The 121,896-nt window shown below is 40.1% G+C and overlaps 2 protein-coding genes across 2 annotated transcripts in view; one reads left to right on the top strand and one right to left on the bottom strand.

The window, feature by feature from the left end:
* The first annotated feature begins 310 nt into the window (after nucleotides 1–310).
* On the top strand, nucleotides 311–57,906 carry Etv5 (ETS variant transcription factor 5). The gene is made up of 13 exons (XM_076867513.2): nucleotides 311–420; nucleotides 3,502–3,620; nucleotides 3,749–3,836; nucleotides 3,969–4,016; nucleotides 4,110–4,160; nucleotides 28,164–28,293; nucleotides 29,187–29,474; nucleotides 39,672–39,931; nucleotides 42,443–42,502; nucleotides 47,709–47,777; nucleotides 47,953–48,122; nucleotides 52,998–53,099; nucleotides 55,391–57,906. Exons 2-13 carry the CDS (start codon nucleotides 3,576–3,578, stop codon nucleotides 55,610–55,612), a joined length of 1,533 nt encoding a protein of 510 aa, XP_076723628.1. The 5' UTR covers nucleotides 311–420; nucleotides 3,502–3,575; the 3' UTR covers nucleotides 55,613–57,906.
* Nucleotides 57,907–111,348: 53,442 nt separating this feature from the next.
* LOC143408552 (nmrA-like family domain-containing protein 1) overlaps nucleotides 111,349–121,896 on the bottom strand; it is a 19,555-nt gene continuing 9,007 nt past the window's right edge. The window contains exons 2-5 of the mRNA XM_076868394.2: nucleotides 120,199–120,437; nucleotides 117,603–117,852; nucleotides 116,375–116,565; nucleotides 111,349–112,184 (exon numbers count right to left, since the gene is read on the bottom strand). Of these exons, the coding sequence (XP_076724509.2) occupies nucleotides 112,005–112,184; nucleotides 116,375–116,565; nucleotides 117,603–117,852; nucleotides 120,199–120,437 (860 nt within the window). The 3' untranslated portion in view covers nucleotides 111,349–112,004. The remainder of the gene's footprint in view (nucleotides 112,185–116,374; nucleotides 116,566–117,602; nucleotides 117,853–120,198; nucleotides 120,438–121,896) is intronic.

The raw sequence follows: 121,896 nt of genomic DNA, 5'->3' as shown, positions 1-121,896 counted from the left end.
CAATGGCCCCCGGTGCATAAATTATGTAAAACAGACCCCTGAGGGGGTGGAGAAAGACCTATCGTGGGCCAATAGGAGGTGGAGTTGGTGGGGCGGCTCCGCAGGATTTGCCCGAAGACAGGGTAAACAAGAAGTGATGGACAGCCGCGGGAACGGCCTCAGGCCAATGGGAACGAGTCTGGGTTAGGGCCGCGGGCCAATGGCAGCGGGCGGAGCAGGGGGCTGCTGGGGGCCGGGCCAGCGCTCCAGCCTGGTTGGCAGCTGCCGCGCAGAGTCCAGCCGCTGGTGTACTGAGCGGTTCAGCGTCTCCGGAGCGGCTCGACCCAGTCATTTGCCTAGGCGCCCAGGCCCGGTGCGCGCGTGCGTGAGCGCGCCTGCGCCGCCGGGACCGCTGCAAGGGGCAGAGAGCAGCATCCTCAGGTGAGTGGGCGTTGAGGGGGCAAAGGGGCATCACAAGGTGTGTCCTGCAACGGGTCCGAAAGGCCCAGACGGCGAGAGTTCACTGGCTGATTCAGAATCCTAAAGTCAGGGTGCACATCTGGGGTGAACCCCGGGGGCTGACTGGCCCCTCCCCCAAGCGGCCCGGTCCGGTTCGGTTCCTGGGAGGCATCGGGCGGGGGCGGCTAACGGTTCCGGAGCGCGAGCCGAGCGGGTTTCCGCACATCGCGGGGGAGGCGCTCCCGAGCGCTAGGTGCGGGTGCGGGGCTCAGGATCGAGGTGGGGGAACACTGAGTTGCGGGGCTTTACTGTCTCTGGAGATCTGGGAGCCCTGAGGGGACTTGGAGGCTCGCGAGAAGAGACGCTTGGCGGAGCTTTGCAGTTAGGAGGAGGGGGCGGGAAGCAGCTTGAGGCTGAATGTTTGAGAGGTGCCCCCCCACCCCCCGCAACACCAAAAAACCAAGAAGGGTTAAATGACATAGGCATGTGCAGCCTGCGGGTTTGGGGGTCGGCCAGGAACTTATGCAGCTCTTGCAAGTTTCAGATTTTGGAAAGTAGACACCCAGTCCCCCACTCCAATTCTTAGCAGGGTAAGGGCACCGGGTTCCGCGGCGACTCTTGAGAAAATCCAGGAGCGCCAGAACTGCGGCCTGGGGATGGTAGAAAGAAACACAGAGCGGAGCGGGGAAGGAGAGATGCTGGAGCCTCACGGTGGATTTGGGGTCCGGCTGCATTTTCAGAGGGAGCGGGGAACCGAACTCCTGGTGGAGGATGGGGTGCGGAGGAGAGATGTTTGGGGTTGGAGGGGGTAAATTGGGGGCGGTGGGTAGCACACGGTGCCGCACCTCGTTTTTATGAATGTGGGTGACTTTATGAATGAAGCGGGTTTCTTTCGTTGGCTCGCTGCTCCCTGCGGCTTTTTTTTTTTTTTTCCTCCCTTTCCCTTTTTGTGAATGAAGCATCGAGCTTTCTTCCTAAAACGCTGGGGTGAGGGGCCTGCGTCGGAGGCTGGGCGTGCGTTGGGAGTGGGGGCGGGGGCGCAGTTGAAGGAGTTTTCATGAATGGGGAAGGCTGGGAATTGGGTGGAAGTGTGTCTTGTTTTGTGAATGGGGCCCAGCGCTAGGGATCCAGTTACAGTCTCTACCTGATGTGGCGGCCGCGGCTCGCTTTCCCATTCATAAAACCAGGCCCGCTGCGCGCCACCGGGGAGGGGCCTCCATCGAGCCGCTGCGCTGTGTTGAAGTTTTCCTGGGGGCACCCGGGAGGGGGGGTGCACAAAGGAAGTGGTTTAAACTCCTGGATGAACTCGAGCCTTCCCTTCAGGCTTTAAAAAATACTTTGAACACAATGTTTCTAGTCCTTGAACTCTGAGGGCTGCTTTAGATCCTCCGAGCTGCTTTGGATTCGTTTATGGCAGTTTCTTTTATTAAAATTTTAAAAGAAAATTTTATTCTCATCATGAAAATGTCTCTTCACCCCCCTCCCAGCTTTTCTCTTCGTTGTCTCCCTTCTCCAATAGACATTTACAGAATTCCTAAGGCCACGACTTAATCAGACAGATTTTCGAAGGCGACAGAGAACTCTTTTTCATGCCCTTCAACTCAATGCTAAGATTTCTCAGATTTTCTATACGGGTTGGTGACATTTGAGAGAGGCTTTATTCCGAACGTTTTTGCCCTGTTAGGAAAGCAAGCAGGCAGGATGGCGGCAGTCTTTTTCTAGAAGTTATGAACTGTACTGTTATGCTCCTTTCTTTCCTTTGACTTTGAAAATATCTGATTACTCTGGCCAAGTGCTGAGAAGGCTGGCTGTGAAGAGTTTTCTTGTATCCTGCTCACTTGTGAAAATTTGATAGGTTCCACATTGTGAAAACAAATTGGATGGAATTGCCCATTGGAAAAAAAAAAAAAAGTTCCCCACTTAAAATTTATATGCAAGTTAAAGAAATTATTCATGAAGCATTGCTTAGGTCTGGGGTGAGTGAAATTAATGTTTTCCACCTTTATGTTTACCTAACTGCATTTTTATTTGGAGAAAAAAATAAAGTTGGAAATGGTACCTTCCTAATAAATATTGTTACTTTATTTTTCACAAATTAGGAAACATTCTCTCATCTTGCATTTGACCCCAGTCTTTTCCCCCAGCCCCAACACATACCAGGAATGAAAAGAGTTTAATGCTGGGGGTGGGTGGGTGGATAATGTCTTGGAAATCTGACCTTACTGTAAGAAAATAAAATTTAAATTATAATTCTTTTTTAAAGGTCTTTGGTAAAGATATGTTTAAAATATATACAGTGAAATTGTTTATCAATTTCTTTTCATGGATATTTTATTCTTTTAGAAGTTGGAGATACCACAGATATCTCTATAAGTTGCCATGGAGATATTTGTGACATTACAGACATACACCTGTTTGGACAGAAGGTTTAGGTTTTAAATATAAAGAGTTGTGTCTGAAGATAAGTATACTTCTGATCAGTTTTTTCCTTGGAATTATACATAGTGTTTTTTACCACTGACCTATAAAATACTTTTAGAAACACCATGTGTGTCAGATTCTTAATTGCCAATAATTTGGAGTACTTAAACCCAGTTTCTCTACTTCTTGTTACTGTATTTTTAAAACCCTACTACAAATGCTCTGGAGTATCTTCTATATCAGAGAATCAAGAGATCACCTTTTAATGATGAAAATAAGGTTTTTGGTTTGGGGGGAGTTTTGTTTGTTTGTTTTTTTCTGGGGGGGGTTTGGTTTAGTTGGTTTTTTTTTTTTTTTTTTTTTTTTGGTAGAGGAAAAGGAGTACCAAGTCTATAATCTTAATGATAAAAGAAAGACAGACAGACAATAATGACTGGGTAAATGGATTTGGCACTGAGTACATTGTGAACCTTTGATACCATTAATCAAGTTCAAAGTTGGTTTGAAAGCTTACACTTTGAGTGGGCTTTTAAGTACTTCAGAGAAGGGTAGTGATTTTGTACAACCCTAAAGAAAGAGCAGTATAAAATTGCTTCATTGCCCCCCACCCCCCAGTTAAAATCTCCCAAATTCATATTACAGGAGGATCTCTTTTCCCCCAGAAATTACTCAATGCTGAAACCTTTCAAAGTGATATTAGAGACGTTGGAAGCACCATGGATGGGTTTTATGATCAGCAAGTCCCTTTTATGGTCCCAGGGGTAAGTTTATGTGGCTTTTGGTTTGTTTTGTCCTCCCTCTTCAGTGAGTCGTCTTCTCATTTGTTAGTGGGTCAGTTCCCTTTGGGCCTCTTTACTATACTTCAATCTTGTTTGTTGGCCTCTTTCAGAAATCTCGATCAGAGGAATGTCGAGGGCGGCCTGTGATTGACAGAAAGAGGAAGTTTTTGGACACAGATCTGGCTCATGATTCTGAAGGTAGTGAAGCTTTCCCCTCCTCTGTTTGTCTTCCTCATATCACTCCCAGTGATAGCAGCATGTAGATTCTTCCCCTCTTCTCCTTTGCAGAAGTAATAGCCTCATTCTGGGGTCTTCTGTTTTTAATTCCAGAATTGTTTCAGGATCTCAGTCAACTTCAAGAGGCTTGGTTAGCTGAAGGCAAGTTTCTTGGCTGTCCTATTTTCCATATAAAACATTTTACTGTGCCTTTTAATAAAACTTAAAGATCTAAAATAAAAATCTCTTTTTCAGCACAAGTTCCTGATGATGAACAATTTGTCCCAGATTTTCAGTCTGATAACTGTAAGTACCTTTCTGGTGAAGACACATTTGTTCTGAAAATGATTGGTTTGGGATCATCAATGTCTAGAATATTCTTTTCAGCCATACCAAGCCAATTTGGACAGTGGTATGCATGTAGTTTCTTTTAATAATTCAAGACTAAACCTGAAACCTTTTGTTCATTTCTTATTGAAATTATTTCTGAAATGCTTCTACTCTATTGCAGGCAAGATTTACTGAACATAATTTCATCCTAAATTTTTTTTTTGTTTGTGGGGAGGGGCAGGGAGAGCATACTGGGGGTTGAACTTGGGAGCTTGCATATGTTAGGCAGACACTCTACTATTACATTACCAGTGCCCCCACAGCTTCCCCCGCCCCAGTACTGGGGATTGAACCTAGGGGCACTGTTACCACTAAGCTACATCCTCAACCCTTTTATTTTTTATTTTTTGAGACAGGGTCTCACCGAGTTGCCCTAACTGGCCTCAAATTTGCAATCCTCCTGAGTAACTGGGATTACAGGCATATGCTACTGTGCCTGGCCTAAATTTCTTTTTACTTTTAAGAATATTGCAAAGCTCTGATCTCAAAATTGTGCATTAACTGACATATAAGATGCTGGGCCAAACAATTATTAATCATCCGAGTTCTTATAGCTTTTTTTTTTTTTTAATACATTAAGCCTTTGATACAAATGATGAATCTGGATTTTTTTTTTTTTTCTTTTAAAGAGGCAGCAGATAGTTAATGGGAAATTCCAGTTAATTGTGGTTTCACTCAACATGTTAATTTTGTTTCTGCTAAGCTATCAGAGGGTGTCACAGAGTGACCTGATTTTATTTTTCTTGCAGTTGCTGTGACTTTACTGTTCATATAAGAGTAAAACCTTTTTATTAAAATGGTCATTAAGTGCTCATTACTTGAGATAATAAGATGCAGCTTGTGGTTCCAAAGATGGCTTTAGGTGCTGACAGGAGCACAGTTGGTTTTGACCTGAAGTGGGGGGGCTGTCCTCAACAGGTTTGGGAGCTTTTATGGTCCAGGCAGAGCTATCAAGGACAAAGCTGGCTGATGAAATTTGAGCAGCACAGGGCTGCTCTAGAGAGCATTAGTCACTGGCGAATGAGCAGGTTTAAGAGAGGCCTGGAGAAAATGCTGTCTCTCTTGAGAGTTGCATCATAGAAAAATTCATGTCTCTTAGTCATAGTTTATAATAGCAAGCACCTGAGCCAGGCAAGGATTCAAATTCTCATTTTGCACCAAGATTTTTCCCACCTTTTTAAATCTGTGTGTGTGTGCATGTGTGTGTGTGTGTGTGTGTAAAAATGCCACTGGGAGAGAGGGTATCTTTGAGTCTAAGTAAAAGCTGGGTATTTTAAATCTATTAAATGAAAGAACAGAGGTACCAGCTAAACATTCTTTAATGATAGGCCTTATGTCCAAGGCACAATGCCATGAAACTTTAAAAGGAATAGACTAACACACAGATGCATGGTTACCTTAGCTTTGTCGTAGCTTGCTGTGGATGTTTTCTATATGAAAGGAAACGCTTATTAATTATTGCCCTTTGATTGCTTTCAAGTGATTGGGAAGCTTGCCGCTGAAAGGCTAAATAAAGATAATTCAAATATTTTGTGTGTGTGTGTGTGTGAGAGAGAGAGAGAGAGAGAGAGAGAGCAAAATGAAAGACAGAATTTGTAATCTAACTTTGTTCTGTGTTGACAATTTGGCCCAGCCTTTCCATTTCTTGCTCAGAGCAACATAAACTAGAGTCTGTTTGGGAGGTGGCTTTCTTTGCAGAGGTTCTTTGAAACATTTTTATGACACTTTTGTTTGTTTCTCTGTAACCCAAAAGAGTTAAAAGGGAGATGATTGCCTGTGCTGAAGCAAAGGTCGGTTCATAAGAGAAAGATGTCAGCAAATAAGATTTGTATTTGAAAAGATATTTATCTGGAAGAACAAGCTAAAGCAAAGAAATCAATAAATGTGTTTTGGTTCCTTAGAAATAATTCCTGCTTAGTGAATAGAATGTGCTAAGTTCAGTAATTAAAATACCATACCTTAAATGGAGGAGCTTTGGGAGATGTCCCTGATTACCAAGTGTGAGGTTTTTTTACTTTGTGTTTTGCTTTAAATGCTTAAAGTTGAGTTTTTCTATATTTTAAGGATAAAATTGCAGCCTAGAAAAGCCTCTTTATAGCTCTTTCCCCCTCTAAGTCTTATTTCTTGACATGGGCTTAGGGAAGGATAGATTTAAATAGGTTTACTTGTTGAGAGGTTGGGCAAGAGCGCCATTATGGGGCAGTGTGGCCTTGAGCTGTTCATTCAGGCTGATCTGTATGACTGTGGTTCAGACTGACATAGAGCCCCAGAAGAGCTGCCAGAGTCCACAGCTGGGCAGGGCAGAGCAGAGAACCCTTACTTCTTTGGGAAGACTTTCCACAGCCTTGTGTTGGAGGCCTCCATTCTAGTTATCTCTGGAAGAGGCCATGATTATTCCAAGGGAGGGAATTTAATGAAGTCTTAGGAGTTAGTTTGAATCACCCAATCAATGAATTGTAAACCACACTTATAATTGCCAGGAAGAGCAAACCTTTTTTCCCACAGTATCAGAAACATTTGTAATAAATGTTCTTACCAGTAACCACTGATAATGTCAACTTATCCTGTTAAAATGATTTGATTTAATTTTCCGGTATGCATGAGAGTGTGTGTAAGTATTAAGAAAAAACTGCTAAGTAATGTGAGTAATTTTTTTTTTTTTTATTTTGGGATATCAGTTTTGAGGATTATGACTTTTTGGGGGGGCATAAACACTATAAGTTTAACTTCTAAAGACATTATGTTTTCTAAGTTTTTCAGATTTGGGTTCCCTGCCCATAGATATCCATCCCTGAGTTATATGAATAAATGAAACTATTGTAAATCTTATGGAAATGTCCAACTTACTTCTAGCTATGCAGACATTAATGAAGTATCTTTTACTACAAATTCCTAAAAGTCAAATTCAAGGAAGGAGAAAGTGTGACCTATGGACTATAAGCGTTCTGCCAGTACCTTCCATTGTCCCTTGGTCCTGAGAAGTAACCCTAAAAATCCTAGACTGTTTGAGCTGGAAGTCCCTTGTAGACTCACCCCTTCATTTTACAGAAGAGATAATATAATGTCCAAATAGCTGAAGAGACTGACCATTGGTTTGGTGGCAAATAGGTTTAGGTGAAATGAGAAGGAAAAAAAAAAATCTACAATAACATCTTTTAAGAAACTCTCACAGAGCTGCAGAATCAGGCTACGGGCAGGCTCAATGGATTCAAAACTCTCTCTCATCATTTCAGATACCTGGAGGTGACTCTCAGGAGAAAGCCTTAGGGAGATTGCCAGCCATTTAGTCCAACACCTCAATTCTCTTCTGTGATCCCAAGAAAGCTATTACATCTAGTGCTTCAAGTTTTTCCATTTAGGATTTGGAAGAGAGCAAGAAATTATAAAACAGAAAAATTATTAAAACTGATATTTCCTTAAAGACTTATTAATGTGTATATAGATATTTTATCTGTTTATAAGTCACTGCACGAATGTGTGTGTATCTATATAAATGAACGTATAGCTAAATACGTACATTATCATATAGACTACAAAACCAGGGAATCTGGGTCAGTATATCCATATATACACATCTTTACTACACATTTTTACAGAATTAACAAATAAAAGTCATAGATTGGTTCTCAAAAGCCCTTCAATGTGGGGGTGGAGTACATGTTACATTCTTTTTTTTTTCTGAACTGACTACTTGGGTACTTACGGGAGTAATACTAGATTTTGGCATATATAAATAGCAGTTTTAAAAAATGCAGACTTCAGGGCTGGGGCTGTGGCTCAGTGGCAGAGCACTTGCCTTGCATGTATGAGACACTAGGTTCAATCCTCAGTGCCACATAAAAATAAAAAAAACTACAAAAAAAATTTTAAAATGCAGAACTTCATTTCTTATTTTTTAAAATGTCACTCATTTGTTTCAGTGATGGTATTGTGAATACCACCATCAGGATCTTGAGTAACAAAAATATTTAATACTGAGGAAAGAGCATGATAAAATCTTATTTTAAAATCATAGCCTCAATACTAAATACAATTTAGAGATTTGTTCTAAAATTCAAATGACCCCATTTTCCCCTTGAAGTGTTCTTTTTAGACCTGTGTTTCAAAAAGAATGGAACTACTGAAGGAAGTACAAGTAATTTCCTAAGGACTGACTAATTAACTGATAAGATCAACTTTTCATAAATACATTGCAGTAGATGGCTGGGGAAATAGGATTAATTGTTATGACAGCCCTTGAGCCTAAAACACATTGATCTTAATCCTGTGTCACTGTGAGATTATTCTGCTGAAAAAAAATTTTTTTTTCTTTTAACATGGGAAGCAGATATAGTAGAAATAATCAGTTCCTTTCTTTTGGGCAAGGCACATCTTTTTGACCCTGATGGGATGTAGAAAGCTTCATGTTTACTTGCTCTGTGGTCTAGGGCCATTTCCATTTGAAAGGATCCTCCTAAAGTCTTTAGCATTTTTTGGAAGATAAGAAAGAGAACTGTGGGCACTTCACAAAGGAGAGGCATAAGGAAGTCAAGGCTATTGGTTTATACTTTTTAGGAGCTAGTGGTTCTCTAGGTAGGGAGAAGGAAGAAAAGAATGCTGAAGAAAGCATGAGGAAAAGATTGTCCAACTTTACAGAGTGACTTTCAAAGTCTTTGTTAGGCAGCCCCACTACCTTGTCTCTGGAGAGGTTGCTAAATGATCTGAAATCCTTCCTGTTTTGATAGCCTCTAACTCTCAAGGACTCAAGACCTAAAGTACCTATTGACCTAAGTTTAACAAAGTCTGCTTTTTTCTAACTTTGATTCAGTTAGGCTTATTTAAAACAAAACCAGGTAGCCTTTCCAGTCCTTTATATTTCATGAGGAGACTTGAGGAGATAATCTCTGTCTTCCAGGCAGATCACCTGTGTAGGTTCCAGAAGCAACAAGATCCTGACATCTATCAAGAAGCCCCCAATACTCGGCCAGGGTTGTAGCTCTCTGGTAGAGCATTTGACTAGCATGTGTGAGGCACTGGGTTCGATCCTCAGCACTACATTTAAAAAAAAATAAATTAATTAAAGGTATTGTATCCATCTACAACTTAAATTTTTTTTTTAAAGCCACTGTTCATTCCTTTCTCCTTTAATAGCCTTAAATTTTACAAGATTAAGACATAGGTAGCTGATAAAGCCAAAAATTTGTATTGTCTGCCATTTCTACTATCTAAGAGTAGTATTGTGACTTCAGTTACTGGGAGTGGGATAAGTTTGGGTGCCTGATTCTTTGCCTAGAGACTGTTTCCTCCAATGTTTCGTGGGTTTTAATGGTGGTAAAGCATATCCAGTCTCAGAGACTGACGGCCCCCTCTCAGGCATACGGCTGCCCTTGAGGCAGCTTGGGCCCCATCTGTGCCCTGGCACACAGTGCTTCTCTACTTGGATTCCAAGGAGCTCAGAGTCTTGTCATGTTGCAGCTCCCAGCTCTTGGATGAGTGCCAGGCATGCTGATGCCATTACCGGATTAGGTTGCTTTTTTAAAAATTCATTTTGTGAACTCATCAAACTCATTTAACAGAGGCTTTGGTCGTCAGTTTCTATCATTGTCCTATTCCTCTAGGCTCTGCTAAAAGGAGTGGTGAGATACTAGGCCCCTAGTTGTGCGTGTGTGCACCTTTGGGCCTGCTGGGGAGATGAAATGGACTAGCAACTCAGATGTTAAAGGGAGAAGAGCCCCACGTGAAAGGAACCTGCCTAGCAAATAAAGGAGATTTCCCTGATTAGAAGGAACAAGTATATAAGGAAAATTGCAGCAGAGGATGAAAGATTCCAAGAAGGAGGCTTAAATCTAGGTTTTAAAAAGCCAGGAATTTGAGTTTGGGCTCCTGAACCACCAAGGCATGGAGTGGGGATTGTAGTCAGAAAGACCTCAGAGGACATTTGAAAAACAGCCAAATGTGTTAAGGAAAAAAAAAAAAAAAGAAAGAAAGAAAAAGAAAGACACAATCTGTGAACTCAGTTATCTCCTGGATTTGATTTTCATAAAGAAATATGCCTTTCCTTGAAATAAAATGTGGTTGTCAAACCGGCTCCATCAGCTCTCCCTAGGGGCAGTTATTAAAGGTTTGGAAAAAAATCTCTAAGAAACCAAACCAGTTTTTGGCTTTGTACTTTTGGAAATCTTGGAGTAAATTTCACCGTCCAATCCCAGACTTGCACATTCTTCTCTTTTAATGTCTCCTGGGCATTCAAAGGGTGTTCCAAACCCTTCCAAACCATGCCAAAGCCAAGAAAAGGCACTGTGAAACTGTCCTAATAGGGAACTCACAGCCCCCTTCTCTGCAGCCAGAGAATCTGTGTCTCCAGAATCCCTCTCCCCTGGGAGGAAGCCAGGTGGCTCCCAGTGTAGCTACTGGCAATGAATGGGAAAGAAAGTCTAGAGAGGCAGGCTTCCAGAGAGAGCTGTCTCCTAATGCAAACCAGCTCGCCCAGGGGCAGGAGAAATATCAGTGAAGTCTGTTTTTCTCAGCTGGAAGCTACACTCTGATTCTGAACTGGACTGCTTCTGAACTGGGCTGTGTATGATAGTTTTTCTTTTGCCTTTCCCCTTTTGCCAGAGGGCATTTCCCGACCTCACTTATAGCAGATTTGCACACCCTTGCAGATTTCAGCAACAAGTCTTGGCTGTTTAGATCCTAGGGAGGGTGCAAAGCAGGCAGGCGCCCCTGCAGTGTCTGAATTTCTTACATAAACAGAGCACACTGGGCGAGCAAGCGTCCCTGCCGCGACAGCTGGGCGCTGGGCACTGTTAGGTCTGCCCTAGCTAGCTGAGCTGCAGACTCCCCCTTTTGCCTGAATGGAGCATTCCAAATTGGTTGTGAATGGAGGGCGGGGCTCACTTGCAGACTTTTTCAATGAATAACCAGACCCCATTGTGCAGCCTGTGGAAAAACAACCAACTCAAACAACACTGGGACTGTTAGAAATATGCTTGTGATTGGCAGCTTGGAGAGCCTCCAAAATTAGTTTCCTTTGGCTTCCCTGCTGCTCCCTGTTCTCCAAGCCTGGGCTTAATGGAGTTTGAGTTTTCTTTTAAGTGCTGTCTTTAACCCTCAAGCTGCCAGGCTGATGGGGCTGCATTTACAGGGAAGGGCCTCCTCTGCTCAGGAGGCCACGAGTCCTCTCCCTATTGGCCCCATCTTGTCTCCCTTTTTAGACTAGCTATCTAAAGGGCAGGATAATAGAGGTAGCTTCCCCTGGAGAGAGGTGTTGAGACTTGATCTGAGGATATTATCCTTTTATCTCCTTCCCTGGAGTTGTGGCTTTAACTCCCCACAGAAGATTCCTGCCTGCCCTTGGGCTCTGACCTCTATTGCTCTTCACTCCAGGCCTGAAGAACTTACCACACACGGATATTTCTTGACTAGGTTTATTTTTTTTATTTTTATTAATTTATTGTGTGTGTGGTACTGGGGATCAAACTCAGGGGTTTGATCCTCTGAGCCACATCTCCAGTCCTTTTTATTTTGTTTTGACATGGGGTCTTGCTGAGTTGTTGAGGTTGGCCTCAAGCTTATGATCCCTCTGCTCCAGCCTCCCCAGTTGCTGGGATTACAGGCAGGTGCCACTGTGCCCAACTTCTTGCTTAAGATTTTAACACTGGATTGACAAAGCTGTAATTATTCTTTGGCCGCGTTTCCTGTTTAATTTCCCACTGTGGATGGATAAATGTCATTTTATAAAAACGCAAACTCTGGTTATTCAGCTGAAGGGGAATCTCACTATGGCTGCAACCCTTACCCTGGGCACTAATCAAATACTTTGCCTCCCAGAATGAGCATCGTAGGAAGTACCAGAAAGAACCCAGCCTCTGATCAAGCCCCAAACCAGAATGACCTCTCCTCACATGGAACCAGGCCAGGTTCTAGGGCTACACACACCTTAGCAGTGTCCACCATTAAACATCCTTCAGGGTGGGCATGGTTGTGCCTGTAATCCCAGCAATTCAAGGAGGCTGAGGCAGAAGGATCACAAGTTCAAAGCCAGACTCAGCAACTTAGTGAGGCCCTAAGCAACTTAGCGAGACCCTGCCTGTAAATAAAATATAAAAAAAGCATTGGCGATGTGGCTCAGTGGTTAAGCACCTCTGGGTTCAGTCCTTAGTATGAAAAAAAAAAAAAAAAAAAAATCCTTCAGCTAGCTAGTACCCACAAAGGGCTGTGTGGGCTAGCCCAGGGCTATGTGATAAGGATCAAAAGAACAGTCAGTTAAAAAGCAAAACAAAACTTAATAGTAATGATTCCATGCATTTTCCTCAGGATTTTATGGATCCCTTTTTAGTGCTTACTCTACATCCTCACAATGATAATACTGCCATTTGCACTTCTGTTTTGTCATAAGGTTTTTTCCCTGAAAGATTCCCTTTGCTGTAAATTGATCTTGTAAGCATGCTTTCCCTTCCTTATTGGAAAAAAAAAAAAAAAACAGGCCTGGGCAGATTGTCCTTTGTGAGAGAGTTTGAAATGTGTCAGGAGGTGACCCTAGATATTGGTTGTACAGGATGGTGCTGATAGGGGGTTTCTCCACTGGAGCTGAGGGGAACTTGGCTTACATAAACACTTTTTAGCTGAGTGCTTGGAAATGCTTTGTAATGGCCTGGAAGAGCACTTGACAAGGATGTTTTTATACTTTCCCATAAATAAAAAGTAGAATGGAAGAGGGGGATGTCTCTTGCCCATGGTCACCCTTAGTGAAGACCACATCCAGAGCCCACCCCAAGTTTCCTAATCTGCATTTTAATAGAGAAAAACTGAATGAGGGTGACTACACTGTATTGAGGAATATCTTGAGCCAGAAAGTTTCTGTGTCTTCTCAATTCTCTCTTCTTTTCTTCCTTTCCTGACCAGCCATAGAATTTTATTTCTTGAGAAAAGCACGTAGGGCCTAACATATTCTGTATCTTGATGAATATTAAATTTAGTCCCTGCTTCCAATCTCCATTTGTTGAAATAGGGAAAAAATGTTTCTAAGGCTCCAGGTGTCTCCAAAAGCAGAGAGGCCCTATGATATGTTTGTATCTAACTCAGCTACAGCAACCTGCTCTGCACAGTCAATACCTAGGAAATGTATTTTGTACGTGACTACATTCTCTCTTCTCTCTTCCCAATACATCTTCCAATAGGCTTAATACCAGCCTCTTCACTAGTAGGAAAGTAACTCTTTGAGTCTCAAAACCTGAATTCTAAGAGTCCTTGGGATGACTTTAGGAAAAAAATATGCTATTTCTTATTTTTTTAGTATTTATTTTTTTAGATGTAGATGGACTCAACACAATGCCTTTATTTATTTTTTTTTTATGTGGTGCTGAGGATGGAACCCAGGTCCCGCCCGCTAGACGAGCGCTCTACCGCTGAGCCACAATCCCAGCCCCTATTTCTTATTTTCTGTTTCTTTTTTTTTTTTTTGGATGCTTACATTAGTCAGGTGCTCCTTGGCTTCATTTAAACTTTGTGCAGCTGGTACTTAATGCTTCCAGTAAGACTGCATGTGCTGGAGAACAAGGCACAGTCCAGGCACCCTGCTCACTTTCTTAGTTTCTGCTAGTAGGAGGAGGGCTGCGGACAGAAGGGAATGGTTTTGGAAGGAGAAGCTGATTCCTCTAGGGTTTGGATTTTCTCCTGTCAGATTTTAAGGATGAATTTTAAATTTGAAGTTGAAGATAAGATTTTCCACAGGGTTTAAATGCTATTTCAAGTACTGTTACATTTCATTTTAGTGCCAGTTTAGAAGAGAATTGTATAAATTGGAAGTAAGTGTAGAAAGGATGATAAAGCTTAAGGTTTGGTTTCGCTTCCTTCTTTTTTCCTTTCAGGAAAAATGCCCTGTTACCCTTATGTAGGTGGTGTGTTCCACCCGAGCAGCCCTTCCTGGTCCACCATAGCAGGGCTGGAGTGAGAAGACTAGGGCTCTCCTCAGACCTCTTTCTCAGTCTTGAAAATGAAAACAGTTGCCTATGGTTGGTAAATGTTACTATTAAAACTCTTTGAACAGCCATCCAAGGAAAAGTAGTAAGCTGGTCTGAGGATGCTCAGATCCTCCTTTTGTTGTAATCAGGTCAGTCAGTCACATTTTTTTTCCTGTCAATGTCATATGCACAAAAGTAACCAACACCCCAGATGGAAGCAAGCTCTGTGGCTGAGTCTAAAGCCCCAGCCCACTACAGTGGAAGGGGGTAGTGCATCAGAAGCGGGGATAGGAGGAGGGTTCCTTATTTTTATCTTGCTTTTTTTTTTTTTTTCAGTTAGATCTGTCCATGTGGACAAGCCATTTACTAAAACTGTTAAATACTTTGGTTTCTCCAAGGCCCACAAGTTCTGGGATGTGATTCTTAATTAGAAATAATCATTCTGCACACACACACACACACACACACACACAAAAAAAAAAAAATTCTCTTGTGGAAGAGCTCCATCCATATCTATTGACACATGAGCCCTATTTTAATCAAAGTTGGCCCTGTTCTTTTCTAAGCTCCTTCTCTTTAATTTCTTATATTCAAGCCCTCTTGGATTCCCATTCTTAGAATTCTAAAGCAACAATTCTAAATTGTTAGGATTGTTAGGACATGTGTCCTCGGAAGGAAAGAGGCTGCATAGATCCAAGTTGTTTCAAGTACAATGCTGTTGGAAAGAGTATGAACTTCAAGTAAACCCGAAACTAGTTCATCTAGGTAAAAAAAAAAAAAAAAAAAAAAAGTCTCTCCTACTGTTGGCATTCAGTTTTCTTCCTTACTTGATAACAGTTTTTCTGTTTGGAAATGACTATTTAAAAGATGCAGTTTGTACTAAGAAGGAGAGAGCACTTCAGTGCTAGACAATCATTCTTACTCACAGTTTACCATCTGTGAGTCAGGACATTCCTGATTTAGTACATATGTACAAAGTGGGCTCTTCTTACTTCCATGACCACTTCTTTGGGAGGAGGGAAGAAAGAACATTAATACAAAGAATGTCTTTCCTTCTGTTTAGCCTGACTTAGAATAGAAGCCTTTGAAAATCACCTGTGTCTTTCTTGTTAGTATTGATAGAGGTGAAGAAAGGACAAAGCCAGTGTCTCAAAATCCTCCTAGCAACCCTCCTTCCTAGCTGATGCCCAAGAACATGCCAGCTTTTCTACTCTGACAAACTTGACACTGGAACGTATGTCACCCTCATGGCTCTTTTGTTCTGAAGACAGGCAGTAGATCAGTCTGTGCATCTCTGTGCAGAACCCATTACCCCAAGCTCTTCCCTGGACCCTCTGAACCTTTAGTGGGTGGAAATGGCTTCTAGCCTTGTGCATTGGGAGGGGTAGACAGCTTTGAGGAGCACTTTTGCTCTTCCTAGTCAAGCTTCCCTTCCCCATTTGTCCCACTGTCTATCCTTTAGGGCCTGAGTGTCATCCTTAACCTGGGTAACGTTTCTTATCTCTGGAAGGGGAGTAAAAAGGTAGTAACTGGGGAGGCTGAGGCAGGAGGATTGCAAGTTTGAGGCCAGCCTCAGTCACTTAGCGAGGCCCTAAGCAACTGAGTAAGATCCTGGCTTAAAATACAAATTAAAAGGGCTGGAGATGTAGTGTAGTGGTAAAGTATTCTGGGTTCAATGCCTCCTGCCCCCCAAGAAAAAGGTGGGCGGTGGGGAGAGAAGGAGAAAGGGGAATTACTGGGGACTGAAGTAGAGCAAATTATATTCTGTGCTTATCTGGTTATGTCAAAATGAACCCCAATGTCATGTACAACTATAATGAAAACTAATTTTAATAAAAGATGGGGGAAGTCTTGAACTCTCCCTGGAGTTTGGAGTGCCTCCCACATTTTCTCTGGTCAGTCTGAGTGGTACTATCCACCTGTTTGGTTGTAGTTGTAAATAATTCAGTGACATCTTAAGCGGACTTTCATGGGGAAAATTGGGGGTGTCATCTTCAGAGTTGATGATGTGATTGTGAGGTATCATGTGCTCCAGAGCTAGCTGCTGCTGTTGCTTGAAGAGGCCATGAGAAATGGTGGAGGGGGAAGGAAGGAATTTCTTGCTGGATCCTTGAGCTGGGCCTAGCAGAAGCAACTCTCCCAACTGCCTTCCCGTCCCCCATGTTAAATGACATCACTAGATAATGTCGACACCATAGTTCAAATAATATGATTCCAACAGTTAGGAATGCCTCCAACAGTTAGAAATCCAGAAATCCCCTTCCTGCAGAGTACATGTCCCTGTCAAGTCAATCTCTCTTCCCACAAAGAAGTTGATCTGCCTTTGTGATTGCAAAGCCACCATTTTCATCTCTTCCTGCTGTGATTCCAGCCAGAAAGGCTTTGTGCGAGGGTCTAATGGAAGCTAGGACCTGGGGCCCCTGAGGCTTGAATTGCTGATGTGCTTTGGCATCTTCAGAGCTGGGCTTTTCCATAGTTGTATCTATCTTGCATCTCATATAGTTCACATTCCAAGGAGCAATAAGGGCATAAAATACTGTCATGCTTTGGGGCTGGGGTTGTACCTTACTGGTTGAGGGCTTGCCTCGCATGCGTGAAGCATCGGGTTGATCCTCCACACCACACAAAAGTAAATAAATAAAATAAAGATGTTGAGTCCATCTATACAAAAAAAAAAAAAAAACTATAACACTGGCTTTATGCAAACCAAATTAGAAATGGCTCACTCCTAAAACAAACATACACCCTGCAGCACTTTGTCATCAAAGAACAACTCTATACACTCCAGCATTTTCCCAGAGGAAGTGATGTTCTACAAACCCAATACTTCATACATGTCACAATTTAGACCCACGGTGCTGTTATCGGTTGAACTCCACAGTGGAGATTAAGGGTGATCTGGGATAAACTGGGGAGGGGAGAGAGGCTTACAGGGCATGGCTTCATGGACTTAACCTCTTCAGGTTAAATTGTCTAATTTTAAACCTAGGTGGGGGAAATTTTATCACTAACTCTTAATTCCTCTAAACTGGGAGAAATTCACTCTCTCTCAGGGGGCTTCTTGAAAAATTAGTCCAGTTATTTTCTAAGCTCCTTTTCCTTCCCTTAATTTCTAAGTCCTACATTCAGGGACCCTGGGTTTCCATTTTCAGAATTCCAAAGTAATCTTCCAATGTTCCTAACAACTGTGTGTTTCTGTCACCCCGTTTATATATCAAGAGTGGGTTCTCTGAAGACACAGTCTCTACACTGTCTTTCAAGCAAAGTGCTTAGCATTTTTTTAATAGTTCACTAGAGAAATTCCTGGGCTTGTTCCCCCCAAATACAGTTCTGGTTCTTGAATTTCCCAACACTTGGTATAACCTCAACTGCTCTTAGATATAAGAGATGTCCCCTTACTTCACTTCTGTTCCCACTGTAGTAAGACCTGGCTCTTATTGCACTGGTTATCATTTCACTCTGGAATTCCCCAGCTTTTTTTAATGTAGGGTCATTAAAACTTCAAAAACTTGAATCTTGATCTTAGGTTGGTGCTATTCCTATACCAGTGTAACCCTAACTCGTTTTGTTGGATCTGTTCTTCCCCTTGCCTGTATCATGATATTAAGTTTAAAGTCTTTTTCCTGGAGCTGATTGTGTTACCCAAATTTCTGGGAGTAAATTCTAACAATAGAGTGGGGTTTATTTTGTCCACACACCAATTATCGAAGCCTTTTTTGCTGAGTGTAGTTTTTTTTCACACTGCATAGGAGAAATCTGATTCCTGTAGCCAAATGTTCCAGGAACTAGCTCCATTGGTTCCTAATTTGGCTTGTGGGTTATTTATTGTACAGAAGGTGATATCGCCATATAGAAAGGACTTTAACCTCATGGTTAATCCTATACTCTGGAACCCCGAAATATACCCGAAATATACCATGAGGGTCAGTTCTTTTGGTCCTTGCCGAGAAACAGGACAAATTGGAAAAAATACCTGGAATAATCAACATCATAACCTCCTCCCACCATAACCTCCTCCCTCCGCCATGGTTAATTATCAATCTAAAATCCTGAGTACTACAACTGTGCCAATCCTAAAGCAATCTTTCTCTATACCTACTAATTCTCTATCTCAGAGTAGAAACCTTATTTTCTTCATGTAGGACTTAGCCTAAGACAAATGCTTCTGTTCTTGAAGTTTGAGATTGCAGAATGAACTTGCCCTGAAATCTCACGGGGTGTATCTGCGTAGGTGTTGACTGTACCAAGTGTCTCTCAGACATTGACTCCATCCCATACTCCTGCTGCCATCCTTGGTTCCTAAGGCATAAATGCACAAGGGATTCTCCAAGGCCAGCATGCTTTCTTCAATACAATTTAGATCTTTAGCTCCATATCCCTTTCTGATTCCTCAGCTTGATAAGCTAGTTTGGGCCAGTCGGAGCCTCAGAACCTCTTGTGCCTTTCCCGCCAAGGGCCCAGCAGCAGAAGTCTTGGCCACCCAATTCAAGTTCTGTTTCCTTACCCTAGTCTTGGTCCTGTTCAGCCATTAGGGACAGAAATTGCCAAGCCAGCTGCTTGGGGGATGAGAATGAGGGAGAACCTCAAGAAAGAGACCTTGAATTCTTTTTAATTCTGCTAACCTTCACAGTTGGTGATAACTGTATTTTGCTCTCTTGAGGACTCTGGAGATAAAATCTAATGCATTGTCTAGCTTTTCTGATAATGTTCTAACCTTGTGAATATATATTCACAAAGAATGAATTTTTTTCCCCAAGAATGCTTTATGGTGTTGAGTTGGACATATGTTTTAGTTCCTGTTATATATCAGTAATATATATATGGAATTAATGATGGTTGTTACTTTGGCTGGTCATTTTGTACTTAAGCAGTCTTTTTACTTAAGCAATCAAATGTTGGCAGCAGGAAATAGTCACAGTGGGAGCAGTGGCAGTTTTTGCCATCTCTAGGGTGTTTTCCTTGCCCTTTTAAGTGGGCCAAGGCCAACAAAATATTTGAGAACCACAGGCTTAGACTTTAGAGTATGACCAACATTTATCCTTGTGTAATTTTAGATTCCCAGGGTTGTATTATCCTTCCAATTTGGTAACAAGCCAAGGGTGGCTTTCTTCATGTGTGAATGCATGGGTTTGAAGTTCTTAACACTTCTGCTTTTGACATGTTAGTCAACCATAAAATACAGGATTTTTTCCCTCTCTCAATGCTTTTTCTCCATTTCTTAGAGGAAATGGAATATAATATGTCTTATTGGATTTATTTTTAAGACAGATTCCTACATTTACTTCATTGATTTCTGTATATATCCTTTTTTTCCTTCTGAAATATTTGAAAGCAAGTTGCAGACATTATGGCATTTCACCCCCATGTACTTTATGCACATCTGCAAAGATTAAGGACATTCTTCCCTTTATCCTAAGAAAATTACATGTCATTTGGTGTAATACTCAGAATTCTCCAGTTGTTCCCAACAGTCTTTTATGGCTGCTGTTGATATTATCGTTTCTTGTTTGTTTGTTTGTTTTACCTAAAATTGAATGAAGAATCCACACATTGCATTTATTTTATTCCTCATATATCTTCTTTAATCTACAATAGTCTACTAATTTTGCCCACATAACACTGACTTTTCAAGAGTACTGGCCAGTTATTTTATAGTTGTCAAGTTTTTTAGGATACATTTTAAAAGGATATATAGAAATGCAAATAGCACTCAGAAATGCTGATCTCAGGCCTGGAAATACAATATATTGTTGATTCTCTCACTTTTCCCATCCATGTATGTACTGACCTTAAAAGAACAGAGTGAGTCCCTTTAAACCCATCCCAAATAGTTTGTGCATATTTGGGGTGAGGGGCTTTCGGGGTGGGGGGCTCATTATTATTATTTTTTTTAACACAGCTTGTTTAGTAGTTGATCCTACAATTTATTAATGATTTTTCACTACATTAAATTTGAGAATTTATGCTTACGAAGGTTCAGTGTGTTAGATGTTGAAATAGCATTTTCCCCTGTACCTCCTCCAGTTCTGCTTTTAGAACGTGTACCCCCTGACTAAAATTGGTATTTCCATTTTTTATTTTCAAAACCTGTTGCCAGGCAGGATCAATGCTAACCATTCAGATGAGTTTGAGCATGCCTCTTATTGGCTTGAGAAATCTTAGACATCCCTTTTTCCACATACTCTGTTTTAAACTGCCAGAAACAATCCACTCACTTAGTGTTCTCCTTGTGATCCTTATTGTTCCCAGAACAGGGTATTATATACTTCCATTGTCATTCACTAGTGCTGCTATAGCAATCACAAAGAATATGGTGATAATAATAAATTTTATGCCTAAAATGAGTTTCTACTTGGTCCTAAAATAGAAAAACATTTCTGACTACTTCTAATAATATGGCAGAACTTAAAAAATAAGCCTCATCCTATTCACCAATTTTTTTTTCCTTGCTATTAGCTGTATGAGCTTTGTCTCACAATTCATCAAAAAAGGCCAGAGCTAAGAAAAGGCAAGACAAGGTTAGAAAGTAGACTTTTGATTTTATTTTGATTTTTCAAATCACAGACCCCAGAGAATACTCCCTCTGGTCACTAAAAGCCCTCTGGTCTTTGGGATGCTAGACAAGTTAAGGGTAAACCATCAAGGAAGAGGCCACACTACTCTTTCCTGTTGGGTCCTTTGGTTTCTGTTTTGCCAATGTCATTTTTATATTCACATGTCTCTCTGCTTGATAGTCTTTCCTTTGCCTTCTTTCCTCATGTTCTCTACACCTGACATCATCAAAAAATAGTATGGTTAGATGCCCACCCCCAATTCTTGACTAAACAGCACATGGTTTTTCCCTTAGAGGGAAATGGGTGCCATAGTAGCAGTTTGAGAAGCAGTGACCCCCAAGCTGGTAATCAAGATAGTAGTATGTTTAGGAATCAACCTACCTCACTTTATTTAGGATTATGGTCTGGAATCCTAATAATATCTGGCCATGACTGTTTGAATACATTCCACATCACATTTGTTCTGAAGTGCTATCGGAGGCTCTGGAGCAGACACTGGCCACCTGAGACACAACCTCATGGGCATGCCACTCAGAAGCAGGTGTTGGTGTTCTGGTCAACTTCTGTCATGAGACACAACCTTCCATGTAAAGTAAGAGGATCATGGCTGTGAATGTGACCAAATAAGGGCCTCTCCCAAGGTCAGGCTCACACAGCTGATTTGGAAAAGATGAGTCTGTCCCACGTGAAGGTAATGAAACTGAAGAAGGGAGGAGGAAAACCCTAAAACAAAATCTAAAGGACAACTGGTAGAAGGCAGGCAAAGCCTCTGTGTAGAGCAGCAGAAGTCAGGGTGGGTTTAGGCCTTCTTCCCCTCAGACTGCAGTTTAACTGATCAGCAATTTCATTTACTCTCCTCCGTAGCTACATAAATGTTTCGTGTATTCACAACAAAGTCTGTGGCAAATTGAAACTTAGATGATTTTGAAACACCAAAGGAAATTCTTATTAGTCAAGGTAGGTTTTGCCTTTAAGAAAAAAATCCTTTTGAATGAAACTTTCATTCATCATAACATTTAACATAAGTGCTTCCCCTTGTTCATGTCCCCTTGCTGTACTGGTGAAGTTTGCTATTAATCCTATGTAGGGTAGCTGCCCTAGACAGCGTCCACAGGCCTGTACTTGTGGACAGGAAAAAAATTTTCCCAGTGGAGAGAATTATTATTTCTTTTGAATGGACCAGCTTGTCTTTTTTTCTATCTTAAAATAATTGGGTTATTTTCTTTGGAAGATAATTTTTCTTTTGTGATGGTAGAAAAGCTTTCTAAAATTTGAGGAATCTTAGCATTAACTCAATGATGTCATTGGGACAGGACAGAGCTGCTTTTTTTAAAAAAGTAGAAACAATCGAAGTAACAGAAATCATAAGGGTACAGCTGCATAATGAACTTTCATGAACATTATAATCATTTAGATCAGGAAACAGCTTATCAGAATACAAGAAGTCTCCTTATGCCCTATCCACTTGAAAGTAACCTCTGTCCTGCTTTAATGGATTAATTTCATCTCCTTTTGTACTTTATATAAATGGATGCATACAGTGTATAACTTTTTGTGTCTGGATGCTTTTGCTCAACATATATGTGACATTCATTCATGTTCATGCAGTTGAAATTTATTCATTCTCAGAATTCTATGTAGTGCTAAGATTTTGTTTGTGGTTACATGGAACTTATAGAAACTTTGGAACAATTGATCTCTTTATAATATCAAGCTTTCCAATCCATGACAATACATTTTTACATTTTTTGAGAGTCTCTTAATTTTTCTTAGCGTTTTGTAATTTTTAGTATAGGCATCTTACATGTTTTTTATTAGATGTATTCCTAGATATTTGATGTTCTTGTTGTTATTAGGAATTATTTTTTAAATTTCATATTGTTTTGGATACTGGATATAGAAATAGTTCTTTTTCTATATTGACCTTATATACAATGACCTTGCAAAATTAGACTTGTTCTTAAACTTTGTGGATACTTTAATATTTTCTATGTAACCGACCAAACTATCTTTGAATAATGACAATTATATTTCTTCCTTTCTAATCCTTTTGCCTTGTGTTTATTTTTCTTGCCTTATTGCATTGGCTAGGATCAAGCCTTTTTTTTTTGTTTTGTTTTTTAAAAATTATCTCTGTATCAGAAAAATTTTCGAAGGAGCTCCCTAGTGTAATATGAAGAGCAACTAGGAAATTATGTTCGTTCACTCATAAACACCAAAGTTTTTTATTTTTATTTTTTTTGGCTGTATTGGGGATTTAACGAAGGGGTATTCTACCGGTCCTGTTATTGAGGCATTGATTGATTGATTGATTGCAGTACAGGGATTGAACACAGGGAGCTTTACCACTGAGCTGTCTCTCAGCCCTTTTTATTTTATTTTGAGATAAGATCTTGCCAAGTTGCCAAGGATGACCTCAAACTCAGTCTTCCAGCCTTAGCCTCCCAAATTACTGGAATTACCAGTCATGCACCACTATGCCCAGCCGTATCGAAATTTAAAATGTTATGGTATAAAGCAGTCCACCATATTTGTAATGCATACCCATAAATAAATAATTAAATCTTATCTACTAACTGCCCTTGGCATTTCTATTCCTGAAAAGCAGAAACTTATATATATTCATATGTATAGATAGATAGATATACATAGATAAAGATAGATATATAGATATAACATAATATTCATTTATATATTATGAAATTTGGCAAGGATCCTTAACAAAGTCCTTGTCAAATAGGTATTCAAAGTGTTCCTGCCTCAGAGGTAGCATTAAGAGAGGTTATCCAGAAGCATTTTTAGGGAAGGACAGAGTTTCTGGTGTGAGAGACAGCACCCACTCAACAGTATGGAGTCTGCTTAGTTAGTGACTAGCTGTAGAAGATAGCAGCTGTCTTCCAGAGTGCCTGCATTTGTCTAAATGAGCTGAAGACTTTGATCAACTTGAGTATAAAAGGAGAATGTGACCTTTTAAGTGGAAATTAGAACAAGAGGCAAGGATTGCAAAGAAAAATGAAGGCTTTTGGAGTCAGAAAAGTTAGTTGCCAATAGGGATGAAGGAGGATCCTAGTCATTTTGGTGTCCTGCAGATAGGGGAAGGTGTTCACTCTTGAGTGTAATTAAGTGTCTGAGGTGTAACTCTACTGGACAGTGCAGAGGAGACATAAGGATACAGCCTTGGCAGTGGCAAAAAGTAATTCTTACATTGTCTTCTCCTGGTTTGTCTTCCTTCTCCATCTCGTTTCCTATTTCTTTAATTCCTTTTTGATTTAGTCTTTTTCCTATCAGATTCCATCTGGGAGGTAATGGAATGGAATGGCTAAGAACTGCTTGGGTGGAAATTCCAGGCATTTACTATGGCATATTTCTTTGAGCCTTATTTCCCTGTCTGTAAAAGAAAATAATGAAGTAGTTTTGTTTGCCTTTTGTTTTTGTTTGTTTGTTTTTTGGTACCAGGGATTGAACTCAGGGGCACTTAACCACTGAGCCACATCTCCAGCCTTTTTTATTATTATTATTTTTTATTTTGAGACAGGGCCTTGCTAAGTTGCTTAGGGCCTTGCAAAATTGCTTAGGCTGGCTTTGAACTTGCAATCCTCCTGTCTTAGCTTTCCAAGTGTCTGGGATTACAGGCATGCACCACCAAACCCAGCGAAAGTAGTTTTCATATTTGGCTAGGAAAATTGAATGAAATAAGGTACATGAAAGCAATTTGGCAAAGAGTAAATGTTAAGAGATCTGCCCATATGCCTCTTTGTTGGTCTCTCTTGTTCTTTTCCAGAGATATGGTTTTTCCTTGCCCATTTTTCCTGTGTTCTAGAGCGCTTTCTCTTAACCAGGTACAATGAAGTGTTTTTATTTTAGTTGGGAAAAAAGGTTTTAACATTTTTAATGTACAAAGTGGGTGAGTGGAATATCTTCCATTTTAGTCAATATGGCAGAAGACTGCTAAAAGGATAGTAGGAAGCCTTTGCTTCCTCTCCCCCCTCATGGGTAGCTCCAAAATCTTGATCAATTCCTTCAACTCTTTTGGTCTCAGGGGACACTTAACCACTGATCTCCATCCCTAGCCTTTTTAATTTTTTTTCTCTCTAATTTAGGGCCTCTCTAAATTGCTGAGGTTGGCCTTGAAATTTTGATCCTCCTGCCTCAGCCTTCTGAGTCACTGGGATTACAGGCATGGACCACCATTCCCAGTTCTTCAGAGTTCTTATCTGTATGTGTAAGGGCTTGATTTATGTATATTAAGGTCTCAGTCTCTCTTAACTGCATCTATGAAAGGATCCTAAGAATCAAATTATGCATGCATTGAGGAAGGGTCTATGTCTGGTTTGCTTTCCATCACATCCTCAGCACCTCCAGAATGGTTGGCCCATAGAAAATACTCAAAGAATACAGTGAGAGGGCGAGAAAAGGGAAGGAAGAAGAATTCTTTACGATAAGGAAGGTGGCCCATATTCATCAAGAATTCTTGTTAGGGCACCATTGACCCACACTATGGGCCCATCTTCTGTAACTCTGAGCTTAAAATCAAAGTTTCTAATTGAAGAAGATATTTATCAGCTCAAATAGTAAACACTTTTAACATTTCTAACTTCCCCTCAAGAGTTTATGATCTGTTTTCATTTCCAAAGTCCTAGGTCTCTGTCATTGTTTAAGGCAGCTATGCAAAGGTACTCTATTTTTGAAAGCACAGGGTATAATTATGCAACATCATAGCACCATCTGCAAGGTGCTGTGCCATTTTCTTTATTTCTCAGGCAGCATCGCATACCTCATTTTACAAATGAGGAAACAGACTGAAAGCAAAGAACATTCCTTGGGCTTCTGAGTTCCTGCTTTAAATACACCACTGTCTCTAACTCATGCCATAGTCTGGGCTTCTACCTCTAGTCCAGCATAACTTTGCGGGAACTGAGCTTTCTTCCTCACCACTCATAGGATCCCTAACATTCAAAGGATCCTCCTGTCAGGATAGATCTGTGAGACCTTCCATTCTTCTTCCTTCCATGTTTCATTGTCCTTCAAATGGTTGATTCCTGGGGGAAGAAACTATACATGACTAACATTGTATGTAAACTTATAGGGTGGATGTGGTCCCTGCCTTCAAGGTTAAGAACCAATTGGAAATAGAATCTGCTTGTTTGCTCTCCAACATTTCTAGAACTCCCCTTTGTTTAGAGAACAGAAGATTTTACATGTAAAATAGTTTTTAGGTGAAAAAGTACTATAAAAACTTAGAACCAAAATGGTGTAATACACGCTAAAAGTTCTGTTTATATTTGAAGAAATGAAGACATCAAAATTAGCTAAACTTAAGTCAAAAAGTGATTACAAATGAATACTTTTAGACAAAGTAAGAAAAGTACTTTTCAGGGGCATGTAACTTGTTTAGTCTGGAACATCATTACTTGTCTCCATTATTTTGCCCAAAATACCTATGGCAGAGGACTAGTGAGAGTAGAGGCAGTAACGAGGACCGTGCTGAGAGCTGCCTCAGGGGGACCATGTTCTGTGTCAATCGTCTGACTCTCCCTCCACATTTAATAACAACATCCAAACAACAACAATCTTGGCTACTTTGTGTCTGAATATCTGAAGACATTTGATAACAATTGAGTGTTGGCTGCCATGATGTCACCATCGAAAAATCACGAGAGACTCTAATATTAGACTTCTAAATATAATCTGCCTGTTCTCAACTTATTTCATGTATTCCGGAAAAGCAATTGGCATTATGTAAGAAAGGAATTATAAAAACCAGTCTTTTCTAGTCAGTCACTGGCAGGACTCAGCTAAACCTTGTTGTCTGGGGTCAGGTGCATTGGTGCACACCCGTAATCCCAGCTACTCAGGAGGCTGAGGTAGTAGGATCACAAATTCAAGGCCAGCCTAGGCAGTTTATAGACCCTCTCAAGATAAAAAATAAAAGGGGCTGGGGGTGTGGGTCAGAGGTAGAACATTTGCATGCCATGCACAGAGCCTTGTGTTCAATCTTCAGTATCTATCTCTCTCTCTCTCTCTCTCTCTCTCTCTCTCTCTCACACACACACACACACACACACACACACACACACAAAATAGTAGTTTATTTAGCTTATGGTTTAGAAGTTTAGTGTCTGTTGCTGGTTCATAACATGGCAGAAAAGCAGAAGGGAAAGTGAGCATGTGCAAGAGAGACAAGTCTGAAAAGCTGGATTGTCTTTATAATAACAATGTATAATAATAATTCCCTCAAGAACATCCTTAATTCTCTTCTTGGGGGCAGAACACTCATGACTCAAAACACTGCCTTAAAGTCAAATATGAGTTTCAGAATGGACAAAGCACAGTCAAACCATGAGTAGCATCATGTATGGAAGGACTGGTTGTGAAAAGCTGCCCTTGCTGGTTGGGCACTAGTTGGGCCTAGGCCAGAAGTGACCACAGAGGTAGCCAGGACTTCAGTATGCTTTTAGCCTTTCCTAGTAAGTTGGTTGGTCTATTCAATTCCTTTGCTTTTTAAAATTTTTGTAGTGCTCCTGAAGTTGAGTGTTTTTTATTCAGAGCTAATATTTAGAGTTACTTGGAAAAGAACTTTTAAAAAATCATATATATAATTTGCTACTCTCTCTGTATAAGAAATGTATTTGCACCAGCAGTTTGAAGCCTTTGATAAGCTAATGTATAGTGCCTATCAACACTTTTTTGACTGTTTTGTTGTTTTTGGAAAAAAAATTCTTTGTGGCCTTAACTCTTGGTGGACCACCACCACCTGCTTTTTTCCTGAAGATCTATCACCTATAGGATTTTTTAAAAATATTTTTAGTTGTAGATGGACACAATACCTTTATTTTATTTAGTTTTTTTTTTATGTGGTTCTGGGGAATGAACCCAGTGCCTCACACATGCTAGGCAAGCACTCTACCCATGAGCCACAACTCCAGCCCACCTGTTGGATCTTTAAGGGTTTTGGAACCTCTGAGAAACAAGATCCATTGCCAACGAAATTTGGGGGAAAGATTTGGCTAATTAAGAGTGTCATTTCTGATTTTAAAGAACCGGGGAGGGGGCTGGGACTGTAGTTCAGTGGTAGAGCGCTTGCCTAGCATGGGTGAGGCACTAGGTTCGATTCTCAGCACCATTACCTTAAGTACATGTATGTCTGTACATATGGTATAACTGTACATCAGGTACAATCAGAAATGAAAAGTTGTGCTTCATTTGTGTATAATGGATCAAAATGCATTCTGCTGTCATGTATAATGAATTAGCACAAATAAAAGAAAAAAGAACTCTTCACTGGGTTTTGATGGGAGTTTATATGTGTGGTTTGCTTTCCTTGACACTCGACTTGACAAGAACAGTCAGCTAGTTTACAAGGTTTGCAGAAGGAAGCATTAAGCTCCTTGTTAACAAGCTGACCTCTGTCTTCTGATTTTCAGTGGTGCTTCATGCCCCACCTCCAACCAAGATCAAACGGGAGCTGCATAGCCCCTCCTCTGAGCTGTCGTCCTGTAGCCATGAGCAGGCTCTTGGTGCTAACTATGGAGAAAAGTGCCTCTACAACTATTGGTAAGTGGAGCAGGGAAAGGCTTCCCAGAAACAGCCATCAAGTTCAGTGACCCAAATATTATCCAGCAGATCCTTGTGGGAGTCTTTTGTGGCATTGATATAGGTATAGCCTAATCCATTGGGAACCACTGAGCTACACATAAAAGGCAAAACATTTAAAGTGCTGTGGCTCTAAGGGAACCAAGTTCATGGGATATCAAGCCCTGCTAGAGCCCAGAATACTGGGTGTTTGATCTGTGGCTTTGAGGAAGGTAATATATACTTCTTCATGTCTATCATATGTTAATGTGAACTTTAAGCACCAAGGAAGTAATCTTTAAATCAGAGTAAACAAAAGAGTCCCGATGCCTGTGCCCTTTACTTAAGAATATGCAGGCCCCCAGAATGAAGCTTTAATTTTAAATCATTCTTTGCTAGAGAAGGTAAACATAGATCTCTGCCTGAAAGGGGGAAGAGAAGACTTGTTAATTCAAGTGATATTACATCAGAAATTTACCTTCTGCAAAGATTCTAATTCCAGGAACCCTGGAATATTTAGGAGAGGGGGACCAGAGAGTACCTGAGGTGGAAATTTTCCCCTCACCCATCTACCCCTACACGTGCATACATACACAGAGAATACTTTTAGAAAGAGGGAAAAAGGAAACCGGAAGCAGAGGCTAAAATTATCTTTGTGAAAAATCACTAGAAGTGTTAAACAAATCCCTGTGACGCAGTGTGTTTGTCACTTTTCAGAGGTACAAATATTCCCTCAGGGCTGCTAGCAATTTAACTATGTTAATGCTGTCATTTCCTGGCAACAATGGGCTGCTCACTACTGTTCTGCTGGACCTGGTAACCATGCTAATGGCTTCATTGCAGTTTAATGGTTCCTTTTCTTTTTCTGTTCACAGTGCCTATGATAGGAAGCCTCCCTCTGGGTTCAAGCCATTAACCCCTCCTACCACTCCTCTGTCACCCACCCATCAGAATTCACTGTTTCCCCCATCTCAGGCAACTCTGCCCACCTCAGCGCATGCCCCTGGAGCTGGCCCAGTACAAGGTGTGGGCCCTGCCCCCACCCCTCACTCGCTTCCAGAACCTGGACCACAGCAGCAAACATTTGCGGTCCCCCGACCACCACATCAGCCCCTGCAGATGCCAAAGATGATGCCTGAAAACCAGTATCCATCAGAACAGAGGTGGGTGCTGCTCCGGACCTTCTGAACTGCCTCCAGCATCCCTCTCCTTTTCTCAGTGGGAGAAGGGAAGCAGTTAGTCGTATTTGCCAGGTACCTATAATGTTCTCATTCCACTGAGGCATCTTGTGAGGTAAGACCAATAATGATATGAATATGACTTGTTTATATACCACACTGCTCCCGAGGTACTCCAAATGGTTTGTAGACATTACGACATCCTTATGAGGTAGGTAAGGAAGAGATAATTAGTGCTGCCCGCCCCCCTCCAAGCTAAGGGAAGGTTGACTTGCCCAGGATGTGTAATCTGTTGACCCTCTTCAAGGGCAGGTTTCCTGGCTCCTCATTGATTTTTGTCTGTGAGAGATGATCTTTGGTTTATGCTGCCTATAATTACTTTATTACTATTTTACATACATATTAGGGAAGATTGCTGAATTACAGGAGTCATTATTATTCATCTGATTTTAACACGTTTCAACATTAGATTAACCAAAGACCTTGATTGCTTTTGAGAAATCTCATGGTTAGTTTTTCCTATAGTTTTTCATTTCTAATAAGAAAAGCGAGGCATCAGGGGTAATTTGGAGTCCTTCATTTATCAAAAACTAAAAGTATTAAGGGAATTTATTCTGTACACTCCAAACTTGAGTTCCAGCCTCCTAACTCTATTATCTGTGGTATTCTAGAATTTTGAAGGTTTATAGTCTGCCTTTACGTAGAATGCTCTGGGGACCTGTCTTTTTTTATTCCAAGTCTCGAATGCTGAGATAAAGGCAGTTGTCAGTGATATTACCAAGGGCTGCCACATGATGAGCATTCCATTTCATTTCTATCTTGCCATATATTGGCGGGTGAGGGAGCAGAAGGGAGAATGTAGAGTGTACTTTCCCAGGTCTGGTCCAGCTCAGATTCCTATCCATATTTACTTGGAGTTCATTTTCCTTATTTCTAGCGAAGTAAAGTGCCTCTGGCTGGTTCTGATCCATTCCTCCTTTGCTCTGACAGCCCCCATAAAGAACTACATAATTTGGCTGGTTGGTGTTTATTCCCTTGGTTAGGCCAAGGGCCAGGAACACCTATGCTGTACAGGACCCCAGGGGTGAATGTTGTTAGGGTGCTGGCTCAGGAGGAGCCTTAGCTTATTTGAAAGAGCTGCCACCAGGCTTTTGACAACTATTACCTTATATTAACAACCTTGTCCTTTTTCAAGATAATTGGGAAATTTGGACTTTTATGTAAAAAGTACAGTTTTTTGGGTTTTTTTTTTAAGTTGGCAACTGATTTAAATTAAAAATAACAACATTCTGCAGTCTAAACAAAACCTATCTGTGGGCAAAATCACTCTGCATGTCTGCCAGTTTGTGAACTCTGGCCTAGACACCATTTTTATTTCAACAGTTTTTTAGTGTTATGTTTTATGAACTTTTTAATAGCTCTGTGACCAGGACAGAATTAAAAAACAAAACATTTTACAGAAGAGAAATCAGGCATTGGAGCAACTAAAGGACTTCTAAAGAACGCACAGCCAAATACAGTGTCCTACATTCAGAAACCAAATGTAAACTCCTGTAACTATACTGTTTGTTTTGGTTATGATCTTTTTTTTTTTTTTTGAGTTCTTGACATCCACTAATGGCTATTAAAAACTGGATAAGTGACCTTGATTCCAACTTAAACTCTATCCATCTCATAATACCACCAGAACTTCTCTCTCAAATTACAAAACCCTCAGGACCTGCATAGTTACTCCAAAATCATGTGATAACATATCTTTTTTGTTTTGCTCTGGTTGTACTTTATCTGGTCAGGTGAATCAAGTAATCTTTTTGAGGAAATCAGCACGGTTTAGACCCCTTTCTTTAGACTGCATTTCACCTTATGTGCTTACTGTCCCCAGTATATATTGATAGTGATGGCAGTTTGCTAGAATCATACTTGAAACAACCAAAATGTAATCTAGTCAAAAGTGCATTCTTAATGTTTCGTGTAATTTTCGTATATAATTCTTCACAGCTCAGTTTATTTTTAGAAGATAAACACTGTGTTTGAAAGCCGTGATTTATCTTGATTTCCTCCCCACAAGAAGGGGGAATACCATGTAATTTGGCATGTTCAGACATGTTCCATTTACACTGAACGACCAGCTGCTTCTCCAGGGACGTGCTCTGCCTTCAGCCAGCCTGGTCCTGCCAGGATTTTCAGCAGGCTGCTCACGGTGTTTACATGTGCCGGGTGGATCCTGCGTTACGCCCATAGTGCTGGCCACATGTATTTCTGTCTTTTATTGTACCATATCTCATTACATCTCAAGTAGAGGAAGGTCCCACGATTCAGCGGAAGGGGCTCCACTGAAGAAATATGTCATCTAAGAATTTTGAGATACCCTGATACCCTCATGCACTTGACAGCCAGAAAAGATAAAAACATTCTTGTAGTGGCAAAATCCGTTTCTGGATAGTCCCTGAGAGCATCAGCATCCTGGAGATGATCACGCTGCCATTGATAGACTCTAGTGGCTGAGTGATCAAGAGAAGGCTAGTTACATTTGGCATCTTCTAGGAAAAGAAATGGCCTGACCTGTTCTCTCCTTTGGTGGTGACAGTCCATACCTGAAGGCTTACTGGGATGAGCTAAGTTTTCTGGAATTTTGATTTAATAGAAACTACTCAGTCCTTAAAGATAGTAGATAAATCAAGATCTTTAATAGACTCAAATTTTTCTCGTTTCCATTTCTACTCTTAAGGTCCATACCTAATAAATTGTCATTCATTTTTACCTCTCACATTTTATAGTTTTTAGAGAAGAAAAGACTTGACTATGAGTCACATGTGTTGTGGGCTGACCTGAAACAAAGCAAATGTGTCTGACGCATCTCTCTCCACGCACCCTGTTAATAGCATGTTATGTATGGCAGCACAGATTCACTTTGGGATCCAAACTAAGTTTCTTGGATGATTAATGGAACCTAAATAATGAACTTCTAAGAATACAGATATGTATATAATTTAAAAAAAAAAATTTTAAATTCGGAATCTTAAGAGGGCTGGTTTTCAACATTTTACCATGTTTACTGAAAGATTATTACCTTTTATCAAGATGTTTAGTAAATGTTCCTTCTACCTCTAGTTTACTAAAAGTTTTTAACATGAATTGATGTTGAAATTTATCAGACATTGTTTATGGCCCTATTGAAGTGATCATATGATTTTTCTCCTTTAATCATTTGGTACATTACACTGATTTAAACAAAACCAACTTTTTTGTTTGTTTCTTTGTTAGGTACTGGAGATTAAACCCAAGGGCACTTTGCCACTAAGCTACATCCCCCAGTTCTTTTTCTGTTCTTTTTTTTTTTTTTTTTTTTTTTTTTTTTTTAAGACAGGGTCTTTCTAAGTTGCTGAGGCTGACCTCCAACTTGCAGTCCTCTTGCCTTTGCCTCTGGAGTAACTGGGATTACGAGCAAGTGTCACCTCTCCCAGTCCAATCTTGGATATTTGTGACACATTCAACACTTGTTTATTATGTGTTTGTGTTTTTTTTGTTTTTTTTTTTGTTTTTTTTTTTTTTTTTGTAAGTTGCTGAATTGGGTGGATTTATTTTTTGTTTGTTTGGCACTGCTGGGGATTGAACCCTGGGCTTCATGCATGCTAGGCAGGTGCTCTACCACTGATCTACATCCCTAGCCCTGAGCTTGATTTCCTAGTATTTATTTAGGACTTCTGAATCTACATTCGTGATTGAGAACAAAGTATCATTTTTTTCTCCTGCTTTCGTTGTTTGGTCTTAGCATGGAGGTCTCATCAAATGAATAAAGGGTGGTCATCCATTTTCTGTATTCTGGAATATTACACATGAAATTGGTATTCTTTGTTCCTTGAATTTTTAAAAGAATTTACCAGTAAAACCATTTGAACTTGACATTTTTCTTTGTGGGAAGATTTTTAATTACTGGTTCAGTGTCTTTGCCTGTTACAGTTTTGTTCTGGATTTCTATTCAGTTGAATAGGTTTAATAAAATGTTTTTCCCTAGGAATTTTGTGTGAGTTTTAAAATTAATTGGTAGGAAGTTGTTAATTATGTCTTTTTAAAAAATCTCTATAGCATCTGTAGTTGTCTCTTTTTCATTTTTGATATTGTTTGTTCAGACCTTTTTTGCTTTTTTTAACCTTAACATATACTTTGTCTAATTAATTTGGTTGGATGACTAGTGCATTAATTTTTTTTTCCCTTTTTATTTAGAATATGAGTTTATAACCAAGTAAGATGTCTTTTGAGGCTGGGAATAATATAGACTGATGATTTCCATGTCTCTTAAGGTTCATGTCTTATCTAGAAATAGTTGCTAGTCGTTTCCCCTTTCACTCCCCAAAGTGTCCCAGTGTGGACAATCAATGATTTGATCTCCCTACCCAAGTCCTGCTTTAGTTACATTATATAAGTTCTGATTTGTAGCATTTTAAAAATGCAGTTACAAGCATTTCCTATCATTTCTTTTGACCTTGGAGTTATTTCAAATATGTTTCTTAACTTCTAAGCATGAAATGTGATTTTTATTTAAATGTCATCATCAGAGTATTTAAAAAGTTGATACAGTTAGGGAAACAAGGTAGGCCTATGACTCTGGAGTAGAATAGACTGACAGACCTAGGGTTGAATCCCAGCTCTTCTACTGTAGGATGTCAGGCAGGCACTTCACTTTTGTAAGCTGTGGTTTCTTCGTCTGAAAATGGAAGTATACTACACTTCCTGCATAGAATCATTGTATGGATTAAATAAAATCACATTGGGATAGAGAAGATGTTCAGTAAATACTCTGAGACAATTTTACTTAAAACACCGCTTTTTATATTCCATATACTAAAAGAAATCTTCCAAAACATATGGAGATACCACAAACTTAGAAAGTTAATGTTAAGTTTTTTAAATGTAGCACTCCTTTTATCCCAAATCTTTTCATCATAAGGCTTATCATTCTGTAAATGCACAACTGATACTTGATTCATCTAATATCCTAGTAGCATGTCATATTTGCTTCATCTTCCTTCTCCCAGATTTCATCTTGAGAAATCAGACCAACATCTAGACCTAGAAAGGACACATTTTCCCCTCCCATCTCTCAGGGTTTTATCACAGTTTGGATCGACTGGTTTGAATCTAAGCAGTGTTGACAGGTCTCCAGGAGTTGACAGTCCTGGGAGTTGTTTCAGAGGTTTTTGGGTGTGCTTTTAGGAACCATGTTTGGCTCAGGAGTATATGGCAGGAAAATAAACACAGATGTGAAGTTGGGCAGCACATTGCCACTTACAATAAAAATCAGGATCCTCTTTCTGAAAAAGGAGAATGGATATTGTAGACAACTAATAAACTCTCTTAGTTAGATTTGTGTCTGTGATGGTCTTCTCCCAACTTCTTAGGGTCTTTAGACTTGCATAGCTTCTGATTTTAGCTGGGGAATTATAGAAAAGGTCGGGTATTTGAAGATTTTGTGTATTGAGGACCTAGCAGTGTGCTGGGCCCTATTACATACATTCTATTGTAATGATCTTTACAATAGCCCTTTGAGTCAGATATCCTTGTTGTCTGTCTTTTATTGATGAGGAAACTGAGGTTGGGAGCAGTCACATAACTCACCCAAGGTCACACAGCTAGTAAGTGGTAAAGATTGGGTTTCAGCCTGGAGTGTTTAGACTCCACAGCCAGAGCCTCTCTGTTTTTCATCACCTTCTCTTAGCCTTAACAGAAATATTAAGTGGTGGTATTGGTTTCTAGGCAGATTGCACACACCATCTCTAAGCTGGCCTCCGAGCCCCTACTTCCTCACCTGGCACCCATAGCCACTGTGTAGGCTTCATCAAATCTGTACTTTTCTCCTCTTTTTTCCCCATAAGCATTGTGTTTACTCTATATGTTGGCAGGAGAGACTGAAAAGGAAATGCAGAAAAAGCATCTAACGGTTTTCATAACGTAAACCAAATGTTGGTAGCGTGGGTGAGCTCTTGGGAGGAAAGGCGCTATATAAATCTGACAAATAAATAAATAACTGGTTCTTTAAATAAACTGGCACTGTAAAAAGCCTTACTCAGTAGTCCATCTTCCTTTGCTCACCAAATGTGAGTTCATTATGCTTGAGCTCTGTTGGGGTCATGGGCCGCAGTGGGAGGGAAAGGAGGCCGGGTAGAAACCGGCTGCTCCTGGATTCAGAACGATCGCCTGCCTCAGTAAAGAAGCAGTGGCTTTGTCCAGGCTATTTTATGTAGACAACACATTCTTAGATACTTCAAAAGCATTGCTGTGAGGGGAACAGGGTTCAAATGAAGGTCAGTGAGTAAAGTTCACAGAATGTATTTTGAGGACAAAAACTGTATTACTTTACTAATCTCTACAAATAAGAACAATCACAGCAATGAATTCTGCGAGAATCTTTTCTTCCAAATATTTTGGGTTGATGACCTACCCCCAAGTTCCCCTTTGCTACTCCTGCTTTTTCAAAGCAAACCAGTGCTGAACAACCCCAGTTACAGAAGCTGCCCTGCAGACCCCAGGCCTCGGAGCTTCATGTGTCCTTAGAGTGTGGGGTTGAGGGGTGGCCGGTGCCCATGTGGAAGGACCTTTTCCTGCAGAGGCTATCCCAGGCCACTCTAGAATTTCATGCTGGAAGGTGAGAAGATGAACACTAAGCGGAAGTGGGGCCATCAGACCTGCCAGCTGCAGAGGCTCTGGTTACAGAACTGAGAGGTACAGGCCATTTTGGAACCATCAGAGGAACTGATTTGTGGAGGTCACCTTTGAAGTTGCTAAGACGATGGCAGAGAGGAAAAGGAGAGAAAAGGGAAGGTGGGTGCCCTCATTACTCCTCCTCCTAAGTAGCCTAAGTTTGGGCACTTAATAAAAATAAAGCCTTAAGAATAGCTTTTTGAGTTTCCTTTCTGAAAGACTTCCCTTCAGGTTTGCAGCATGCTGCTGTGCCTGAATTCTAAATATCAAGACTAAACGTGAGTTGCAAATTTCTTGTCTTCAGAGACCCTTGCAAGGTTTCCTTAAATAATAGCAACTTTGAAAATCTAGTTCCTGATGAAGTTCTGCTATAGGGCATGCCTATCCCTTGTGAAAGGCTCTCAGCCCGCTGAACCTTATTCAGTTACTAAAACACATTGAAAACATTGGCCAAACAGATATGGGTACTTTTGGTGTCTGGGTTAAAAGGATAAGTACATATAAAATTGCTGAGGGATCATGTTATAAGATTATCTTACGGCTCTATGCCAAGCATGGTGGCACACACCTGTAATTCCAGCTCCTAAGGAGGCTGAGGCAGGAGGACTGCTAGTTTGAATCCAGCTTGCCAATCTAGCAAGACCCTGTCTCAAAATTTAAAAAAGGATTGGGGATGTAGCTCAGTGGTAAAGTACCCACAGGTTCAATCCCCAATACTGGGGGGAAAAAACATGCAATGCTGGTTGCAGTGGAACGATAGCCACCTAAGAACATGCTGTGACATGCTGCACCCCCTGATCTGAAGAGTGTTTTATCTGCACCCAGATCTATGCAGTTTATGATTTCAAATCTTGATGTTCTAGAAATCTGTTGGCCACCTGTTGCCACAGACTGATTTAAATCTAAGTCAAGTTATTGATTAAAGCTATTCAAAGGATTCAGCTAAAAGTAGAGTAACACCAGTGTTACAGAATTATATTGTTGGTTTTATTAAAAACTCATCAAGGAACTGAGGGTGAAGCTCAGAGTGTGTTTAGCATATATGAGGCCCTATATTCAATCCCCAACACTGAAAATAAAAACCCTCTTTGAAATTAGTTGTTATAAATCATTCATTACTTCTCAAACCCTGATTCCTATTTTCTACCTGAGAAAACCACAAATGCTTCTCTACGTACCCAGAAGTTAGTGCCTCATGCAAATGTCATGGATTGAGGGTCTCGTCGAGCCACACTCTAAAAGCCTGTTCCTGTCTGTCAAAGATCAGGGCCATGGCAGAAGCCAGGCTTTATAGATATGATTGTGTTTCACCGTTCCAGAAGCTTTGGGAGGATAGTATATCCCCACGTCACAGATAGGGAAACAAAACCAAGACTCTTTGCTCTGTCCCACATTTAGGACCTGGCATCACTTGAGGGTCTCAGGCTTTCCCTTCTGTTGTACTGCCCATTCAGCAGGGAGGGCAGTTGGCACACAGCTGGGTTTATCTGACAGCTAAAAGGCATCAAGGATACTCATTGATTAATAATCATAACAAAAGGTTTTTTATTGTTTGTTTGGGTTTTTTTTAGAGAGAGAGAATTTTAATATTTATTTTTTAGTTTTCAGCAGATACAACATCTTTATTTGTGTATGGTGCTGAGGATCGAACCCAGGTCTCACGCATGCCAGGCGAGCTCGCTACCGCTTGAGCCACATCCCCAGCCCTTTATTGTTCTTACTACAAAAACAATGCTTGTTTATTTTTAAACCATAGATGGGCAAAAAAGAAAAATCACCAAAAATCATAATTCTCCCAAAGCAAGCAGCATTAACATGTAGGTGTAAATCTTCCCACCATTTTATATGACTGCCATAATTTTTTTTATTTTAGTAAAACTTTGATGTTCTATGAATTGTTTGGCAATATTTTGAAAATCTTTCTTGGTTCCTATGTGTTTGCATAGTACATTGTATGTAATGGTTGCTTTCACTTAAGTGGTTTTATCACAATGTACTTGGCCAGTTCCCTTGTTAGACATTTGTGTTAGTGGCCATCTTTGTAGCTTTCTCCATTCTGATTCAAGTGACATTTATGTGCCAGGCATAGACTTATTAGCTACTTGCTTATCCTCCAAGGAAAAAATATTTCTCTTTTTACTTTGTACATTTTTTTATTACTAGTGAACTTAAATTTTTTATTTGTTTATGACCATTAATGTCTCTTAATGATTTTCCTGTTTATGCCCTTTACCCATTCTTCTCTTCTGAAATGTTAATCTTTTATTGTTTTTTAAAAGCTATGACATTAACATTGTCAGTTACAGATTTTTCCCTGGTTTTACTTTTGGTTTTGGTTTTGATATTTTCTGACTATTATAGATTTCCCCACTACCACCACCAATTTAATGGTTTTTTTTTTTGTTTGTTTTTTTTTTGGTTTTGTTTCTGCTATTTTTTTGGCTTGTAAAAATTTATACAGTGAGATATATCCGTGTTTATCTACATGGTTTCTGCTGTTAGTATGATACTTAGAAGTTTCCCTCACTCCAAAATTATTTAAGTTTTCATATCTATTTACTTTGGTATTATGGTTTCACATTTTACATTGAAATCTTTTATCCACTTGAAATTTATTTTGGCATGTTGTATTAAATGAAATCTAACTTTTTTCTCACTAATTTGAAATGCCAACTTTAACAAGTAGTAAGTTTTGGAATATACTTGACAGATTTTGACTTTCTATTTAATTCCTTTGATCTGCCATCAATTTTTCACCCTACCATCAGTGTTAATTATTATAGTTTTATAATTTGTGTCAACATGTAGTGGGTCATTATTTCTTTCTAAAATTTTTTCATCTTTTAAATAAAGGTTAGAATCACTTTGTCAAGTTGATTGGGAAAGTATTTTTATAGAATAATTTGCAGTGATTCAACAGCTTCAAAGTCCTAACTACTTTTTTCCTTTTTACTTAGATCTTCTTTCTTTGCCACAGAAAACAATTTCAAGATTTTATTCTTATGTGGTCTGCACATTTGCTGATTATTCCATGACTTTGATTGCTGATATGACTGGGATTTTTTTTTCTTTTTTAAAAATACATTTTTAACTAGAGCTAATTTGTATTCTTCGGTCTTCAAAAAATTCATTCTATTCTATATATAAGAGAGAGTAAATGAACTAGTGAAAAAATATGTGTATTTTAGTGGTAGTTGCAAATACTTGGTCTTATATAGTTAGATATGTAACCTGGCTCATAATCTGTACAGATAGACTACACATTAAATAAATGTAGGAGATTATCACATCATTGCTCTGATTATTGTTGTTTTACCTCCCCACCAACTCAGGATTGGAAATATGTAATGTAATTTTGGGAAAAGGGTAAAATGTCCAAAAATATGAATAAGTAGTTTCATTAATCTGAACCTCTAGTCCCCACTACTCTAAGTAAATATCATAATGTCTCTATTAAGCAATTTAACTTCTTTCTTTTTATAGATTTCAGAGACAACTGTCTGAACCCTGCCACCCCTTCCCTCCGCAGTCGGGAGTTCCTGGAGATAATCGTCCCAGTTACCACCGACAAATGTCAGAACCTATTGTCCCTGCAGCTCCCCCACCCCCTCAGGGATTCAAACAAGAATATCATGACCCACTCTATGAACATGGGGTCCCTGGAATGCCAGGTCCCCCAGCACATGGGTTCCAGTCACCAATGGGAATCAAGCAGGAGCCCCGGGATTACTGCGTTGATTCAGGTGAGCATAAAATCATGCCATTTGTTTCTTCATTCTCATATTTATCTGTCTGTTCGTTATTGAGTGTCTTTTGTCTGTAGAATCTTGGGGAATAATAATTTTATAAGAATTGCCTTCATGCTGGGATCAGTGGTGCATGCCCGTAATCCCAGCAGTTTGGGAGACTGAGGCAATAGAGTTGCAAGTTCAAAGTCAGCTTCAGCAATTTAGCAAAGGCCTTCAGCAACTTAGTGAGACTCTGTCTCAAAATACAAAATAAAAAGGACTGGGGATGTTCCTCAGTGGTTAAGCGTCAATCCCCTGTACCAACAAAACAGGAATGCCTTCAAGGGCTGGCAGTATATAGTTCAGTTGCAGAGCTTGAAGCCCTGTATTTGATCTCCAGCACTGAAAAAAATACAAATAAAAATAAATTGCCCTCTAAGAACTTACGAGTTAGTAAAGCAAACATGGTTATATGTAATTGGATACAGAACAGAGCAGCTGTGCTGATGGTAGGAAGTGCAGTAGGCATTCAGAGATAGTGCAAAGTGCACCTCCAAGTCAAGCCTTAAGATTTCTGGGGTATGGTCTCAGATGGTACCCATTTAAGGCCTCTTAGCTATAGGCTCACTGGACATAAGGAACACATTCTGTATTTTAGTCCTATTCTTGGCTTTGTTTTTTAATTCAAAAGACCTATTAAAATCCCAACGTAACTCTAAGAAAGAGTCCACATTTAGGACCTGGTTCTTTCTATTCTTAAAATAGTGCTAAGAAAGCACCTAGTATTATATAGCAATTTGGAGTACTGGTATACCATGCAAAAGATTGTTTTGTTGGTTGCTTCTTGGAATTCACTGCTCTGTTGTAGCACTGGTAACTAGGAAAGCTGTGTCCTTCAGCAGAAAGGTATAACATGAGGACAACTATTGTTTGGTTAAAGGATTCCTCTTGCCTAGGAACTTTAGCATTTCAAAAAAATTAAACTGTACACAGGGAAATTCTCCTTCCCCCACCACTCATTTATTCCCTATGTGTCTTAGAGTTAGGCTTATTGGATGAAACCACTGAGGGAAAGGAGAATTGGAATTTTGTAGCTTGCAACATTTAGAAACTGTGTTTCCTCCGCTTCATTTCCCCTTTAGCTTTACTAAAACTTTTTCACTCTTTTTTTTTTTCCTTGCAGATAAAAGAATCCCAGGTTAGTTTGTGTGTTTTTAACCTTTCCTTTGGGTGCTTTGCTTTTCTTTTTTTGTACTGGGCATTAAACCCAGAGGTGTTCCACCAATGAGCTACATTCCAGCCTTTTAATTTTTTTTTTTTTTTTTTTTTTTTTTTAGACAGTTTTACTAAGTTGCCCAGGCCAGCTTTGAACATGCAATTCTCCTGCCTCTGCTTCCCCAGTAGCTGTGATTCAGGCATGTGCTACTGTACTTAGCTATTTGTATGCTTTTCTTAAGACCTTGGGAAAGGTCATGCTATCCATATGGAATATGAATAGCTTTCACATATGGAATAGGATATAGAATTTGCCTTGGTCTTCACTGAGATTACATATAGATTGCTCTATTTAAGCAGAAATTGGTTAAGGAAAAGATTGGGGATGAGGGCAGAGGGAGATACCTGTTGATTTATGACAGAAAAATTAGGTAGTGATAACTTGCAAAGATGTCCACTAGCATTCCTCTTAAAGGCTTTGATGTACTTTTCTTAGGAGTAGACATAACCAGAGACCTTTTTCCCTTTGGGATTGATATTTTAATCAACCATGATAGGCTTTTCACTCTACCCCACTCACTTGAAGCAAGACACTCAACAACGTTACCATATCTCTAATTCTTGGATCTGAATAGTGGTGTCCCTGGGTGGGCTTGTCCCACCTAGGCACAGCTCAGTTCACTTTTCCTCTCATGGACTCCTTGATATACCATGAGGCCTGAAGAAGACATCACCTGAGTATGAGTGGATTTCAGTATAACAGACTCAACGTGACAAAAATTAATACTTATCAAATTGCAGTCCCCGCTCCTGCCAGTTCTTGTCCTAGCTTCTTAAATTCATATCCCCTAATCCCGTGGGCCCCAAAATACCCTCATCCCTTGGAGCTGAATGGGACATGACCATCAACAGTAAAAGGGAGCAAGATGAAAATGATCTAAAGCAATCTTCTTCCTCTACTCTCCATAAAGCCTAGGAGACCAAGTTCAACCTTTTGAAAGTTAATTTTTCTCCCATTAATTTTCTGGCCATATTTGGTATTAACTTGTTTCTCAAATGTGTGGATTAGTAGGGCAAGGCATCATTTTTTTTCCCCTTCTGTGATTATTGAGGAGAAGAGTCTTACTTTCAGATGGTGGATTAAGTTTCCCATGGTATTTATTGGGATGATACCACTTTCCCAGAACAAGACCAGAAGGACTTGACCCTGGAGCAGAAAGTTTAGGGACTTTACTACCAAGCTGATCCTGTGTGCTGCTCTTCCTACAGAACCTTTTGACAGGAGTCTGTGTGTCTCTGTTTCCCTTTCAGAAGTGCCTAACTGCCAGTCATCCTACATGAGAGGGGGATATTTCTCCAGTAGCCATGAAGGTAAGGAATTTTCTTTTTTAAAATATACTAAATTTAAAAGTGCTATTTCCAGGCTGTGGTTTGAGATCATAGGTTAAACTTTTCTTAGCTAATGAGTATGCATGCTGATTGATCATAATCTTCAGTTTATCTTGCACATAGGGTCTGAGGCATGCTTCTAAGCACTTGTGAGGGCTGCCATCATTTTTAAAAGCAGTGACCCTAACTTTTAAGAGTTCACAGGAGAATATGGGGAAAAAAAGGGAAGTTGGTTGACTTCCACATTTCCAGACCGATCAGCCTAAACTAGAACTTTATAATTAGGTCAGTGGGGATAATCCAAGGACATGTTAGAAAACAATTTTAAAATGTGTTTCTAGGTTTCACTTAGTTTGGGTGGCTAGCTTTCCCTTGTAATTATTACATAATAAATGGTTGCTGCTTTTAACATGGAAGAAAAATTTGAGGTGTTCTTGGCAAATAAGATGTGTAGATGTTCTATAGCATATGGCCCAAGGAAGTGGTCAGATGGAGCTAGGAGCTCAGTTTCCTGGAGGAGCTTGCTTTTGATCTTGTTTTAATTAAAATATAAACTTCTATAGCTTCTTGTCACAAGTAATAAAAGTTATACAAAATTTAGCAAATACAGACGGGCAAAAAATTTAATAAAAATTAAATTTCATTGTCCAGAGATCATCATAAACTTGCTATGTAAAATCTTCCATTTTTTTTGCAGACATAAATATTATACAGATCATACACAGGATTCATCATTTTATACTGTTCTTTCTTTTAACAATAGTCATTAACTCAATGAATGCTTAATATATTTCAAATCCTGTTCTAACTTCTTTAAATGTGTCGATTTTAGTCATTTAATATTTTCATTACTCCTAGAAGACATATATTCCTATTAGCCCCATATTATATGAGGAAACTGAGGCTCAGAAGTCTAGGAGTTTGAAAGGTTTGCTCAAGGTCATATGACTGGGTAGGTAAAGCCAGAATTCTAAGCCAAGGCTTCATCGCCCTCCTCAGTATACAGCCAGTGTAATTGCTATAGCTTCCAACATCCTCCTTGATTGCATCTGTAGTGGCAGCACAGTATTTATTATGGGTATGCATTTAGCTGATCACCTCTTGCTGAAAATGTAGATATTTCCAGATTATTCACAGAATAACCAGAAATAAACGTTCACCTAATTAAATCTTTTCGCGTTCCCTTGATTAATTCTTAAAGCTAAATCCCTGAAATTTCTGGGTTAAAGGAATGACATTTTCAAGGCATCTGCTGCCAGTGTTTGTGAGGGCCTGTGTTTTGTTGTTGTTTGTTTTTAGGGCATCAACACAGATTTTTTTTTTTAAATCTAGAATTTCTTTAAAAGAGTAATTAGATGGGAACGCAGAGGAGGAAGGGGGCCTTTTGTGGGGGGAGGATAATTGAGCTGTCAGAGCTGCAAGGATCATTTGCTGAATAGCTCCTGCATGAGTGGATGACAATAGCAAATCAGCAGGCTCATTTGATGGAAAGGAGCACCGTTGAGGACTAAAGTCTGTGGGTCATGAAAGGCCTTGAGAGGTAGGCTCTGGGCTTAAAAGTTACCCTTCTGGGCAAAAACACTTCTTTAGGTGGTAGGTTTAGGATTTCCCTGAAATAAAGAAGGCTTTTTTTTTTTTTTTTTCCTTAGAACAGCTTCCCCAGAAGTGTATCTTCTTGTCTATTAAATAGCATTTCTTAAATATCTAGAGCAGTGTGATTCCCCAAACCTGTGGCTTCTGCTTCACCTGGAACTTGTTGGAAACACACATTCTCAAGACTCATTTTAGATCTATTAAATCAGAAACCCCAGAGTGAGGCTCAACAGTCTGTATTTTCACAAGGCCTTCAGGAAATGCACCTCCAAGTGTAAGAACTAAAGTAGTGATTCTCAACTTGGCTGCATATTAGAATCACCTGGGGAGTTTTAAAAAAATTATGTTCTGCCTTCATCAAAGCAATTAAATCATAAATTCTGGGGTGGACCGAGCATGGTGGCACATGCCTGTAATCCTAGAGGCTCAGGAGGCTGATGCAGGAAGATAAAAGGTTTGAGGCCCGAAGCAACTTAGCAAGACCTTGCCTCAAAGTAAAAAGAAATTTTTAAAAAGGGCTGGAGATATGGCTCAGTGGTTGAGTACCCTTGTTTAAAAAAAAAAAAAAAAAATGCTGGCGTGGGTTCAGGTGCATGTAAGATTGAGAACCATTGATCTCTGGCATTTTAGGCGGAAGATCTGATACTCATGAAGCATTGGCTGATTTTTACAGGTGATTAGTTTACAAGGGTGGTTCATATGAGTTTCCCACTAGTTTGGTTAGGTGGGACATCCGGGTGTGTTTCCTCTGGTTACCCTGTGGGGGTCCAGCCCTTCAAGGGAAGGACTACAGGACCACTGGCTGCAATAGGCACAGCTGTGCAGGGCTCTCTTCCAGGTTCCTGAATGTCTCTACAGAAGCAATTGATGTTTGCAGCAGGCAAACTAGGAGGGAGTGAGGGAATAAGGGAGGAAAACATTTTACATAATTACAACATTTAGCAAAGAGCATGCTCTTAAAGGAAATATTTTTAGTAAGACACTGGGTTGCTTACTATACACAGTCTATCTGGTAAGTTTGTGTGCGTTTTCTCCCATTCTTTCCCATTCCTTTTCCTGACCCAGTGCATAGAAGAAGTTTTTTTCAAAGATACCAGTATTTTTAATTGTTCTAAATAACCCTGGCATGGTTTTTCTATCCTTATACATGCTTGACCACAGATGCCTGTGAAACAGTTAGCAAAACAAGTGTTTCTGATTGGCATCTGTGATTGCTAAGATAGCCTTCCTGCCTTAAGCCTTCACCTGGAATCCTTGCAGAATGTTTTGAATCTTTCATTTCCACTTTACCCCTCAAACAAGTTCTTCCTTCCTGCCACCTTTATTTGAGTGATTAGCTGGTTGTGGCCACAACTGAAATAACTGATGGTGCAAATTCAACTGACATAAATTTCACTTAAACCAAGAGCATCTTCCAGATGTTTTAGAAGACCACATGTGGCAATAACTAGAAACCACAAAATGATTACTCCTTACAGGCAGTCCTTCATCTGATTAGTTTTAAAAACCAAACTGAGAATTTAATCTAGCTCCCCCTCCCCGCCCTCCACACACACACACACACACACACACACACACACACACAGTAAATGTATTATTCTTACCTCAAGAGGAAGAAAGGTTCTAAAAATAACGTAATAGTTTTGACAGGTGTGTAAACTTTGAAGTAGTTCACTTATAGTGTCTTTATAATGAAACCATTAAAATATCATGTATTTATCAAAATACATATGGAAGGTCAGAAAATAAACATATAGGTTCCTAGCAACCAAGGTAAGAAAATGATACAGATAAGATTGTGATGTAAAGTATACCAACTTATCATAAAAGTCAAACAGGTTTCTAATACCAAATTGGAAAATAAATTGATCAGGACTCGCTAAATCTCTGACTTAAAGGTTAGCATTGTTTTCTTAAGTCTTTTCCTAAATGAAGACTGTGGAATCTCCTATTTATTCAAATATTTATTGAACACTTCTGTCTGCAAGTGCTGGGAGGACACTAAAATACTCAGTATGTGGTCCTTCTTAAGGAGTTTCAACTCCATTATAGAGAATGTTACGAGAAGGCTCTCTCACTGTCCAGTTAATTTCTTAATAGTAATTATCCCAATGTGCAGTTATTTTTTTAAGCTATCATTTATTATAGGAGCTATTCTTGGTGCTCTGTTGTAAAGAAATAAATCAGTGGAATAACTCATTAAATTCTCATAACAACCTACAGGGTAGGAATTATTCTCTTCCCCAGACTTTCTTGATGAGGAAACTGCAGCACAGAGGGATTAATGTATTCAAAGTCACAGCTAATTGGGGTCCATCAGTTTGGCTCCAGGACCTGCATGTTTTAACTTCCACACTATACTATGTCTTATTTCTTTTTATCCTTTTTTTCTGTTTCCCCCAGTTGAGACATAAGTTCCATGAGAACAAGAACCAAGTCTATATTGTTCTAACTCCTTACCCACTTCTAGCATAATGCCTGGCCTAAATATTTAGTGGATTCAACAACAAATAAATGTCAGTTAAATACACTTCCTTTGATGTAGTTAAGCAACAGAGAAATCATGCCTAGAGCTAAGGAAACAAAAATCAGTAGTAAAAAACTCAAAACAATCTTTAGTTTCCTCCAAGTTGGGCCAGGCTTTTTCAGTCCTAACCTCTTAAAATGGTGTTCTAGACCTGCCAAGAAGCTACTTGATTTGGGCAGACTGAAAAGAAGGAGAGAATAGTGGAATCATATCTTGGCTCCTTTACCCATAGATTTTTCAAGTCACAGTGAATCCCTCTCTGATTCTAATGACAGCCCTTTATCACAGAGTGCTTTCCCCTACCTGTCCCCCCTAGATGTCCAATACACATTTACCTGTACTAGCCAGGTGAATCAGCTAAGAACCAAACCCAGAGAGGAGGCATCCTTCGCCAGGCAGGATCCTAATAACTCTGAGACGGGCTAGAAAACGGGGAGGGTGGGATCCCTGAGGAGGAGGTATGTTAGCTGGCTTTGCTAGGAAGTCTCTTTGGATTTCTTCCACTATGTCTGGTAATACCTCCAATTGGCTTTGCAACTTAGACTTTTTCACAATCTTCTATAGGCCCTGGTCTTTATTTATTGAGCCATGTACTTTACCCTCCAATAAGGTATTTGAGATGTTTAGAGAACCTGGACAAGTTTATATGGAAGATTGAAATTAATATTAGCTAAAGGCAAATGGTGAAACCATGTACAGGTCTAATAAATATATCTGGCTAGATTAACCAAAATAGATGTCTTTTCTGATCTAAGGGCACAGTCACAGCAACACTGACCCATGCAAACATAAACAAGATGTGACAGAACGTACTTGTGACTCAGCGCTTCCCTTAGTCTTAGTTCTGATAGCAAGAATTGATGCTGCTCTGACGGAGGCTCAGGTGATTACATCAGAACTCGAATGCCTTAAGTCCTTTTGAAGTCCCCCAAAATTCAGTGCAACATAGATACAGCATAGGGCTTATGAGCTGAAGTGACCAAATCCTATTTTAGTCTCTAAATCCAGTTTTAGTATTACACAGAGAATCTATTAAGCAACATGTTCTTTCTCTTTCAACTCCTTCAGGTTTTTCATATGAAAAAGATCCCCGGTTATATTTTGATGACACTTGCGTTGTGCCTGAGAGACTGGAAGGTAAGTAGCCCATCCAAGATTTAATGCTAAATGAAAGGGTTGGAGATGTCAGAATTCCTCAAGCAGTCTCACCAATTGAAATGATCAAATCAGAATTAAACAATGCTCCTTTTTGTCCAAATCTCCAGAGAAATTCTGGACTAAATTCTTGCATTCACATCTTTGTCCCAAACAGGCAAAGTCAAGCAAGAGCCCACCATGTATCGGGAGGGCCCTCCTTACCAGAGGCGAGGCTCCCTTCAGCTGTGGCAGTTCCTGGTCACTCTTCTTGATGACCCAGCCAATGCTCACTTCATTGCCTGGACAGGCCGAGGCATGGAGTTTAAACTGATAGAACCAGAGGAGGTAAGCCCTGGACACTGGACTCAAATGAGTTTTGACTTGTGGTGGTTGATGTTTGTTATTTAGATCTCCATTGAGGCTTTTTCCTGTATTAAGTATGCTCTTTATTCTGGCCTGGCCAGTGGGCTTGGCAGTACTCTTCTTTTTAATAAAACAATTTTTAATTCATGGACAGCCAGAGTTCTCCACTATAGAATACATAAAAAGTTTCTAACCCTACTGCAAAATCAAGGAGTAAGGCCATGAATATGTACATCCAAATAGGATATGTTCTGACTCTGGAAAGTCTTTTTAAGTGTTGTTTCAACAACACAGGCTTATTTTGGGGTCAGCCCTTGTATGTCATAGCCTATATCTGAGGTTTACATGGACATGTTATATGATATTTCAGTCATGTGACTACCCTACTATTTTTTTAAGTGTCTTTAACCCACATAAATTAAATACTCAAGAGATAGGTCAGTCTTAGGAACTTGGTGGGGTTTTTTGGGTTTTTTTTTTTTTTTTTTTTGGTACTGGTAATTGAGCCCAGGGGTACTTAGCCACATCCCCATTCCTTTTTTTAAAAAAAAAGATGGACACAATATCTTTACTTTATTTATTTTATTTATTTTATGTGGTGTTCGGGATCGAACCAAGTGCCTATCATGTGCAAGGCAAGCACTCTACTGCTGAACTATAACCCCAGCCCTCATCCCTTTTTCTGTGTTATTTTGAGACAGGATCTTGCTAAGTTGCTGAGGTTGTCCTCAAACTTGTGATCCTCCTGCCTCAGCCTTCTGAGTCCCTGGAATTATAGGTGTGCACCACTATGCCCAGCAGGAACTTGGCTTTTCTTATAGTGTATCATGTAGCATCACAATAGTTGAAGAAATGACACAAACCACCATTATTTTGTTAATAGAAGAAAAATGAAAGAAAGGAAAGAAAGATTGTTATTCTTTTGCCAAGAACTATTGACAGAAAAACCTAGGACAGACCAGTGTCCTTTCTTTAGTGGAGAAGACATAATTGGAATACCACATAACAGAATAATTAAATCAGCCTCTCAATGTAACATACTTCAAAGGGAGATGGTGTTTTAATTTTGTTTGATTTATTATCTAGAGTTATTATAAATGGAAAAGCAATAACTGCCCCCCCCCAAAACTGACATTTTAGTAGCATGAACTTTTAGGCATATGTGTTAAATCAGCAGAGCAAAAGATATCCTTGAGTTGGGTATAACGGAAACGGAAACAACACTCTTGGAAAGCATTTGAGCAAGGACTGCAGTTTTAGATGTTCAGTTAACTCCAGGGCTCACTTTAGCACATGAAGGGGATAAGTTGGCACCAGGGTTAGCAGCAGGAGGTAACAACCTGGTACTTGGTTTGGAAGAATGAAATGGTCTGAAAGATGAAATCAGAAAAGGAAGAGAAAGTATGGGTTGGAAGCATAAAGAGTCCTGATTGGTAGAACAGGCAGACTTCATTAAAAGCAATTTAAAAAAAAAAATGTGATTGGTATTCTCTGCCTTGTTTGTATTCATTCATGAGAATGGATGTGTGTCCACATCCATTTCAGGTACTATAAACAGCCTGTAATTAGGATCATTCTACCTTCAAAGCCATAGCTTGGAGCCGCTGTGTTTTCCCAAGCATTTCTCTCTGGCTAAGTCATGTGGAAATGGACCGTGTTTTAGGCTTCCAGCCCTCCTGGAGAGCCATCCGCTGCACATAGGCCTATCCTTCCCCTCCCTTCTTTCCTAATAATGTAGCCTGGTTTATGTGAGGCTTGAGGAAAGCAAGTTACCTCAACTCACCAAGGCTTTTTGAAAGCAAGTCTGTCATGTGGGCAGCCTTATTGATTTATCTCATTTCACAAACAGGAGCTTTTATTACTTTATTGCCACTGCCTCAGGCCTAGCACGGGCTGTCCAGCTACAGGTAAAGCTGGTTATGACCCTTTGTAAAGCTGTTATTGAATCTTCTGCTCTCCTGCCAGTGGTAAAGAAAATGATGAACAGATGGCAAAGGGCCCCTGCTTTCTTACTTAATAAAGAAACTAATATTAATCCAGAATGTTCATAAATGCCAACCAGCTGAGTTGCATGTGTGAGAGGCTTGTGGCAGCCTTAAGCCTCTCCATATTGATTGGGCAGCTTTGTTTCTTCACGAATTGCTCTTCTCACCCCACCTGGAGGTTCCCAGGCATTCCACAAACTCTCAGTGCTCCTTAACCTTGGACTGACTAAGTTCCTTGAATGTACTGTTAGTCTCAGGACACATGATATTGCCGAGTTTTCCCCCTTACTCCTTGTGTAACTTTGAGGGCTCATTCTTGTTAATGTCAGGAAGATACCAACTCCTGGAAAAAGCTATAAGGAGTTGTCATGGGGGAGCTTGAAGGGTGAAGCGGAGGAGGAAGCTGTTGGGGACGTAATTGTAGGCAGCTGTGTGGCTGAGTAGTGCACTCTGGGTAATTATCCATAATATCCATTACACTGTGCATGGAAATTGTGGTTTTAAAACTGCGTTTTGGCAGGCCCCCTAATCAAATGTCTTTTGATAGTCATCCAGCTTAGCACCCTCTCAATTATGACTGACTCGGCTTTAATCTGGAGCCATTTTAACTGTGAATCTGCATTAATGAATATTTTGGGGGGTAGGGTTGTTTGTTGAACATGTGGCAGATAACTGATGCCTTGGGAGGTTTTAAAGGATGGGCTGCTAGAAAGAACCACTCCCTGTGCTGCGGGAGGAGGAGATAAAGGGGAGGAGGAGATAGGTGGATTTTTTTTTTAACTCCTTCAGCCTCAGTCTTTAAGATGTATGTTCCCTAAGTTACTAAAGGGAGACTGAAAGAAAGAGCTGGCAATGATCTCTTGCCTGCTCCTCCCACTGCAGAAGAGGGGCAGCCCTCATTTCCAGCTGCCCTGGAGCTGTGCTGCATCATGCATTACTATAGAAGGAGCAGCAGTGGTGAGGGCCACTGAATCATAGGGCTCTGGCCTGGGAGGATGAGTCAGTAACTATGGCTACCAGAGCTGCTTTGAAATCTGTGCATATACAAAACCTCTCTCCAGTAAGCTATTGCATATGCAAGTGACAGCAAAGAGAGGTCACAATTGAAGTTGAAGAATATTCAAAATTGCTTTCTGTTGGCATAGTAAAATGATGATGCTGGGATTCTTTGAAATTTACCCATGTCACTTGGGGCAGACGGTGGTTAAAGATTAGTTTCAGAGAGTGTCATTTCTGTTGAACAGAGCAGAAGAACTTAGGTTGATGTAGCAGATTTTGCTTCTAAACCACTATTTTCCTTGCTTTAAAATATTTATTCTCTGACCAAGATGTATTTTTGGTCAATTTTGCCTTTTGGGCTGTTTTTAAGATGGAATTAAATGGGTGTACACTATGGGGACAGTATATGTGCCAAAGGGGCATGAAGCAAATAAATGGAAACATAACTTTCATGGAATTTTTTACATGGCAGAGTAGAATCATTACTGTTGAACTATTCTAATTAGAACAAATGCATTCTTCCTTATAGATCATTTTGGTATTTATTTTTCAAATTTTGTGGGGCTGTTTTGTTTTGCTTTGTTTGCAGTACTAGGGATTGAACCTAGGGCCTCACATGTACTAGACAAGTGCTCTACCACTGAGTTACATCCCCATCCCTTTTTATTACGAGACTAGATCTCTGTGATGCCCAGTGTAGCCTTGAACTTGCAATCCTTCTGCCTTGGCCTCCCAAGTAGCTGAAATTGCAGGTGTGTGCAGGTGTCCATCTCATCTGTTATTTATTAAAGGTTGTTTTATAATCCTGAATTCAGGAAGAGTTGCTTTCGTTCTGTCAAAATAATGTAAGGAAATACTTTATGCAAAAATGCTGTTTTCGCCCTACTTTCCTATTCCATGTTGAATATTTGGCTTTTAAAGATTAAAGGAATATATAGTTATTTTTTTTAAGTTACCAAAACTGACCTAAAATGTTCAAAATATGACCTGATTTGCGTACATTTAAAGACCTCTGAGAAAACCCACATTTCCAGGGCTATTTTTCTCCTGCCTCAACAGTCATCATCATAAGTAAAATTTTGGAAGTTGAGATACTTAAAACCAGAAATGCTTGACTGCCCTGATAATTGGGTAGACTCTAGTAAGAAGTTTTCCTGCTATAAGTCTTCTTTGCCCAAAGCTCCAATTACATCCCCCATCACTATACCTCAGGTGTACTGAGTTAGATATAATGCACTTCAGAACTGTTTGTGAGGCCCTGTTAATTTTTCATTAAGTGGATAATGGTGCTATGTGCTTTAATGTCCATTCTGCAAGTCTTCTGGGAGCAGGGGATTGGATGGCAGAAGGCCGAAATGATCTGATTCCCCCTTAGTCCGTGAGCAACAATAAGTAAACATCTCCCGGCCCCTCTCCAATCTTATTAGAATTGAACTTTTGCTCTGCTTGCCCATTAGCAACTCACTAGTGTGTTTCTAATGTTTCAAGGATGACCATTCTAATTATTCCTTATTGACTGCTACAGAAACCATAGCACTTAATGGCAACATGTTAATGGTCTATGGGTATTGGTCAATAATTCATACGTGGAGAAACAGTAGAGAGCTTGCATCCTCTGGGACACTAGCCAAGCCCTCTGCAATCTTAAAGTGCTAGGATTCTTCTAGGTCTCATCGCCCAGCAGTTGTGACTGAATCATCAGCTTTGTTCAATGTTTGGTCTGAAGGGAATTAAATGCTTTCTTTTGTAGGTCAGAGAAATGGATCATTGGCCAAAGCAGGCAGGTTACAGAACTGGTGCTCCTGGGATTGGGAGAAAACCGTAGGCCCAGGGAATGTGTTTCCATTGCCCTTTGCTTTCCTTGTCTTTTCAGGTTGCTCGGCGTTGGGGCATCCAGAAGAACCGGCCAGCCATGAACTATGACAAGCTGAGCCGTTCTCTACGCTACTACTATGAAAAGGGCATCATGCAGAAGGTGAGCAATTACAAGAGACTCTTAGACCTCTCTGATCAGTTTCAAAGAAAATGTCCAGGGCTTCTATAATAAGACTGTTTATGATAGCTGAAAGAAAGTGTTAGCCTGATGAGTGGTTCTGTGGTAGAAAGGCATATTGAAAAAAACAAGCAAGGTAAGAATTAAGTGGATAATTAAGAGCACCTTTAATGTTCTTGGATACAAAGAAACCAGGAGTTGCTTATAGGAGACACAATAGGAAAGTTAGCCTCTTCTGCTTTGTTTAAATCGCATGATTATTAAGATGTCCACACGAAACCAGCCATTTTATCCGGAATCAGTTTGAAGGTCTCCACTCCCATAAGAACTTTGTTGAAGTCTTCAGTTGTTAAAACACCTTGCCCTCCAAATCTGGTGACTTAATGCTCTCCAAAGTATTAGAGGAATAAGAAAATCTTATTTTTCAGAACCTATAGAAACTAAAACTCAAAAGCCCAAAGATTATAAAATGGCAACTGAATCACCCAATAGCAGGTTGCTTTTTGCAGGGTAGAGGACAGGGTATATTTTGAAGATGTCAGGCAATACAAAATACTTATTGGGATGGGTGGTAATAGAAGGTGGGAATGGCAAATCTTTTTCTGACCTTCCTTAGCCACCAAATTTTATACTGTGCAGTTCCCAAAATTCTGGCATTTATACTTTTAGGCAGTCTACATGATGTAGACCGAGTATACTTTATCTGAAATCTTGGGACCTGAAGTGTTTTAGTTACACAGTTTTCTAGGTTTGGGAATATTCACATGGACTTTACTAGTTGAGCATCCTTAATCCATGCAACAATCACAATTTTGGGATACTTTATCACCCCCCAAAGAAACCCCATTCCTGTTAGCAATCACTTCCCATTTCCTTCTGATCCCCTATCCCTTTTACTTTTAGTGTCATCAGCTAGGCCTGACTTGGATCTAGTAGTATTACCATCCTCCTCTCCTGCCTCACTGTTCCACACAGACTGACTCTGGGGGATTAAGCTGTGGCTTAAAAAAAACAAATAGGGATGGTTGATTAAAACTTGCTTTGATGAAGACCATAGCCATCCAGCTTCAGAAAAATTTCAGATTTCCGATACTTGGGTTCTATGAAAAATTGGTGCAGATAACACATTCTGATGACTAAACATACATAGAAGTGGAACTGTGAAATAAACTTAAGACCTCTTGGCCTGATTGTACTGTTACTTCTGCAAACTTACTACTGGAACCACATACTTCTTAAACCCAAGATGTGAAAGCAAAGTCATACTTTTTTAATTATTTGAGAATCACAACAGAATGACAAATGGGCAGGATTAAACTCAATAATTCAGATTTTTTATCGTAAAGTGCTTATTTTACCAGTAATGATAGCAGTCTTCCCTTGCCTTTCTGCATTACCTGACAAGCTGAGGATCAGGTTTGCTTTTTCAAGGATATGTGCCTTCCTGCACTGTTGCTGCATGACCAAAAGAGAGTGGGTAATTCTTTTGACCTGGATGACTCATCAGCTACCCGATGAGCACCGTAAATAATCAAGACCTCTGGTTCCAATGATATTATAATGCATAAAGTCCATACCAAGGCAGTTGTGAGCTCCTAGAGTATAGCAGAACCTTGCAGTGAATAATTTTTTTAAAACTGAGGGTATACCAAAAAAGCATTTCTACTTGACTATGGGACATCCTTAAAAATTTTCACACAGATTTTCCAATCAAATTCCTAATCCTTCAAAATAATAGATCTAGGGGTGGGGTTGTGGCTCAGTGGTAGAACACTTGCCTTGCATGTGTGAGGCACTGGGCTTGATTCCCAGCACCACATAAAAAAATAATTAAAGATATTGTGTCCATCTATAACTAAAAATATTTTTTTAAAATAATAATAATAGACCCAACCCATGAAGACCGTAAACTTTGGAGGTAACTGAAAATGAGGTCTGGCTTATGCATTACACCTTTCAACCCTCAGACCTTGGAACCCCAGGCAGCAGCTTCAGCATACGTGTGTTTTCTAAGCTTTCCAAGCTGTCAGAATGAGGATTTTCTTCTGAAAGAGCCTATCTGGTGTGAATTTGAAATTGAAATATCATCTGTTTCAACTGCTGAGTTAGGTCCCCAAGATTGCTCAAATCCCAGTGATTTGTATAACCGGCTACTCATGAGACCTTTTGATTCTTAGCTCCCTGAGAGGTTGGGCTTCAAATTATGTCATTTTCTTCCCTTGACCCCCATTCCCTGTCCCAGCTGGGCCTTTTAAGGTGTGTTTCTCTCGCAGGTGGCTGGGGAACGATATGTCTACAAATTTGTCTGTGACCCGGATGCCCTTTTCTCCATGGCCTTCCCGGACAATCAGCGTCCTTTCCTGAAGGCAGAGTCTGAATGCCCCCTCAACGAGGAGGACACCCTGCCACTGACCCACTTTGAAGACAACCCCGCTTACCTCCTGGACATGGATCGGTGCAGCAGCCTCCCTTATGCTGAAGGCTTCGCTTACTAAGTTCCTGAGTGGCTGAGCAGCCAAACCCTAGCAGTTCCCGTTCAGGCAGATGAGGGCAGTGGTTTTGTTTGTGTTCTTGGCTGTTCTAAAGCTTGCCATTTGAATATTATCCGGAGAGCCCAAGCCATCTCTGGATTTTCACCCTGAAAGGCATATACCTTGGCTGGGGAGTGGGAACAGGCAGGGGCAGAAAAACCACCAAAAGGTTGGTGCCTCGACTCTGATTCTGATGAGGTTTCTGGGAAGAGGATGTGGGAATGGAGCCTCCTCACTACCATGGACAATATATGCAAAGCAATACCTTGTTCAGGTTAGTACCCTCAAAATGGGACCGAGTGTGTGACAATCTGTGTTGATCATGGACTACTAAATGCCTTTACATAGAAGGGCTCTGGTTTGCACAATTTATTAAAGAAATCACAAGCTCATAGAAAAGTAGGTAGACTGAGTTGGGGAGGCTCAGACCAATTAAAGGTTAAAAATATGTGTTGAAATTTGGAGAGTTCTTCTAGCTCAATCTGAAATACTTCCCCTTGGTTTAGAAAAAGGGGAGAATCAGTCCTAACAGCTGTTACCCACTCCATGGTTCTCAAATCATAAACCATTGCTACGCTTGGGAACCTTCCAGCCATGTGGTCACCAAATAGAGCAGGCCCCCTCTCTCTTCCCAGTCACATGGCTGAATGTGGATGGCTTTCATTTTAGGGGAAGGGCAATTAACAGTTTTGACAGTATTTAGTTTTGCTTTGATTCGGGGGGCGGGGGGTTGTTTTGTTTTGGTGGTTGTTTTGGAAAAACAGTTTATAAACTGATTTTTGTAGTTTTGGTATTTAAAGCAAAAAACAAAAACAAACCTTTTGGTAACTGTGCACTGTGTCCCATAGGCAGGGCCGTGCCGACTTATGAAGAGCTGCAGCTTGAGAGGGGCTTTGCTGGGGCTGTTCCCTAGCCACATAAAAGCCCGCTCTGTGGCCTGCTTTGTGCTTTCTGCACCAGACAACCTGATGGAACATTTGCACCTGAGTTGTACATTTTTGAAGTGTGCAGGGCAGCCTGGACACAAGCATAGATTCTATGTGTATAGCTCCCCGTGTTCACTAACATGCCCTCTCTGGGAAGCAGATGTACATATTACTTGTCATGTCCATTTGAAACTTGGTCACCGGGTGGGAACCCTAGGGATTCTTCCCTGGGCATGACTAATGACAATTTCCATTTCATCCATTTGTGGTTTTTTTTTTTGTTTTTTTTTTTTTTGTTTTTCCCTTTTTCTTTACATCTTGGGCTTTAAACCCTGCATAACAGTTCTGTAGGGTTTGAGGCTTACTGGTGACACCGACAGGTAAAACAGTGCTAGCACTCTGGTTTCCTGCCACTTTTTTAAGTTTCTTCTAATTGCTGTATTATATTGGGAAAGTTTAAAACAACCGAGTTAAAGCTGAGTGAAAGTTGAGCTCAAAGTAGAGGAAAATCACTCTAGAGGGTGATGGCACTTGCTGCCTGCTCCAGTGATGGAATTTTGTGCTCCCTGTGTCACTCAGAACATTAAGAAGGACTGTGCTATTCCTCGTGGGTGGAGAAGACAGTGCTGAGTCCGTGTGTGTGAGGCACATGCTTTGAGTTGCTTTTCAAAAAACGGAATGCTCCATGATCCCCCTTATAACCAACAGCACATTTGTGAAGAGGTTCACAGGGATAAAGGTGCATTTTATAGATAATGGAAAAATGAGATTTTCCTCTATGGGAAATTAGCCCACAAAGGTGTGGAGTTTATATCTTGGGTCGTAATTAGCATTGTACTCTAATCAAAGGACTCTTCTAAACCATATTTATAGCTTTCTAATCTACACATAGTCTATACATAGATGCATATTTTACCCCCCAGCTGGCTAGAGATTTATTTGTTGTAAATGCTGTATAGATTTGTTTTTCCTTTCTTTACTTATCCTGGTTTGGGATTTTTTTTTTTAAATAAATTTATGCTGTTTTAGCAAGTATGAAAATAATCTTCTGTCGCCTGAGCTGCCCCTCCCCTGCTGTAACCACGTGGCCTGTGCTGTCTCGAGATATAGGATGGCGGCATCACCGTTGCATTCCCATTGGACTCATGCACCTCCTGGGTGATTTTGGTTGTTTTTTTTTGTTTTTTTGTTTTTTTCAGGGTTTTGAGGGGGGTTTTGTTTGTTTGTTTGCTTCTTTTCCAGAGTGTGGAAAGTCTACAGTGCAGAAAGGCTTTAACCTGCCAATTGATTTTAAATACTTCCCCCTGCGCAGGGCTGTATGCATCCTGCCAAGCTGCGTTATATTCTGTACTGTGTACAATAAAGAAGTTTGCTTTTCGTTTAATAAGTGCCTGGAACGCCTCTTTCTTGCCCTCAGTGGGCTAACTTTCAAGCAAGCAAAAGTAAAGCAACTTTACACCCCGTACCCTTACCCCTGCCACACAATTATTTTGCCTTACCAATAGATGGTAGAGTTCAAAGTAGTTGAAGAAACTGTTACCTGGATATTCTAGTTCAAAAAAAAAAAAAAAAAAAAAAAATCATCCAAAAGGGATGAGAGATAGAAAGATTCTTTTTTTAGCCAGTGGTGAACAGAGATCACCCCACCCCTCATCCCACTTAGTCACCAACTCTTGGTAACTAATTTTTAAAAACAGAGTTCATGTTTGGAACTTGGATTGTGTGAAAAGATTAACTAGACTAGTCTCAGGATGATTCTATTTTAGACCCTTAGACAGATACCTTGAAAACCAGTAAAAACTTACAAGACCATTTCCTAATTTTCTCCCAAGTTTTGCTTTTGACAAGTAAAAATTTTACTCATTAGTAAAATTTGGTCCCTTTGTTAAAAAAAAAAAAAAGAAAGAAAGAAAGAAAAAGAACTTCTTGTTGTCTTGTTGTGTTTCTTTCTGGCCATTCAATAGTGGGTATCTTTCCTCCAGGTATCTCTTTCTTGTGAAAGTTTATCACTTGGGAAACCCGTGGAAGGAAATCAAGTTTGCAGGGTTGTGTGCAGGTATTGTGCCCTTTAGTGTTCTGTACCTTTAATTTGGGTTTTGCAAGACTCTTATTACAATGGAGAAATAAAATTGAGCTTTTTTTCAAGTCTACAACAGAAGGCTTTCTGTAAGTTTATCTACTATCTTTCTTTCACTGGTTTACAAGCTTTAAGTGTAGTAACATCGAGACTGAATCGGTGCACAGCCACTCTATTTGGAGCTTGTGGGGAATGAATGTCTGCCACATAAACCCCATTAGCTTCAACAGATTAAGAAAAGATGCTTAGGGAGAAGGGGCAGGGGTGCAGGACAAAGGGGCCCTCCTCTCAACTCCACCATGATAAGGCTTTGACAGTCAGCTCCCCCATTATTCACAGGCTCATTATCCAGCCTGGGCCCAGACCCAGATCGTTAACCTAATGCGGGAGGTCACCAAACACTGCTGCCCTTCTAGTGTTGGGCGCTAGGATAAGGAAGCCAGAAAATGTGAAGTTTATTCTTCATCAGAGTCCCTTTTCACGAGCCATGCCAGAGGAACAATGCTTATTCAGTTGTCAGATGACAAAGAGGTAGTGTGAGGGCAAAAGAATGTAGTTCTGAAAGCCAGAGTATGTGCAGAATCTCAATTCTGATGCAGCTGGGACAAATGGAAACTAATGTGGAAGAAAAACACTCATGTACCCAGACAGTTGGAAACCTTGGAGAGACAATCTGATGCCCAGCCTTGCAGGTGGCTAGAGCTCAGCGTGTAGCTTCCAAAATGAGCAAAAATGGGAACGTCCAGAAAAATATCCATTTTAAGGCAAACATATATAATGTAAGTATTGATGTTATTCAGCATAAATGTATAATGTACTTAAAATAGGTGCCAGGAGTGAAGGTGATACACAGGCAAGCAACTGTATCCTTTGATCCTGGCAAATACACTGATAATCCCATTCAAAAGGGGCCCCTTGACTGACCAGCCTTTCCTTACTTAGCTTCTCCAATTTAACAGCTGGCTCAACCTCCGGGCCTGGATTTGTTGACCTTGGCGATGAACCTCAGATAGCTAACCTTTGGATAGCACTTTACAGTTTACAGAGCATTTTTTTTTTTTTTAATCTCCATTACCTTTTTGGCAATCTTTCTTAAATGGAATCACTTTGTTGAAATTGAATCTGAAAATACTCATGGCTGTCAGCCTCCAAAATTACTTTCTTCCTTGGAATGTTTACAGTGGCTATTGTGGAAATAACACTAGACCCTTGAAGGCTGGACATCTGGTTCTGGTCCCCGCTCTACGGTTGACTAAGTTTGACTACACAGTCTTGGAGGACCTCCTAGGTCAATAGGAGAATCAATAATGTGCTGCTTCCTAGACCTCCTAAGAGGCAAGGAGGAAAGGAATTTCTTAGGTAACTCAAGGTGTGTATGTGTATGTGTAGTCAATTCAACAATTACCTCTAAGCAAGCTTCAGAGACAACTCAGTCCCACAATTAAAGACATGTGTTTATCCATTTTCCAAGCACCCACTAAGTACCTACTAGATGGAAGGCACTGAAGGATACTGAAATTATATTAATGACATTGTCAAACTAAAGGGCTGTTTGTATATGATAATACATGTGATAATCCCTTAAACACTTAAATGCTCTAGTTGCCAGCTCCATACTTAAATACTGTGCCACCATCTTGCTCTGACTACATTGGCTCCAGGCTGCAGATCCTCTATTGGTTGAAGGTTATACAGGGATGTACTTCCTACCAGGTATCCATGTGCTGGGAACTATTCAATTAACTCAGGTGGCCATGGAGCATCAATGGAGTGTGTACCTCTAATAATTAACAGGGCTCTCCTGGATGACCTTATTTCCTTGTCTCCAAGATGGATGGAGAGTCTCCATCTTGAGTTTCCATCATCCAGTTATGTATCAGGTAAGACACAGTGGTAAGCTTTGTGGAGGGGGAGGAATCACAAACCCACCCTCCCTTTAACAACTCTCAAGCTAGTGGGGAAAACATTTCTCTATATGAAACTAGAATCTAAGATATAACATACCAAGTATCAGTTATCCAATAAATAGAGTCTATTCTATGCCAAGGACTGGGATTACATCTGGGGAAATGAGAAAGGAAGAAAGAAATGATAGCATCTGTTGGAAGATACTAAGTACTATGGAAAAAAATAAAGCAGGGAAGGGACATAAGTGAAAGATGGGGGTGGAGAGTTGCACTTTTAAACAAGGAAGTCAGAGAAGACCTCACAGTTGAGCAAAGACTTGCGAACAGTAGCTGCCATGTGGATATCTGAAAGAAAAGTGAAGCTTTGAGCAGGCTTGACATATGGAAAAGCAAAGACTATGAAACTGGATTGAAGGAGAGAGAGTATAGTAAATTATAATCAGGAAAGGAACTGGGGTCGTAGCACCTAGGGCCAGCAAGATTTTTAGGACACCAGTATCTACTCATGTTTAGCTGCCAAGAGTTTTTTGAGCTTAGAAATGACATCATCTGATGTATTATATTTAAAGGATCACTTTGACGTCTAAATTGAAGTGACTAGGAAAGAAGCAAAGATCATTAGAGTCTGCTGAAGTAACCCAGGTGGGGCAAGAGGGTGACCAGGGGCCTAAGGAGGGCATAACTGGATACATTTTTTAAGATAGATACATTTTTAGATCTGAAGTGAAGAAAAAAAAGAGAAGTTGATTATGCCTCCAAGATTTTTGGCCTGAGCACAAGGAAGATTGAAGTTGCATTAACAGAAAGTTGGAGCAACAATTTGGGTTGGGGGTGAGGGAAGAACAGCATTCCAATGGGCATGTCAACTTTGAGACGGCTGTTAGAAATCACATGGAAACACCAATTGGGATGTGGGAGTCTGGAGTTCAGGAAAGAGACACAGCCTGGAGATAGAAATTAGGAGTAGTCAGTGTGTGCAAGAGTATTTAAAATTGAGGCTGGATAAAATCACTAAGGAATAAGTATAGATACAACAAAGAGAGGTTCCAAGGACCAAGCCCCTGGGACACTCACTCCAAGATTAAAAGATTGGAGGGGCAAAGAAGACTGAAAAAGACTGGCTGGTGAAGTAGGAATAACCAAGAGGGAGTTTCCAGGAAGAAGAGATCCACTGTGGCAGCTGCCTCTGATGTGTCAAGTAAGATGAGGACTGGGGCTGGATTAGCAGCACAGGTCATAGATGATGTGCATGAACCACTCCATGAAGTGGCAGATACAACAGAACCGATCAACACTATTGGCATCCAGCCAGGGACAGGCACATACCTGTAGTCCCAGATACTCAGGAGACTGAGGCAAGAGGATCACAAGTTGGAGGCCACCAGCCTGGGCAACTTAGCAAGACCCTGTCTCTAAATAAAAAGAGGAGGTAGCTCAGAGGTAGAGTGCCCCAGTACTGGAGGGGTGGGAGGTAGGGACATAACTAACCAAAGTAAGTTGGGCACAGGGATCAGAGAAAGAGAATTCTTCATGGATTTCAAAATCATGGATTTGAGTTCAGCTCAGTCTTTCTCAAAAGCCCTTCCACTCCACCCTCAGATTCTCAAAATCTGAAAGAAGCCTAGAAATTCCTGCCAGATATTGTGCCCAGAGGAACAGGGTAGAAGGAGCCATTCGAGGATAAAGGAGGAAGGAAGGAGCTAGATGCTGTTACCACTACCTTCCCATCCCTTTGGGATTCTATTTATTCTCATTTTGTGCTCTTAAAATAAATTTCTATTTTTGAAATTTTAAATGTTTTAAAAATAACTTTTTTCATATTACACAATTAGCACATGTTCTTTGTAGAAAAATGGGGAAAAAATATAGCCCCAATTAAAAACTATTCTGAAAACTCAATCTAGAGATCACAGTCAACAGTTCACTGTACAGCTTTTCAGATGACTTTTCTCAATACAGTTTGTTTTTTGTTTTTGTTTTTGTTTTATTGTTGTTTTGTTTGCTTGTTGCAGTGCTAAGGATCTAATCCAGGCTTCGAGCAAGCACTCTTCCACTGAGCTACATCCCTAGCCCCTCAATATGGTTTTTTAAAAATAAAAAGTGGTCAATCTACATTTACAGAATTTTGTAACTTATTATTTAAGCAACTCACTTTGAAATCTTTCTATATCAAGAAATATTCCTCTACAACACATTTTTAGTGACTGTATGCTGTTCCACAGTAAATGGACAACATGTTCAAACAGTCGCATTTGTCAGAGGCACCACAAATGTCTATTCAAAACCAAGCCAAGCCAAGTGACCTACACCCCCCCACCACCAAATTAAAAAACAATAACAAAAAATAATTTGGAGCTTTTCTAATGTTCCTAACTAGCAGCAAACTCCTCTATTAATTTTAACTTCTAAATACCTTTCAAATCCATCTTCAGCATTAAGTCCCATAACGTAATCCACATTCTCTCTCACCTGTACCATTGAAATCAGCACTGTGTGTATTTGTAGTATGAAGACCACATGTGGTTTATTTATCTGATGTCCTGTTGATGGACATTTGAGGTTTATATTTTTATTTAGTGTTATAAATAATACTTCTATAAATGTTCTAGCAAAGGTCTTTTTGTAATACATATTTATATCTCTCTTGAGTAAATACTTAGGATCACAATTGCTGGATCATGGAATAGATGTTTTCCATAGATAAATATTTATTGAACAGCTATCACCTCATCCATTCTCCCCCTCCATATTGTACTCAGAGTGATTTCCTTTTTTTTCCTTTCTTTTTCTTTTTCTTTTTTTGTACTGGGGATTGAACCCAGAGGCATTTAACACTAAGCCACATCCCCAGCCTTTTTAATTTTAAGGCAGAATCTCACTACATTACATAAGGCCTTGCTAAGTTGCTTAGGCTGGCCTCAAACTTGTGATCCTCCTGCCTCAACCTCCTGAGCTGCTGGGATTACAGGTATGTGCCACCTGTGCCTGGTAAGAGTGATTTTCTTTTAAAGTCAAGTCTCCCCTGCTTGAGACCTTTCAGCGATATCCATTGGAATGGCTAAAATAAGAAAGCCTAGCAACACCAAACTTTGTCGTGGGTACAATGCTGGTGGTTGTGTGAAGAGGTACCACCACTTTGGAAAACTACTTAGCAGTTTCTTATAAAGGAAAACATCTAACTATGGAAAACACCTATGATCCAGTAATTCCAATCCCAAGGGTTTATTCCAGAGAGATATAGATACGTATTATTAAAAAAAAAAAAAAAAAAAAGAACTTTGCTAGAACATTTATAAAAGCTTTATTTACAACATCCACTAAAAAAATAAAAATAAACTCAAATGTCCATCAACAGGAGAACAGATAAACCACTTGTGGTGTGCATACTACAGTGCCATGGATAAGTCTCAAAAACATCATATTAGACAGGCACAATGGCACACACCTGTAGTCCCAGGGGATCAGGAAGTTAAGACAGGAGGATCTTGAGTTCACAGCCAGCCTCATCGAGAGCGAGGCACTAAGCAATTCAGTGAGACCTTCTCTCTAAATACAAAATAGGGCTGGGGATATGGCTCAGTGGATGGGTGCCCCTGAGTTCAATCCCTGGCACCACCCCCAAAAAACCATATTAAACTTAAACAAATAAATAAATGACACAAAATAATACATACTATCTGATTCAATTTATGAGGGATTTTAAAATAGGCAAAGCTAATCCCTGGTGATAGAGAGCAATAGCTGAGGATGAGTGGGCAGGTATCGATTGGAAGGGTAGAGTGGATGTGCTGTACCTTGGCTTGGGGAGTTGTTCATATATCTATTTGTCAACACTCATTGAACTGAACACCTGAAGTAAAGGATTAACTCGGCTTGCATTTTACCCAAACCTTGCACATTCCAAAAAGTTTGGCCTTTACCTGGCTCCTGGGCAATAACTTTTAAACCCCTGGAATATCCTGCTTGATAAGTGTGTTTTTATTTATCTAGGACCTTGAGCCATACCAGATAACCTATGATAACACTGTGATTTATGGCAGGGACCTTAGCCCCCTGTGGATTCTGAAAGGAACTGAGTAACTAAGGTCAGCCATGTGCACCATCGGTCATGCCTGTGTGACCCACCCACCATAGGAATCTTGGACATCAAGGCTCACACAAGCTTCCCTTGTCAGCAATACTTCATCAGTGTTTTCGTACATCAGAGCTGGAAGAATTAAGTGCTTTTCATCTGCCACCGGGAGAGGACAACCTGAAGCCTGGTTCCAGTGTCTCCCAGACTCCACCCTATGTGCCTTTTTCCTTTACTGACTTTAATCTGTATTTTTTTTTTACTATAATAAACTATAACCCTAAGAGTAACAGTTCTTCTGGGTTCTTTGAGTCCTTCTCACAAGTCACTGAACCTAACGATGATCTTGGTGTCCTCAAACTTCTCCAATGAAGTCTGAATCTTAGAAAAAGGAGCTGTGTCTCAGCCCTATGAGTGGCATCCATTCTTTAGATCTTCTCTCTCTTCACTTCTGAACTGCCAATCACCTATTATTCCAATTCCCTGTTAGGAATTCTTTATATTAAACTTTCCCTATTCAAATTACTTAGTGGCTTTTCTCTTCTGTTTGGACCCAGATGAATGCAGCAGTCATGTTATTCATTTCTCTAAAGATAAGCTGAACACTCTATGTTATCTCTGGGCTAGGGTTATTAAGAAGCAGTGGTACCTCCTATATATGTTCTTCAGGTTGGATGGAGATGATGGTGAGACCTTGGGAAATGGCAGAGTCAAAGATGGAAGAAGCCTGGGTCTCTGATTCACCACATGCTGGAGAATCAACAAAAAATAAACCTCCAATTGTATCTGAACAATATTTGGGTCTATTTGTAACAGCAGTCTAACTTACCCTAACATTCTTTGTCACTTAAATACATGCTTAAGAATGGAAGAAGTTGTGTGTATGTGTGAGATATAGAAAAGCCAATCCATTCTCAGAATACTTTGTATGCCAAAATCCCCATGCTTATTTTTCATAAGAAATTATTTTTTTCTCAGAAATTATTTTTAATGATCTCTCTTATGTAACTCTTCTAGGTCCTCCTTTAATTTTGTTGAAAATAAAACATTGAAGACAATTTAACTTGTGAAGAAATTTTTACTAGTCATTAAAACCTAATCATTTTCTCAATTTCTGAGAGGTATAGCAAAGGGGCTTTACCAAGACTTAGCTAGCAGTGACCCCACCAGTGGTTGTCAAAGTATGGATTTCAGACGAGCTACATGGGCATCACCTGCCAACTTGTTAGAATGCAAATTCTCAGGCCCTGCCCCAGACATATGGAATCAGAAACTCTGGGAGTGGGACCCAGGAATCTGAATTTCACCAGGAAGGCCTCCAGGTGATTTTGATGCATGCTCAAGTCTGACAACCACTGCCTTACAATTCTTCCTCTTGAACTGCCACTTAATCAGCTGGTTTCCAAATCACTTAAACATTAAAATATTAATTTCAACATAGTTTTTCCATTTATTGTATCTATCGGTGTGTAAAAACATTACTACAAACTTAGTGAGTTCAACCCAAGAAATTATTTTCCTCCCAATTTCTGTGGGTTAGGAGTTTGGGCACCAAACCTAGCTGTGGTTATCCAGCTGAGTCCTCTACTTCACAGTCTCCCCAAGCTGCAGTCAAGGTGTCAGTAGGGACAGCAGTCACATCTAAGGCACGGCTGGGAGAGGATCTACTTCTAAGGTCACATAAGAGTTGGCAACATCAGTTCTTTGCTGGATGCCAGCTAGAAGCTACCCTCAGCTCCTTGAGTCTCCCTGATTGGGTCACTTGTTTCTTCAAACCAGCAAAGGAGTCTCTCTGTTATAATCTTATGTAACACAATCACATACACACAATCATGTGCATCCATGGTCCTTGCCATATTCTCTTGGTTAGAAGAAAGTCTTAGGTTCCATCCCCATTCATTGGGAGAGGGTTACGCAAAGGCAAGGATACCAGGAAGTGGGGATCATGGAACCTCCACAGAATCTGTCACATCTCAATTTTTTTTTTTTGTTTTGTTTAAATGCCTTCGTCTTATTGCATACTTTAACTCTGTTTTGTCAAAACTTCAAAGATGCCATTTAGATAATTCAATAGTGAATGTTCTAGAAAATGTTTTCCAGAATAGTTTTGGCAAAGCTGAGCCTCATTGTCAGACCAATAAATCAGATTCTGACTTTAATTTGCCAGAGAGTCTGGTGTCATTTTTTTTCAAATAAATGTGCCGCTACACATTTTAAGGGATAAAAATTTAAAACTTGGAAAATATATTTTGTACTATGTATCATCACAAGAAATATTACTAAAGTAACCAGGCATGGAGGTGCATGCTCAAGTCCACAGTTACTGGGAAGGTGAGACTGTATCTCAAAAAAGAAAAAAAAATAAACTACTAAAGCAGACAAAGATTAAACTGATGCAGATGCAAATCTAACAAATTAATCACACCAAGTTACCAAAGCAAGATGATAATGGTAGCCCCCCTTATTTTATAATTACCTAAATTATAAAATTGGTTAAAATTACCAATTATTATTAATGTGATGAGTGTTGCTGAAGGCAAGGTACTGCTTTGGTAAATGTGTGTCCATATAGGTACTGAATTCTGGTGGACAGCTTTTGGGAATAATGCAATTAAGTGATGCATTTAAAAGGCCAAAATAGCTCCATTAATTTCATTAGGCATTATGATTAAATTTTCCATGTATTTAATGAAAAAGGAAGGTATATATTGCTATAACTAATTGGCCCAGCAGCTAGGATATAATTTTATTTTTTGTTAATAGGAGGTAGAAAATCTTATTATAAACTGAAATAAGATGAGTATTGACTATAATTATAATGCACATTTCATAATATGATTTGATAAAATGGATTTTAACTGAATGCTGCACAACAAATTTGAAAGCACGTGGATTTTTATGTAGTATTATTGTGTGCATGTGTTCATTGTGTTTACAAACTTGTTTTTATAGAAATTTCAAGTCCACAAAAAGAAGAAAGAATATAAATACATATAAACACTTAAATTTTTCTGTCACATCTGTTTATTCACTTTTTAATTAATTTCAGACATTCTCCAGCCTCATTGTTTATTAGAATGCCTCCTGAGCTGGATTTGATATTTCTCATGGTTGGATTCAGGTTAACGGTTTGGGGCAGGAATACCACTAAGTGCTATTATGTATTTCCTGCCACATCACTTCAAAAGAAACATGTCAGTTTGCTCCAACATTATGGATTCTGGGTTTAATCATTTTGTTAAGATGGTGATGTGTATGTGTATTGATCAACTCAGGACATTGAGGTTATCCATCATCTCAAACATATATCATTTCTTTGTGTTGAGAACACTCAAAATTCTCTCTTCCTGCTATTAAATTGTATGATACAATATTGTTGACTATACTCACCCTTCTGTATAATGGAATATGGAGCTTTTACAATCAAAAGAACATAAGTATGGGGGCTGGGACTGTAGCTCAGTAATAAAGTGCTTGCCTCACATGTGTGAGGTACTGGGTTTGATCCTCAGTACCACATAAAAATAAATAAAGAGGGCTGGGGATGTGGCTCAAGCGGTAGCGCGCTCACCTGGCATGCATGCGGCCCGGGTTCGATCCTCAGCACCACATACAAACAAAGATGTTGTATCCGCCAAATACTAAAAGATAAATATTAAAAAGTTCTCTCTAAAAAAACATCTTTATAAAAAAAATAAAATAAATAAAATAAAGATACTGTGTGTTCATCTACAACTAAATAAATACTTTTTTAAAAAAAGAACATAAGTATGGAATCAACTGAGGTATCCACTAACAGATGAATGGGTAAAGAAAATGTGATGCATATATACAATGGAATACAATTCAACTCTTAAAAAGAATGAAATCCTGTTATTTTCAGCAACATGGATAGACCTGGAGATAACTGTTAAGTGAGAGAAGTCAGACACTGGAAGGCAAACACTGCACGAGTTCACTCATATGTGGAATTGGAAAGAGCTGAGCTGAGATCAGAATAGTGGTTACCAGAGGCCAGCTGATAGAGGTTGGTTCACAGATACAAAGTCATAGCCAGTTCCGGTGTTCTGTTACACAGTCCGGTGAGTATTGTCAACAATAATGTATCATATCATTTAAAACAGCAAGAAGAGAAGCTGGGATTGTGGCTCAGCAGTAGAACACTCCCCTAGCATGGGTGGGACCCGGGTTCGATCCTCAGCACCACATAAAGGCATTGTGTTGTGTCCATCTACACCTAAAAAATAAATATTATAAATAAATAGCAAGAAGAGAGAATTTTGAGTGTCCTCATCACAAAGAAATGTTATATGTTTGAAATGGTGAATAACCTCAATGTCCTCATTGATCAGTACACAATGTGTAAATATACTGAAACATCACACTATATCCATAAAGTTGTGAAATTACTATCTGTCAATTTTTAAAATAGCAAAATAAACAAAAACACTTTTCCCTGGTGTACTTAACCCATTCCCTAATTAAATATCACCCACTGGTTTTATCTGATGAACTTGCCTAAATAAAGTTACACATTGGTAGTCGCTCAGCATTAACTATCTGGTATGTTTTGAAAGATTAGTAGATCCAGGAAACTTTCCAGATACATTTAGAAGAATCAACATCCTTGACCTGTGTTGTTTCTTTTGCCAGAGGGGTTATTTCTTCCACTGAGTGACAGCTTAGAGAGGAGTATTAAGAACACCTGGAAAGAATTCTTATCTAGAAGCAAAGCCAGAGATTGGGATTCTTGCTCAAGTGGTTGACTGGGAGTGCTCTCAGGAGAAGGGGAGTAAAGGTAATCAGAGAAGGCAAGGAGGAAAAGTTAAGCAAGAATGCTCTGGTGCACAAAGTTAGTCCCACTTTGAGATAAGATGATTGATCTTTTGTACCCCATGAAGGTCAGTCATTAGCCATTTGGGGACAGTCAGGACACAGCCTCCCTTGTAGGAAGTCTCCTGACTGGCCAAGGGTGGGCCTCTGAAGGGAGCAGCTAAGAATTGTTATCAGCCATTGCCCATAGCAACATTCGGCTCTGAAATGTGATTAAATATTGAGCTAATCAAACAAAAGACATTTGAAAAGACAGTTCCTCTAGTGATGACTCCCAGAATAAATACATGGACCAATGGATCAGATTGGAAAGACAAGTTCATATTAGAATGTTATATATAAATACAAGTCAAATACTATTTCAAATCAAATTTGGGGAGTTTTGTTGCTGTTTGGGGGCATTTTGTAATTTAGTCAGGGGTCTTTTAATTGCAAGCAAAAGCTATATATATCATTACTGAGACTGGATAGGATATACTGAATCCAGAGGCTCAAATAATTTGACCAGTACTTTTTACTGTATTGGTTTCTTTCTTGGGCTTTACATGATGGTGGTCCCTGGAAGCCCAAGCTTACATTTTTTCAGCTTCAAATCTAACAGAAAAAGGCTAACTTTTCTAAAATAATGCCAATAGGGCCGGGCACAGTGATGCACATCTGTAATCCTACAGTCTCAAGAGGCCGAGGCAGGAGGACTGCAAGTTCAAGGACAGCATCAGCAACTTAGTGAGGCCCTAAGATACTTCGCAAAACCCTGTCTAAAAATACAAAAAAAAAAAAAAAAAAAAAAAAAAAAAATTAAAGAGCTGGGAGTGCAGCTCAGTGGCAAAGCATCCCTGGGTTCAATCCCCAGTACCAAAAAAAAATAAAATAAAATAATGCCAATGTAGCTCTAAGAGCTTAGTATTCTTGATTCTGATTGGCTTAGCTTGGGTTATACTCCATCCCTGAACCAAACCAATCACTGTGGCTAGGAGAATGATACCAAGGTTGATTTACAAACTCAATCCTGGAGCAGGAATTGAGGACAGTTCCAAACCAACTCTAGGAATGGAGAGGTGATTCCCCAAGGAAAAAGAAGGGCTGTTATTGAGAGAGGGTGGGGAGGGTGGGGGGTAGATGCTGGGCAGGAGGCAAAAGCAACAGATGTCTATTATAATTGATGATTCAATCAAGATGTTTATATATCTCTTAAGCCATTTTAAAAGGCCATGGTTAAGGGGTAGAGAGTGAAGCTAGGCACTTACTCATTTTTACATCAATATAAATTCCAGATGATTTAAACAAAAACCACAAAAATACTGGAGGAAAGCATGATTGAGTAATTTTAAAAGCTGGGATTAGAAAAAGCTTCTTTAAGCATGACACAAAACTCAGAAACCATAAAGGATAATATTGATAACATTTGACCACATAAAACCTTAAAAGCTTTTCTCCATAAAAAATACCAGGTCAAACAAAATAAGGAAGATCCACAATGAAGATATAATAGTTATGAAAATCCATATACCAAGTAATGTAAGAACAGCAATCATACACCATAAATTATATAAGACATAAGGAGAAATAGATAAAAACACATTAGTAGGAGAGTTTAATTCACCTCCCTCAGTCTGAGACAGGTCAAGCAAACAAACAAATAAGAAATGAGAGGTAAGACCTTATATATGATTATTAGTAAGAAAGTTCTGGCAGATAAAATTTCAATCCCACATACTGTGAAAATAAAGAGTACATTCTCCCCACTCCCAAGGATCATGAAACATTCATGAAACTTGACTAAGTATTAGGCCACAAGAAAGCACTATCAGACCAATATACAATAAAACCAGTAACAATGAGAAAAATCAGGAAATAAAGAGTCCCTTCCGAAGAGAAAAAAGATGTTAAAATTCTGTCTTAGACATTTATTGGGTTTAAGGAAAAAGAACAAGTGTGGTCTATTTAGAAACAATAATAATGAAAACCACATATCAGAACCTAGTAAATCGAGTTCAACCTTCAAGGGAAATTTCATGCTTTTATATTGATAAAGAAGAAAGCAGAAAAATGCATTAAACATCTGCCCCCCAAATTAGAAAAAGAGAAGAAAATAAAGGAAAGTAAAAAGAAAAGGGATAATTAATGTGTTAGAAAACAGGGGAAAAAAACAATAAATAAGAATAAATCCAGACATAATAAATAAATAAAAGAAAACATAATGGAGTAGATACAAATTTAGCCAATCTTATCTAGAAAAAGAGAGAGAAAGGGAAATTGGGTGCAGTGGCACATGCCTGCAATCCCAGCAACTTGGGAGGCTGACACAGGAGAATCACAATTCAAGGCCAGCCTGGAAAATTTAGCAAGATCATGTTAAAAAAAGAAAGAAAGAAAAGGGGGGTGGATGGTAGGCAAGATAATAGTGCCCCCAAAGATATCCACACTCTAATTTCCAGAATCTGTAAATACGCTACTTGACACAGCAGAAGGGACTTTGGAGTTGGGATTAAGGTGCAGGATCTTAAAATGGGGAGATTATCCTATATTATCCAGGTGTACTCAGTTTAATCACATGAGTCCTTAAAATCAGCAGAGGTCAGTAAGATGTGACATTGGGGTTGGGGGAACACGTGCCTAGTATGAGCAAAGTTCTAGGTTCAATCCCCAGGACACACACACACACGAAAAAAAAAAAAAAAAAAAAAAAAAAGAAAAGAAAGAAAGAAAGAAAAAGAAAAGAAAAAAGAAAGAAAGAAAAGAATTTAGGAAGTTGTGACAATGTCTGAAAGTTCTGAGAGCTGTGAAGTGAGAATGTGACCTGCCATGGGAGATTTGAAGACAGACATAGGAGGCCATAAGTAAGTCAAAGAATGGAAGTGGCCTCTACAAACTAGAAAAGACAAAGAAAGAGATTCTCTACAGAACTCTAGGAGCAACACAGCCTGCCACCCCTCATGGCATCCTGATCACACCCAAGTTAGACTTCTGACCTTCTGAAACATGAGCAATGAATGTGTATTGCTTTAAGCCACCAAGCTTTTTGGAATTTGTTACACAAAAATTGAAACTTAATACAAGAAGCAAGTTCAACTTCACAAAATAAGAAATGACAAGGGAAAAATAAACCTAGAGCAGAAGAAACAAACAAACAAAAAAAATCATCAAACTATTTTACTAACTCTATACAAGTAACTTTGAAGATCTGAATGAGATGCATAAGTTTCTAGGAAAATAAAATTCACCCAAACCAATTCCAGAGTAGGTAGAAAATGAAAATAGACCAATTTCCATAAAAGAAGTTTAACAGAGAGGTACTGCCTCAAAAAGAAAAAGCTCAGAGAATTTCACTAGAAATCTTACCAAGCTTTTGAGATTTGATAATGCCAATGCTATTTAAACTATCCCACAGTTTAGATAAAAGGGAACTGATGGGGCTGGGGTCGTGGCTCAGTGGTAGAGCACTTGCCTTGCATGTGTGAGGCACTGGATTGGATCCTCAGCACCACATAAAATAAACAAATAAAACAAATGCATCTGTCCATCTACAACTACAAAAAAAAAAAATTTAAAGGTAAATGATGCACTTTTTTTTATATGAGAATATAACACTGACCCTAGTAAATAACAAACATTGCACACATACAAACTGTAAATCAATTTAACTTAGAAATAGATGCAAAACTCCTAAGTTAAACATTAGACCCAGTAGCATAAATAAGAAGTAGCTACTATGTAATGTTTTTTCTAAGAATGGAGAGATAGTTCAATACTAGCAAATCTATCAGTATAATTCATTGTTAATAGATTAAAGAGGAAATTATTTATTTATTTATTTATTTATTTATTTATTTATTTATTTTGGGTACAGGGGAATGAACCCAGGGGCACTTAAGCACTGAGCCACATGTCCAGCTTTTTTTATATTTTATTTTGAGACAGGATCTCAGTAAGTTGCCTAGGGCCTTGCTAAATTGCTGAGGTTGGCTTTGAACTCAGGATTCTCATGCTTCAGGCTCCCAAGCCTGGGATTCCAGGCATATGCCACTATGGCCGGCAAGATGGTTAAACTTGCTTACAAAGATTCAGGAAGTGCTGCATAGCAAAGATGGCCCTATCCAAAATACCAACTACATCTTTGTCAAAAACCCCATTGGAGCTGTGCCGGGAAATCGGACTTTGGGGGTCAAAGTCCCGCCCACCATTATTGACTAAGCTCTATGACTGGCCAAGCCACCAATCCTCCTCACTGGTCTTGAAAATGAGCATTTTTCACCAGATGGGAACTCATATCCTTCAGTCACTGACTTGCCCAGATTCTGTCATCACATGGCTATTGGCCTCTCAGAGAGGCCAACAATGGTCATGGGCTGATCCTGCCAGTGTTAGGTACAGGCAGAGTAAATCCTTCCACAGTGTAGCCTCCCTGAACTGGGAGGGCTCACAAATTTACTCAGCTAAGCGTCCAGCATCTCAGATGAACTAGGCTCAAGTTTGTAAAACTCTTGAGCTACAAAACATTTTCACTTGCATTTAGTCCTCCCGTTCACCCTGTTAAGTACTTATTACAACTCCAATTTCTTAAATGAGGGAAACTAGACTCAGAGTACGAATCACTGGCCCTGGATTATTGGGTCGGTTAGTGCAATATAAAACTGGAGCAAAGCCCTATCTTCTGAAGCAAAATGCCACTGGTTGTCCTCAGAGGAAATGCTGTCTTGGATCTGCTCCCTCTGGACCAGGCTGGGCAATGACCTCTCTTCACCACCCTCCTTTCCTCAGGCCATTCTTTTCACTTGGATGAAAACTAACTAAGGAGCAGACAAGGAGACCTCTAGTTTGCTCTCAGCTTTTGAGGAAGCAGCTTTCTAACACAGCAATGGCTTGAAAGGTAGTGAGCTCTCTGTCACTGGGGGTATTTAAGAAGACATTGGGTGACCATCTGGCAAAAACATGGTAGAAGAGATTCCTAATTCACAAGCTAAAAAGATCCCCAAGGTCCCTTCCAAATTGGAAAGGAGAAGACTCAGAGTCTAGGGAGACAGCCTGGTCGGAAGCTGTCTGGGCTGAGAGTCAAATCTGGAGAAGGAAATAAAGAAAGGAGAAGAAAAAAATCTGAAAGAGATTGTGAGGACTAAAGCAGATTCTTCCTTTCCAAGAAAGAGACTGGAGCCCCAACAGGGATGGGGAGACAAACTGGGTTGATGCCTAGAGAGGAAGTTAGGGGAAATGTCAGTGTTTCTCAAATAGCCTTGCCCAGAAAATGTGTCAACAAACACCCAGCCAAACTTCACAGATACAACTCAGTCAGCACAGACTAGAAACGGGAGGAGCCGTCTCTTGAGAGAGAAGCACTTGAATTGAGTTAAAAATATATTAAATTCACAATCAATCAAAAATGCTAAAGGCCCAGAGAATATCTTTGGACTTTATCTTTGAACCTCTTCCATTTCTCTGAAAGTAGGTGGTGTGGGATTCTTTTTTAAGCATTATCTGAATCAACAATGAGGGTGTGGGGAGGACTGGCCTCCCAATGGGAAATCTGCTTTCACCTTTCAGCACATCAGTATCCTGAATGCAATTCCAGAGGGAATTCTGGGGACTGCTGCTTTCTTTAAAATGGAAACCAGGTCCAGAATGCATCTTTGCAGCCTGGCAGCCTGGAGTAATAAACAGTTCTAGGTGAAAAACAACTTTATTTTTACAGTGTCCTAAAAAAATGCCATTTCCCCCCCACTCTGAAATCCACTAGAAATCTCATTCAACTCCTTTCTTCAATTATGGGATAAAAGCTTTTGTAGGTTTGAAAAAAATTTTCAAAATCACTCCTTTCTTACACATGTAAAACATTGAGAATATACATGTACCCCCCACCCAAAAAAAGGAGTAAGTATCCTTTTTCTCCACTATCCAAAAATAAACATTTTGGTATGTTTACTACATGAATTTTTTTTAATTTTAGATTTTCGAATGGTTAAAATCAAAGTGGTATTAAAAAGATATTCCCTGAGAAGCACTTCCCCTCCCACTCATCCCCCTCCACCATATCTCCCCCTGTCCCATTCCTCCCTTCTCAGGTAAACTCTTTTGGGTTGTCTGTATATCCTTCTGATGTTTCCTAATGCAAATACAAGCACAAACAAATTCTTATTTTACATTTTGCTTACTACACAAGGTTGCATACCACACACACTGCATTTGGCTCTTTGCACTTGACAATATATCTTATTGCAGATTTTTAAAATGTGTTTATGCAAACATTTTAGTTTTTACTAAAATGGAATCAGACTTCTGAAACATGCTTTTTTTACTGGAGGATTTTTTTTATGGACATCTTTGCATATTTTCATATATTCTTCTACAGTATCATTTTCAAAGGCTATGAAGTCAGAAAAAGCCCTAAAATATTACTATAGCTGTTTTGTTTTGTTTTTGCCTCCCCAGGATAATCTCTGGGATTAAAAAAGATGATGACGACGATGATGATGATGGCGATGATGATGATGATGATTTTTTTGTCTCTGGGCCTTGGAGACAAAGGCCTGTGGATACATACCTGTTATCCCAGGGATCACAAGTTCAAGTTCAGTTTGGGCAACTTAGTGAAACACTGTCTCAAAATAAAAATAAAAAGGAAGAGGAATGTAGCTCAGTGGTAGAATGCCTCTGGATTCATTTCCTAGTACAAAGGGGAGAAAAAAAAAAGGCTGGTGCATTTCCAGATGGATCAGTTATCAGCTGTATGAATTTGGGCTCTGAACCTCAGATCCCAATAATTTCTCAACTACAATAATGCCAGCCTTGCCTCTAACCCAGGGCTGTCATGAGAAGTAAATGAGACAAAGGTTAGGGAAAGGCCATTCAGTGTGAAGCAACAAGGTGCTAAAATACAAATATGACTATACTATACATACTCACATGCATGCACAGAAACACACAATATACACACAAGCATTTGCATTTTAATAGGAAACTCTTCTTGGTTACTGTTGGTTTTTCAGTGAATACCTTTTCTCAAAATTTTAGTATTCTAAGTAACATTTTTCTTGCTACATATTTATATGCATTATAGAGAAATTAGGAAAGGTAAATAAAAAGGAAAAATTGAAATAATCCATAACTTATTTGCAAAAATCCTTCCAGATATTTCCCATGTGTGCATATAGATATATACTTAGAAGTGTGTATACATATGCACACATTCATATATATATATATACACATACATATATATATATATAATTTACCAAACTGATTCACATTATACATATTATTTTTTATAATTTCCTATTCACACTCAACAATATATTATAAATACTCTTCAAAATTCATAAATAAAGTCTTAAGTCATAATTGTTAACAACTACATAGAATTTTGCCATATTGGTGAAAAAGTACCATACTTTGCATAATCAATCCATTTTCCCTGGAAATTTAAGTTCTTTGAGGATTTTGACTATTATATATAATGTTATGCTGGGCATCTTTTTTTTTTTTTTTTTTTTTTTTTTTTTGGTACCAGGGATTGAACCCAGGGGCACTTAACCACCCAATTACATCCACCCTTTATTAAATTTTTTATTTTGAGATAGGGTGTTGTTACATTTCTTAGGCCCTCAATAAGTTGCTGAGACTGGCCTTGAACTTGTGATCCCCATATCTAGGCCTCCAAAATTGCTGGGAGGCTTGTGCCACCACACCCAGCTATGCTGGCCATCTTTATAGTCAAATATCCACATACCTTGAAGAAGTCAATTCAGTAGGAGTGTGCATGCTTCTTTCATACACTCAACAGAAGCTCTTGAGCACCAGCTATTCACCAGTGAACTGTCTAGGTATTAGAGTTACAAAGATAAATTTGGCACAGAAACTGTTGCTCTGGGGAAAGACCCTGAAACATTCATGATTACATTTTGAGTTTGCTGAACTCCCTGGGTGTTTCTGATGTGCCTGGAAAACTTCTACTTGTTTGTCAAGATCCAATCTAAATATGTCCTGCTCTATGGAGCCTTCCCTGACACCCCAAAAGTGAATAGGACTCTTCTGGAAAATTTTATGACCCCGGAGACCTGTCACATTCCATTTGTAATTACCTCCACATACTCCTCCTTTCTCTCTCCCTCTCTTCTATTTGTTCCTTGGGGTTGGAGACTGTCTTACTTATTGTCTCTGACTCTGCCCAGCAATATGACCACAATATAGAGGCTGATTTCACTGAACACTCATTGATTGAATTTCTATTACTGAACTCATTGCATGTGTTCAGTAAAATAATAAATACAATGAATTTACATTATGGCCAAGAAGGGCTGTTAGCAAAGCCTCATGGTCAGCAATCAGTTTAAGGGAAGGCTCAGCTGTCCTGGTCCATGAGCTGGGCCAGATTTTTTCTATGTCCCAATTTTGTTGTTCTCTATCTCTCTCAACTCTGAATATTGAAGATGTATCCTTCATACTTGGGCTCACTTAAGGCAGCCAAGAAACACCAAGGGCTTGCCAGGAAATATCTAGGGCCTAATACTTTTATAATTGGAGAGACTCTTTTAAAAAAAAATACACAAATTCATGCATACCAAATTAAGTCTAAAAATAATACTTATTTCAATTAAGAAAAAAAATCACAGCAACTTACAAAATTTTAAACCACAAACCCCAACTGCCTAATATTTTTAAATTTTTCAATTATTCTAAGGAAAATATATAACATTAAGCTAAAGAACAATCCAGATATATTTTTAAATGGCTACAAATGGGAGCAGGAAATACACAGGATGCCAGAATATAAGGAAGTACTTAAAAAAAATGGTGGTCATATTTAAAAGTGCATAGGAGCTGAGTTTCCAATGGTCAAAGCTGGAATAACTTAAAACAACAAAACCAACAACTATTGGATAATAACCCAAAATATAAAATACATATTAAGGGACCAGAGAGATAAAAATTATTGAAGAGAGAGGAAGAGGAAGGGGAAAGAAAGAAAGGAAGAAGCAAAGGAAGTAGAGAAGAAAGGAAGAAGGAAAGGGAGAAAAAGGGGGGGGGGGAAAGGGAGAACTCTCCTATAGAGAAAAATTCCAAATAATTTGTGTGAATATTGCTCTCTCGGGATTACATAACTCCTCACTCCTTAATTGTGGGCTGCAAATAGCAATTTCCTTCCAAGAGGGAAGTTGCCTCCAAAGTAGGAAAGGGGGTAGGGGATGGGAAGAGTAACATTCAAGTGGAGAACCCAGGTAATCAAAAATAAAAAGGAAGTATGTTCCCTTGACAAGGTATTATGAAAATGGTACTTGACCTCTGAGGTCTTCCTCTCCCAAACCTACTCCCTATATAACCATGAGAAAAACAAATTGTAGCCTGGCGCCACGGCACACACCTGTAATCCCAGCGGCTTGGGAGGCTGAGGCAGGAGGATTGGGAGTTCAAAGCCAGCTTCAGCAATGTAGCAAGACCCTAAACAACTCGGTGAGACCCTGTCTATAATAAAATATAAAAGGACTGGGGATGTGACTCAGTGGTTGGTGCCCCTGGATTTACTCCCCAGTACCCCCCCCCAAAAAAAAAAAGGAAAAGAAAAAGAAAAACAAATTCCAATAGAGGGGCAGTCTGCAAAACCTGAGCAGTAGCCCTCAAAGTTGGTCAAGGTCTTCAACAAAGGTAAAGTAAGAAATGTCCCAATCAAAAAGAGTCTAAGTACACATGACAACTAAATATAAGGTAAAATCCTGGATGGGATCCAGAATTAAAGAAAGGAAATTAGGGAAAATAAGGAAATCTGAAAAAGTATAAACTTTAGTTCATGATAATATATCAATATTGGTTCATTAATTGGGACAAATGTGCTTTACTAACATAAGATGTTAACAGAAAGCTAGGAACGGAATATATAGGAACTCTCTGTACTGTCTTCACAATTCTGTAAATTTAAATACTACTCTAAAAAATAGTCTATTAGGAAAATGGCTATAATGCATTGAATTCCTTAATTGTATAACTATATTATTCTTAAATACAAAATTTAACTTGTTAATGAGTGGGTGTTGGAGTTTTATCACAGGAACACTTGGTCTTCAGGTCATTTTGCCACATTAGGAGAAATTCTCCCCATTCTTTTGTCTACAATGACCACACATTGTATAATTAATAAAGAGTTTCCATATTGTGTCAGTCAGCTTTCTGTCACTATAACAAATACCTGAGGTTATTAACTGATAGAGGCAAGATTTGTTTTGCTCATAGTTTTAGAGGTTCCCATCCATGATCAAGCAGATCTGTTGCTTTTAGGCCTCTGGTGAGGGTACCAGATAACTATGGTAGAGGGAATGTGGTAGAGCAAACTGCTCATTTCATGAACAGGAAGCAGGAGAAAGATGAAGTGCTAGGGTCCCATGATCCCCTTCATTGATATGTTCCTAATAATCTAAAGATCACCCACTAGGACTCACCTCTTAAAGGCTTTCCAATAGCACCACCCTGGGATCAAGTCTTTAACACCGGAACTTTAGGGTTTGTTTCAGATCCAAACTGAAGCACAGAGCTTACCTGGAAGTATATCTGTTCCAGTAGAAGTAGGGAGGGGTCCTAGAGCCCAGCAAATTTTCTTCCTTTCCCTAACCCTCCCGGGTATCAGTTTTAGTCAGCTTCTGTGTTACTGTACCAAAAAAATTGACAATACCAACTTAATGAGAAAAAATTTATTTTAGCTCATGGTTTCAGAGGGTCAGTCATGGTCAGCCAACCCCATAGCTCTGGGCCCAGGATGAGGCAGAACATCGTGGTAGAAGGGCAGGGCCAAGGAAAATAGCTCACAACATGGCAACCAGGAAGCAGAGAGAGAGAGAGAGAGCGCTCAGCTCATCGGGGACAAAATATAAACCCCAGAAACATTCCTAGTGACCTGCTTTCTCTGCAGCTTCAACTTACTTGCCTACAGTTACTACCCAGTTAATTCATATCTGTGGATTTTATTCACTGATTAATTGTCTCATACATGAGCTTTTGGGGAATACCTCATATCTATACCATAGCAACATTCAAGGACTCCCCAGGGCTCTGAGCAGTAAGTCTGATCATTCATTCAACAAATTTAGTGTTGCTGGGGATACAGGGGTGAACAAGAGAGACAACATCTCTGTCTTCCATTAGAGGTGGTCTGGAAAATTTTGCACTGGGGCAGTGGTTTTCAATCCTGATTGGATTTTAAAATCACCAGGGAAGCTTTTTAAAAAATACCAATGCCTGGGCCTTTCCCCAGGCCATTAAATTAGAATCTCCAAGAGTGAGGCCCAGGAATCTGTATGCTTTAAATTCTTCCCTGGTAGATTCTGAAATGTAGCTAGCATTGAGAAAAGTTGACTATGTGACATAAGAACCTCTAAAACTCTAAAATGGGTATTCTGTGATCTTTGCCATCATGGAAAAGGAGGAGAAAGGGGCTGAGGTTGGGTTCCTGGGGCACATCCCCTCCTCCAAGGGAGTCTGGAAAGGAGTGGAGGGAGCAGAGGTTCCTTAGCTGAAGTAAGGCTGGTGTTGGCAGAAGTGGGGGCGAGGGGAGGGTGCTGAGGAGCGGTGGTACGTAGCAACCCACGCACTTGCTCGTTTTAGAACAAATCAGCTCTTCTCAGACATATGTACTGAAGAAGCCTCCTCCTGGAATTTTCCAGACAGAACTGAGGACTACTCCCTGCATAAAAGCATCCAGACTAGATTCTACTTATCTTGGTACAAAGAATCTGAAAACTGGAAGGTCCTTGAGGGGTCACCAGTCTCTCTCCTCTTCTCTCTCTCTTGTGAGTGTGTGCACACACACACACACACACACACACACACACACACACCACTAATATTAATGCCAGGATATTTGACCTACCTTTGGGCATTTTTTCAACCACAAACAAGAACTCAGCTTAAATAGGAGCCTAGAAAACATGGCTGAAAGGTAAAGAAAGGGAGGAACAGACAATCCAGAAGCCTAGAGTTGAACAGCTATGCGCCAACCTACCACTTTGTAGGGAAGGAATTAGTTTCCCCACTTGGGGAGGGGGCTGTACCTTAATGGGTCCATTTAGCTCTTACAGGGAAGAACCAGGATTCACATTACCTTCACAGGCTTATCCCTGTTTTCAGATGAGGAAACTGAGGTGGAAAGGTTGCAGGAGCAGAGGGAGCACAGCTAGGCTTGAATTCGAGAGCAAGCCAGCCAGCGCTCTTCTCCTCGGTATCACAGAAGCCTACTGATCTGAGAGGCACCATCTGCTTCCTCACCCCCACCAGGGAAGGCTCTGGAGAACGCTCTGTACTATCTTTATAACAATTCTGTAAATGTGAAATTATTCCAAAAATTAAAAGTTTATTTTAAATGACACAAAATCAATATTGTTGCTCTCAAAATTCTTTTGTATATTATAGATAAACAAGATGAAATTATAATTACAATTATTATTATTATTATTATTATTATTATTTACAGGTGGGTACCAGGAATTGAACTCAGAGGCACTCAACCACTGAGCCACATCCTCAGTCCTACTTGTAATTTATTTACAGACAGGGTCTCACTGAGTTGCTTAGGGCCTCACTTTTGCTGAGACTGGCTTTGAACTCACAATCCTCCTGCTTCAGTCTGGGATTACAGGATTGCACTATCACGCCCAGCAAGATGAAAATATTATTATTTTATTTTTTATTTTTATGGTACTGGAGATTAAACCCAGGGGTTACAACTAAGCTACATCCCTAGTGCTTTTTATTTTTTTTATTTTGAGATAAGGTCTTGCTAAATTGCTGAGGCTAGCCTCAAATTTGCCAACCCTCTTGCTTCAGCCCCCAAATCACTGGTATTACAGGCCTCAGCCAAAATGCCTCCCTTCAATATAAAATTATTTTAGAAATCTTGAGGTTTCATCCTTATACATTTTCAATATTTCTTTGCATGGATACTTTCTAATCAATCAATTTAAAATGTATCAATCTAGTAGCATAAACACAAGTTGTATTCATCTCTTAGGGCTGCCATATCAAAGCACCATAAACCATATGACTTAAAACAACAGAAACTTATTGTCCCACAGTTAAAGTTAGAAATCCAAAGTCAAGGTGTCTGCAGGGCCAAGCTCTCTCTGAAAGCTCTAAGTGGAGAGTTTGATCCATGCCTTTCTCTTGGGCTCTAGTCTTGCCAGCAATCCTTGGTGTTCCTCAGTTTAGAGACATATGACTTCAATGTCTGCCCCTATTGTCACATAGTCCCTCTTCCTGTCTGTCTGTATCTTTCTCCTCTTCTTAAAAGGACATCAACATACTGAATTAAGGACTCACCCTACTGCAGTATAACTTCATCTTAACTTACATCTTAGCTATATCTGCAACTACCCTATTTCCAAATAAGGTCACATTCTGAAGTTCCAGAAAGGACATGTATTTGGAGGAACACTAACTAATCTATTGCGGTCTGGCTCCTGACCCTCCAAAATTCACATCTGTTTCACATTCACAATACAGTCACCAACCCCAAAGTTCTCAAAAGTTTCAAGCCATTCAACATCAGTTCTTAAGTCCAAGATCCCATCTAGAGATAATCAACTCAAAAAGTCCCAAATTTCATCATCTAAATCAGTTATGAGTGAGACTCAGGTAGGTACATCCTGGGCAAAATTCTTCTCCATCTGTGGATCTGCAAAATTAGAAAACAAACATATGCTTCCAAAATATAATGATGGGCTAGTTACTCATAGATACTCCCATTGGCAAAGTGGAGAAATAGAAAGGAAGCAGGAGTCATGGGACTCAAGCAAGCCTGAAGCGCAGTGCACAAGTCTCCATGTATCTAGGTTCACTAGTCTAGTCTTGTTATTTTTGTTTTTTATTTTTATTTTTACTTTTTGAGACAGGGTCCTGCTATGCTTCCCAGACTAGCCTCAAACTCCCAAGCTCTAGGGACCCTCCTGCCTCAGCCTCCTGAGTTGCTGGTACCACAAACATGCAACCACTGAGCCCAGCTTCGTCTTAGCTCTTTTTATATTTGTTTAAAAATTCCAAAACTTAAAAAAATACATAATAAGGAAAAAAAATAGCTGATTTTTTTCCTAACATAAGAGGTATAGGCTTATTACACATTTAAAAAAAAAGACTAAATATCAATCCTAATTTGATGACCCATATTATACCCCACTGTTCACATGTGAGACATTTCTATATATTCATCAAATTTAGTTTTGTATTTTATCAATTTTTTCACATTATATTGTAGTACTGTATAGAAAAAAGGAAAATGACATTTATTAAGTACATAGGGGAGTCTCCCTGCTTTGTCTAAGCGTTTCTGTCTGTGCCCCATATTTCCTAGCCATTGTTACAAAAAGCCTTCTTGGAAAAGGCAGTTGCAACTGAAGTGATAACCAGTCATCAGCCACCAGCCTCTGAGCCCCACTAAAAAGACTTATGATGACAGAAAGATTTCTCAGAATAAAAATTTATCTTTATTTAGACAGAAGTTTTAGGTCTTTCTAGCATTCAGGATAGCAACTTGTACTCTTTCTTTTCTAGTTTGGCTGACTAGAAAGGAGTGTCTCAAGATGTTAAACTCTGAATTGTATTATTACAGCAGTTTGCAAAGAAAAGGGAACACGTAAATAATTCTTTGAGTATTCTCAGCTAACAGAATCTGTTGAGTTGCAAATAAAATAAATCTGATATTAAAAGAAGCATCTCTGTGTACAACCAGGGGCAAACTAGAATTGAAATAAGTTGGTTGATAAGATAATGTTGAAAACTGTTCAAGAAAATTCATAAAAATCCATCTACATATTTATATCTTTATACCTCCAAGAACTTGCTCAATATTTTTTTTTAAGAGTTGGGGTTTGGTAAGAATGTTTAAGTTCAACTATTTAATAAAATGTTTCATTTTTTTAAAATGTAACATAAAATCACTGTTAAAGCAGTAACTCAACAACCCAGCACCAATCAGCTTCCCTTCTGTTGGACCAAGCATCCTTCGCCCACGACTGTTTTTATTAACTGGGATATCGTCCATCTCTGTGTAACTTTATGAAATGTGTTTTGGCTTGGAGCACAGAAAATCCATTTAGACATTAATAGTCTAGTTGCAAGCTATGTTATTCATTCACAAGAGTAACAACAGTATGCTGTGATTTTTTTTCCAGCATTTTTCCCTTAATTTTATTGGCTAATAAAATCCAAACACTGGAACAATTTGCCCAGAAAGAGGCACCAAAAGGAAAGCAGCTGCCCACCCAGACCCCCAGAGGCTCTCCAAAGAGAACTTCAGAGTCCTGGGTGAGGCCCCAGGGGAGAGGGAAGGCCTGTTCTCCAACTGCTAAGCTTCCCTACAGGGTCAGCCAGAGGTTTTCCCTACTTCATCCTGACTGGAAGAAGAAAATTCAGGTTTCCCTCTAATTCTTGAAATTCAAAATGATGGTAGCAAACTATAGAAAGATCCTGAAATAAACCAGGTATGGAAAGACAAATACCATATGTCTCAATCATATAGAGAATCTAAAACAATTGAATCCATAGAAGCAGCAATTAGAATGGCAATAACCAGGGACTAAGCATGAGATGGGGTGAGAGGGCACACAGAGTTGCCAGGCTAATCGTGGAAGTTGCAGTTATACAGGAGGCACACGATTTGAGATCTATTTCGCAGAAGTGCGACTATAGTTAGTAATAATATATATATTTCAAAATTGCTAACAGAAAAAAAATTGAAATGATCAGCATCCAGGCACAGTGGGGCATGTCTGTCCCAGCTGCTGCGAGTCTGAGGCAGGGGATCACAAGTTCAAGGCCAGTCTGGGTGACTTGGTGAGACCCTGTCTCAAACTAAAATGTAAAGATCTGGGGGCAGGGGAATGTAGCTCAGCAGTTGATGGTAGAGCACTTATGTAACATGCTTGAGGACCTGGGTTCAATTCCCAGCACTGCCAAAATAAATAAGTATGTGAGATGATGAATATGTCAATTAGCTTGATTTCATTAGTTCACAGTGTATACATATATGAAAACATCACATGGTACCCCATAAATATAAACAATTTTTATTTGTCAATTGGACAAATGGTGATTATGGCTGCAGTACATTCCTTTATTTAATTCTTTCATTCAAATGTTCCTTTTCTTCAAAACCTCAACAGGCAATTTTGAGCCAACACTATATACTAGAACTGATGTAAGACTTTGGGTACATAGAAAGGAACTCTGGGAGGGCTGGGTTGTGGCTCAGCGGTAGAGCGCTTGCCTGGCACATTCAAGGCCCTGGGTTCGATCCTCATCACCACATAAAAATAAACAAAATAAAACTATTGTGTCCAACTGAAAAAAATATATATTAAAAAAAGAAGGAAACTCGGGGATAAATAAGAGAGAGGGATGAGTAAACCGATAGTTAAAAATATGAACTGGTGGGAATATCAATGCAAAGTAACTGGGAGCTGATATAGCTCAGTTGGTAGAGTGCTTGCCTGGCATGCACAAGCCCCTGGGTTCAATCCCCAGCACCACTCACACACAAAAGAAACAAACGGTGCATAATTTGAAACAAAGACTGCTGACCAGTGTCTGTTTATAATTGTCACAGTTACTTTGTTTGTTTTGGAGACTGGATATAACCCAGGGGTGCACCACCACTGAGCTCCTTTTTATTTTTTATTTTGAGACAGGATCTCACCAAGTTTCCCAAGCTGAACTTGAACTTGAGATCCTCCTGCCTCAGCCTCCTGAGTAGCCAGGATTACAGGCTTGCACCACTGGGCTGGGCATAGTTACTATTTATACTATATAAATGTGGGCATTTATGTATTTTTAATTTTTTTTTAGTTGTAGATGGACACATAACTTTATTTTATTTATATATTTTTATGTGGTGCTGAGGATAGATTCCAGTGCCTCGCATATACTAGGCAAGCTCTCCACCACTAAGCCACACCCCAGCCCCAGTATTTGTATTAAATGTGGTGATATATGTATCACCTCAGCTCCATTAGACAAAATGGTGAAAGATATACGTAGACAATTAACACATAATACAAATAATAAAGAAACTGTTTTAAAAAATCCTCTATTTTATCAAAAATATAAGGATTAAGATAATAAAAAGCAAAAATTGTATAAAAATCCAGTTCTTAGAAGTCTGCAGGAAAACCAAAACTCTATTTGATCTAATAGCAATGTTGATTTGTACAAACATCTAGGAAGACAACATGGGCAACATGACACAAATCAAAATCATAATAATCTCTCTAAATTATTCTAAGAAAAAAATTGTAATGAAGAAGAAAGACATTTGTGGGCTGGGGTTGTGGCTCAGTGGTACAGCACTTGCCTAGCACATATGAGGCACTGGGTTTGATCCTCAGCACCACATAATGATAAATATATAAAATAAAGGGGCTGGGATTGTGGCTCAGAGGTAGCCCGCTTGCCTAGCATGCATGAGGCACTGGGTTTGATTCTCAGCACCACCTACAAATAATAAAGGCCCATCAAGAACTAAAAAATATTTTATATATATATATATATATATATATATATATATATATATATATATATGGGTACTGTGTCCATCTACAGCTAAAAATATTTTAAAAACATGTTTGTCACAGTATTATTTATACTAATGATAAGTTGGATATAGCATGTATACCTAATACGAAGGGAATATTTCATAGCCACCCAAGAAATGGCTTACTTCTTGATATAAAATTTAATAAAAGGAAACCACACAAGATTGCATATATATATATATATATATATATATATATATATATACACAACTTTAGCCCTCAGATCCATTTGAGACTCATGCACCAGAAACCCTCAACTAGAGCAGGTTTGAAAGAAATTCTGGAAACTTTAGGCTCAATAATTCCATGTTTGTGTGTGTGTGTGTGTGTGTGTGTTGTTTTTTTTTGGGTGGTGATGGTGGTGGGTACCAGGGGTTGAACTCAGGGCCACTCAACCACTGAGCCACATCTCCAGCCCTATTTTGTATTTTACTTAAAGACAAGGCCTCACTGAGTTGCTTAGGGCTTTGCTAAATTGTCAAGGCTCACTTTGAACTCGCTATCCTCCTGCCTCAGCCTCCTGAGTTGTTGGGATTACAGGCATGGCCACCAGACCCAGCTAATTCCAAGCTATTAAACAGTACTTCTGCATTATGCTTCTGTCACCTAGCCACTCCTAGCTGTTGTTGTCTTTTTCTCTCTTCAATCCACTTTAAGATTCTTCTTTAAGTTTGTATTTGTAGCATGTACAAGGCCCTGGGTTTGATTCCCAGCACCAGAAAAGAAGTTGGACACAAAACCTTTATTTCACTTATTTATTTTTAAGTGGTGGTGAAGATTGAACCCAGGGTCTTGCATGTGCGAGGCGAGTGATCTACCACTGAGCCACAACCCCAGCCCTAGTCTAAAATTCTTTACCTCCCCAGGAGTGGTGGTGCATGCCTGTAATCCCAGAGGCTGAGGCAGGAGGATCACAAGTTCAAAACCAGCCTCAGCAATTTAGCAAGGTTCTAAGCAACTCAGCGAGATTAAGCCCCTCTGGGTTCATGCCCTGTACTGCCCCCCATAAAAAAAATATTCTTTATCTCTCAGCTTTCCCTTACTTCCTCCACCAATAGAAACCATGCTTTACTACTCATTTTTGTGACTGCCTGCCCCTTTATCAGCCTTGGAACTTGTTAAGTTCCATAAAGTCATGATTTATTTAACTTAACGTAAAACCATGTACAAGAGGGAATGCAAGGAAATAGCAATAATTTTGTTAGGCTGGTAGAACTGAGAAAGAATTTTTAAAAATTCACTTTTATGTTTTACTTCACAATTTTTTTTTTAAGAGTCAATTTTAGGATAGGTTTCACTGTGTAGTATCTGAAATCAGTTTTGGTGCATTTATATCCAATATAAGTAAGCAAGTTCATCTGGCATAAGCAAGTTTATTTATAAACTTGAAAGACAAGGCAAGGCATTTTTTCCAAGAGTAAGGAAGAGGATCTTAATTCCATAGATGCTATCACTTCTTATAAAGCCATAATAATTCTGGGAATAAGAAAGAAGCCAAAGATCTAGGCACCTGAATGTGATTGTGTTGGGTATGATTGAAGGAATAGGCCCGACTTTGAGACACACACAGAGAAATCACATCCAAGTGTTTGACAGTGCTGGCCACCCTCATATTTTTCATTGTGAGCAGTGATGAGTCTGAAGGGCCACACTTGGCAGAGTAGCATAGGACCTACCTTGGCTATGACTCAAGTTCACTGTGAGATTCATTTATTTCCTTTTTCCTGTTGTCAGTAATTCTCCAAAATGTTCCAGTTTTATGATATGGCTTTTAAAGGAATTAAATTTGAATAGCACAAAATTGTATAATTATGTTACAATTCCATTGCAATTATTAACAGATCCAAGTCTGCTCCATCATTATTTGGTAATAATGATGATGATAATAATAACAGCTAATATCCATCGTCTGTTTACCACATGCCAGATACAAGGCTAAGCAATGGAGAAAATGATCAGGCCTACTAGCCTGCTAGTTCGTGTGTGCTAGTAATTTAACATTAAAAAAAAAAAAAAAAAACAATTCCAAGAATTTCAGGTAAACTATGATCCGGAGGCAGATGAGTCACATTTAGCTTCCAGAACACATATTGATGAAAAACAGGCCCACATCCCACATGGCAACAATGGGCAACAGCTGAATTTCTGAGGTTTTCTTTAAACAGGGCATTTCCTTTCCCACAGTCCTCATTGGACTTATATCCAGCTTTCTTCCTTCATTTACATAGCTTGCCTATCTTCTATACATTTGAATTCTCAGCCCACGCCTACACATTACACCTGCAATTCAGGCGACTGCTACTAAATGTTACAAAGCCAATAGGCAGAAATAAAGCTGGCAGGGGAGGAAGGGGGAGAAGTGCTGGGGAGTGACATTGCCAAATTATATTGATATATTGTGTGCACGAATGAGTGTGTAACAGCAAATTCCATCGTTATGTACAACCATAATGCACCACCACTAACAACAACAACAACAAAAATATATAAAAGGAAAAGCTAGCAGGGACTTTGGCTATCATATGGCCTGATAGTTTTCCCAACCTTTTAATGGCAGGGAATATTTCTTCTAATAAAATCTTACACAAAGGCCTATCTCTAAACACAGAAGAGAAGTTCTTCTGGCTGTGGGTGGGGAAACTCTCAAGAACTACCCAACTTGCTTGGTTTCCCATCTTTCTCCCCTGAGCCCTTTGATACTTTAAGGATACTGGCAACTCAGTTCAGCCCCCTCATTCTCCTTCACAAACAAGGGAAGGCACCTATCCTTAGACACATAGCAAGTTAAGGGTGAAGCAGCCAGTCTGTGATAAGTGATTCAGTATTTAATAAATTCATTAAAAATTTTATTGAACTTGAGAAAATACACCATATTATTAACAGAGTAATAGTTTTCCATCTACATCTTTTTCCAGTCCTCTCGTTATTCTTTGTCATATGCCAGCAAGTAAGTACCTTTATTGGAAGATTTTTAAACTTAATAATTGAGTGTAGAATTAAGAAAGTCCATGATTTTAAAGCTGAAAGGAACATTGAAAGTTGTTTTTGTTTTGTTTTCATCCCAGACCAGGAGAATGGGGAAGGGTGTGAAAACAATTCCTGCTCTTAACTGTTCCAAGTCACCATCCTGTTCCAATATATAAAATACATTTGACTAAGGAGTCAGAAGCCAAAACTTTCTATTTTAACCAGTTCCTCCATGAAAATCATAAACAGTTGTCTGTTAAAATTGTGATATCTTTTATTTTGCAGTTTTTTCCCATCTTTGCAACACACCTTTAGCTGGGGTATTAAATATCTCTTTACTCAGAAAGTGCATTTGTAAATTCATGTGTGAATTTATAAGTGTTTGCTCTAGTGTGAATTTTTCTTTTTATTTCCTCTCTCTCTCTCTCTCTTTCTCTCTCTCTCTCTCTCTCTCTCTCTCTCTCTCTCTCTCTCTCTCTCTCTCTCCTTTATTCCATGGTACCCAGAGGTACTGGCCTCAAACTTGCAATCCTACTACCTTAGACTTCTGAGTTGCTGGGACTACAGGCAGGTACCACTGCACCCAGCTCAGCCTGAACTTTTCTGTAAAAATCTAAGATATCTGTGGTCAGAGCTGTTATTTTTAGATTTCCAGTTTATTGCATTGTAGACCAATATTTTTATACAACACAATAAAATCAAATTATTAGACAAATAAAAATTTAAAAGACACAAAATAAAAACTCATTTATATTATTAAACTCTAAACATAAAATTACTCTATCAAGGGCCAAGGTTGTAGCTCAGTTATAGAGTGCTTGCCTAGCACATTGAGGCCTAGGGCTTAATCCTCAGCACCACATTTAAACAAACAAACAAACAAACAAACAAACAAATAAAGGTATTGTGTTCATCTACAACTAAAAATATATAACAAAAATTTTTCTTAAGTTATCAAGTAGGTTTAACAGTTTCTAAGTGCCTGTTTCCTATTCTTTACTCGCCCCATCTTATACAAGTAGCAAACACTTCACTAACACTGGAGCTACTTCGAGTACCTCTGGGGCAAAGTACCATCTAAGTGACTGGTCTGGAGATAGGGCATATTATTAAGTCCACTCATGAAACCAAGTCATGTTCCCATCTTTCAACCCCAATTCCAGTCAGCCATTTTGAAAATGTGATTATGGTCCCCAAAGTCTTGGGACATGGTTGCCATATGGCTCATGGAAAAACAGAAGTATACAACCTCTTTACATTGCACCACTCAGAAAAGATCATGCACAGCAGAGTTCGGGTCTAGAAGGCTTGCAAAATGGACTAAGGAATATGAGGACTTCATCCTGAAAGCAATGGGAAATTATTTTAAAAAATAAAAAGCTTGAGTCATATTTGGCTTTTAGAAAGATCAGTCTGCCTGCAATGTAAAGCATGATTTGGAGAGAAACCAGACCCATTAGGAGGCTTGTGCAAGAGTTTCAGGAAACAAAGATCATATGGGTAGTAGCAGTAGGGACAATTTCAAGAGCAATTTAAAGGACTCAGCTATTGATCGGATACAAGTGGCAAAGGGCAGGGAGGAATCAACAATGACACCCAGATTTTGGTTTGAGGAATTAGATGACTGGCAGTGCTCTTCACTAGGAAGGGGAACCTAGAAAGACAAAGGTGCTGAAAACCGTGAGTTGGATTCCTGATTGCCTGGCTGTGTGTGAACCTTCCTGACCCTGAGCTGCTGCTCACAGGGCTGGGGGAGGGGGGGTCTCTAAACTACACTGCCCTGCCCTTATGTTCACTCCTCAGATCTCAACCATAAAAGGGCTTGGCAACCAAAAAGGGCTTATTAAGAACTTTAAAGCAACAGAGGAAAAAATTTATTAAGTAATATTAGGTAAAGTAATAAAAATGCAAATTAAAATGAGGCAAAGTTCTTCCCCTCCCTATTAAATTGGCAAAAAAAAAAAAAATTTTTTTTTTATTAGAATTCCTAAAACTGCCAAGGGTGCAAGAAAGCTGGCATTCTCCCACGTTGCTGGTGGCAATGTAAATTGGTATAAACTTTTTGGAAGAATTTGGCAAAATGTATTGAGGGCCATAAAAAAGTTTGTATCCTGTGACCTGGTATTTCCACTTCTGGAAATCTGTTCTAAGGAAATAACTCAAAATGTGGGGAAAAGCACTTCATGCACAAAGATGTTTATCACTGCAGAAGCTGGAAACAACCAACGTCCAAAAATAAGATATTGGTTAAATAAATCATGATAAATTTATTTTCTGGCCCCTTGTGCATAATGAAAACGATGGCTAAGAAAACTGTTCTGTAATGAAAAAAGAATGTTTGTGCTATCATGTTAAAAATATATATACAATATACATCTACTGCTATCCCAATTATATAAATAATTCCTGTAAGAAAAAGACAAGAAGAGCCAGGCATGGTGGCTCATGCTTATAATCCCAGTGACTGGAGATAGATTGAGGCAGAAGGATTGCAAACTAAAGGCCAGCCTTAGCAACTTAGTAAGCCTTTGCCTCAAAATAAAAAATAAAAAGGGCTAGGGATGTAGCTCAGTGGTAAAGCACCCCTGGGCTCAATCCCCAGTACTGGGGAGAAAGAAAGAGAGAGAAAGGGGGAAAGAGAAAGAGAGAAAGAAATTTTAATAATTATGGGGTTAGAGTAGTAGGTCTACAGGTAACTTCAAAATTTCTTTGAATGTGCTAGGCACAGTGGTGAGCACAGAGCTTCCCGGTGACTCTAGAAGCTGAGTCAGAAGAACTGCCAGTTCCAGGCCAGCCCATCTCAAATGAAAAGGACTGGGAATATGGTTTGGTAGTAAAGCACTCCTGGGTTCAATCTTCAGCAGCTCCCACTCCCCAATTTCCTGAATGAATTTTCCTAAAGTTATTTTTTCTTTTTTTTTTAATTTGTTTTAATTAGTTACACATGACAGTACAATGATCTTGACATATCATACATTTGAATCAGATGGGGTATAATTTCTCATTTTTCTGAGTGTACAGGTTGCAGAATCACATTGGCCATGCAGTCACGTATATACATACAGCAATAATAAAGTCTATTTTATTCTGCTGTCCTTCCTTTCCTCTTATAGTTATTTTAAATGGCCAAAATGTTTATGCAATAAAAATCATAACATATTACGAAGAAAAATGTTAAATGTTAAAGAAAAATGTTAAAAAAATTAAATAATTTTACCTGTGTTAATTACAAATATGTTTACTCATGGACAAAGAATGGAAAATATCATAGATAAAAGAAAATAGCTGATTTGTCTAGGTGAAGAATTTTCAAAATTCTTCACTGTAATTACCATGTTATTTGTGAAATTATATTCTATTCAAGCCATCTACCCAATTTTCAAAAGTCCTCACAAAGACATCCTCATTTATTAAGGCTTTCCTCATCTTTAGACCAAAAAAAATGGTTGGTTCTTCTTTTATTTTTTAATATATTTTTAGTTGTCGATGGACCCCTATTACATTTTATTTATACTTGATGCTGAGAATCAAACCCAGTGCCTCTCACATGCTAGGCAAGCACGCTATACTGAGCTACAACCCAGCCCTGCACTGTGGCATTTGGTTTAGGTTCTCACATGATTGTGACCCAATGGTTCTCAAATTTTAGTGTGCATCAGGACATGTGGAGGTAATGGCAGTACCTCATTCCCCTAAGTTTCTGATTCAGGAAATCTGGTGGGGGTCTTAGAATTTGTACTGCTAACAATTTCCCTAGTGATGCAGATACTGCTAGCCTGGGGACCATACTCTGAAAACCATGGTAGTGTCAGGTACAGATACAGTAAGACACTCACCCTCAGGTGCAATGTCTATTCTCTTCCTCCATCAACCTTTGCCCATGACTAGTTAATCTGAGAGTAGAGATAATTAATCCAAAGTGTACTATTCACCATGCCCATTTGCACATAATTGGTGCAAAAGGCAGGCAAGCTATTCATGCCAGACCAATCAGACTCCTTCCCCATGATTTTTCAGCGGCATTAAGATGTATGCATAGAGCCTGCCACGAAGGCGCCTTCCTGCAGTGAAGGGAGCTGGCATGGATCTGAAGGTGTGTGTTTGACCTTGTACCAATTTAGATTCCACATGAAAGTAGGAGACACTGAACTCAAACCATAAACAAAATGGAAAAAAAAAATGTTTAAATTAAATGTCTTCAATAACCTCAGGTAGGGTGGTCTCCTGGGCTGGCTGACACAGCACTAACCAGTCTCACCAAAGGCCTGTTTTCTCTCTGCTCTTACTGGTTGGACATCATGATTGGCTCAGTCTGTTCACTGGAATAGAAAGTGAAGGATGCGCAAGAGTTAAGTAAAGGCAATGAGCGTAATCAACACAGCCTCAAGCTATGTTATGAGTCACTCAGAGATTCCATAGGATCCAAGAGCTGTCCTAGGAAATCTGCTGTTCCACTCTTCATTCAATCCTGTGACCCTTACCTCAGTGTCTTTCCTCCTTGACGCTTCACTTGCTTTGGGTTGCTGTAGATTGCATTAGGAATCCTATTACCTTAGTCTACCTTAGAGAAGCTTTTTTTTTTTTGGTCACAGTTTCCACTCACTCTTCAGGTAACCATGACCCTCCTCCCCTCCCCAACCTTCAGCTTGCGGGTCCAGCTGGGTCCTACCCCTGGTTCAAAGAGCATGTGATTAGGATACAAGTTTATCAGTGCATTATCTCCTCCTGTGCATCACATCAATGATTAGTTGAGGAATGGTTAAAGCCAGTGATGCATTATGAGGCTTTTGTTAATGATCCTGGAGGGAAAAAACTATTCTCCATTTCCCATTAGACATCAGCCTGATAGGTATCCCAGTAGATGTGGGAACCATCTTACAACCACAAGGGAAAAGCCTGCCTGAACATGGAGTCAACCCAAAGAGGGCTCCTGGCCCCTGTTGTGCCTATTCTCTTACCTTGCTTAAGTCATCAAATAAAAGGGCAGTAAATGTTAGGTCCTATCGCTTAAACTCCTTCGGAGTGATTTTTGAAAACAGAGACTGGGTCTTCTCTGCAGTTGTGTCCCCTGTGGTTGTGGCACTGGCACATGCATGGCACATGGTACTAGAGAAGTTTCTTGGATGGACTTGAAGCTGCCTCCACTAGACATTTCTAATTAGATTCCAGAACTCTGGGTAGCTAAAAGAGCCTTTGTCCCTTCTATGGGCAGTGACTGAAAGAAAACCAGGATCCTTCCTGGGTCGTCAGCAGAGATGCACAGGTTTCGGCCATGAGGGAAGCTGCAGTGTGGGTCAAGACTATTAACTTTAAGTCTCCAGTTAGAAGGACAGAGGTCAGGTTTACTCATCCCTTTGTTCACCCTCACCCAAACTAGGCCTTGAACTGCAGGTGTTTCCTCAATAACTGTTTATTTTGTAACTAAGCAGAGGCCCTTCTTATATATTTTGTGGAGGAGCCCAGTAGTAAATCTGAGGTCAAGGACCCAGGACTGCCATGCCCCTTGTTTACCATAGCTGTCAGTATCTCACATTCCAACAGACGCTCATTTCCAGCAGAATCTGAGGCTAAGAGCAGAGAGAGAATTATTGGATCAACCTGACCTCCCTTGGAGGCTAATGGACAATTTCACAGTCCTCTATTTCGGGTTCTGACCTGAGACTTCTCCAGCCTGTTTGCAGGGCATAGGGGCCTCTCAATTCCCAGCACATTTCATGGCCCAACAGAAATGCTAGAGGCAGAGAACATCACTATCTAAGAACACACTACCCAGAATGGAAGTGCTCAGGCTATTCTTTCAGGGGAGGAATGTGTAACCTGATTGTGTTTCCAAAGAGAGAAGCATGCTTTGTCCTTCAATAGCATCTCAGCTTTCTGGGTCCCTGAGTTGCTTTAATTCCTATCTCTGCCACTAAGAGGTGAGTCAGCTTGATCCTACCAATGTGGGGACAGAGAAGAAAGAAAATAAGTGAATGATCTGCTGATGTTTTGCTGGTTAATACTAGAGCTGACCAAGCCCCAGACTCCTGTCTGTAGCAGGGAGACTAACTAACCCAAATCTTCAGACACCACTGTTAATAGATCATTGGAATCTGGCCAAAATACAAGTCTAACCGTGTCACTCCAAATTACTCTCTGGAGACATTTAGAACCTCCCAGACCTGGACCCTTGCCTCTCTCCAGTCCCATCTCTCCCATGACCCATCTCTTAGCTAATACTACAGTGATAATCTTAGAGCTGATCACTCAAAGCCAGATACCCACTTTTCCATGTCTTTTCCCACACTGTCTCTCTGCCCAGATTATCCTCCAACCTGTATCTTATTCCTCTCTCATGTTCAAAGCCCAGATCCCGCCATCATCTTCTCTGTTGATACCTCTTTCTCCCCGATTTCACCAATGACCTTTCAGTTCTGAATGTTCGTGGTAGCTTGAATCTGTCTGGTTATACTTGCTGCCTTTGCATAATTCCTATGCGTCTTTTAATGTTCAATTCAGTTATCACCTCTTGCAAGAAGCCTACCCTGATACTCCCATGTTTGGCTGAGAATCCCATTGAGCTTCATTTCTGTGTGTGTCCCTCCCCCATTAAACTGTGAGAATGTACATGGAAGGGACAGAGTTAGCGTCATGCTTGACATCCCCAGACTCCAATACCGGGTCTGCTGTGCACTGGGGATAAATATTGTGAGTTTAATTGAGCTGAAGTGCCTGCCAATTGGGACACCTTCTCAGAGACAGACACATTCACAGGGAGCAGTTACCCATGACAAACAAGGGGGGTATTTACACAGTGCCCATTACCCAGTATGCTGCATTTTTCTGAAATTAGGGAAGGCAGAATCAGTGAGCCTGACACAGCAAAAAACTCAGTCTATTGCTCTGGCTCCTCCCTGGCATCATGAGAGTTTGTCCCATCAGTTTGCAAAAATTCAAATAAAGCAAGATATGCTAAAAATGAGGCACTCAGCTTGGAGGACACAGCACATAATTATAAATAAGGCACGGTCCTGTCCCAAAGGTCGCCTAGTGGCACACAAAAGGAGAGCAGTACACAAGTCTCTTGGAGTAGAAATGGGGAGGCATCAGCTTTGTCTGGAGGAATAGAGCAAGCTTCACAGAAGGAGTAATACTTGAACCGGGTCCTCCAAGATGACGACAAAGGAACTGCCAGGCAAAGATGGGAAGGAGGGGGAAGCCACCAAGACAGAGGAACCAGCCTGGGCAAAGACCCGCAGGCTGGAATGGACGTGGCAAGTCTGGATAGCACGCATCTAGCTGGCTGGCATTAAAGGCTTCGTGGGAGATAAAGGATGAGATGAGGACAGAAGGATCACGTGGCTTGCAGGGGGCTTGCGCACTTTGCTAAAAGGTGAGGTTTTTTTTTTATTAAATAAGCATTAGGGAGTCTTGAATGTTTTTAAGCACAGAAATAAAAACTGGCAGCAGTGTTTAGGATAGACAAGAGAGGCAAGAGGGTGCATCAGAAAGTATCGCTCTGGTGGGTGAAGATGAGAGCCAGGACAGGGTGCTGTGCTAGGGAAGGGGAGGAAGGGGTGGCTTGAGAGACACTGCGGGGGTGGAAGCACAAGGAGCCAAGCCTGTTCAGCGTCCTGAATCCTTCCAAATCCTTTTTACACATTACCCACATGGCCCCCCGCTCCCCAGCTCCCCAGCAGATCCTTCTTCCCTCCTTGGCTGTTAAATTCTAAGGCAAGGAGAGTCCAAATGCTGACTACATCTTCCTTGGCCCATCTCAGCTTTTGGCAAATAAATTGGTACCGTTCCCCAGAAAGCTTTTCTTGAACTTCATAAAGTTAGCAAAGAAGAGAAGTGTTAACAGTATGATCTGTTGAGTCCCGAATTCTAATCCCAGCCCTAACACTAACCCAGCTTTTTCACTCCCTGAAGCTCTGCCAAAATCAAAAGAGAACGTCTGTGCCAGACACAAGTCATTTCAGCTGAACAAGCACTCCAAGGGTCACCGAGTGCTGCTAAGCTCACAAAATGTTCTGCCACTTCACAACTGGCTTGAGCTGCTGGTGGAGGTGAGTGTGGACAACACAAAGGAGCATGCAAATGCTTTTCTTTGGTAAACAAATGCTGTAGTGTTAATACTGAATGAAATCAGAAACTCCAAGAAGATAGAAGCCATTCATTCACAAAAAAAAAAAAAAAGAAAGAAAGAAAGAAAATGGAAGAAAAAGGAAGATATTTCTGCCCCTCTCCCAGAAGAGGCAAAAATGATTTATCCTCAGTAGCTAGAGAAAAGTCACGGGTTGCGGGGACACACAGTACACACTCTGGAATGTCTGGTCTATGTCTAATTCTTCAATAGTATTGCATTTATTCCCCACGACTGCCTTATAAAAGAGCAGATGGGATTACGTCCATTTCTCAGATGAGGAAGGTTTTAAAAGGCAACTATTCAAGGAAATGTGTAAATAAACTTTGCTATAGTGAAATGTGGACTGTATAAAAGTGTTCTTACTTTGAGGAAACAAGAGGAAAAATTAATATTGATTTCTTTGCATCTTTATAAGACTCCAGAGTTCTCAAGGCATACTCACATGATTCTCAGAATGACTCTCTGAAGGGATAGTAATGCTCTTATTATAGAGGCTGGGAAACTGAGAGGCAAGAAGAAGAAAGGATTTTGGCAGTTGCAAACTAAGACTTGAACATAGAACTGAGTCTTGACCCATATTTTTCCATAGAGGGAGGCTCTGTAAAAGACATGGGGCTTGATTAGAAAGAGAAGGGCATTTCCCCCAGAAAAGGGCCTTGGGGGGATTCAGAGCATCTGGTAAAGAGTCCAAAATCCATACAGCTGGATTATATTGACATTCGATTTTGTCACCTGAGCCAGGCTTGGAGCCATACCATCCAGATTTGAACCCAGAATCTACCTTTTAACCTCAGATCCTTCTTCTGTAAATGAAAGAAGACAAACATAAGCATTTCATTCACAGAGACTGTCGTGAAGAGTTAACATAGGAAAAGAACTTACAAGAGAATCTGGGGCATACATAAACTTAATAAAGATTTACCCTCATTACCATAATTATTATCACTAATACTATTTCTTCCACTGGAGAGTCCTGAGGATGAAGCTGAAGGAAACCTCAGAATCTCAGTTTGCAAAGTTAGAACCCAAATGAACAAAAGTAAGAGAAGGTCAACTGTAGTTGAAACAGGATAAAAGTGTCATTTTAGGATGAGTGGTCTGGCGGAAGTACATAGGCTTCCCCGTATGCCTCCCCCTTGTGGTTAGGGCCCCACCTGAGGGCTTCTTCCATCACCATTTTTATCCCAGGGCTCTGTAATTGCTTGTCAATGACCTGTCTGCCCAGCTGGACCATGGCTGTTCCCAGTGTGTCTGATGTCTAGGGCAGTGTCTGGAGGAAGAGTGGAGTGACAGTTTAGAAGGGGAAGAGTCTATTGGGAAACAAGCCAGGAGACAGACGCATGGCTCTGGGGTAGGACAGAGGCAGAGGGAGTGAGGAAAAGCTAAGAGATGTTTGGAAGAAAGGGCAAACTGGAGTTCATGATGACACATATTGGAGCTAACGGGAATGGAGGAGTCAGGGTTGACTCCAAGCCTGGGCTCCTGGACACTGGCAATGGCCTTGTTAAAAAATAAGAAAGAAATTGGTTTGCGGGAGGGCCTTCATTTTCCCCTTATAGAGCTGTGTTGAAGCTGCTGGTGATATTGGGCAGTGTGGAGCGAGAGAGACTGGCTGGAGATGGAGATTCAAGAAGAAACAAGTTCTTCTGGGAAAAGAGTACCTTCCAGAAGAGTGATTAGGTTGGCCAGTCAGAGATCGTGGAAGAGCATAGGACAGAGAAATAGCAGGCAGATGGCAAGAAGGACTGTAATTCCCAGCCTGTCAGTTTTGCCTCAGGCAGCCCTTCCCAGCTGGTGGGGCTGGCTTTAAAGCCCACCTTGGGGAGCCAACCTAGATGCCCTTCAGTGGATGAATGGATAAAAATAAAAATGAGGTATATATATACACAATGGAATTTTACTCAGCATAAAAGAGAATAAAATCATGGCATTTGCAGGTAAATGGATGGCGTTGGAGAAGATAATGCTAAGTGAAGTTAGCCAATCCCCAAAAAACCAAATGCTGAATGTTTTCTCTGATATAAGGAGGCTGACTCATAGTGGAGTAGGGAGGAGGAGCATGGGAGGAATAGATGAATTCTAGATAGGGCAGAGGGGTGGGTGGGGAAGGGAGGGGCAGGGGATTAGCAAAGATAGTGGAATGGGATAGACATCATTATCCAAAGTGTATGTATGAAGACACGAATTGGTGTCAACATATTTTATATAAAATCAGAGATATGAAAAATTGTGCTGTATTCGTATAAGAATTATAATGAATTCTGCTATCATTTATTTTTTTTAAACAAAAGAATCAATTAAAAATAAATAAATAAATAAAGCCCACCTTTGGCCCTGCCCAGGTATCATGTGTGTGTGTGTGTGTGTGTGTGTGTGTGTGTGCGCACGTGCATTGCTGAGGATGGAACCCAGGGCCTCACATATGCTAGGCAAGTACTCTACCACTGAGCTATATCCCAACCCCGAGATTTCCTCTTTTTGTGGTGGGTACCAGGGATTAAACTCCCAGGGACACTCAACCACTGAGCCATATACCCCGTCCTATTTTTTTTTTTTTTTTTTTTTGTATTTTATTGAGAGACAGGGTCTCACTGAATTGCTTAGTGCCTTGCTGTTGCTGAGACTGGCTTTGAATCATGATCCTCCTGCCTCAGTCTCCCAAACTGGGATTATAGGTATGTATCACCGTGCCTGGGCCCAGATATCCTCTTGCACACCACCTTCTCACCCTGCCCTTCACTGCTCTTCCCTTCCCTTCAGTGCTCCCATTTTTTTCTCTACTTCATAAGAAAGACATAAAATACAAGCAAGCGCATTTACTAGGTGTGTTGAAAGAAGAAATGTGGCTTTTAGCTCTTGTAACCACTTGCTCCCCTTGTCTTCCTTTCTCAAGCCACATTTTGTCCAAGATGTGCCGATGGAGAAATTGAAATGAAGAGGAAAACCACTTTATATCAGAACACACCAATTTAACTTAAAGTAAAGCCAAAAGAAGAGCAAGCCATTTTACTTTTAAATTATTTGTTCTGGTTTCTTGAAACATTTATTATAACTGCAGCTATTGAGAACCCATAACGTCTCATTTCTTTTCTTTTGTATCAGAGAGTGAACCAGGGGTGTTCAACCACTGGGCCACATCCCCAGCACTGCCCCCCCCCCTTATTTTGATGTTTAATTTTGAGACTGGGTCATGCTAAGTTGCTTAGAGCCTCGCTAAATTGCTGAGGCTGTCTTTGAACTAGCAATCTTCCTGTCTCAGCTTCCTGAGACACTGGAATTACAGGTGGGTGCCACTGTACCAGTCTAACTTCTCATTTCTGGATTTCTACAGGAAAAGCACCCCTGCTGGAGTTCTCAGGAGAAAGCAAACACATCATTATTTGCACACTTCTGCCTCCCCCTGGCAGGTGGAAAATCAGTGAAAAGAAAATCAAAGCCCTTCCACACTATGGTAGAAGGGGAAGAAAATCACTTTTGGAGCCAAATAATCTTAGGTGTGCTCTGCAACTAACGGGCAACTCATTAACTTTCTGAGCCAGCTCTCTGCCTGATCCAAAAGAGCTGATAATGGACTCTTGCCTCAGGAGACAGTTGTGGTGGTGAGATGAGGGGGCTAAATTCTTTGCACAATATAGTGTGCCACACATAGCAACTCTCAGGAGTCTCTGCTGGTTCATGAACCTCCAGACCTCTGCTATCTGCAGGCCTCTAGGGGCACCTCAAGGGAAGGATCAGCTAGGGAGTTTACCCCCAACAGGGATTTCAGTCTAATGGCTTCAGAGATGGTGCTTTATCACACATTTGCTCAGGTTTCAGTCTGATTTGATGAAGATGTAAAGAAACTTCTCATATTTGGGGTGCCCAGAGCAGCCTGGCTCCCTAGGCCAATCAAATGCAATTGGCACAAATTTGACCCCATTTCCAAACAAAGTGTCTATTTCTTGCCAAAAGGGGGTCCTAGAAATACTGAACTGTCTACCTCATCAAGTGGGACACTTGCTTGGATGGGATCCAGGCATGTTGGAGTCCTGGCCAGCCCAAAGCACCCAACCACTTTGGGAGAGAGCAGGCAGGAAGTGATGGCTCTATTTTCATGTTAAATCCCCATTTGGCCTTGGAAATGTTAAAAATAAACTTTCACCTGCATCTGATTTTCCTTTGTTAATGCAGCTATTGTCTGTTTGAACAAAGAGGTAGCAAGGGCCTCGTTTTGAGCAGTTCACAGAGTTCAAGCTAGAGCCCAAATTGGAGGGACACAGATGTTAATGAACAAGAGGACCAGCAAGAGTGCACTGGGAATGGGAAGCTCACCCAGGATTTCAGGCTCCTGGTGGCAGACTGGGGACTGGGTGCTGCTGCTGACCCGGTTCTTTTCTGACAGCAGCCCCACCTGAGAAGGGAGAAGGACCTGAGAATTGCCTGTGGATTTCCCCCAAACAACTTCATATCAGAGGGAGACTTTGTGATTCAGTTCATGACTCCAACTCTTGCCTCCCCCTTGCTTACATTTTGGAGATTCCCATCAAATGGGGCGTGATTTACAATAGGAAGAGAAATCACAAAATAAGCATTATAGAATTTATTGGTTACATTGGCATCAGTATGTTGTTATAGAGACGGCTTGGATTTAAACACATTACTTTCACTTGCATAACCTTGGGCAAATGACTTGGTCCGTCTGAGCCTCAGTTTGCTTCTTTATAAAATAGGCATAAAATACTTGTGTTTATTTTATTGTAGCAGTTATTGCCTTAACCTATGTTGTTGCCTCTAACACTATGGAAATTTATTTCTGGGTTGTGTAAAGTCCAAAACAGGTGTTCCTCATCTGTGGGCCACTCTCCTTTAAGATGGAATTTAGGTGGCTGGGCTTTCCTAAGCGCTCTTCCCTAAATGTGGCTTTCAAGGTCATGTGGCTTGTGTACATGAATCACATGTGCAGAGGGAAGATGATGGAGGATTTCAGCAAGGGGAAGAGCTGTAAGGCAGCCCTAGAAGTGTCACACATCACTTCCACTCCCACGCTAGTGTCTGTAACTCAGTCACACGGCTGCAATTAATTGCAAGAAAACACTGGGAAATGAGGCCCAGCTATGTGCCAAGGAAGTCCAGGAAGCAGGTTCGGTAAACATCTAGCTAGGCTTTGTCATGGACACCAGCGTTACAGGGAGATAGACTTACGTGAAATGGTGACCATTTCATGAAAAGTGCAGTTTTCAAAAAAAATGTTGGTTCCTTTCTTCTTTCTCTTCTCCTGTGGCCAAACATTTGCTAGAAGCAATGAGGGAGCATATCATTTCTGATGACACACAAATAGGAGCAATGACTGCCAACAAGCTCCTACACCCCCACAGTCACTGCCCCTGGTTTTCCCATCACCAAAGCGGGGTGGACCCTGCAGTACTGTTCAGGTTTCTTTCCTCGTGATCAAGGCATCCTTCTACTCTCCCTACCGCTTCTCCAAGCCGCAAAATCAGAAGGCTCAGGTGTGAAGCCTAAGCCAGGAAGCCATCATGTTAGGAACAGCTGAGACAAGTTGCCTTTCGTTGTCCCTGTTTCTATTAAAATTTATTGTTCATGCCTCTCACAGGTGTGTTGCCAGTTCCCTGTTGGCTTAATCCCTGCCACTCCTTGCTGTCTGATATCTGGCCTGCTCCTTCATTTAGAAGCCTGACGCTTGGAAGCATTTGGGTTTGATACTTGCAAGGCCTCCTGGGGGCTCTCTAGATTTCCATGTTGGGCTTCCACATTCAACCCTGGGAGCTGTCTTGTCCACTGAACAACCATTTGGCCCTCCTGCCTATACCCTGAGACCTACCTCTGCTCTCTGCTTTCTCTTTTTATACACATACATGAACTTTTTGTATTTTGAGGGGTTTTGTGTTGTTGTTGTTATCTTTGGTACCAGGGATTGAACTCAGGGCCACTTTACCACTGAAACACATCCCCAACCCCTTATATGTTTTCTTGTGAGACAGGGTCTCACTAAGTTGCTGACACTGGCTTTGAACTTGCAACATTCCTGCCTCAAACTCCCAAGCAGCTGTGATTACTGGTGTGCACCACCACGTCTGGTTGTTTTTGGTTTTTAACACAAGGTCTGTGGTGTTATTGCCTAGGTTGCTCCCCAACTTCTAGGTTCAAGCCATCCTCTCACTTCAGTTTCCCAAGTACCCGGGACTACAGGTCCATACCATTGTCTAACTCACACACAGGAATTCTGTGATACTTCCGTCCCCTAAGTGCTTAGCCCAGCATTGGTTTCATTATTCTCTGTGTGTGCGTCTGGGAGACAGAGTTAACAAGCACAAGCAACATCCTATTGAAAGTTGTAGCTAACAGCCTATAAGTAGACATAGCTTCAGCAGCTTTTGGAGGGGTGACCTTTATATAGTATTGCAGGTGAATATTTATACAGTGTTCCTAAGAAAAATATGTTCAAATTCCAAACAAGTGAATTCCAGATAAAGCTGATGGCTCAATTCTTTCATACCTAGAGAACTTATTGATCAAAGTTCTGATGTGGAGAGAAGTTCAGACTGGAGGCAAACAGATATAAATCCTGGCTCTGCTATTTAATAGCTGTGTGGCTTTGGGCAAGTTATCTAAACTCTCTGAAATATGCTTCTTTATCTGTAAAATGAAGAGATAACCTTGTTTGGAGTATTTGCACACAGATTTAATGGAAGTACGCATATCCATTTCTTAGTATAGAAGCTGGAACATAAACATTCATAATTATTATATTTGCCATAAGGTAGAATTAGGACAATTTATAATATTTGTTATAATTTTAAAATAATTCCCTTATATAAAAGTTCAACCTAAAAGTACTATGTTTTTATTATAAAAAACTAGGCAGCTGGGTCCAGTGATATGTGCCTGCAATCCCAGCTTTTTAGGAGGCTGAGGCAGGAGGATTGCAAGTTCAAGGCCAGTCTCAGCAATTTAGCAAAGTCCTGTCTCAAAGCAAAAGCTAAAAAGGACTAGATGCAGCTTCATGGTAAAGCGTCACTGGGCTCAATTCCCAGTACAAAAAAAAAAAAAACAACGAGGCAAAGGAAAAACTTCAAAGAAGAAAATAGAAATTAACCACAATTCTGCTTTTAAATGAAAACCCTATTAACATCTTGGTATATTCCTCTCAAAATCTTACCATGTGTGTGTAATTTACACAATTGAGATTAGACTAGATACAATGCCATTTTATATTTACTTATTACTTTTACATTTATTACTTACTTATTACTTTATTTATCTTGGTGCTGAGGATTGAATCCAGGACAGCACTGAGCTACATCCCAACCTACAATGTTATTTCACATTCAGTATTTCTCATTATAATTTTATTAATTATTTTTCAGGAAAAATCCTTCACAAATGATAGTTCTAAAGAGTTTTAAATTGAAGGAAATTTAAAATCTTAAATGACTGTCCATTCCTCCAATGCTGAACATTTTGCTTACTTCTGTTTATGTGGTGGTCATCTTTCTCATACACAACACTTCCAATCTAAATCCTTGGAATTTCACTTTTATCTCTATTTATGCTGTTTACTTAAGACAGTTTCTCTGGGAATTAACCAAGGACAGACTGCACACTCCCCGCCCCACTCTGCCCCCTTGCCCAGAACTGGGGATTGAACTCAAGGCTTTGTGATTGATAAACAAGTGCTCTAACCACTGAGCCACATCCTCAGCAATGATGAGCAAAATTTTAATCATCTTGCAACACTCAGCTGGGGAGTTCTTCAGTCATAGTGTAAGAACTCCAAAGTGTTTCAAAACCCATGTTTTTGCCTTCCTGTTCACTTCTGCGAGGGGTCTGAGACCTGACTACCTTGCCAGTGTTGGAGAGTGGGCATGCCTGGACTGCATTTCCTTTTCCTAACCACATCCCAGATTCCCTTGGGTAGTGTGTCTTTGTCCCTTGGGTAGTTTGATGGGACCTCAAGATTGCAAGGGACAGGATAGAGGATCACAGGAGCACAGCAGGTAGAGATAGCAGCTGCAGGAATAAGGGTCCACAGCTCCCAGGTGGTCAGCAGGCCCCTGTGCTCTGCATTCTTGGGGCAAGGCCTGGGAGCCCTCTATCTAGTAAACTCACCTTGACCAGAAGGGCTCTCTATGTAGGTGTGGAGGGAGTCTGGATGAAGCCTTTGGGTAATGCCCTGGCTCCTTCTTTCCTCTGCATAACCCCAAATAAGGGACAGAGAAGGTACCTAATCCCAGCACCAGGCCCAGAGACGGTACCCAGAGCATGTCTGTTGAAATGACATGGAAGGTGACTGACAGGCTGAAAGCAAGAGGCCAAATGGCTGTAATATACACCCTATAACTATCTCCTTTGTCTCTGTCCCCAAAAGAGCCCCAAGAAAAATCCACCTGGGGTGAGGCTGGCGCCACCCTTTCTCATGCTAGGCTTATTCTGCCATCTAGTGGCAGGCAGAAGAAGATGGAAGGGACAGCACCTTGGGTGGTGGGTGGTTGGAAAGTAATGAAGGGGCTGTCAGGGGGGCCAGAGCTCAGGAGACAGGTCAGGGGGCACCAAGAGCAGCCTAGTGGGCCCCTCAGAACTTAGGAGCAACATGTTGGAGGCCAGGGCAGGAACCACTCTCAAGAATATGTAACAGCTGTTTCATGAGCACTTCCTATCCGTGAAAGACAGTGCCAAGGGCCTTTCCTTTTTCTTCCTCCCAGCAATCCTGGTGGGAATGGGGAAAACAAAGCCCAGGGGTCAAATAACCTGGCCAAGTTCAACTAGTCTGTGGCAGAGACAATGAAATCCAGCATTACCTGACTTCATAGCCTAGGTTTCTAGGGAAAGTTCTAGAATGATGGAGATAAATCTCCTTCCATGTCCCTTCCATACCACCACCACCACTAACCCACCCCCCCACTCCCAAATCACAGAGAATGGCTTTATTCACTGGGGTGCACAGCTCGACTTCAGTTCCTCTCCTTCAGTTCCTCTCTTGAGACCCCAGGTTTCTAACCAAGGGGAAGCTTTGCTCTCCCTTGTCCTGGAGGTTACAATGCAGGGGGCAGAGGGCAGGTAGAGGAGTGGTGGTGCAATCCCTGTCCACTGTCAACAAATATCAAACTCTCTTGGATCAACTTCTGAAGTTATTTTTACTTCCTTGGTTGTGTAAGAGCGAGGTCTCTAAAATGCACTGGGTCACTTCAGATCAGCCACTGTAATGTTTTATTCTAAATCCTGAAAGGACTTCTCAGGCTTTCCAGGAACAAAGGTTGAAGTTAGCCCAGGGCTACTCCACCCTTGTTCTGGACAGAAATAATCAACTGCTACCCCAGCAAACACACAACTGGACCAAGAGACCCTCTGTCTGTAGCCCGTGTCCATTTTGGAACCCTGAAGTTTATCTAGGAAATAGCAGCCATTCTTCCTGTTGGATTTTTTTTTATAATCTAAAATATAAAAAATTATTTATTTTCATATGACTGTAGAGTATATTTTGAATTATATATACATAGAAGAATTATAACTTATTCCAATTAGAATCCCATTATTGTGGTTGTACAAGATGTGGAGTTACATTGATCATATATGAGGATAGGAAAGATGTATCTGATTCATTCTACTATCTTTCCTTTTATCATCCCCTTGGTCTAGTCCAATAAACTTCTAATCTTCCCCTACTTTCTGTGGGTTAGTATCCACTTATCAGAGAGAACATTCTGCCTTTTGGGGGGAGGTGGGGTTTGTGTGTGTGATTGGCTTATTTCACTTAGCAAGATATTCTCAAGTTCTATTCCTTTACTGGCAAATACCATAATTTTTATTCACATTTTCTTTATTCATCCGTCTGTTGAAGGGCATCTAGATTGGTTACATAGCTTGGTTATTGTGAATTGAGCTTCTATAAACATTGATGTGGTTGCATCACTGTAAAATGCTGATTTAAAGTCCTTTGGGTATAAACCGAGGAGTGGGGTAACAGGGTCAAATGGTGGTTCCATTTCGAATTTTCTAAGGAATCTCCGTACTGTTTTTCAGAGTGGTTGCACCAAATTTCAGTCCCACCAGCAATGTATAATTGAACCTCTTTCTGGACATACTCACAAACATTTATTGTTACTTGTAGTCTTGATAATTGCCATTCTGTCTGGAGTGAGATGGAATCTCAGTGTAGTTTTAATTTGCATTTCTCTAATTGCTAGAAATGTCGAACATTTTTTTATATATTTTTGACCATTCATATTTCTTCTGTGAAGTGCCTGTTCAGTTCCTTAGCCCATTTATTGATTGGGTTATTTGTTTTGGGGGTGTTGAGTTTTTGAGTTCTTTGTATATCTTGTGGATTAATGCTCTAAGGTGCTGGTGGTAAAGATGTTCTCCCATTCTGTAGGCTCTCTGTTCATGTTCTTGATTGTTTCCTTCTCTGTAAAACTTTTTAGTTTGATACCGTCCCATTTATTGGTTTTTTATTTTATTTCTTGTGCTTTAAGTGACTTATTGAGGAAGCTGGTTCCTAAGCTGACATGATGGAGATTTGGCAATACTTTTTCTCCTAGTAGGCACAGGATCTCTGGTGTAATGCCTAGGTCCTTGGTTCACTTTGAGTTGATTTTTGTACAGGATGAGAGATAGGGGTCTACTTTCATTTTGCTACATATGGATTTCCAGTTTTCTCAGCACAATTTGTTGAAGAGGCTATCTCTTCTCCAATGTATGTTTTTGGCTCCTTTGTCTAGTATGAGATACTTGTATTTATGTGGGTATGACTCTGTGTCTTCTAATCTGTCCATTCATCTTCATGTCTGTTTTTGTGCCAATGCCATGCTGTGTTTGTTACTATAGCTCTTCAGTCTAATTTAAGGTCTGGTATTGTGATGCCTCCTGCATCAATTTTCTAAGTATTGCTTTGGCTATTCTGGGCCTCTTATTTTTCCAAGTGAATTTCATGACTGTTTTTTCTATTTCTATAAAGAATATCATTGGAATTTTAATAGGAATTGAATTAAATGTGCATAGTGCTTTTGGTAGTATGGCCATTTTGACAATATTAATTCTGCCTATCCAAGAACATGGGAGATATTTCCATCTTCTAAGGTGTTCTTCAATTTCTTTCTTTAGTGTTCTGTAGTTTTCATTGTAGAGGTCTTTCACCTCTTTTGTTAGATTAATTCCCAAATATTTTATTTTTTTGAATTGGGATAGTTATTGTGAATGGGATAGTTTTCCTGATTTATCTTTCAGCTCATTTGTCATTTGTCATAGGAATGCAAATGATATGTGGATGTTAGTTTTACATCCCACTACTCTGATGAATTGATTTATGAGTTCTAGAAGCTTTCTGATGGAGTTTTTTGGGTCTTCTAAATATAGAATCATGTCATTGGTAAATAGGGATAGTCTGAGCTCTTCTTTTTCTATTTGTATCCCTTTAGTTACTTTCTTTTATCTAATTGCTCTAGCTAGGGTTTCCAAGACTATGTTGAATAAGAGTGGTGAAAGAGAATCCCTGTCTTATTCCAATTTTTAGAGGGAATACTTTCAGTTTTTCTTTATTTAGAATGATGTTGGCCTTGGGTTCAGCATGTATAGCTTTTACAATGTTTAGGTATATTCCTACTATCTCTAGTTTTTTCTAGTGTTTTGAGCATAAATGGATGCTGAATTTTGTCAAATGCTTTTTCTACATCTATTGAGATAATCATGTGATTCTTGTCCTTAAATCTATTGATGTGATGAATTATATTTATTGATATCCATATATTGAACCAGTCTTGCATTCCTGATATGAACCCTACTTGATCATGATGCACTATCTTTTTAATATGTTTTTGTATGTGATTTGCCAATGTTTTATTAAGAATTTTTGCATCTATGTTCATCAGGGATATTGGTCTAAATTCTTTTCCTTGATATGTCTTCATCTTTGGGTATCAAGGTATTAGCTTTATAGAATGAGTTTGGAAGGGTTCCCTCCTTTTCTATTTCATAGAATAATTTGAGGACTATTGGTATATGTTATTCTTTGATGATCTTGTAGAATTCAGCTGAGAAGCCATCTGGTCCTGAAACCACCTATATTTAGTTTAAAGGAATTTTTGTTTTGTTTTGTTTTGTGCCAGGGGTTGAACTCAAGGGCACTCAACCAATAAGCCATATCCCTAGCCCTAGTTTGTATTTTATTTAGATACAGAATCTCACTGAATTACTTAGCACCTCACTTTTGGTGAGGCTGGCTTTGAACTTGCAATCCTCCTGTCTCAGCCTCCCAAGCCGCTGGGATTACAGGTGTGCATCACCACATCCAGCAAGGGTTTTCTTTATCTTTTCTTTTTAGCAATTTATCCAGGCCCATTTTCTAGGGTTGAGCATGAAAGTTTGCATTGAAAAGGACAGTTGTCCTCAAATGTACTTTGTGATTTTGCCCCAATAATAGAAAATTGTCTACATAACATCAACAAAATTTATTCAACAAACACCGATTAATGCCTTAAAAAACAAAAAACAAAAAACAAAAAAAACTCTGTTTGGCACCACAAAGACTGTCTCCAAAGTCAGATCCCAGGCCATGATATCCTCTCATACACGCACCACCGCTCAGTCCTTACTCAGTTGCAATACCTGCCTCAGGATAGTGGTCCCCCCCGACTTACAGAAGTGGATAATCCCTAGGCTTCAAAGTAACTGTTGCAAATTCTTACCACCCCTCCAACCTATGTGCCTGTTTATTTCTCTTTTCTTATAATTATATGGTCAATTAACTTATTCATTCATTTAGTCAACCAATAGTTGTTGGTCACCTATTACATAGAAGGCACTGGGATAAAGAGGAATACAAATCACTCATAGGAAGAAGACTAGCAATTACAATATGGCGTAGAAAATGTTAATCCAGTGATACACAAAGGTACTTCGGGAGCCCTTCTGTCACATCATCTTTCCACTTCTATGCCCTTCCTAGGCCTTGAGTCCAGCTTCCTGCCCTTCACCCACTGCAGATCCTCTGCATTTCATTTGCAGTAAATTCATTTGCAGGGTTCCTCTAGTTCTGGCATGACACAAACCCAACCATGAACTGGGAAGGAACCACAGCATCCTTGGCAAGTAGACAACACCAATAAGAAAACACAGAGGCTGGGAGAGAAGTCCACAAACATCCCACCATTTCTGGAGGTTTAAAAACAAACTGTTGTGGGATGGATAAATGAAGGATAAATGAATGAATAAACAATTGAGTGATTATGCAATAGAGGCTTTAATGAGTGAATCAGAGAATAAACTCCCAACCCTGAAGCAACACTGAATTTCAGTTTCCAAAGCTTGTGCTTGTTCATGAAACACCATGTTCCCCAGAAGACTCTCTACAAAGATGTTGATTTAAAAATTCAAGTTACTTCAAAGTTCACAGAAAATTTTGTGATACACTTGAGAAGGTGGAGCCACCTAGGGGAATTTCAGAACTGACACTTGAGATCACTCACCCTAGGGGAAAGCTGAGTGGCCTCCCATTCATGATGTTCCAAGTTCATCAGGCCAGAGCTTTTTGAGGTGATTTGGTTGTTGGAAAGAGAAAGCTACAGAAGGTGATATGGGGGCAGGAGGGATAGTTCAGTGGTAGAATGCATGCTGAACATGCACAAGGCACTGGGTTCCATTCCCAATGGGAAGGAAGAAAGAAAGGGCTTTCATTTAACCAAATAGTTGGACCACCTTAATCACGAGCTGTAAAATTCTAAGTGAATCCAATACTGTGCCAAATCACTAAAGCAATGTTCCCTACTAAAAAGAGGATTAAAGGGGTCTGCATATAACTGCATTCTAACATATCTGTTCAATAAATGTGGATGTTGTGCTACAGATAGGAACAGGATTACAGAGGCTGTGAGGTCGAAGCCTGTCGGAACAGCTGATTTTTCTATAAGTCTTTAAGGGCTCCGAGGTTCTCTGAAATAAACTGGCTGAAGCTTCTGACTTTGGGATTTAGACGGTGGGTGAGTTTGACATCACGGCCTGGCTTCATTTGATAAAAGAGACACATATCAGCCAATTCCTTTGCTGCAGGGAATCCCAACTTTTCATAAGCTTCCGGGGTGATCTTTTAAGAACAAGTAAAAAAGGAGAAAATGTTATAACCCATTAAAGTAAGATAAAAAGATGATATTCACCGTAATGATGATCCAAGTCCACAATTTTTTTAGCTCAATTCCAAAATCCAAGAAACTCAAATGTGTTTCACATGTAATTAGGCAAGAAACTGACTTTGCTGAACTAATTTAGTGATAAATCTGATCTGAAATATGTAAAAACTATTTATAGTCTTTAATTATCCCATTTATTTGAAATATTCTAATACTTTACCACAGTGATATTGGTATATTTGATTACAATTTCCTGCCCCAGCCCCTGCTGGTGATATTACATGATGTATATAGACCATAACCCATATAAAAGCTGAAGGATTATGAAAGCCACGTTGTTTTAGGACCCAAGTACCTTGGCTAAGGTGCTAGATATCTATACCACCCTTCACTTGAATGGCACTTCATAGTGCTTTTGTTGGCATTTCCTCATGGGATTCCCCCAGCTGGTCTCTGGTATATTCCACCCACTTGGGACTCCATGTAAAAGTCAAGGTCCCCAATGCTGAACCTGCTTTCTCCTTAAAGATGGCTGATGTCCCATTCATCTTTTCTCCCTTCTTGGTTAGACATTTGCATTTTTCCTTCAATCATCATAGCCTCTGCCAGAACCAGACAGGCCTGAATAGAAGTAGAGCCCATCCCATATCTCCTGAACTGCCTTCTGTGAAATTCATTTCTCCAATCCTTTCTGACACTAACTAGATCAATAATTGCTCCCACTGAATAAGCAAAGCTCACTTCTAACTATCTGATCCAGTGTGATCTGTCTTTAGACTCCAGAGATGAACTTTGACCTTAAAAATATTTGACAAGCCTGGCGCACACCCATAATCCCAGCAACTCAGGAGTCTGAGGCAGGAAGATCGCAAGTTTGAGGCCAGCCTCAGCAACACAGTGAGGCCCTGAGCAAATTAGCAAAAACCTTGTCTCAAAATATAAATTAAAGAAAAAATTTAAAGAACTGGGAATATAGCTCAAGCATGCCTGGATTCAATCTCCAGTACCAAATAATAAAGTTAAATAAAAAATATTAAAATGTGACAGACATAAACAACTTATGTAAAACCATGATTATCACATGCCACTTACAATAATGAAAATTCAAGAACAACCTACATGTCCAGCAATAAAAGAATAGTAGAATACATTATGGTATATCTACTCTAAGAATATTAAAATATGTTTTGAAGGAATTTAGCAAAATAGAAAAATGTTCTTAATATAATGTCAAGTTCAAAGGCCAGTTATAAAATGGCACACTCAATGTTATTTTAATTTTATTAAGTATATGTGCATATACTTATTATATATACTGGAAAACATAGGAAGAAAATCAACCAAATCTGAATAGTAACTATCTCTGAGAAATTTAACTGTGTGCAATTTTTATATTCTTTTTCATAATTTCCGAAATTTTTTTACAATAAGAATTCATTATTTTAGAAATCAGAAAAAAACTAAAAACTTTGAAAAAGAAGACTCTATGTAAGAAATATGGGAGATGCGCTGGGGATGTGGCTCAAGCGGTAGCACGCTCGCCTGGCATGCATGTGGCCCGGGTTCGATCCTCAGCACCACATACAAACAAAGATGTTGTGTACGCCGATAACTAAAAAAAACAATAAATATTAAAATTCTCTCTCTCTCTCTCTCTCTCTCTCCCTCTCTCTCCTCCTCTCTCTTAAAAAAAAAAAAAAAAGAAAGATGGGAGATGGCTTAAAATCTGTCACCTCAAGTCATTTTCTTCTGCTGTAACTCTGACGACTAACATGCCTCAATAAAATAAGGAATTTTTTACTGTAGATTTTTGAAGAATCTTTTGAGATTTGTTCTGTTATGTCTCACTTTGTAAGACAACCATGTTTCCTCTGGGGGTTAGATAGTTTCAGCCAATCCAGAACTTCTGGTAGGAGTTTGGTCTGGAGCCTGCATTCACCAAAACACCTCAACAGCCTCCTTTGGCCAGACTTGAGTGGGTGGAGGGGCTGGGACAGGTTGTGTAGTGGTGTCAGACCAGGAAGACTGGATCGCCACCTTGTGGCCACATGTACCTTCCCCAGAAAAATGATAATGTCCAAGCATTTTCCCAGTCCACACATAGACGGTGTTGCCTTCAAGTGAGACTAGTTACTAAGAACAGCATTAACCACTCCATAGAACTCTGTGCCTCTACTGCCCTAGAACTTTTGGTGCCAGAGAAGCATTAGCTGAATTAGGAAACAACATAATGTTCCAAGAATAGAATGCCCACACTCCTTCCCCTTTACTCCTCCCCCCTCACCCCCCTGTGGTGCTGGGGATTGAACCCAGGGCCTTATGCAGGCTAAGCAAGCACTCTACCACCTGAGCTATATCCCCAGCCCACTTTCCTTCTTTCTTAAAAAGTTCAAATCCCACAAGACAAAATGAATATAAGACTCAAATGCAAATGTTCCAGGAGAGGGATCACCAGGAAGACAATCTGCACTCAGCGACAAGAGACTGAGCAGACTTTCTGTGAGTCCATGGTTGAGTGAGTGACCTTCATGATTTGGGGATAACTTTTCTCTAGGAAATTGTATATGGTTTCAATGAAATACTCAGATGTTATTTTGTGGCTAGATTGACACCTACAATATTTTTCACCAGTCTCAGTCTCCTCAAACCCCAATACCTGAGGCTGAATTGGGAATCTAGACATCCCCTCAAGATTCACTGGACCAAGAGCTGCTTATGTGGGCTGGGGATGTGGCTCAAGCGGTAGCGCGCTCGCCTGGCATGCGTGCGGCCCGGGTTCGATCCTCAGCACCACATACAAACAGAGATGTTGTGTACGCCGATAACTAAAAAATAAATATTAAAAAATTCTCTTTCTCTCTCTCTCTCTCTCTCTCTCTCTCTCTAAAAAAAAATAAAAATAAATAAAGATGTTAAAAAAAAAAAAAGAGCTGCTTATGTAAACAAGAACCAAGCTTCCACCCCTAACTTCAGGAAGCATCCTAGAATAGGGATCCACACCCTTTTTGTTAAGGGCTGGATATAAATAATTTAAGTTTTGTGGGCCATATGGTCTTAGTGTATCATCAAAACAGCTCATTCTTTCTCCTCTTATCAACAACCTGCTTGGGGAAATAGCTGTAGTGCTCAACATCACCAATCCTTGTCACTTGGCTATAAAAGATCTGTCCTCTCCATATACCAATCCTTCCTCTATGATTTATAGCACCTTAGTTACTGAGGGTTTACTAAGCACCATAACCAGTGTCAAGTGCATGCCATAACATCTCAGTTCCCCATCCTCACAACAATCCACAATGGAGGTATAATAATATTTTTAAACACCCAGAAACTGAGACTGAGAGAGGGTAAGGTGCAGAGATTCTACACACAGACATGCAGAGTTAGAACTAGTCAATTTCCCCATCAGCCACTGGCTTCTTGACCTTTATTGAAGAATTTAACCATGTCAGCCCTATAGTACCCTCTACCTGTACACAATCTTGACCTCCGCAAGGATTTCTTTTGAAGCCCCCTTCTCTCCTGAAGTCTTCTCCTACTGTCCTCTGTCCAGTAGTCTGGACAACACAATTAAGCACCTGTGTTACACTTTGAGATGCTCATGGTGACTTTCTTTATGTGCAGCAACATTTTTAGCCTGGTACATAATAAGTTCTTGATACAAACCTACTACATGTCAAACACCAAGGTAGGCCCTAAATATATCCTAATTTCACAAGAGCACTTTGAGGTAGATACTTGACTTCAAAAAATGAGGAAATTGAGGCTGAGCGGGAGACTAAGAGCCTGGTCCCCATCAGCTTTTTCTGATGCATTTAGTAGTGAGAGCTGAGGAGAGGAGTCAGGATGGTGTGTGAGAAAAAATTTGTACCTCAGTCTTTAGATTCTAAGTTCCTTCCACCCAAAAGTAATTTTACTTTAACAAGCTGATTAATCTTGAGTCAAAGAAATAAAGGCATTATGGGAAGGATTCAACCACATTAACCAATGAAGATAGGTTCATGTGATCACAGTCCTCTTCAATTTCTTCCAACAGTCCAAGCTAAACCCCGCCTAAATCCACTGAAAGTCTAGTGAATTTGTGAGTTAATAGTATGTTAACCAAGGTGGCCCCTCATAATCACACTGATACATCCTAAGAACTCACCTTTGCATCTCGAACTTCTTTCCCCAGACTCTTGGAGAGAACATCAGCATATTGCTGTATTGTTAGTGCTTCTGCACTGAGGCCTACAGCCTTGCCTATAAACTCCTCTGGAGAATTAAAAATGCTAGAAACAACTGCTCCAACATCAGCAACAGAGATACCATCCATTGGTACATCCCCCATGGGCAGTGCTAGATTTAAAAAATAAAATAAAATAAAGATAGTTCATTTTATCACTTCCTTTGTAGATCCACCAAGCCAAGCGAACCACTTAAACAAAAGGAGTAGAAAGGCAGTTGCCATGGTCTGTCCCCCAGTGGTCCTTGTGTTGGATTCTGTTTCCCAATGTGGCAATGTTAAGAGGTGGCATTTAAGATGTAGAGCCTAGCCAGAGATCATTGAAGCCACTGCCTTCGGAAGGAATTAAGATCTTTCTTGTGGGATCCCAGGTTAGTTCTCCTAGGGTTGTTATAAAAAGAACGAGACTGAGCAGGACAGTAGCCATGTAAGTCAGGATCACTAAAGAGTGTGTAATAACTCATCTGCTCAATCAACTAGCCCTGAAAATGGATGCTGCTGGGTGGTGGGGAACAAGGCTGGCCCCACTCAGCCCACACTGCAACCTAGTGGTTGCTTAGTAAAAATTAGCTATTCCTGTAGTGGAGAATGACATTCACGGTACTCAAGGCCTGGTTTTCCAGATTTGTGGGTCCCAGATGGCTCTAGGTACCAAGAGAAAATGAAGGTATCACCTCTTCACCCAGAGCTAGTTAATCTATAGATTATAGGCTCCACTGATTCCATGTAGGGAGGACCTGGGAGGCTGTATCCTGGAGTCTTGGTCCCTTGAGATTCTAATACTGACCATAAAATCCAGGTCCTCCCCTGTTGTCACAGAAGGTCAGATGGATGAGCTAGAAGGGCCCTTAGCAGACATCATGTCCAACTTTCCCATTAGACAGGAGGAATCTGAAGCTTGAAGCCACAGAACTAACTACTTCCATAAGAAGGGTCAGCATGCTAAAACAACCCTTTCTATTTCTGGTCTCAGATCCAGTTCTCTTCCCTCTATAGTATAACTGCTGCAAGTAAATTTAGGACAATTCAATATCCCTCTTAGTACAGTAGGTGCTTAAATGATGGGTCCACTGAAGAGGAGCAGGAAAGGATAGAGAGAGAGGAAGGCAACCAGGTGTCTGGTTACCTTTCACCGCAGCCTTCCATTTACCTAAGGTGTAGTAATCTCCATCAGGGGCTTTCGAAGGCTTCCAAGTGGTGAGAAAATTTTCAAAATAAGCTGCCAAGCGCACGCTGGTCATGGGAACGCCAATGGACCAGAAATACTCCTCCACCTCTCCCTTCCCATCGAAGTGGGGCACCTTCAACTTGCCCCCACTCAGCCGCTCCACGTTTTCCAGGCCGCTGTATACCACGTGCTTCAGCCCCAGGTGCTTGGCAGTATCTGCCACCATCTTTCCCTGAGGGAAGATAGTAAATCCTTTATGTGGACCACTGTTTCTGCCTATAGACTAAAGGGAAGGTGCTTGTTCTCCTCCACTCCCTCTGTACTTATTGTCTTCACTGTGAAGAGTACATTTCTGCATCAGTTATGAAGTGAGGGGCCATCAGCATTGGCAAGCAGAGGCTCCCCTGCAAGATGCTGAACCCTCAGCCTGCTCTCCCTGGGGCTGCAAGGGCAGAGACCCAGGGAATGGGGGAGTAGAACAGGAAAGAGAGGAGGGCAGCAGAGAAGCGAATGCCAGGGACCCGAATGAAGCTGAGACATAATAGCCAAGGAACAGTCGCCCTCTTCCTCTGGGCCCTCAGTATCTTTGTGATCAATTTCCACATCTGTTATATTATATTGTGGGAGAACAACCTTGCACATGACTGAGTCACACTCCTCAGCTGGGTGCTGAGGCGCTCAGTCGCAGAAATGGCAGAGCTTTCCCCACCCTTCCTAGGTCCTAGGGTCGGTGTCTCGTGCATGGGGGTGTCTTGCTACAGCACCCATGGGTGGAGCTATGCTCACCTGTTCCTTTGTAATATTACCCCTGGCCCTGTTTAGGATAGAATGTTCCATGGAAGTGCCTTGTGTGTGTCCCCTTCTCTTATTGTGCCCTTGGGTGTGGCTTACCTAGATGTGAGTCAACCTGCTGACAGTGGACATCATGAAGATAGACTCAGCCCCCTGAAACCTGACCCCTTGCCTTATTTGAATAGCTTCTCCTCAATAAAAGGGGTCAGCGCATGCTCTCTCTATCTCTCTTCCTGTGGACCCTTAAGGTCAGAGGAGCCATCACAGAGACCCGAAATGAAAAAAGTATATCTGTCTCTTGTGTGGTTATTTCTCGCAGCTCAGTCAGCCCAGTTCAACTGAAGCAACCCCTGAGTGTTTTAGTCGCAAACAGAAACCCAGCATTATATAAATTTTTCTGATAATGGATTATATATGCACATCATTTGGATATTACGGTATGAGAGATGGGCACATACATACACACCAACACAAATGTATTATATTCTCTTCTTTGTTTTTAGTTCCAAAGTACCTTCATATGGCTCTCCCTCCTTCCCCACCCCTTTCTGTTTTCCTTTTCTTCTTTTCACTGTTTCATATTCCTCATACAGCAGGCAGAGAAGACATAATTTGGTTTAGCAGATAGAAGAAAGCGAAGCAGAGAAATGACTTCTACCTCCAGGTTCCATAGAGAGTGAATACCAGCATTAGAACCCAGAACTCTTAAAATAAACCCCTCCAGATTTTAACACTGAAAGATGTGCTGGTATAAATAGATAAAAATAAAAGGCTATCTATAAATATCAATTCAATAGACATTCCTGAAACAGTTCCATCCTGCTCTTAAGCTTTAAAATTGTGCCATATCTGTAAGTGGCTGATACCATCCATCATATTCTTTAAATCTAATCTTCATTTTTCTCCCAAATTCATACATATACATGTTTTAAATTCCCAAATAGTACTGTCATAGGGGGTAGATCTTATAATATAAAAACACTTTCCTATGCTCTCATGCTGATTACTGCTCTCTAGAAGTAACTGTTTCAATCCTTTTTAGTTATCTCCTTACTTCTAAAAAACATGTTTTCGCCACTAATTGGGTTTTTCCAGTTTGCTATACCCACTAAACTCCCACTAAGATGAGAATTCAGTGCATATCCACGATGCGTTCTCCCTCTCAGTCCTTTTCCACTACCAACATCATACATCTACACAATTCCCTTTATTTCATCATCCCAATAAAAAGTTTATGGCAGATCAATGTGCCATGCTTACACACAGCTAAGCGGAGCCTTGGGATCATCTCTATCCTTACTATTTCTACACACTCTTTTTCCTGAAGTTACTATTGTGGTATTATTTGCTTGCTAGTCTCTTTTTTACATGTCCATTGCTAATTCATCCCCAATTCTCTGCCTGAAGTGTAAATATGCTCTTTTATACTTTATTCTCCCCGTTTGGCTCTCCGAGTGGAAGTTACGTGGGGAAACTTGCTGTCACCCCACATGCCATCTAGAAACAAATGGTGAGAAGCAGGGAATCAAATGACTGACTATATTAAAGTCACTCTCAAATATATAAGATCTCACCTAAGTGCACATAACATTAATTTCAAAATCAAAGACTCCCTGAGCAAGTACCTAAAGTACATGTATTCCATAAATGTCAGAGGGATGTTGTAGAGTGAAGCTTATAATTTTGCCCAGACTGAAGTCCTTCTCCCTGCCAGGGAGGACAGAAATAGGTAGGGAGGGAAAGGGAAAAGGCTCAAAGGGGAAAGAAGAAAGAGTTTGGTTCCCACCTGACACACTTCCTTGTCTTTGCTGAAATGCTCCCAGAAGTTGGTCACCACAAAGGCCCCATAGGCTCCTTTTAAGGCAGCTTCCACTGACGCTTTGTCATTCAGGTCACCTTTTACCACCTCAGCACCAAGGTTCTGGAGCGCTAGGGCATTTGGTCGAGTCACATCCCTCGTCAGTGCTCTCACTGCAAAATGTTTGCTCTCCAAAAGGACCTTGGCCACAGAGCCACCCTGAGATCCTGTAGAGTCAGGGGAAGAGGAAATACAGGAAAGATCAGGAAGAATGTTCAGGAATAGTAAGGAAGTTTCATTGCTCAGTGTAGACTTGCTGTAGAACCTACTTTGGGGACCCACATGATACTTGAGATATCCCCAAGTAGTTCCCAACTGAGTATCTTTCTTTCTTTTTAAATATTTTTTTAGTGATAGATGAATGTGATATCTTTATTTTGTTTATTTATTTTTATATGGTGCTGAGGATCGAACCCAGTGCCTCACATGTGCGAGGCAGGCGCTGAGCTCTGCCGCTGAGCCCCAGCCCCAGCCCCCATCTGAGTTTCTTTGAGCACTTCAGAGGTGCCTTTGCAGAAGCCAAGGGGAGAACAGGATTGGGAAAGGCTTGAGGCAACAAGAAGTCCAGGTGAACAGGGTGCTTGCCTCTCTATCCCAGAATCAACAAGGGCAATTATAATATAATTCAGTTATAGATTTTATATGGGGGTTCTTCAGACAATTTTATTTCAAAAAAAAAAAAAGCTTCTTAGTATGCACACTTTTTTTTTTTTCAGGAGGGCTAGGTATCAAATGCAGGGCCTTGCACATGCTAAGCAAGCTCTTCCACTAAGCTATATGATTAGCTTAGTCTATATTTTGTAAACATTTTGAAAACTTGCACGTTTCTTTTCTTTTTTTTTAAAGAGAGAGTGAGAGAGAGAGGGAGAGAGAGAGAGAATTTTTTTTTAATATTTATTTTTTAGTCTCGGCGTACACAACATCTTTGTTTGTATGTGGTGCTGAGGATCGAACCCGGGCCCCACGCATGCCAGGCGAGCGCGCTACCGCTTGAGCCACATCCCCAGCCCTGCACGTTTCTTTTTATCACATTCAAGACCAATCACAATATGATCATATGATCGTCACTTGTCTAGCTGATCTACTCTGGACATGCTTATTGAAAGCCCTCTGATATATGCCAGGTACTGTGCTGGGTTTCTGAGATTCGAGTTTCTCCATCAGATTGGCCAGATCTGTCCTAGATGATTTTTGTGTTTTTAAATCTACATTGACTTTCTCCATCCTGCTTAGTGCCCTGGGAGGCTCACCTGGATAGACTCCATCAATAGATTCTCTTGCCCTCATGTTGGGTCTGAGCAATGGGAAGGGTCAGCAGAAGACCCAAGGGCAAGGTAAAGCTGACCATCTTCATATCACTATTGTCTCAGGTTCTGGTCATCTCTTTTATCCTTTTCTCCCTCCTTCTGTTGCTTACATACTCCTTATTGTTCTCTTCCCTGTAAAACTTTATTAATTTTTTGCAATTTCTCTGAATATGTGGCATCTGTCTCTTATGAGATGCCAGTTGATACATGCTTGATAACCCTAAAATAAGGTCTACCATTCATGTGCTCTCCCTTTGCACCAAGAGCTTCAATCAATGAAAGTAGCAAATTGCTTAGTGGCTTAGTGGTAAGTATGAAC

Source organism: Callospermophilus lateralis, chromosome 10 (assembly GCF_048772815.1).
Source record: "Callospermophilus lateralis isolate mCalLat2 chromosome 10, mCalLat2.hap1, whole genome shotgun sequence".
NCBI lineage: Eukaryota > Metazoa > Chordata > Mammalia > Rodentia > Sciuridae > Callospermophilus > Callospermophilus lateralis.
This window is presented reverse-complemented; position numbering and strand designations above follow the sequence as displayed.

Excerpts from the sequence above, each read along its gene's own strand:
- Etv5 (XM_076867513.2), top strand. The coding sequence starts at position 3,576 with ATGGATGGGTTTTATGATCAGCAAGTCCCTTTTATGGTCCCAGGG. Across the intron at positions 39,932-42,442 it reads GGATTACTGCGTTGATTCAG|AAGTGCCTAACTGCCAGTCA; the intron begins GTGAGCATAAAA and ends TTTCCCTTTCAG. Across the intron at positions 53,100-55,390 it reads AAAAGGGCATCATGCAGAAG|GTGGCTGGGGAACGATATGT; the intron begins GTGAGCAATTAC and ends TTTCTCTCGCAG.